Raw genomic sequence first — 144,179 nt, 5'->3', positions numbered from 1 at the left:
TAAAGCCACAGATATTGCAGTCTAAATATAGCCTTGCAAACAAATTTAATTTGCAAATATGAAAAATAATCAAAAGCTCATTTAAGCTAAAACATATGCTGGCTACTTCTCTCTCATTATTTTCAATAAGGGGTTCATTATTTTGCCAAAGAGGAAAATTTTGTCTATTCAACATAGTTAGTTCTTTACAAAACAGCACCAGATTTAAGAAAATCCTTCAATTTGTCTGAAGTGTTTGCTAGTAAGTTCAGAGGCATTCAAGTTAAGGTAACCAGCATATGTAGGCATTAATTTGGATGGGATATGTAATTCCTCATTTTTGAAATCAGTGCTGAAGGCATCATTTTTTTAATATAATAGAAACTTAGATTAGAGAATCCCAGAACTCCACTTAAGCATTATTGTACATTAATCTTTGCCTCTTTGACTGTCATTAGATATTCACTCGATTCCATTTCAGCTGTCCCTCCACACTTCCTAAAATCTCTTTTCTTCTTTCATTCAGCCTAGAAGTTTTCCAACTTTGATATGCATCATAATTACTTGGAGAATTATTAAAAACACAGTTCCCTGTTCCCATCCCTACAGTGTCTGACTCAGTAATTTTCCTAAACCTTGCTACTGGAGGAGCTTGGTGTATACTTAGAATCTCAGGCCTCAACTAGCCCTATTGAATTAGAACTTGCACTTTTACCAAGATCCCTAAGGCATTTGCATTCTCTTTAAAGGTGGAGAAGCACTGAGCTATCCCATTCCTACATTCAGCTTTTTAGTTTGTTTCCTTGATTCCATCCTCTCTTATCTATTCAAAGACACTATTTGTTAAATCACCTCCTTATTTTCTTATATTGTCACTGGGCAAGGTACTTGAAATTCAGCAGTGAATGAGTCAAACAAATTTCCTACCACCAAAGAGTTTATCTTTGGGAGGAAAGATAGTAAATGCAACCAACAAATGAAATGAAATAGCTGATGACCAGGATAGGTTAAGAAGGAAATAAACACAGTATAATAAGAATGAAATGGGTGCTAGTATTATGTTTTAAGTTTTTTTTTTAATTGGAGGATAATTGCTTCACAATATTGTGTTGGTTTCTGCCGTAAAACATGAATCAGCCATATCCCCTCTTTCTTGAGTCTCCCTCCCACCCTACCCCCATTATTCTTATTTTACAGACAAGGAAATTGATTTTGGAGGTTATACAATTAGTTGAGAGTCACACAACTAGTAAAGGACAGAGTAGTATTTAACCTAAAACAGAGCCTGTGGTTTTAAACTACTCCACTAACACAGCTTCACGGAAAGCCCAGGGAGATCCATCCATACCCCATTTCTGGCCACCTATGGCACGTTTGCATTTATTTTTTCAAGCGTTCTGACCCTTCTGTTCCCCGTTCCAGGTTTTCTTGCCCTGATAAGTTTGGATATATTTCTCAAACTCTGATTCTGCCTCCACTTCCAATGTATTTACCCGCCCTCTGCTTCTCATACCACATTGGAAGAACAACAATCAAACGTTTTATAGCAAACTCAGAAGGTCCAACTGCCTCCCTCCCTACTGGATAAAAAATTGACCATCTTATCCATCATCTTTTCTAAAAAGAAAAAAAAGAAGAAGAAAGAAACCAGCTTCTCTATTACTACAAATCTCCAATAATATCTCCTTGAATGCTTTCCTGGAGGTAAAATAGATAGTAAATTAAAACACACACTGAGGGTACATAGAAGAGATCCTACATTTTCCCTCAAATCCATAAAATGACAACTGCTGTCTCACTCAGGTTATAGACACTTGTGTGTCTATAACCAGTTAACTTTAGGTAAATACCCTCCTTAATAGCAGCATTCAATTTTCATAGTACTCTGCTGCTGCTGCTGCTGCTAAGAAAATACCACAAATAGATTTTACTTCGTACAAGAATTTCTTAGAAAACTTGATGCTTAGGATAGGAAGAGATTTTTGTTTCAACAATATTATTAAACTTGAAAGTATGCCTTGGCGGGGGCGAGGGCGGGGAGTGTCTTGACACAGTTTGAAATAAAGAGAAAGAAAAGCACTGTAGTGGACCCTTCCGGCTGCCTCACAACATTCTCTCCACCTTTCTCTTGAATACACCAACCCATGTGTTTTCAAATTTGACCCTGATTAATCTTAATCATTGTTCAAGCTGGTTTTAGAAAGGCAGAGGAACCAGAGATCAAATTGCCAACATCCATTGGATCATTGAAAAAGCAAAAGAGTTCCAGAAAAACATCTATTTCTGCTTTACTGACTATGCCAAAGCCTTTGACTGTGTGGATCACAATGAACTGCGGAAAAATTCTGAAAGAGATGGGAATACCAGACCACCTGACCTACCTCTTGAGAAATCTGTATGCAGGTCAGGAAGCAACAGTTAGAACTGGACATGGAACAACAGACTGGTTCCAAATAGGAAAAGGAGTACGTCAAGTCTGTATATTGTCACCCTGTTTATTTAACTTATATGCAGAGTACATCATGAGAAACACTGGGCTGGATGAAGCACATGCTGGAATCAAGATTGCTGGGAGAAATATCAATAACCTCAGCTATGCAGATGACACCACCCTTATGGCAGAAAGTGAAGAACTAAAAAGCCTCTTGATGAAAGTGAAAGTGGAGAGTGAAAAAGTTGGCTTAAAGCTCAACATTCAGAAAACAAAGATCATGGCATCTGGTCCCATCATTTCATGGGAAATAGATGGGGAAACAGTGGAAACAGTGGCTGAATTTATTATTTTGGGCTCCAAAATCACGACAGATGGTAACTACAGCCATGAAATAAAAGATGCTTACTCCTTAGAAGAAAAGTTATGAGCAACCTAGACAGCATACTAAAAAGCAGAGACATTACTTTGCCAACAAAGGTCCATTTAGTCAAAGCTATGGTTTTTCCAGTAGTCATGTTCAGCTGAGCACTGAAGAATTGATGCTTTTGAACTGTGGTATTGGAGAAGACTCTTGAGAGTCCCTTGGACTGCAAGGAGATCCAACCAGTCCATCCTAAAGGAAATCGGTCCTGAATATTCATTGGAAGGACTGATGCTGAAGCTGAAATGCCAATATTTTGGCCACCTGATGTGAACTGATTCATTTGAAAAGACACTGATGCTGGGAAATACTGAAGGAGGGAGAAGAAGGGGACGACAGAGGATGAGATGGTTGGATGGCATCACTGACTCAATGGACGTGAGTTTGAGTAAACTCTGGGAGTTGGTGATGGACAAGAAGCCTGGTGTGCTGTAGTCCATGGGGTCACAAAGAGTTGGACACAACTGAGTGACTGAACTGAACTGAATCTTAATCATGAAAATCTAATTTCTCTTTGCCAATATTTTTACTTAGAAAACGAGACTTAAGCCATGCAATGAATAGCTTGTCTCTACAGAGGTTAATTGAAAAATGAACCCATGAAGATCTTTCTCTTCCTTTAGATTTTGCTATGTGAGAATGTGAGTCCTGAAGCAAACTAACTGCGAGGGGCTGACACATTAAACCAAGAGTGTTAACTGAAATATGGAACCAGAAGTTCCAGAACAAACCTAAAACTTGAGGGCATCTGGCTGCCATATTTTATCAAATCTAATAAGCCATCCATCATAAGACATGACATTATGACATGCACCACTAAGAAAAAACTCTGCCCCTGAGACAGAATGATTTCTTACGCTCAAGGGTTTTCTTTTTTAAAAACTTAGTTTCTGAAATAGCTCTTTTAGACTTACCTGGTCATAGATTTGTATCACCTTATTATGCATAATAAAAAGGATGCACACCAAACCACTTTAAGATCATTTCAAAACTTCATAGTCTGGCTCTCGTCGGATGCTGTACACTGAACTTCTCCATACCGTTAAAGGTCCTAGCAATGCATTTTCTTCTCTTGTACAAGAGTGGTCCACTACCATCTTCAGATTTTCCTTTCAACCCAGGAGCACCTCTTCTAATATTGATATGCACATGAAGGCAATGATACTATACTCACTCCCTGGCCAACAGTGATTTTCAGACACACTGAGATTAATATATGGAAGTTGTGCATATTAGGATCACTGAATACAGAACGGTGGTGCTGGTGTTCAGTCGCTTCCAATCCCATGGACTATAGCCCACCAGGCTCCTCTGTCCATGGGATTTTCCTGGCAAGAATCCTGGAGTGGGTTGCCATGCCTTCCTCCAGAGGTCTTCTTGACCCAGGGATTGAACCCACATCTCCTGCATTGCAACAGGTTCTTCACATGCTGAGCCACCGAGGAAGCCCATAGATGCCTGTAAATGTCCATACGGACATTTGGGTCCTAACCATTGATATGAGAACACGCCTGCTGAGAGGTGACCCAACTCTCCACTATCATGACTACTAACTACTCCTTCAGAATCACACTAAATAACTGGAGACAGGGGGCCAAGAGCAGGGTCTGTGCTGAAGGATTCTCTAAGGCAACAGTGATTTATGGGTTGAATGGTGAGTCATTGGTGAAACTTACAGAGTATTTGAAAGCAATTCTTTGTTTGCTGGTGTTTGTTTTGGCTGTACCCAAGTGACTAGGGGGATTGTAGTTCCCTAACCAGAGACTGAACCCAGGCCCTTGGCAGTGAGAACTCAGAGTGTGTTCAAACTACTGGATCACCAGAGAAGTCCCTAGAAAGCAATTCTTAAAGGGCATGGAAACAGGCTGGCAATAGGCGTTAACATTCACATTATAATTCATTGTCCAGCACACCCAATCTGCCCAAGTCGAATTAAATATTACTTGTCACAATACAAAGGGAGATTTACTACCATTGGTTTAGAGGATGACGATATTCTAAGTTAGTGGAATAAGTGATAGTCTGTGTTCAGGGTCATTAAAAAATGTGTGGAGCACGTTTATCGAAGAGTAGGAGACAGTTGAACAGAGCCATGGAGATACCTTTATAAATTAGATTATAATTTAAGAGTAAATGTATTCAAGTTAATAATATTTTTGCCAGAAAAGTAGAGCCTCATCTTGAAAATAAATATCCTCAAAAATTAGTCACATGTAGTTTATGGGTTCTCAGTTTGAGTCTTCCTGTATTTCATATCAGTGCTCCATTAAAACAAATCACTTAAAAAACACTCCAATATGTTTTAACCTCCAGAGAAGGGAATAACAATGATAATAAAAAAGAAAACAACAGCACCATGCATTGAGTGCTTTGTATGTTATAGGCACGATATCATGTACTTAATACACAAGGCCCCCATTTCATCTTCACTTATAAAATGGGCTCTTGGATTAACACCATTTTATAGACAAGAACTCTGAGGCTTGAAAGGTCTTCAGAACTTGTCTCCCATTGGGAAGCAGCAGAGGCGTGCATCAAACCCAGCCCTTCCATCCCCTAAGACTATCTGCCTTCCACTCACTGCCCATTGCCACTAATTTCGGCCACTAAGGAGGCAAAATAAAACCAGGGGTCCTTTCTGAGCCTTTCTATGACAATCAGAAGGATGCTCTATTTGACTCTCATCAGTATATTGGAAAAACATATGTTGATTTAAATATATAGCTTACTCAAATTTTGGAATTTCTCCTGCAAACCAGGATATGTAAGAATTGGTTGAGAGTTAAGTAATTTATGCACTGAGTGAAGGACTAGCCAAATTTACATTTTTTTGAAAATTGTACTCACTTTTCTGGGTCCTATTTATGACAATAGATATTATCTGGTTTTAAGTATGAATAAAGAGAGTGGTAAGGAAATAAATAATGAGAGTGCAACTATAGACACATATAACTTTATAATTAGACTTTTTAAGATCTTTAATATATTTCCCAACTGCAACATTCAGCGCTGCCATGCACATCAAGTCAGGCAATCTTGGGTTCCAGTTCTTGGCTACCAGCTGTGTGACTTTGGTCAAGTTACTTAACTTCTCTGAATTTAGTTCCTCCACCTGTAAAATAGGGAATAATAATGCTTCCTCTTAAGAATTATTTTGAAGTTTACAAATGATATATGTGATATGCCTTTTACAGTGTCTAACACATTCACTTACTCATTCATTCATGTATTTAGCCCTTCAGTATTCATTGAGCACTTACTCTATTCCAGTCACACTACTAAATATTAAGGACACAGAAGTAAACAACCAAATTCAGTAAGACACAAACTTGTCCTCATAAAGTATACATTTTTTTTGTGAGGAACTGCATTAAATCAATGAGTCATAAAAATATATTTGTAAAGTCACAACTGTGAAAAGTACACCTAGAAAGAGAAGCTAACTGAAAGAGCTCCCAGTGATCAAAACTGAAGCAATTTGAGCAAGAAAAAAAAGTAGCATTAGATTATAACTCAAAGTATAAAATAAGCAACATCCAAAATATCCATGAAACCCTCTTACACTGTGGGTGGGAATGCAAATTGGTGTATCCACTCCAGAAAACAGTGTGGAGGTTGCTTAAAAAAAAAAAAAAAAGAGCTACCATATGATCCAGCAATCCCACTCCTAGACATATATCCAGAAATGATGAAAACTAATTCAGAAAGATACATGCACCCCAATGTTCCTAGCAGCACTACATACAATGCTAAGACATAGAAACAAGCTCAAGTGTCCATTAACAGATGAATGTATAAAGATTTAGTGTATATGATACAGTTCAGTCACTCAGTCCTGTCCTATTCTTTGGGATCCCATGGACTGCAGCATGCCAGGCCTCCCTGTCCATCTCCAACTCCCAGAGTTTACTTAAACTCATGTCCATTAAATCAGTGATGCCATCCAACCATATCATCTTCTGTCATCCCCTTCTCCCACCTTCAATCTTTCCCAGTATCAGGGACTTTTCAAATGAGTCAGCTCTTCGCACCAGGTGGCCAAAGTATTGGCGTTTCAGCTTCAGCATCAGTCCTTCCAATGAATATTCAGGACTGATTTCCTTTAGGATGGACTGGTTGGATCTCCTTGCAGTTCAAGGGACTCTCAAGAGTCTTATAAACCCCACAGTTCAAAAGCATCAATTCTTTGACACTCAGCTTTCTATACACCCAACTCTCACATCCATAAATGACTACTGGAAAAAACATAGCTTTGACTCGATGGACCTTTGTTGGCAAAGTAGTGTCTCTGCTTTTTAATATGCTATCTAGGTTGGTCATAACTTTTCTTCCAAGGAGTAAGCGTCTTTTTATTTCATGGCTGCAGTCACCATCTAAAGTGATTTTGGAGCCTCAAAAACTAAAGTCTGTCACTGTTTCCACAGTTTTCCCATCTATTTGCCATGAAGTGATGGGACTGGATGCCATAATCTTAGTTTTCTGAATGTTGAGCTTTAAGCCAACTTTTTCATTCTCCTTTTTCACTTTCATCCAGAGGCTCTTTAGTTCTTCTTCGCTTTCTGCTATAAGGGAGGTGCCATCTGCATATATGAGGTTATTGATATTTCTCCCAGCAATCTTGACTCCAGCCTGTGCTTCATTCAGCCCAGGATGTCGCATGATATACTCTGCATATAAGTTAAATAAACAGGGTGACAATGTACAGCCTTAACATATTCCTTGTCCTGTTTGGAACCAGTCTGTTGTTCTATGTCCAGTTCTAACGGTTGCTTCCTGACCTGCACACAAATTTCTCAAGAGGCAGGTCAGGTGGACTGGTATTCCCATCTCTTTCAGAATTTTCCACAGTTTGTTGTGATCCACACAGTCAAAGGTTTTGGCATAGTCAAAAAAGCAGAAATAGATGTTTTTCTGGAAGTCTCTTGCTTTTTCTATGATCCAGGGGATGTTGGCAATTTGATCTCTGGTTCCTCTGCCTTTTCTAAACGCAGCTTGAACATCTGGAAGTTCACGGTTCACGTACTGTTGAAGCCTGGCTTGGAGAATTTTGAGTACTACTTTACTAGTGTGTGAAATGAGTGCAATTGTGCAGTAGTTTGAGCATTCATTAGTATTGCCTTTCTTTGGGACTGGAATGAAAACTGACCTTTTCTGGTCCGTTGGCCAGTGTTGAGTTTTCCATATTTGCTGGCATATTGAGTGCAGCCCTGTAACAGCACTATATTTTAGGATTTGAAATAGCTCAACCAGAATTCCATCACCTCCACTAGCTTTGTTTGTAGTGATGCTTCCTAAGGCCCACTTGACTTCACATTCCAGGATGTCTGGATCTAGGTGAGTGGTCAAACCCCTGTGATTATCTGGGTCATGAAGATCTTTTTTGTACAGTTCTTCTGTGTATTCTTGCCACCTCTTCTTAATATCTTCTGTTCTGTTAAGTCCATACCATTTCTGTCCTTTATTGAGCCCATCTTTGCATGAAATGTTCCCTTGGTATCTCTAATTTTCTTGAAGAGATCTCTAGTCTTTCCCATTCTGTTGTTTTCCTCTATATCTTTGCAATGATCACTGAGGAAGGCTTTCTTATCTCTCCTTGCTATTCTTTGGAACTCTGCATTTGGATGGGTATATCTTTCTTTTCCTCCTTTGCCTTCCATTTCCCTTCTATTCACAGCTATTTGTAAGGCCTCCTCAGACAACCATTTTGCCTTTTGGTGTATATGCATAGTAATATATACTATAGAATATTACTTAGCCATGAAAAAGAATGAAATAATGCCATTTGCGGTTATATAGATGGACCTAGAGATTATCATACTAAGTGAGATAAGTCCGAGAAAGACAGATATCACATGATACAACTCATATGTGATATCCAAAAATGTGACACAAGTGAAGTTATTTACAAAACAGAAACAGACTCACGAACGAGCAAATAAAATTATGGCTACCAAAGGGGAAAGGGGAGAACGAATTAGGAGTTTGGAATTAGCATTTACTACTATATTTAAAACAGATGAACAACAAGGTCTTACTGTATAGCACAGGGATAACAATCATCTTGCTGTACACTTGAAATTAACACAACATTGAAAATCAACTATCATAAAAATTAATTAAATACCCATGATTCCATTGTGATATAAATATTAATAAACAAATAGATAAATAGGGGAGAAGAGCCAAATCTCTTATGTAGAAGAGTTTCAAATAGATTATGTAGGTAAATACTATACTCTAAAGGAGAGGGAACATAGCTCCTTATTCCTTAAAAGCACAGACTTGTGCATTGTGACTCTTTGCCAAAGAGTATGGTATGGAAAGGGCAAGATAAAAAGCAACTTTGCAGCAGAGGAACCTGACAAATGCCACTTCAGCCAGGGGATCTAGGTCAACATCAATAGTCACAAATCACATTGATAGTATGTATCCTTGATATGATGTGATTAAAATAGGACTTCACCTCTGTGGTCTTCCGGAAAATCTATAACTCTAGTCTGATCATGACAAAGGCATCACTCATCAGTATGCCTGAAGATGGTCAAGGTCATCAAAAACAAGGAAAGTCTGAGAAACTCTCACTGCCAAGATGAACTTAAGGAGATGCGATGACTCAATGCACTATATCTTGCATGAGAACCTGTGATGGAGAGAGAATATCAGGTAAAATTTAAGGAAATCTGAATAAAGTATGCACTTTAGTTAGAAATAATGTGTCAATACTGGTTTATTAATTGTAGCACATGTACTATGCCTATATACAATGTTCATAAAAGGGAAAACTGGGTGCTGGATATAAAGGAACTAAGCACCATCTTCACAATTTTTCTGTAAATTTATAACTGTTCTAAAAATAAAGTTTATTTTAAAGTAATATTTTAAAAGTCTATAATGTGCTGTTGTAAACTTTATTTTATTTTATTTTTAAACTTTACAATATTGTATTGGTTTTGCCAAATATCAAAATGCATCCACCACAGGTATACATGTGCTCCCCATCCTGAACGCTCCTCCCTCCTCCCTCCCCATACCATCCCTCTGGGTCGTCCCAGTGCACCAGCCCCAAGCATCCAGTATCGTGCATAGAACCTGGACTGGTGACTCGTTTCATATATGATATTATACGTATTTCAATGCCATTCTCCCATATCATCCCACCCTCTCCCTCTCCCACAGAGTCCAAAAGACTGTGCTATACATCAGTGTCTCTTTTGCTGTCTCATATACAGGGTTATTGTTACCATCTTTCTAAACTCCATATATTTGCATTAGTATCCTGTATTGGTGTTTTTCTTTCTGGCTTACTTCACTCTGTATAATAGGCTCCAGTTTCATCCACCTCGTTAGAACTGATTCAAATGTATTCTTTTTAATGGCTGAGTAATACCTCATTGTGTATACGTACCACTGCTTTCTTATCTATTCATCTGTTGATGGACATCTAGGTTGCTTCCATGTCCTGGCTATTATAAACAGTGCTGCGATGAACATTGGGGTACACATGTCTCTTTCAATTCTGGTTTCCTCAGTATGTATGCCCAGCAGTGGGATTGCTGGATCATAAGGCAGTTCTATTTCCAGTTTTTTAAGGAATCTCCACACTGTTCTCCATAGTGGCTGTACTAGTTTGCATTCCCACCAACAGTGTAAGAGGGTTCCCTTTTCTCCACACCCTCTCCAGCATTTATTGCTTGTAGACTTTTGGATAGCAGCCATTCTGACTGGTGTGAAATGGTACCTCATAGTGGTTTTGATTTGCATTTCTCTGATAATGAGTGATGTTGAGCATCTTTTCATGTGTTTGTTAGCCATCTGTATGTCTTTTTTGGAGAAATGTCTATTTAGTTCTTTGGCCCATTTTTTGATTGGGTTATTTATTTTTCTGGAATTGAGCTGTAGGAGTTGCTTGTATATTTTTGAGATTAGTTGTTTGTCAGTTGCTTCATTTGCTATTATTTTCTCCCATTCTGAAGGCTGTCTTTTCACCTTGCTTATAGTTTCCTTTGTTGTGCAGAAGCTTTTAAGTTTAATTAGGTCCCATTTGTTTATTTTTGCTTTTATTTCCAGTATTCTGGGAGGTGGGTCATAGAGGATCCTGCTGTGATGTATGTTGGAGAGTGTTTTGCCTATGTTCTCCTCTAGGAGGTTTATAGTTTCTGGTCTTACGTTGAGATCTTTAATCCATTTTGAGTTTATTTTTGTATATGGTGTTAGAAAGTGTTCTAGTTTCATTCTTTTACAAGTGGTTGACCAGTTTTCCCAGCACCACTTGTTAAAGAGATTGTCTTTAATCCATTGTATATTATTGCCTCCTTTGTCAAAGATAAGGTGTCCATATGTGCGTGGATTTATCTCTGGGCTTTCTATTTTGTTCCATTGATCTATATTTCTGTCTTTGTGCCAGTACCATACTGTCTTGATGACTGTGGCTTTGTAGTAGAGCCTGAAGTCAGGTAGGTTGATTCCTCCAGTTCCATTCTTCTTTCTCAAGATAGCTTTGGCTATTCGAGGTGTTTTGTATTTCCATACAAATTGTGAAATTATTTGTTCTAGCTCTGTGAAGAATACTGTTGGTAGCTTGATAGGGATTGCATTGAATCTATAAACTGCTTTGGGTAGTATACTCATTTTCACTATATTGATTCTTCCAATCCATGAACATGGTATATTTCTCCATCTATTAGTGTCCTCTTTGATTTCTTTCACCAGTGTTTTATAGTTTTCTATGTATAGGTCTTTAGTTTCTTTAGGTAGATATATTCCTAAGTATTTTATTCTTTCCGTTGCAATGGTGAATGGAATTATTTCCTTAATTTCTTTCTGTTTTCTCATTATTAGTGTATAGGAATGCAAGGGATTTCTGTGTGTTGATTTTATATCCTGCAACTTTACTATAATCATTGATTAGTTCTAGTAATTTTCTGGTGGAGTCTTTAGGGTTTTCTATGTAGAGGATCATGTCATCTGCAAACAGTGAGAGTTTTACTTCTTCTTTTCCAATTTGGATTCCTTTTATTTCTTTTTCTGCTCTGATTGCTGTGGCCAAAACTTCCAAAACTATGTTACACATATTTTCAAAAACTTTCAGACATGCTCCTAAATAGAAGCATATGGAACCTGTAGAGTAGGCAATTGCTAGATTTAATGTTCAGCTTTTGGATTTATATGTGTGTGTACAACAGTTTTCTTGAGGCAGTACTGGAAAAGCTGAGTTTGGACTCATTTAGCAGTAGCTAATTTTTTTATTCTGATAAAATGCTAGATTTTTTTAAAAAAAGAGCTCTGCCTCCTAAGTCAGAAATCTACTCTGTTGGAGTCACTGATTTGAGTTTTGCAACCTAAGGGCCATTGCCTGGGAGAGGGGACAATATCCCTAAGTCTGAAAGTTTCATCTGAGAGTCTAAGATGCTGCCATAATTCTATCAATCTAAGAAGGAAGCTAACAGGTATCAGATGCTTGTGTGCTCAGCACATAGCAAGCTCTTTGCCACTGTTGCTGTTAAGTAGCTTCAGTAGTGTCTGACTCTGTGCGACCCCATAGATGGCAGCCCACCAAGCTCCACTGTCCCTGGGATTCTCCAGGCAAGCTCTTTAAATAGAACCAATTTCACCTACTCTTCGTAGACTTCTAAAGTTTGAAAACTCCCATTTTACAGATGGGGAAAACTAAGGCTCAGAAAGCATTCAACCAGGTTGGCCAGAGCTCAGACTCATTAAATTGGACTATTTCTGGCTCTCTGTTTGAATCTTCCTGACTCAGAGATCGAATCCATGTCTCTTACATCTCCTGCATTGGCAGGCATATTCTTTCCCACTGTTGCCACCTGGGAAGCCACTCAAAATAATTGCTCATTTTGTACTTATAACACAGAGAGCATAGCCCTAAAGAGATGAGTAACTTTAAAAGGCCTATGCTAGTCACAGTTATATGGGAATGTAAAAATCACAGAATGGTGAAAATGTTAATCTACTTCCCTATTAAAAATGGAGAAGAAAACACACAACAACTCCTCTGGCATAAAGTCAGCAGTCAGACATTTGAACTCAAAAGATCTCAGCAAAGTAGGTCTTGCTGAATTAAATGTGCCTTTAATTGGTGTTTTGGGTGAGTGTCCCTTTGTAGCAAAGGGATCCACAATAACTGCCATTAACATGGAGCTCATTTTCCAACTGAGTGAACAGAATTGGGTGATGTTGTAAAGTCTGGTTGTTCTCTTTTCAGCGGTGCTCCGCTGTGTGAAGTTAATGGGGTAGAGGTAATTTGTGTGGCCAGGTCAAAATATTTCCAGCAACGAATCCAGGAATATTTGAGTTGGCCAAAACAAACACGACCTGTGATGCGTTTTATGTCTTCCTCTCCAATTCTCTCACTCCAGGATTCAGGCATCATAGCACTTCCTTGAACACCAAGCACACATTTTAACTCACATTTTGACCAAGACTGGATATACTGTGAGCCCTCCCACCCTTTCTTGCATATTTCTGTCAAATAACAATGTAAAGGAAGTCTTCCCTTCCTTGTTTATTGAGAAATCTTTCTGTATAGTGACTTCTTCATATCATGGGAACTTAGTGTTTTGTTTTTTTTTTTTTTGGGCGGGGTGGGGGACTTAGTTTTACTTCAAGAATCTATAGCTAACATCCATTGAATCCTTAAAGTATGCCAGGCAATGCGTTACGTGCTTTACGTAATTATCATATTATATAAATATATTAATCCTCAAAATATTTCATGTTAGTGGGAATGAATTCAAGCACCAAAATTTCAAAGCAATTTCACCAAGATTTCACAAGTAGTGAGTGGGGAAGCTACATTGTAAATAAGCAGGAAATCAAGCTTGAGAGCCTAAATGCTTCATCATTGCACCATGTCACCAGACATTACTACGCAGCCATATCATCCAGAGAATTCTAGTCTCAACTTCCAAATTCAAACCTAGAACCAAGTTTTAAAGCTGGAATTCAAATTTTGGAGTTGCTTATCCTAGAACTTGATGGTCTCCACTAAACTAAACCTTTCTCAGTCTTGCACAGCTCACTTCTTTCTGGGACTCGATTCCCTTAATTATTTAAAAAAAAAAAAAAAAGGGAAAGCAGTGCTTAAGGGTGTGGATGATAAACCAGGTGGTGAAGAAACCTCCTCTCTCCAAAGCCTTCTTTATAGCGTAACTGCCATTCCTATGATGGGAACAAAATTTAAACCGAACCCTGTCTTCTTTCTTCTTGACTCAGTTTCATTCAAACATATCAAATACAGTTTTACAAAGTAAGCATCTCTTTACCTACCAATTTAGCACACTCTTTACAACAGCAGTATAAAGATTCCACCACTTTTAAAATAATTAGAATTAAAAATTATAACTAAATATACTGTTACTGCTGAAATTCAAATGATAAGTATTTTCACTTGCCCAAGGTTTCTTTTTTATAATAGCCTATTCTTTTCATTATTGTTGTGGGGGCTTCCCTGGTGGTTTAGTGGTAAAGAATTGTCTGCCAATGCAGGAGATGTGGGATTGACCCCTGGGTCAGGAAGATCCCCTGGAGTGGGGCATAGCAACCCACTCCAGTACTCTTGCCTGGAAAATCCCATGGACAGAAGAGCCTGGCAGGCTACAGTCCATGGGGTTGCAAAAGAGTTGGACATAACTTAGCGACTAAACAACAACAAATTCTTTTTTTAATAAATACCAATTCCTATTACATATCTGAGGATAGTAATTCTTGGACATGCTATGTTCTAAATTTGTTACTTATGTTTCACAGATTTGCCTTTCCCCAAATGCTTATTGGGGCTTCTCTGGTGGCTCAAACAGTAAAGAATCTGCCTGCAATGCAGGAGACCCAGGTTTGATCCTTGGATTGTGAAGATCCTCTGGAGAAGGGAATGGTAACCCACTCCAGTATTCTTGCCTGGAGAATTCCATGGACAGAGCAGCCTGGCTGGCTACAGTCCTTGGGGTCGCAAAAGAGTCAGGCAGGACTGAGCGACTAACACATATAAATGTCTATTGACTTGGTCTGTTCATTTCTGATTTTATCATCACTCTTTGATAATTATCAAATTTCTAATGTAGGTTTTGGGCTTCCCTGGTGGCTCAGAGGTTAAAGCGTCTGCCTCTAATGCGGGAGACCTGGGTTCGATCCCTGGGTCAGGAAGATCCCCTGGAGAAGGAAATGGCCACCCACTCCAGTATTCTTGCCTGGGGAATCCCATGGACAGAGGAGCCTGGTTGGCTACAGTCCATGGGGTTGCAAAGAGTCAGACACAACTGAGCGACTTAACTAACTAACTAATGTAGGTTTTATAGTAGCTTGCCTCTAGCAAGTATTTGAGTGAGTGTGTGTGTGTGTGTCTATTCAGACAGAGACAGAGAGACAAATAGAGTTTAAGAAATTGGTTCATGTAATTTAATCCTGGAAGTTTGCTAAGGCCAAAACCTGCACAGTCAGCCAGCAGGCTGGAGACTCAGGGAATAGTCATATTTCAAGCCCAAAGACAGTCTGCTGACATAATTCCATCTACCTTGAAGAAGGTCATTTTCTCTTAAAGCTTCAGCTGATTGAATTAGGCTTACCCACATTATGGAGGATAATCTGCTTTATTCAAAGTCTATCAATTTAAATGTTAATCTCACCTAAAGAATACCTCCACAGAAACATCTAGAATAACATTTCATTAAGTATCTGGGTACTATACACCAGCCATGTTGACACATAAAATTTATCACCAAAAAAGCTCCTAATTGGATATAAATTTTCAAATGATAAAACACATTCAGAGACATGAAATTGTCTCTATAATTATTGTTATTATGTATACGACAATTTATCACTCTAGACAAAAGTTCATGAGAGCAGAGACCATACCTGCTGGTTTCAATAACTCCCATATCAAGCGTGACCCAAGTGCTCTATGAACATTGTTCCTTTAGGTACAATCCTGTACACTGGATCTCTTAAAAAAGTGTGATAGAAAAACTAGTCGCTCACCTCAGTTCTGTCTACATAGTAAAGGAAACCTGATCTTATTTGCTGCTGCTAAGTCGCTTCTGTCGTATCTGACTGTGTGTGACCCCAGAGACAGCAGCCCACCAGGCTCCCTGTCCCTGGAATTCTCCAGGCAAGAACACTGGAGTGGGTTGCCATTTCCTTCTCCAATGCATGAAAGTGAAAAGTGAAAGTGAAGTCGCTCAGTTGTGTCCGACTCTCAGCAACCCCATGGACTGCAGCCCACCAGGCTCCTCCGTCCATGGGATTTTCCAGGCAAGAGTCCTTATTTGGGGCAGCCTTAAAAGAATAATTCCTCCAACTAGCATCTAAATGAGCCCGTTATGACCAAAGTTTGGCCAATGAGATGTAAACAGAAGTGTTGAGTGGGATTTTGGGGAAAGTTTCACTAAAGAGAAGGCATATGACTTCTAAACACCTTTCTGTACCCTGCCACCTGGATCTTAGAAGTAATGGCCAGCTTAATCAGGATTCTGGTGTATGAAGATGAGGGTCATAATACAGCTGACGGCAGGAAGGAGCCCATGTCTCTGAAAAAAGCTTATATTCACCTGGCCAGCTTTTACTGCCTCCTTGTGGACTGACTTTACATAAATAAATTTCTAAGTCACTGCTATTTTGGGTTTCCTATTATATGAATCCAAAACCTAATTCAAATATATATAATTTCCACTAAAAGACCTAGAAATGTGGATAGAATATAACATACTCATATAAATGCATAAAAACAATAAGAAAATAAAAAATTGACAGAAGCTGATCATTAGCAACCAAGTGAAGTGGATCTTTGTAACCAGGTGGGGACCTTGGACCAGAAATAAGCATGGTATTAGCATTGGTATTGAGTGCCTTCATAAAGCAAGGACTTTTGAATGTAACTAACTGCCCCATCCAAACGGAGAAGGCAATGGCACCCCACTCCAGTAGTCTTGCCTGGAAAATCCCATGGATGGAAGAGTCTGGTAGGCTGCAGTCCATGGGCTCGCTAAGAATCGGACATGACTGAGCAACTTCACTTTCACTTTTCACTTTCATGTATTGGAGAAGGAAATGGCAACCCACTCCAGTGTTCTTGCCTGGAGAATCCCAGGGATGGGGGAGCCTGGTGGGCTGCCGTCTATGGGGTCGCACAGAGTCGGACACGACTGAAGCAACTTAGCAACAGCAGCAGCCCCATCCAAAATGAAATGCAGGCTGGAAAATATTTGCCCACTGGCAAAGGAAAATTAAAGTGGAATTTGTCTGTGTCAATCTTAGATCTAAATGAGATCAAATTTCTTCTAATATGTATAACCTAGTATATCTGTACACAAGTTTTAAGGTATACACACACACATATGATGTATGTTTATAAATATATGTGTGTATAATATGCATTGCATAATATCATAAATACCAAGCTAAAAAATGAATGTAGAACAGTGTCCTCAGAGGATGCAAATAGAAAACCTCTCTGGAGGGACACAACCCAGTTGGCAAATCTAGGTGGTCCGTGATTTCTACTTATAAAAGCACACATGAAATACAACCTCTATATGTTAAATATAACAATCTAAAAATGACAAAACTACAAGAATATAAGACATTTTAAAAGAAAGTCTCAAAAATAACAAAAAGAATTGGAAATGCATCACTTTATAATACCATAATCATATACAGACAATAAATAAATGTTTATCATAATACACAAAATAAAAGATGGAACTGAAAACAAAGAAAAATAAACAATAACACAAAGTTCTGTTAAAAAAAACAAATAGAACTTCTAATATCTACATGCATGGAAAGATGAGAGAGAATCAGTTCAGGGGCAACATTTAAAGGAACAATGATCAAGAGTAAGCAATCAAAGACTTAGATCCTCAGATTCAGGAAACAAAAGGCTTCTCAAGCAGTCTAAATAAAAATTCTGATTTGTTAGTGAAGAAGCAGGATAAGAACCCTAGTCTGGATGAATTCCAGTGTGGTAGCAAGAGACCCAGAGATAAGACAGGAACTTAGCATGTGCCAGGCATGGTACAAACACAAAGCTCATTGAACTCTTTGGTTATTGTTGTTGAGTTTCTCAGTTGTGTTTGACTCTTTGTGACCCCATGGACTGTAGCCAGCCAGGCTCCTCTGTCTACAGAATTTTATAAATTAGAGATGACCAGTTCCATTTTACAGATGAGGAAAAATTGATATTCAGAAATATTAGGAAACTTTCTAAGGCCACTTGGTGAGTAAATGGTAAAAGCCTGCATGCTTTGCTTCATCTTTGTACTATTTCCTGGTATAATGTCACTTTGTTAAAACATTTAACCTCTTATTAGCTCATCTTCTCTTCCTCAAAACAGAGGAGATTGCCTTCTTGCCTTCATCGATTCCTAGAGTTTCTATGAAAGAAAAACATAAATCTTAATGTATATGACCAGAGAAAGCAATGGCACCCCACTCCAGTACTCTTGCCTGGAAAATCCCATGGATGGAGGAGCCTGGTAGGCTGAAGTCCATGGGGTCTCGAAGAGTAGGACACGACTGAGAAACTTTACTTTCACTTTTCACTTTCATGCATTGGAGAAGGAAATGGCAACCCACTCCAGTGTTCTTGCCTGGAGAATCCCAGGGATGGGGGAGCCTGGTGGGCTGCCGTCTATGGGGTCGCACAGAGTCGGACACGACTGAAGTGACTTAGCAGCAGCAGTAATGCGTATGACATCTTAATTCCTACAATGATCTGTGATTCTTGAAGCACATGCACACTGTTAATTCTACACTGCAGATGCATGCTGTTCACCAAACCATGTGAATGATCTTGGAGCATCCGACTGGAAACAACAATTTTCAGAGCAGTACATTTGAGACCACACAGAATCGCAGTTTTCTGTTCACTGGGATGATGGAAGGACAGCTAACTCTCAAAGTTCCTTTTAAAACCAATTACAATTAATAGATAAATATTTGCTATGCATTTGGCATTGGACTAAGTTCTTTCCACAACTTCTCTCCTTTGAGTTTCATAGGAAGTCTGAGGCAGGTGTTACCATCTCCAGATGTGAAAATAGAGATTCAGAGATTAGAAGACTTGTCTGAGGGGAGGCAGATACTGAGGGGTTAGTTGAGATTATAACCCAAGAGAATGGACTGCTAACATCATGCTGTTAAACATTAAACTCTACCAAGTCCTAATCCAATATGGTTGTGGTGAAGATCCATTAGAAGTGCTTTGGAAATACAAAGTGCATTTGAAATGTAAGTTTTCATTTTGTATAAACCACAATGAGCACAAATTAGGAATCAGGCCCATTAAAGAGCAGCTTCGGTTATGTTTGAAAAGTTAATGTTCTCTTCCTAACCATCTCAACATTAATTTCAGCTTCCTTTTACCATTTGAAAATGATTAATGAAAATAATTAACATTTTATTATTCCATTTCTGCTATCCTTAACCCCAAAGTTATTCTAATATTTTAGAAAATCAGAAAAAAGTCCCCTCTTTATATCCAATACTGTTTTATATCTGAGCCACCTCCCCTGGTGGCTCAGATGGTAAAGAATCTGCCTGTAATGCAGGAAACCCAGGTTTGATCCCTGGGTTGGGAAGATCCCCTGGAGAAGGGAATAGCTATCCACTCCAGTATTCTTGCCTGGAGTATTCCATGGACAGAGGAGCCTGGTGGGCCACAGTCCATGGAATCACAAAGAGTCAGACATTACTGAGCAACTAATAATGTTTTCCTACTTGGATGTAGAAAAGCTAGATTTGCTAAATTAGCCAGATCTAGTTTTATAGGAAAAAAATTCAAGACGCTGCCCAAATTGCCGTAATACTTCTCAGATACTTTGTGAACCTGAAGAATTCAGTATACCAGTTAGTCATAACAAGTGGTACACTGAATGAAAATGAGGGAAAATATGATTATGCCATAATAATCTGGGATGTGTATGTGTATGTGTATATATGCGTTTTACCTTTGCTTCCCCCAGAATATCTCCTACCTTTCGAAATGATCTTTTTTTCAAAACTTAGTAAAATTAACTCAAGAAAATAGGTAATATTATAATCATTAAGAGAGACTGTATAATAACTTCCTCTCTAGAAGGTATCTAAGAGCTTAGTGGAGATTTTTCTGTGGGAATTATTTTCTCTAAATAAAACTGGACACAGGACATTAAATAGATTAAAATCTAATGAGCAGAAATTTCCAATATCAAGAAAGGAAAACACCAGGTTGCCAACTGGATTTCCTTTTCTAAAACTGTTCTTTTATTTAAAAAAATAATATTTGCTTTTGCTTTGGGGTTGAACTAAGTAATATTGCTTTAAAAAAGCAATATGATTTTTGCAAACTAAAATTTCAAGAACATTTATTTCAATATAGGAATGCTAATCAAAAGGACCAAGGATTATAAAGTGGAAGGTACACCATTCATGCTTAAAGGACAGGGCCAGTGGGGCTTCCCATTGGCTGATATGATTTTTAAATTAGTCTACACTTTAGATAAATTCTCAAGACTTCATTTAATCCTACAATTATGCGATACTGAAAATACCATTCAGATATGTCAGGAGAACCTAATGCAATTTCCTCAAGCACAAACCAAAGAAGGGTGCGTGTGCATGTGTGTGTGTTTGTATGCACATGCACGCATGTGTGCATGTATGTGCAAGTGTGTGTTTTAAGCAGTTCAACACTAGATGGCTCTAGTTACAAAACCAATAACTTGTCAGAAGTCTACAGTCCTGGAATATGGCATTTAAAGAACAGATGGGTTCTAATCCACTGAATCAAATTCGACTGTCTTCTAAAGTCTTGCACGCCTTAATAGCATCAGGCTTCTAGGCCTGACATGTTCTAAATCTCTAAAAGAGCAGGCTTAAAATCCTGGAAGACCATGTATTTCACAGATTAAAACAAGAAGCTGCACTGACATAACCTCAAGTGTGTAATTTCATCTGCTCTGTAATCATTCTACTCTTCTATTTTCAAATCATTTTCACATATACTTTGACCCTCTCAATAATCAGTGAGGTAGATAAGGGAGGTAGAGGTTTGCCTCCTTAAAGGCAGGGACGCAGGCTCAGACAAGGGGCAGGAACCTGCTCAGGGTCAAGTAGCTCATGAGTGATAGCATCAGGCCTGGATTCCTCAGGCACCAGCTCCATGCTTAAAGCTCTTTCTACATCATAGACAAGAAAAGACAATTAAGCTTGTGCCCTAGGTAATGTGACCAACATGGCTCTTACATTATCTAGAATGCTCCCTTCCAGGGAATTAAGTAACTCCACCAACCTATCAGACATCCAAGATAAATTTTGCATTCCTAAGAAATGGAGAACATTTGTATTAAGGTAGGAGAGGGAAGATTATGAGTGGGACTAAAGCTTCTTACACTTGGTAACCTTTGGCTTTGAAGTGAAGTGAAGTCGCTCAGTCGTGTCCGACTCTTTGCGACCCCATGGACAGTAACCCACCAGGCTCCGCCATCCATGGGATTTTCCAGGCAAGAATACTGGAGTGGGCTGCCATTTCCTTCTCCAGGGGATCTTCCCAACCCAGGGATTGGACCTGGGTTTCCTGCATTGCAGACAGACGCTTTTTACCATCTAAGCCAATTGTATCTTAAATTTTTTAAAACTTTCGTTTTACCTAAGTCAGCAATTATCAGCAAATTTTGCATAAGTATGCCAGCTCTGCTAGGTGGCAAAGTTATCTGATATTAAAGGCAACATTATTTAAAATCCACAAGCCAGAGAGCAAATGATGGACGACAGCTCCTATTTAATAAGCAGTTCTATGGACCTGATGGCTACAGTCCACTTCACAAAGCTTTTACTCTTATTCCATTCTTTCTTGCTTCAGTGCCACTGTCCTAATCTTTACCACCATGAAGTCTATTAGATGCTTTTCCTCCCTCAAATCCAAATGACTAACTCTTATTTAAATACGTACATGAATCAAACAATTCTAAGAGAAGCAGATTTTTATTTTAAAAAGGATAAACTAATATAATATCATATATCAGTTATATATGACCTGACTCATTGGAAAAGACTCTAATGCTAGGAGAGATTGAAGGCAAAAGGAGATCACCAACTCACTGGACATGAATTTGAGTAAGCTCTGGCAGATTATGGAGGAGAACAGAGCCTGGCGTGCTGCAGTCCATGGGGTTGCAAAGAATCGGACAGGACTTAACGACTGAACAGCAGGAACGTATCAATTATACCTCAATTTTTTTTAATAAAAAAGAGATAGGTAGACAGTATCATCTCATGACAATTTTTTTCTCAACTCTATACCCGAAATATACACAAATAGAGAATGTGATTCATCTTAGAACTCTTCACTGACTTTCCCTTGCTGGAAATCTGTAACACCACATGCACCGCCCTTAAGGCGCCACTTTCCCCACTACCTCCCTCTCACTCCTCACAACTGGCTTTCTACCAGTTATTTGAATGTGCCACCCTCAGGGCATTCAGTTCAGTTCAGTTCAGTTCAGTTGCTCAGTCGTGTCCGACTCTTTGCAACCCCATGAATCGCAGCACGCCAGGCCTCCCTGTCCATCACCAACTCCCGGAGTTCACCCAGACTCACATCCATCGAGTCAGTGATGCCATCCAGCCATCTCATCTGCTGTCGTCCCCTTCGCCTCCTGCCCCCAATCCCTCCCAGCATGAGAGTCTTTTCCAATGAGTCAACTCTTCGCATGAGGTGGCCAAAGTACTGGTGTTTCAGCTTTAGCATCATTCCTTCCAAAGAAATCCCAGGGCTGATCCCCTTGAGAATGGACTGGTTGGATCTCCTTGCAGTCCAAGGGACTCTCAGGAGTCTTCTCCAACAACACAGTACAAAAGCATCAATTCTTCGGCGCTCAGCCTTCATCACAGCCCAACTCTCACATCCATACATGATCACAGGAAAAACCATAGCCTTGACTAGACAGACCTTTGTTGGCAAAATAATGTCTCTGCTTTTGAATATGCTATCTAGGTTGGTCATAACTTTCCTTCCAAGGAGTAAGTGTCTTTTAATTTCATGGCTGCAGTCACCATCTGCAGTGATTTTGGAGCCCAGAAAAATAAAGTCTGACACTGTTTCCACTGTTTCCCCATCTATTTCCCATGAAGTGGTGGGACCGGACGTCATGATCTTCATTTTCTGAATGTTGAGCTTTAAGCCAACTTTTTCACTCTCCTCTTTCACTTTCATCAAGAGGCTTTTTAGTTCCTCTTCAATTTCTGCCATAAGGGTGGTGTCATCTGCATATCTTTGGCTATTGATATTTCTCCCGGCAATCTTTTTTTTTTTTTTTTTCTTCGGCGCTCAGCTTTCTTCACAGTCCAACTCTCACATCCATACATGACCACTGGAAAAACCATAGCCTTGACTAGACGGACCTTTGTTGCCAAAGTGATGTCTCTGCTTTTGAATATGCTGTCTAGGTTGGCCATAACTTTCCTTCCAAGGAATAAGCGTCTTTTAATTTCATGGCTGCAGTCACCATCTGCAGTGATTTTGGAGCCCCAAAAAATAAAGTCTGACACTCTTTCCACTGTTTCCCCATCTACTTGCCATGAAGTGATGGGACCAGATGCCATGATCTTCGTTTTCTGAATGTTGAGCTTTAAGCCAACTTTTCCACTCTCCTCTTTCTTTTTTTTTTTTTTTTTACTGTAGGGCACAGGTGTTATTCTTTTTTTTTTTTTTTTTAGACTGGTTCCAAATAGGTAAAGGAGTATGTCAAGGCTGAATATTGTCATCGTGTTTATTTAACTTCTTTTTTTTTTTTTTTTTTTTTTTGAGTTTCTCTCGGTTTCTTTTTTTTTTTAATTTTTTTTTAATTTTTATTTTTTTATGTTAATAAACTTCTGTTTGATTTTGTCCTGCTATTCTGTCATTTCTTCCAGAGATCCTCAGCTAAGAACTCAAAAGGGTAAAGGGAAATAAGCCTCTATGTCACCCTAAGTCAGCTTCAATAATTGCCATAGTGAGCAGTCTTTTTTTTTGGGGGGGGGGATGAAATGTCCTATAGCTATCAATTAGGTCTAACTGGTCTATTGTATTGTTTAAAGTTTGTGTTTCCTTGTTAATTTTCTGTTTAGTTGATCTATCCATAGGTGTGAGTGGGGTATTAAAGTCTCCCACTATTATTGTGTTATTGTTAATTTCTCCTTTCATACTTGTTAGCATTTGTCTTACATACTGCGGTGCTCCCATGTTGGGTGCATATATATTTATAATTGTTATATCTTCTTCTTGGATTGATCCTTTGATCATTATGTAGTGACCTTCTTTGTCTCTTTTCACAGCCTTTGTTTTAAAGTCTAATTTATCTGATACGAGTATTGTGACTTCTGCTTTTTTTTGGTCCCTATTTGCATGGAAAATCTTTTTCCAGCCCTTCACTTTCAGTCTGTATGTGTCCCCTGTTTTGAGGTGGGTCTCTTGTAGACAACATATGTAGGGGTCTTGTTTTTGTATCCATTCAGCCAGTCTTTGTCTTTTGGTTGGGGCATTCAACCCATTTACGTTTAAGGTAATTACTGATAAGTATGATCCCATTGCCATTTACTTTATTGTTTTGGGTTCGAGTTTATACACCATTTTTGTGTTTCCTGTCTAGAGAATATCCTTTAGTATTTGTTGGAGAGCTGGTTTGGTGGTGCAGAATTCTCTCAGCTTTTGCTTGTCTGAAAAGCTTTTGATTACTCCTTCATACTTGAATAAGATCCTTGCTGGGTACAATAATCTGGGCTGTAGGTTATTTTCTTTCATCATTTTAAGTATGTCTTGCCATTCCCTCCTGGCTTGAAGAGTTTCTATTGAAAGATCAGCTGTTATCCTTATGGGAATTCCCTTGTGTGTTATTTGTTGTTTTTCCCTTGCTGCTTTTAATATTTGTTCTTTGTGTTTGATCTTTGTTAATTTGATTAATATGTGTCTTGGGGTTTTATGTGTCATCTGCATATCTTTGGCTATTGATATTTCTCCCGGCAATCTTGATTCCAGTTTGTGTTTCTTTCAGTCCAGCGTTTCTCATGATGTACTCTGCATATAAGTTAAATAAGCAGGGGGACAATGTACAGCCTTGATGTACTCCTTTTTCAATTTGGAACCAGTCTGTTGTTCCATGTCCAGTTCTAACTGTTGCTTCCTACCTACATATAGATTTCTCAAGAGGCAGGTCAGGTGCTCTAGTATTCCTATCTCTTTCAGAATTTTCCACAGTTTATTGTGATCCACACAGTCAAAGGCTTTGGCATAGTCAATAAAGCAGAAATAGATGTTTTTCTGGAACTCTCTTGCTTTTGCCATGATCCAGCGGATGTTGGCAATTTGATCTCTGGTTCCTCTGCCTTTTCTAAAACCAGCTTGAACATCAGGAAGTTCACGGTTCACATATTGCTGAAGCCTGGCTTGGAGTATTTTGAGCAATATTTTACCAGCGTGTGAGATGAGTGCAATTGTGCGGTAGTTTGAGCATTCTTTGGCATTGCCTTTCTTTGGGATTGGAATGAAAACCGACCTTTTCCAGTCCTGTGGCCACTGCTGAGTTTTCCAAATTTGCTGGCATATTGAGTGCAGCACTTCCACAGCATCATCTTTCAGGATTTGAAATAGCTCAACTGGAATTCCATCACCTCCACTAGCTTTGTTTGTAGTGATGCTTTCTAAGGCCCACTTGACTTCACATTCCAGGATGTCTGGCTCTAGGTCAGTGATTGCACCATCGTGATTATCTGGGTCGTGAAGATCTTTTTTGTACAGTTCTTCTGTGTATTCTTGCCATCTCTTCTTAATATCTTCTGCTTCTGTTAGGTCCATACCATTTCTGTCCTTTATCGAGCCCATCTTTGCATGAAATGTTCCCTTGGTATCTCTATTTTCTTGAAGAGATCCCTAGTCTTTCCCATTCTGTTGTTTTCCTCTATTTCTTTGCATTGATCACTGAAGAAGGCTTTCTTATCTCTTCTTGCTATTCTCTGGAACTCTGTATTCAGATGCTTATATCTTTCCTTTTCTCCTTTGCTTTTTGCTTCTCTTCTTTTCACAGCTATTTGTAAGGCCTCCCCAGACAGCCATTTTCCTTTTTTGCATTTCTTTTCCACAGGGATGGTCTTGATCCCTGTCTCCTGTACAATGTCACGAACCTCATTCCGTAGTTCATCAGGCATAGCACGTGCTATTTCCTTGTACTAGAATGCCCATCCTCCACTCACACATGCCTTGGGTCTCAGTTTAAACAGTTGCTGTTCTGAAAGGCTTTCCTCACTCCCACCCAGTCCCACACTAGGTTAGGTTTCTGTGTTGGTGGTGTTGCTTCTGTTTCTTTTTAAAATGATTATTAACAAGTGATAGCAATGAATATCCATCATCTCATATAGGTACAAAATTGAATGGAAACTTTTCTTGTGATGACAACTCTTAGGGTTCACCCTCTTAACAAATCCATATACAACATACAGTAGTGTTCCTTGTATTTATCACGTTGTACATTACATCCCTAGTACTTTTATAACTGAAAGTTTGCACCTTTTGACTGCCTTTATCCCATTTCCTCATGCCCGCCTCTGGTAACCACAAATCTGATCTCTTTTTCTAGGAATGTGTTTGTTTTTTAGGTATCATTGCAGATCCCCGTGTTTTGTTCTGTTTAGCACCCTGTACTTCTTTTTCATGATACTTATGACTCAGTCAGTCACTGGGGCGTAGATTTGCTCAGTGCATATACCCTGTATCTGGTTTGTTAACCACTGAATACCTAAAGACTAACACAGCATTCTGCAAGCTTTTCAAACTGTGCTTCACAATACAAAAAAATAAAATTTATATCAAAAACAACACACACACATATATATAACTGAAACAAAAGTTTCAAGAACACTACATACCCTTTCTAGATGCAATTCACTTTGTATTTTCTATTATATTCTGGCTTGAATATGTTGTATACGACTCAGTATCCTGATTTTACAGTCTACTAATAAATTCAACCCTCATTTTAAAAAATTACTCATCTAATCTACTGGTACCTTGGATAAAGTAGAAAAAGACCAACATTCTATGCTTAATATATAAAAAACTACATATATGGATCATAAAAAGTAGAGATGGTATGATATGTCTTAAGAATAATTAGCCTTATCATTATTATCATTAGTATTTTATATTCTACTAAGGCTGGAAAAGAAGTTTATTTTTAAAAATTTACAAGTTTAAATGTAAAAAAATAATAACTCGACACCTTAGTCAATGAATCCTACACTAGCCATGGAAATCAATTAACTAGTATCAGTGTGCTCATACATGCCCTTTTATAGCAGTTTTATGGTATTCTGAAAATTGTACTTGTAATAAAATGTGAGAAACTAAATAAACAAATGTCCATCTATGCTTGGCAAATTGTAGGTCTTTAGGTAATTGAAGAATAAACAAATCAAAAATATTTACCAATCACTATTTATTTTATTTGTTTATTTAATTTTATTTTATTTTTTAACTTTACAACATTGTATTGGTTTTGCCATATAGCAAAATGAATCCGCCACAGGTATACATGTGTTCCCTATCCTGAACCCTCCTCCCTCCTCCCTCCCCATACCATCCCTCTGGGTCGTCCCAGTGCACCAGCCCCAAGCATCCAGTATCATGCATCGAACCTGGACTGGCGACTCGTTTCATACATGATATTATACATGTTTCAATGCCATTCTCCCAAATCACCCCACCCTCTCCCTCTCCCACAGAGTCCAAAAGACTGTTCTATACATCAGTGTCTCTTTTGCTGTCTCGTATACCAGTCACTATTTAAACCGAATTTGTTTGTTTATATTGTATAACATTTTGATCATTGCTTTATCTCTCCTAGGATAAGGAGGCCCCAGGAGGGCTAACCTAGGTTTATTTTTACATAATGAAAGCAAGCCTTGCCATTCAAGGAACTTCATTCCCCAAGATTAGACAGATGAGATCAAGGTCATCTATTTGATCTCATTCTGATCAGTTGGTTTTTCTTTGTCCCAAGGCCACAGAGAATGCCAGGACCCCTCAAATAGGAAACTGATACATTTTTAAATAATTAGTTAATGTAATGCCTTCTTTTACTGTCATATTTTGCTACTCCATGAGATACCTCAAACCTCTGGCTTTCTTTTCATCATCTCCACTCCTCACCATCCAGGCACCAACCATACCAAGTGACCAACAAATCCTCCCAGGCCGACCATCTCACAGTAGTGACAGTTTTCTGCAGCACCAGGTGAATCCAGGGTAAGATTTCCCCACACGTTGGGAAATCATACACACCCAGACTGAGCCTTCACTACGAAAACCAAAAAACCTGCCTGGTGAGGGGCGTCCACTCCCGAGGAGGTTGTGGAGAGATGCAGTACTTAGAGAGCTGTCAGCTGGGAGGGGCCTGACGCCTCCCTCAGGATTCATTCCAACGTCACAATTCCAGGGCAAAGCAACAGTTCCGGGAGTGTTTTTGCTTAACTTTGTCAGGCATTGCTCTGGGAAAAGTCTAGGAATATCTAGACTTCCTTGTGTTTGAGAGCTGAAAACTGTGGGCAGAACTAGCATTCCAACAGTACGCTTTATATTACCAGATGTCATTATGGAATGACTGACTGTAAAATAAAATAAAACACAGAATGAACAAGCACTTCTGTTAGTAGTTGCTTCCTAGAAAAGCAGACTCCTCTTATTAGAACTGAAGCTAAGCATGTCCTCTAATTTCAGTGTTGGGGCCTGTGGTTTATAAATCCTTACAATTTACTCAAAATTAGGAGGGTCTTTATTTTTTTCAGTGGGCTTTATGACTCTTAGAAATTTCCTCCATAGACTGGAGCTCTTATCAGAGAATTGAGAATGTTGAGTTTATATCTTTGGAAATACATTTGCCTGTTCTTTAATAAACACAGTTGCCACTGAGATTGCAAGTAACGAACAGCCTTGGCTCTCAAATTACCTCAGTACATGGCTGATTACATGGCTCTCTTCAAATCTGAATGAGCAGCTTATATAAAAAGAAGCCTGCTTTCCCCAACATGATCTGACACTATTTATTTGGTTATGTAAATACCTTATGTGTTCTATTTTTCTAAGCCTGCATTTATCTGCATACTTGACCTAAAACTCCACACTTTATTCCATGTAATACAATGATATAAGGAGTGTGAAACATTCTCTTAAATTACCATAGGCTTAATATCATTTTGGCATAGCAGAAAACAAGGGACTTAATATAAAAGAAAGCTTAGTTATCCAAATTGCAGTGAGTTCTACTTTTTAAAATATATGTCACTTAAAACACATCAAAATAATATTCACCTCAATGATTTTTAATACAAAATTCATGTTAATATGGTAAAGAAATGACAACAGTAATTTTGTAGATTCTGCTTGGGTTGTAGTGACCCAATTATCTGGTCAAAGGGCTGCATGGATGCAAGAGACAGGGTGAGTTAAAGTTTAACTCCCAGGAATTGTAAACCAAACCTAAAGCCACTGAACCTTTGGAGTTTGATATGATGATTAGAGCATAACCAGAGTGACACGTTGAATTCGCCATAATCAAGGAAACCTTTTCCGGGTGGGAATCTCTGAAATCACTCAGGTATGGTTCATGTGTTTTGATTTTTCTATTTCAACTCTGTGAAACTGTGCCATGTGGATCAGTGGGAATGCAGTGAAACAGCTTTTACGCGCTTCCACAAGAGAGCTGAATTCAGGGATATTTCTAGTTTGCTTTTATACTGATAAAGCCATCTGAAAACAAAAGAAAATATTAGAATGATCATATAATCTCAAAATGAGACAACAGCCAGCTTTTGTTCTTTGAGTTAATCAATTTCTGAGGGTAAAAAAATCATGCAGATTTATCACATCAGGTTCAAGAGTCAGGCTAATGTTTCTGAGAAATGTATTTAGCAATAGCCAGACAGCCGGGAGAGTTGTGGTTGACTGTCTGTTCTGGTCCTCGGATCCGGGGAAGCATAAAAGTGTAATTAACAAGAGAAATGGTATTAACAGCAATGACAGATTCTGCGTTCTCTGTGGGGGTCATAATTTCTACCATATTTTAGATTTCACATATTCATTTATCTCCCTTCCTTTCCTCCTTTATCCTGCACCACCACCAAAAACATAAGAAAACAAAACAAAAGCAGTCATGGAAAATTTTTGGTCTTGAGTGTATTAAATCTCTACCTTCAGATGGCTTAATTATTAGATCTTTTCCTTTCAGGATGGTTTGGGCAGCTGTGCTGCAGTGGATATATTTCACGTGACCATTTTGTTCACTCCAAAAAGATGATTCACAATCAGACTATGATGGTATTCTATCTAAAAAAGGAAATCAATCAGGGCACTTACCAGGAATATCCCATTCCTCCCAGAAATCTCTTAAATATTCTAATTGAAATAGTTTTGTTCTATAATTGTCAGAGTAAGTTCCAGGGAGAATGGTAAAGAAGCGTGTTCCAAGTCAAATACGTTTTTTGGACTGTTCACCTGGGTACTGTGTGTCTTTAAGAAGATGACTAACATAGCATTATTTTGCATTGGGCAGGATTCGTGTTTTGTAAAACATGCATTGGCAAATTTAACTCTTGCTATAATTTAGGAGCATCAAAGATGTGGTAGTCTGGCCTGAAAAATTCTTTATTATATGTGCTGAGATGCATACAACAGAGCATAGGTTAAGAAATAAAAGTGAAATCACTTATTTTAAAGCACTGAAGCATTGCTCTGCTAAATATAGGTAATAAACAAATGACTTACAGGTTCATCTTTAAGGACCATATTTTCTGGAATAGTATGGATACTCTCCATTTGAGAAAATTCTCACATTTTACTGTTTCAGTTTATTATTTATCAAATGTAAGGGAAGGGGAAAGATGGTTGTCCAAAAAAAAAAAAAAGAAAGAAAGAAATTAGTTATCATGGACAAACCTAAAGTAACATAGTGGATATGAAAACATTGAATATTTAGTTATTATGCTCACCTGGGCTAATACCAAGTTGGTTTTGTGTCATTTCAAATGTAACCTTCCCTACACTGTATTCAGTGGATGTTAATACATGTGGCTTCCAAAGGGGGACTGTGTTGTTAAGTAAGTTGAGGAAATGGCAATTAGACAATTAAAGCAGGTCTTGTTACTACATGAGTATTTTGAGTAATAATAATGATAACAGACATTTATTAAGCATATGGCCAAGTGCATGTCTAAGTACTTTTCATGCATTTATCTCAAGCTATTCTTAGAATAGCCATATATGTTAGATACTACTATAACATTTTACAACTGAGGCATGAATAAGTTACCAAATGGGCTGAACATCACCCAGTTAGGAGGTGGCAGAGCTAAGCACCCCAATCAGGTGTTCTGACTCCAGAGCCCAAGCATAAAACCATGAGACTGTCCTCACAAGAAGATTTATTCTATGTATAAATAGCTTCCTTGGTGGCTCAATGGTAAAGAACATGCCTACCAATGCAGGAAACGTGGGTTCAATCCCTGGGTTGGAAAGATCCCCTAGAGAAGGAAATGGCAACCCACATCAGTACTCTTGCCTGGGAAATCCCATGGACAGAGGAGCCTGGTGGGCTACCATTCACAGGGTCACACAGAATAGGACATGACTGAACAATTAGACAGCAACAAAAAAATATGTTCATTCATTGTGATTATCTAGGAGAGTAGGCAATGTTTTGTTTCCTAAGCTTAATTTACAAGAGTGCATCTTCTTTTGGTGACATTATCTCAGAAATGGTACTCCTCAGAACACAAATGAAGACAGAACAAATCATTTTTATAGTCCATGTCCAGCATCCATAGCAACCAGAATTGACTGAAACCATCACTATTTCAATCACCATGATCAAAACTCTAAGGCAATTTAGAGTCTAACCATCTTCCGTCAAACAGGAGCATGTTTATCTTAGAGATTTTTCAAATTAATTATAGATAGAACACTGGACTTTTCTCCTGACAGAGCTAGGCTGGAATGCCTGTTCCCAAATTCCTTAGGTTTGTGACCTTAGGCATGATATTCAACTCTGAATCTCAGATTCTTCAAATGTAAAAGTGAAGTGAAAGTTGCTCAGTCACGTCTGACTCTTTGCGACCCCATGGACTGTCAGGCCCCTCTGTCGGTGGGATTCTCTAGGCAAGAATACTGGAGTGGGTTGCCATTCCCTTCTCCAGGGGATCTTCCCAACCCAGGGATTGAACCCAGGTCTCCCATATTGCAGGCGGATTTTTTTACCATCTGAGCCACCAGGGAAGCCCCTTCAAATATAAAATGGGGGTTAAATCTGTCCTGCAGAATTTAGTAAAGATCACAGGAGGTGACAAAGCAAAACTAATTAAGCATAGTCCTTGGCAATGTGAATTTAAAAATTCAGCAAAACTCTCTTCCCTGTCCATTTCCCTATTGGTATAAACCTCCAATAGTTTCCTAAAACTTTCCAGAGTTTCTTAAAACTTTCCAAACTTCCCCATTAGTTCCTCTTTGTCAAAACAATGCTGCTGCTGCTGCTGCTGCTGCTAAGTCGCTTCAGTCATGTCCGACTCTGTGCGACCCCATAGACGGCAGCCCACCAGGCTCCCCCGTCCCTGGGATTCTCCAGGCAAGAACACTGGAGTGGGTTGCCATTTCCTTCTCTAATGCATGAAAGTGAAAAGTGAAAGTGAAGTCGCTCAGTTGTGTCTGACTCTTAGCGACCCCATGGACTGCAGCCCACCAGGCTCCTCTGTCCATGGGATTTTCCAGGCAAGAGCACTGGAGTGGGGTGCCATTGCCTTCTCCCCAAAACAATGCTAATATATTTTAAATCAAACACTGTACATAAACAATGAAGTTTTGATGAGTCACAAAGAGAAATCCTATTTGTTCAGAAAATAAGAGAGTTTATCATTTTCTTTTATTCCAAAAAACAAGCATCCTATACCATTTTTATTTTAGAGAATGTTTCTCAAGAAGACTCTTAGTTAAGAATCCAAAGCCTTTTCCACTGAAACCCACAGGACATCTTGTCACAGTGTGTGTTCGTTTCATCATTCAGCCAGTTGATGTTACAAATCTGTTTCAATAACTGTCTTTTAAAATGCTGTCATCCCTCGGGACGCTGGGTACTACGCTGGGTACTATTGCACAATGGTTTTCATTACCTTCTGTGTCTCTAAATGACTCAATAAGTTCAAACAAGATGGTATTGATCCACAGAGGATAAACACCATTTTATCTTATTCATGGAAACAGTAACCAGGCTCCTCTAAAGTGCAGTCCTCACAGTCCAAACTCCCCCCAGGGAAAGCACCTGGAAAAGGAGCAGCAGGACTGCAGTGACCTTCTATACAGAAATCTAAGGCCCATCTGCTTCTTGGCCTGATAAGGTAAAATCCAGGCAGTAATTAACAAATATTTACTGCTGATTCAATCAGCAGTTTTTCATTTTATCCCATTAAACCTTATCCAACTAGGTGGTCAGCTTTAAAAACTATTTTACATTTTTAATTTAATACATTGACATTTTGTGGTGAATAGTTTGGATGGATCCAAATCCAAAATTAAAATATTTCCCTTTATAAAAATGGCTGTCTTGACTAAAATATGCTAGTTTCTTAAGCTCTCTAATTTTATTTTCTTTTAAAGATGTATAAACTAAGCTTTTTTTTTCCCCCTTATTCGGATATATATGTGGAATTTTATATTTGTAGGTGTTAACAATCATATGGAAAATATTTTCCAGATTCATCCCTGCTAATATTAAGAGGAAAGTAAGAAGAAGAATTAAGATAACTGCCTCTAGTTTGCAAGATTATATACAGGGTTCTGCTACAGTCAATAGTTTGGCTAAGGAGACATATGACATATGACAATTTGGCCACACAGAATGACTAAGTGAGCAAACCAGTTTGCAATTCTATAAAAAAACATTCCTTCCTTCAATGACATAATAATGTCTTTTATTCCTGGAGCAGTTAAAAAGCCACCAGTTTTTGGAATGCTGAATTGACTTAAGAATATGAGGTTTATTGATACATAGCAGAATTAACAACTATGCTACCTTATTTCTATAGACTATTCTAGCATGGAATACAGAAGAATTTAGATTTTTTAAAGAAACTTTCTTCACAGTCAACTTAGTAATCTTAGTTTCTTCAAGGTTATTGTCATTATTCATCATTGAATGATCTCTCAACTAGAGTCTATAAGCCCAGCTCTGTTTATGTAGCAATAATGCAGACTACGTTGGGAGCCTTCAACTGCTGTCCTGGGCATTTACTGATTTGTCTATGAATGAATTCAGAAGTGTGATGAAACTGTGAAGAGAAGGCATAAGGAACCCCATGGAAGGTGAGGGGAGAATCAGTTCCACGCAGGTCCCAGAAGAAAACAATCCTGGAAAGATTTAAACCAGTGCAGATGCCGCAACTAACATAGTGAAGGAAGCAAAGAAGGGACAAATCTGTAACATCTGAAAAACTGATGGAAAAACTGGCAGGCTATTAGGTATACATGCAACTGATTTTCCTTCCTATTAACTCATCTTTAGTATAATTCTATCCAGCTTGTCTCTTAGGTTTATATTTAGTGCTAAGCTGGGGCCTTCTTTGTGAAGTGAATTGACTTGTTAGCCTAAAACCTCTGCTTACCTGCAGTGGAAGTCAGAAATCAGAATCTGATACCATGGAGGAGAAAACTGTGTTGGCACATACAAATGCTCACTTCATGAATCCTCTTTTCAATCTTCTGTCCTGAAGAACCCTAACACTGTCTCACAGTTTAAGCATTTACTACCAACCATTTGATACCCTATGATAACAAGGATGAGAGCAAGGATATTAATAACAGTTCTTATATCCTGACATAGCTTATGCCATATGCCAAACACACAGATGAACTCATTTAACCCTCTGGAATCCTCTGGAATGGGTACCAATGCAATACCCACCTTTCAAACAAGAGGTGAGGTCTCAGAGATGAGGAAAACCTTGCCCAAGATCACCCAGTTAATCAGTGGTAGAAACAGGAGTGAACTCCAGCAGTCTGGCACAGGGATCTTGTAAAAAGAGTAAAAATGGAACACTGAGAAGCCTTGAGTCTTGGAGTGAGAAGAAAACTTTGAGGTCCTTTATTTAACAGAGAAAAAGCTAAGTGAGTGTCCCAAGGATAAAAGACACTTTTTATTAGAGTGAGAACCCATATGCAGGACTCCAGTCCTCAGGCAGGTCCTTTCCGTTGGACCACCACCCACTGGATAGCATTTCTAATTCGGCTGGATTCTCTATACACATTCTTAGAGAAAGAGTAATAAGACTTCCACGATTATGAGAAATATTCCCTCCATTCTGAGTCTTCCTCTCCCCACTCTGCTCAGATTCACAGATGACACAGCAGAGACTCAGTCAAAGGAGACCCATCTTGTGAATGAAGGGACAGCGAGGCCCAGATCACAGAGGAAATACGTGCAGGCACAGGCCAGGAATACAGTGGAGATATCTCTAGAAATATATAGTAATTGTCCTGAAGGACTTGGCTGCCTTACACTAGAATTCTCTTAGTGTCTGAAGAGGACATAGCACCTCGCACCTAGAGGGCACACCCTTCTCCCCAGGGAAAGAATAATTGGGTCTATGAATGCTAAGGGAATCTCATATTTAAACTGACCTAATTTGGAGCTTTAAATGGAGACCCAGATGCACCCAAATAGCAGTTCCACCAGCCTCAAGAGAGTTTTTCATTTAGCTTAAAAAGAATATATTTTCAGAAGTTCCTTTTTAAGATACAAATTAGTTGGGATATAGAGTGAGAGTGATCAGGGCACTTTGAGGTGTTAACATTCAGGAACACTGTAGCCTAAAACCATCAAGCATAGTTACCAGCCTGGTAAAGTGTTAGTCGCTCAGTTGTGTCCAACTCTTTGCAACCCTATGGACTGTAGCCCACCAGGCTCCTCTGTCCATGGGATTCTCCAGGCAAGAATACTGGAGTGAGTAGCCATTCCCTTCTCCAGAAGATCTTCCAGGGATTGAATGTGGGTCTCCTGCATTGGAGGCCGATTCTTTACCTAGTCTGAGCCACCAGGTAAGACTAAAGTCACCTAGCGTGGTCACCAGCCTGGTAAAGTCTTATGAAAAGAGGACTTAGGACAAGTCAGTTTCAATGGTGGGGAAGAGAAGATGTTGAGAAGATATGGCTCAGGGTGGAAGTGTCATGGCTAATCAGAGGACAAGGGATCTGAATGGTATTTGATTTTTGAGAAAGAATTTACTTATTAAACAATTTTGATTTATTATTAAAGTCATTTGAGCATCATGCCTACCACATACTAATTCCTCCATCTCTCCCTCATTTCAAAACAGTTATTTAATACAAGTGCATTTACTTACATTGGAATCAATCAGAGAATGCCATTATGTGGTCCCAGAGGAGAATAAAGATAAGAGAAAGTCTTATAATGTCTACAAACTCTCATTTTTATTTGCCTTTCAAAATAAGCCATAAAATCAAATATTTACTATAATAATAATAACTCAGTTTAATACTTCCAATAATAATAATTCAAGATTTCAAAGTATTCCCACAATTCTGATGAAAACAAGAAAGCTGATTCATGGTGCTGGCATGGCCAAGAGGAAGATGATTCCAATGTTAAAGCAGAGGGCTTCTGGACCCAGAAGGTCTGGGCTCAAATCCTAGCTTCACCACTTACTATCCTTGTGACTTTTAGCAAGGTAATTTCTCTGCTTGTTTCCTCTGCCGTAAAATCAGGGTTGCTTTGAGACTGGATCAGAAATTACACATGAAGTTCTCAGAACAATGCCAAGTAAGTGTACACAAACCTCAGCTACTACAGCTGTAATTCTCATCTCATTTCTGTGTTGATTACACAATGCTTTACCAAGATAATGGTTAGGAGAGAGAGAGGCTATGAAATCAACATGTAGAAAGTGTTTTAGCGTGGAAGTCAGTGACTTAGAAATTATCTATCCCCATGACTGGCTTGCTTTGTAAATGGGGAGCGATTTTCTCCCTGACTCTGTGATATCTTTTCCAAGGCAGAGACGTTCTCTATCACAGGGAGGGCCTCTTAATAAAGTCAGGATAGAGTGATTTAAAGGGACCTGGGTAATTACCAAGGGCAGAAGCCTAAAAATCTGATCTGAAATCACCCCAGAGAACAAACCTCTCAGGTTCTATTATTTTCATAGTTAATACAACAACAACAATTATCAAAGTATTCAAATGCACTTATAAAGGTGCAGATTGCCGAATGATGGTCATTAGCACAGCAAAAAAGCAAGCATGAGCTAATATAAACTGCCCCCAAATCAGTCCCCTGCACAGGCATGATAACAGACACTTGAAGAGGAAATTGTATGTGGAGGAGCTTTGGGGCATCAGCACTGCCATGGAAGGGATTGGTGTCAGTGTTCATTTTAAGGGAAGTGGCAAGCTGAAAGGGTGCCAGGAAGATTATAATGTTAATGTACCCACTGGGAATTGATTTACTGAGACTTTGTTGAGTTCACCCTTCTTTTAGATGTTGAGTTGGATACAAAGATATATTGTACATTTGTCCCTAAAATCAAGGAACCCATGAAGGATTCTCCAGAGCTCCCACAGTAGCTCTGGGATAATTAATCACTCCCTTCTTCAAGGCCTCTTACTTTGTTTGAAATAAGTATTATTTACAAAATTAGGAGTTTCTGAAAGGCAAGAAAAGTATCCTATTTAATTTCCAAACCTAAAAGTGTTATATATATGCATAACAGCTGCATAATACTGTCTATTGAATAAAACAGCCACCTAATTGGGGAAGAAGGAGAAGAGGTTAGAAGAGGTAAAGGAAAACATTAGTGAGTGCCATGTACCAGGCTGTGCGCTCATCCAGTCACTTTGGATCACTATAACAACCCAACAAGGCAGGCATCATCATCCCACATTTTGAAATTAATAAACTGGGACTTGGTTAAATAACTTAAACCAAGTTTGCAAAGTTCTTAAGGGATGGAACTCAACATCTGAACCCAAGTCAGTATGAATTTGTGATCCCATAGTTTTTTGTTCATGACTATGATACCCTTCGACTTATGAACCAATAATGAACAACACAGAGCAAAATATTGTATATTCCAAGATCATGTGGTGAAACTAGAAAGTTAAAGAGCACAATCTGGAATAGTCAGAGAGGTTATATAAAATTTCCATTCTGTTCAGCAAATATGTATGAAGTGACACTAAGAATGAGGCTAAAGGCTAAGAAGATGAATGTATATCCTTGGGGAGTTTAGGGCCCTCCTTCTCTTCATGCTACATTTATTCCCCAACTATAGTTCTGCCCCTTTTTCCCCATCTGTCTCTAAACTAGTCTTTCTGCCTTTAAACAATCCTCAAGATAATGCATTAGGCTTCCCTGATGGTTCAGTGGGTAAAGAATCTGCCTGCAATGCAGGAGACACAGTCGATGTGGGTTTGATCCCTGGGTTAGCTTCCCTGGTGGCTCAGAGGTTAAAGCGTCTGCCTGCAATGCAGGAGACCCGGGTTCAATCCCTGGGTCAGGAAGATCCCTTGGAGAAGGAAATGGCAACCCACTCCAGTATTCTTGCCTGGAGAATCCCATGGATGGAGGAGCCTGGTTGGCTACAGTCCACAGGGTCACAAAGAGTTGGACACAACTGAGTGACTTCACTTCACTCACTTAGGAAGATCCCCTAGAGGAGAAAATGGCAACCAACTCCAGTATTCTTGCCTGGAAAATTCCATGGACAGAGGAGCCTGCCAGGCCACAGCCCATGGGGTCACAAAGAGTTGAACACAACTGAGCAACAAGGTATGCATACATGCAAGAAAACTCAAGAGTTCTCTTTCTAAAGTACACAGGGTCCTAGAATTCTTCCAAGGTGATCTCAGTGGCTTCATAATACAACAAGAATGCTCTATTATGCCAATAGATACATTGATTTAATTCTTGCCTGCCTTACCAGCCTTATCTACTGTCACTCTCATTCTCTTCCCCTATTCTATTTAGGCCCTCAGTTGATTAGATGAGGCATACTCACATTAGGAAGAGCAATCTGCTTTATTCAGTCTATGGATTCAAGCATTCATATCATCCAGAAACATCCTCAAAGACACACCTCACGAAAACCCTCCCTAAATTGTACTCAACATTCTAATCATACTCAACTTCTCAACCATCCATAACATTTCACTTACATCCTGCCCCCTAGAGTTCCTTTCTCCTCTTCTCCCTTCACCTAACTCCTAGCCATCCTTCAATTGGCCTGAGTGAGGGAAGGTATATGCTGGAAATTAATATGGAGTACAACTTAATATAAAGTATTAGAGATGTTTGATAGGTAACAAAATAGAAAATTTGACATTAATTGATAGTTATACAAGGCCATTGGAATTATGTTAATAGAAGAGTAATATTAAAGAGATATTTAAGAAAATGAACCAGTGTTACACAGATGGCATTAAAGTTAGAAAAACTATGGGTTGAATTGTAACAGTGATCTAGATATTAGATAAGGGTTGCATAAATGAAAATTAATGGCCGTGGGAATTCAAAAGAAAGCTAAATATCAGAACGTGATGGCTGATTAGAAATAAGGTGACAACAATTTAATGAGGGAATTTTACACCAATACATGTAAGTTAGAATAAAATCAGAATTTATGTAAGCTGCTTTTTAAAGGGAAACATAAGGTTGTCCTTTACTGCAAGTGTCAGATTGCCTCAGGGTCACTGTAGTACAGAGCTTTAGATAGTTGATTTTGTAAGATTCTCTTCAGGATTGAATGTATCCCATTAGTCAGTGATGGGCAGCTTTGGTAAGAATTGAGTTTTCAACTTATTTTTTCCAAATTGGTCTGAGGATACCAGATGCAGCAAATGAGTTCAAAAGGACAATCTCAACAAAAATAAAAAGACACATGATAACACCAGATCTCACCAGCTAATCAGATTTCTGTAATCTGCCACACCAATAACTGGTCCCAGGACTATTGGGTAAGTATCTGCCTTTAAGCTGAGGGGTAGCTACATTGTATGCTGATTACCACTTTACCAATTTCTAAGTCAACTTAGAAATTAAACATACATGCAAGGAAATTCGGGGCTTCCCTGGTAGTTCAGTTGGTAAATAGTTTGCCTGCAATGCAGGAGATCTTGGTCCAAGTCCTGGGTGTATGAATTGATGCTTTTGATCTGTGGTGTTGGAGAAGACTCTTGAGGGTCACTTGGATTGCAAGGAGATCCAACCAGTCAATCCTAAAGGAAATCAGTCAGTCCTGAATATTCATTGGAAGGACTGTTGAAGCTGAAGCTCCAATACTTTGGTCACCTGTTGTGAAGATCTGACTCATTGCAAAAGACCCTGGTGCTGGGAAAGATTAAAGGCAGGAGGAGAAGGGGACAACAGAGGATGAGATGGTTGGATGGCATCATCAATTCGATGACTATGAGTTTGAGCAAGCTCCAGAAGTTGGAGATGGACAGGAAAGCTTGGCATGCTGCAGTCCACGGGGTCTCAAAGAGTGACTGACTCTCACAAAGAGTTGGACGTGACTGAGCAACTGAACTAAACTGCAAGGAAATTCTACTCTTGTTAGGTTATGTGATTCTAGAATTTCTAAACTCTGCCAGTTCTCTTTCCCAGGGATCTTTGAGAAAGTCAGGCATAGGATCAGAGTTGAAGATTATTATTGAGTGAGGGTAACATGATAGCCATCTGATGATGGCTGATACCCTGATGTTAAATGTACCAGGACAATACCAACACCAAAACCATGTATGTATATGTGTTAGCCAGAGTTCTCCAGGGAAACAGAACCAATATTCCAATTGGAATCTTAATTGGCTAATACATGTACATGATTTTAGTGTTGTCAGTGTTCTGGTATCTATAAGATATATATAAATCTGTTTATCTGTCAATAGATAAAGAGATTTATTATGAAGAACGGGCTCATCTCATTGTGGAGACACGTAAGTCCCAAGATCTGCAGCTGGCAATCTGGAGACCCAGGACAGCCAACATGTAATTCCTATCTGGAAGCCAGAGGCCTAGAGACCCAAGAAAAACCAACATTTCAGTTCAACTTTGAATGTAGGAAAAGACTGCTGTCCCAACTCAAGCACTCAGGCTGGGCAGAATTCCCTTTATTTAGCCTTTATTCTATTCAGGTCTTCAGTTGATTAGGTGAGGCCTACCCACATTAGAAGAGCAATCTGCTCTACTCAGTCTACAGATTCAAATATCTGTCTCATCCAGAAACATCCTCAAAGACACACCCAGAATAATGCTTGGCCAAATGTCTGGGTACTGTGTGACCCAGTCAAGTTGACACACAAAATTAACCATCAAAATATAACCTTAAGGGCATAGAAAGTACCTATGCTGTCTGGTCTTAAGAATCTCCATTTCCTCTCTATTACCCACTCCCTCCTTCAATACATGCACAGTTTCTGTCTGTCGTTAAAATATTTCAATGTCTTTTTTGGATTAAAAAACTTAATCATCTTCAGTGGTGTCAAATACAGATCACTTATAAGGATCTCTAGTTCAGAGTTTCTGATATTCTTATCCAAGTTAAGCAGAGGCTGGAGGATTTGTAAGGGAATGGTGGTGTCAGAACCAGCTATGAAAGGAAACTTTCTGTGTGATGTTGTGCTGTCAACACTGGTCACCAGGAGTTTATTCACCCTTGTGTATATATACATATTCATAGCCACACATGTGTGCTTGTGCATTCCTATATATGTACAACCACACACAATCTGATGGTACAGGCATAAATTCATCTCAGCCAGGAAAAGTGTGAAAGTGAGGGTGGGGACTCCAGGCACATGGAAAATGGGGAACAAGTACAAAGAAACCTAAGAAGTAAGAAGCCGCTGATGTATCTGGGAGACCTGATGGGCTTGAGCACAGAACAGCTCTAGAAAGGCACTGAAAGATAGTCAGCAGAGTGTGGGCCAGATCATGGTGGATGTTGGATATCAGGCTAAGGGACTGGACTATTTCTTCATAGTTAGTGATGAGACCAATGAAGAATATTAGAAGGGATATTTTAGGAAGATCGATCTAGCAGTGGTAGACAGTTACTAGGGGTAGGAAGCAGTGAAATTTCTTTCTAGTTTGGCTAAGTCTAGTAATGGAAGACAGGGTGAAGGATGGCAACAGGGGTAAGAAAAACAACAAGTATGGATACATATGTATAGTGAGCAAAAAAAAAAAAATCAACATCCAGACTCCATGAGGAGCCTATCCTGGAGATTGTTCTGGATGAAGAGGCCTTAAGGACTTCAGCTGTAGGGATTCATAGACCTGCTAAGTTGCTTCACTGTTCTCTTGACGCAACTACTTTTTACAACTGCTCCTCTCTCTTCGAAAAGCCATCCTGACTTTCTACCCGCTATCCGTTGTCTACCTCACAGCTTTTGCTTCCTCTCCATATATAGAGCCATGACCTAGAGTTTTATGCATACAGTGGTAATACGAATACCTTATTGGTTGGTCCTCATGGAAATGGATTTGGATACAAATCACCTATGCCAGACTCTAGGAAGAATGTGGGGGGTTTTGATATTTCAAGGATATTATTTCTAAGTGCTGGCAATTATAAAAACATTTACTCATTGAAAGTAATGAGAATGTAGACAGGACAAATATTAAAGACAATTTTGAATTATTTTCTTTCTCCTGTAACCTAGTCTCTGCCTTTCTTTTATAGAATTGTTTAGTAATTTTTAAAAATGTGTATATCCCAACTATTTGGCAGGTGGAATAAATTACTCTCGTATTTCATTTTGTTTGACATTTAACAAATATAGACTAGAGTTTAATTCAGAAGTTCTAAACTTGGTTGCATATTATTACCTGAGGAGGCTTCAGACCATACCATTTTAGACTATCCTAAGTTCCATTCCAAACCAGTTGAATCATAATTCTTATAGAGGTGGTAAGGATGATTACCAAATACAGGTGAATATGCCATGAGGCTAGGTAGGGAATCTGTTCTTTCTCTATCAGTTCAGTTCAGTTCAGTCATTCAGTCGTGTCCAACTCTTTGCGACCCCATGAATCACAGCATGCCAGGCCTCCCTGTCCATCACCAACTCCCGGAATTCACTCAGACTCACGTCCATCGAGTCAGTGATGCCATCCAGCCATCTCATCTGCTGTCGTCCCCTTTTCCTCCTGCCCCCAATTCCTCCCAGCATCAGAGTCTTTTCCAATGACTCAACTCTTCGCATGAGGTGGCCAAAGTACTGGAGTTTCAGCTTTAGCATCATTCCTTCCAAAGAAATCCCAGGGCTGATCTCCTTCAGAATGGACTGGTTGGATCTCCTTGTAGTCCAAGGGACTCTCAGGAGTCTTCTCCAACACCACAGTTCAAAAGCATCAATTCTTCAGCATTCAGCTTTCTTCACAGTCCAACTCTCACATCCATACATGACCACAGGAAAAACCATAGCCTTGACTAGACGAACCTTTGTTGGCAAAGTAACGTCTATGGTTTTGAATATGCTATCTAGGTTGGTCATAACTTTCCTTCCAAGGAGTAAGCGTCTTTTAATTTCATGGCTGCAGTCATCATCTGCAGTGATTTTGGAGCCCAAAAAATAAAGTCTGACACTGTTTCCACTGTTTCCCCATCTATTTGCCATGAAGTGATGGGACCAGATGCCATGATCTTTGTTTTCTGAATGTTAAGCTATAGTTTCTGCTAAAATGCGGAACATTTGCAGTTAAATCTCAAAGTCCTAATTTGATAAGACACGCATAGGTTAACACTTCCTCTCCTGTCTTTCCTCATGTAATTTATAGTTTCAAGCTAAATACCAGGGATTTAAAGACTCTTTGTTGATATTTAAAGGGCATTTGAAGCAAATAAATGATGAAATATCTTTTGAAGAAGATAAAATGTACCTCTGTAATATGCACTTAATGAGAATATGCTAAATGGCAGGTGTTTCTACTGGACCATAAATTTTGCAGTTTTAAACAGACTTTTAAAGTGAAGGCTGAGCGCCGAAATGTACACAAACCACAATCCAATCATTTGTCTATTATATTTCTGCTGCTTCTTTTTTTTTCTGATAAATTCTTAGTTGGTAGTCCCAACAGTATTTTTTCTCTGGTACAGTTTTATTTTTCTCCATAGATATTTTTACTGTAGTGCAATTTCCCCAGCATCTTAGGATTTGCTATTTCAAGTTACTCTATTTAGGACTCGGAATGACTCCAAGTAGGATGGTGTATGGATTTAAACATCAACAAACAGTAATCAAAGTATCAGCTGGGCCTATACATCTTTGCAAAAATAGCCGTTTATTTAGAAATGGTGTCTGTCAGCATTGCTTCTCTACAACTGTTAATAACTTGTCTTAAAAATATGGTATACCTTTTAGATGCAATCAGCAACTTCTTTAGCCATTGGTGTCACCAAAGGAGCATGAGAGAGAATAAAGTACAGGATTAAAGAGTGGAAGACAGCAAGAGAAAGGAAAAGGAAAACAGTAGTTAAATGGATGTTTAAATGAGGAAGGAAAGGAGGGAGGAGGAGGGAGACAGAAAGAAGAAGAGAGAAGACCCTGTTACCAAGTTAGTTATGTTTGGTCCCCATTAGAAGTACCTGTGGCTTTGGTTACCCACCACTGCACTACTGCGTCAGATACTTGGTCCATAGCGGACACCCTCCTCTCTGACTTTCTACAATCCAAAAAAGCTAAAGATCAAATGAGAAACCAATAATGCTTTAATTTAAATATAGGAATAGAAATTAACATGAAATTCCAGTCAGATCCTGTCAAATGATACATGACTTGGTCACATGTGAAGACTCCACACTTTGTCAAAGAGTAATGTTTTAGTGACGTATGACCAAGTACGTAACAGAGGGCTGGTGAGGACCATGTGTCCATTCTGGATTATGTCCAGCAGGTGTTAGATTCTAAATGCATCCACCTGAACCATCAGACTGTCCATCCACAGCACTATGTAAAAATTAGAACAATAGCTCATTTCATTCAAGCAAAGAGACTAACTTACCATATTGCTTAAATGACCAATAACATCTGTCCCTGTGGAAGAGAACACAGACTCACAGTATCACCTTCATCAGTTATATCATGGTGTAGTTTTCACACTCTATGGGAGGCTAGTAGATATAATCTCCCTCTTCTCCCTGTCACAACTTGCCTAATATTTCTGAGATGTTGCTGATGTTTAGTTACTAAATCATGTCTGACTCTGCAACCCCATGGACTGCAGCACTCCAGGCTAGCCTGTCCTTCACTATCTCCTGGAGTTTGCTCAAAATCATGTTCACTGAGCCAATGATGCCATCCAATCATCTCATCCTCTGTCATCCCCTTATCCTCTTGCCCTCAATTTTTCCCAGCATCAGGGTCTTTTCCAATGAGTCAACTCTTCATAACATGTGGCCAAAGTAGGTGAGAAGTCAAATTTAGTAATCAAGCGCACAGATGCTAGGTCCAGGCTACTTAGATTCAAGTCAGAGTTGTGCTTAGTCCCTCAGTCGTGTCTGACTCTTTGCGACCCCATGAACTGTAGCTCGCCAAGCTCCTCTGTCCATGGTGATTCTCCAGGCAAGAATACTGGAGTGGGTTTCCATGCCCTCCTCCAGGGGATCTTCCCAACACAGGGACTAAACTCAGATCTCCCCCATTGTAGGTGAATTCTTTACCATCCAAATCACCAGGGAAGCACAGATTCAGGTCATAGTTCTTCCACTTATTACCAAGTAACCTTGGGCTCATTAACCTTACATGGTTTACTACCTATATCATAGGAATAATACCTACCCCACTGAGTTTTAATATGGATTAAATAAATTATATATTAAACTTTTAGAACATCAGTTCAGTTCAGTCGCTCAGTCTTGTCGGACTCTTTGCGACCCCATGAATCGCAGCACACCAGGCCTCCCTGTCCATCACCAACTCCTGGAGTCCACTCAGACTCATGTCCATTGAGTGAGTGATGCAATCCAGCCATCTCAACTTCTGTCGTCCCCTTCTCCTCCTGCCCCCAATCCCTCCCAGCATCAGAGTCTTTTCCAATGAGTCAACTCTTCACATGAGGTGGCCAAAGTACTGGAGTTTCAGCTTTAGCATCAGTCCTTCCAAAGAAATCCCAGGGCTGATCTCCTTCAGAATGGACTGGTTGGATCTCCTTGCAGTCCAAGGGACTCTCAAGAGTCTTCTCCAACACCACAGTTCAAAAGCATCAATTCTTCGGCGCTCAGCCTTCTTCACAGTCCAACTCTCACATCCATACATGAACACTGGAAAAACCATAGCCTTGACTAGACGAACCTTTGTTGGCAAAGGAATGTCTCTGCTTTTGAATATGCTATCTAGGTTGGTCATAACTTTCCTTCCAAGGAGTAAGTGTCTTTTAATTTCATGGCTGCAGTCACCATCTGCAGTGATTTTGGAGCCCAGAAAAATAAAGTCTGACACTGTTTCCACTGTTTCTCCATCTATTTCCCATGAAGTGGTGGGACTGGATGCCATGATCTTTGTTTTCTGAATGTTGAGCTTTAAGCCAATTTTTTCACTCTCCACTTTCACTTTCATCAAGAAGCTTTTGAGTTCCTCTTCACTTTCTGCCATTAGGGTGGTGTCATCTGCATATCTGAGGCTATTGATATTTCTCCTGGCAATCTTGATTCCAGCTTGTGTTTCTTCCAGTCCAGCGTTTCTCATGATGTACTCTGCATATAAGTTAAATAAGCAGGGTGACAATATGCAGCCTTGACGTACTCCTTTTCCTATTTGGAACCAGTCTGTTGTTCCATGTCCAGTTCTAACGGTTGCTTCCTGACCTGCATACAAATTTCTTAAGAGGCAGATCAGGTGGTCTAGTATTCCCATCTCTTTCAGAATTTTCCACAGTTTATTGTGATCCACACAGTCAAAGGCTTTGGCATAATCAATAAAGCAGAAGTAGATGCTTTTCTGGAACTCTCTTGCTTTTTCCATGATCCAGCGGATGTTGGCAATTTGATTTCTGGTTCCTCTGCCTTTCCTAAAACCAGCTTGCACATCAGGAAGTTCACGGTTCACATATTGCTGAAGCCTGGCTTGGAGAATTTTGAGCATTACTTTACCAGCATGTGAGATGAGTGCACTTGTGTGGTAGTTTGAGCATTCTTTGGGATTGCCTTTCTTTGGGATTGGAATGAAAACTGACCTCTTCCAGTCCTGTGGCCACTGCTGAGTTTTCCAAATTTGCTGGCATATTGAGTGCAGCACTTCCACAGCATCATCTTTCAGGATTTGAAATAGCTCAACTGGAATTCCATCACCTCCACTAGCTTTGTTCGTAGTGATGCTTTCTAAGGCCCACTTGACTTCACATTCCAGGATGTCTGGCTCTAGGTCAGTGATCACACCATCATGATTATCTGGGTCATGAAGATCTTTTTTGTACAGTTCTTCTGTGTATTCTTGCCATCTCTTCTTAATATCTTCTGCTTCTGTTAGGTCCATACCATTTCTGTCTTTTATCGAGCCCATCTTTGCATAAAATGTTCCCTTGGTATCTCTAATTTTCTTGAAGAGATCTCTAGTCTTTTCCCATTTTGTTGTTTTCCTCTATTTCTTTGCATTGATCGCTGAAGAAGGCTTTCTTATCTCTTCTTGCTACTCTTTGGAACTCTGCATTCAGATACTTATATCTTTCCTTTTCTCCTTTGCTTTTTGCTTCTCTTCTTTTCACAGCTATTTGTAAGGCCTCCCCAGACAGTCATTATGCTTTTTTGCATTTCTTTTCCATGGGGATGGTCTTGATCCCTGTCTCCTGTACAATGTCACGAACCTCATTCCATAGTTGATCAGGCACTCTATCTATCAGATCTAGGCCCTTAAATCTATTTCTCACTTCCACTGTATAATCATAAGGGATTTGATTTAGGTCATACCTGAATGGTCTGGTGGTTTTCCCTACTTTCTTCAATTTAAATCTGAATTTGGCAATAAGGAGTTCATGATCTGAGCCACAGTCAGCTTCTGGTCTTTTTTTTTTTGCTGATTGTATAGAGCTTCTCCATCTTTGGCTGCAAAGAGTATAATCAATCTGATTTCGGTGTTGACCATCTATAGAGTGATGTCCACATGTAGAGTCTTCTCTTGTGATGTTGGAAGAGGGTGTTTGCTATGACCAGTGCATTCTCTTGACAAAACTCTATTAGCATTTGCCCTTCTTCATTCCGTATTCCAAGGCCAAATTTGCCAGGTGTATCTTGACTTCCTACTTTTGCATTCCAGTCCCCTATAATGAAAAGGACATCTTCTTTAGGTGTTAGTTCTAAAAGGTCTTGCAGGTCTTCATAGAACTGTTCAACTCAGCTTCTTCAGTGTTACTAGTTGGGGCATAGGCTTGGATCACCATGATATTGAATGGTTTTCCTTGGAAACGAACAGAGATCATTCTGTCATTTTTGAGATTGCATCCAAGTACTGCATTTCAGACTCACTTTGTTGACCATGATGGCTACTCCATTTCTTCTAAGGGATTCCTGCCCATTGTAGTAGATATAATAGTCATCTGAGTTAAATTCACCCATTCCAGTCCATTTTAGTTCGCTGATTCCTAGAATGTAGATGTTCACTCTTGCCATCTCCTGTTTGATCACTTCCAATTTGCCTTGATTCGTGGACCTAATATTCCAGGTTCCTATGCAATATTTCTCTTTACAGCATTGGACCCTGTTTCTATCACCAGTCACATCCACAATGGGTATTCTTTTTGCTTTGGCTCCATCCCTTCATTCTTTCTGGAGTTATTTCTCCACTGACCTCCTCTAGCATGTTGGCCACCTACTGACCTGGGGAGTTTGTCTTTCAGTATCCTATCATTTTGCCTTTTCATACTGCTCATGGGGTTCTCAAGGAAAGAATACTGAAGTGGTTTGCCATTTCCTTCTCCAGTGGACCACATTTTGTCAGACCTCTCCACCGTGAACCATCCATCTTGGGTGGCCCCACATGGCATGGCTTAGTCTCAGTGAGTTAGACAAGGCTGTGGTCCATGTGATCAGATTGGCTACTTTTCTGTGATTATGGTTTCAGTGTGTCTGCCCTCTGATGCCCTCTCACAACACCTACTCTCTCACTTGGGTTTCTCTTACCTTGGACGTGGGGTTTCTCTTCACAGCTGCTCCAGCGAAGCACAGCCACTGCTCCTTACCTTGGACGAGGTCACACCTCCGGACCTTGAATGTGGAGTAGCAACTGCTTCTGCCTTGCGAAAGACAGCTTTTTCTATGACACAGCTTCCAGCAAACCAGAGGTCCTGCAGTGGGGTGATGGCATATCTAGGGGACCAGAGGCTGCTTCTCCGGACTTGAGATCAGAGCACCAGAAGGGCAAGAGGAGAAAGAGGAGGAGGGAATAGGGATTTTAAATACTCTTTGTATATTACAGATATGAATTTTCTGTATATTATGTAAGTAGCAATCATTTTATTCTAGATTGTGGCTTCTTAACTTTACTTTGCCATTGAATATATTTGTAATTTTTACTTCAGTTCAGTTCAGTCGCTCAGTCGTGTCCGACTCTTTGCAACCCCATGAATCATAGCACACCAGGCCTCCCTGTCCATCACCATCTCCCGGAGTCCACTCAGACTCACGTCTATCGAGTTGGTGATGCCATGCAGCCATCTCATCTGCTGTCGTCCCCTTCTCCTCCTGCCCCCAATCCCTTGCAGCATCAGAGTCTTTTCCAATGAGTCAACTCTTCACATGAGGTGGCCAAAGTACTGGAGTTTCAGCTTTAGCATCATTCCTTCCAAAGAAATCCCAGGGCTGATCTCCTTCAGAATGGACTGGTTGGATCTCCTTGCAGTCCAAGGGACTCTCAAGAGTCTTCTCCAACACCACAGTTCAAAAGCATCAATTCTTCGGCGCTCAGCCTTCTTCACAGTCCAACTCTCACATCCATACATGAACACTGGAAAAACCATAGCCTTGACTAGATGGACCTTTGTTGGCAAAGGAATGTCTCTGCTTTTGAATATGCTATCTAGGTTGGTCATAACTTTTCTTCCAAGGAGTAAGTGTCTTAATTTCATGGCTGCAGTCACCATCGGCAATGATTTTGGAGCCCAAAAAATAAAGTCAGCCACTGTTTCCACTGTTTCCCCATCTATTTCCCATGAAGTGATGGGACCAAGTGCCATGATCTTCGTTTTCTGAATGTTGAGTTTTAAGCCAACTTTTTCACTCTCCTCCTTCACTTTCATCAAGAGTCTTTTTAGTTCCTCTTCACTTTCTGCCATAAGGGTGGTGTCATCTGCATATCTGAGGTTACTGATAAATTTCCTGGAAATCTTGATTCCAGCTTGTGTTTCTTCCAGCCCAGCATTTCTCATGATGTACTCTGCATATAAGTTAAATAAGCAGGGTGACAATATACAGCCTTGATGTACTCCTTTTCCTATTTGGAACCAGTCACATCTATTAGTCTTTTCATTTCCGGCTTTCAATATGCTTAGTTAGGAAGACTTTCCACATTGCAAGATTATAAAAATGTTCTCCCATACTTTCTTCTAGCAGTTATACAGTGTTTATAAAGGTTATTTCTTTTCCACTTAGAATCCAGGTATATGCTGTGAGATGGTATGCCAACTTCGTCTTTGTCTCAAATTGTCTATGATCTCCCTATGATTACACCTATTGGCAGTTCCAATACAAACATAACTATGGGGCTAGATATTTTTTAACATGCCATTAATCTATTTGTTTATTCCTGTGCCTATTTTAATTATTTTTGTTGAAGTATAATTGATCTATAACCCTATGTTAATTCTATGTACATGCTATGCATGCATGCTAAGTCACTTCAGTCGTGTCCGACTCTGTGTGATCCCACGGCACACAACATGGTAATTCAGTATTTCTGTGCATTACCAGATGATCACCATTGCCTGTTTTAACTTCTGATTGGGCTATAGTTCCAAGTAACTTTACACTTTCAACACACGCTGTGATATATGTTGCCATTTTTCTCGCCGGATGAACTTAAAGTCAGTTTGTCAATTTATTGGAATTTAAATTGGTATTGCACTAGTTTAATTTTAGAAGAATTAATCTTTATAATAAGACCTCCATTTACCAAGGCTTTTAGATCCTTCAGTAGAATTTCATATTTTCTTCATATGGATTTTGGATATTTCACGTTGTTTATTGTTATTTTAAAATTTTTGTTTATATTTTTAGATACTCATTTGTTTCTTTCTTCCTAAGTATGAAACATTTTTATAACTGTCTTTGTAGTATTCTTTATTAGCTCTAAGTTTTATATAGTTGATTTACTTATTTTTACTGAGAATGAATTATTGCAGTATTTCACTATTTAGTATAATGTTTGCTGAATGTCTCTGATAGATACTCTATTAATTTAAGAATTACTGTTCTAAGAGTTTTTTCCTTTTTTTAAACCAATAGTGTGTGTTGAATTTATGTTTACTGGGACGTTCATATTTTTTCTTATTTAAATCAATAAAATGAATTAAACTAATAGAATCCCTGATGCTGAATAACCTTGTAGTCTTGTAATAAACCCATGTTTATTGTATATTAATCTTTTGATATTTTGCTTCAAATTCATATCTATCTATGCATATCATATCTATCTTTGCTTCAGTTCATACCTATACTTGTGATATTGGTCTATATTTTTCTGTTTTGTGATAGATATATTTGGCTTTGTATAAGACATATGCTAAATCTGTCAAAATTTCACATGTTTTCTGTTATTACTCTATGCTTCAAAATCTTTCTATAATAATATATATTTCTTAAATGAGTCTGTAAAACTCATTTAAGAAAACTTAAACTTTATAACAGGTGGCACAGTGGTAAAGAACCCACCTGCCAATGCAGGAGATACAAGAGACACAGGTTTGATCCCTGGGTTGGGAAGATCCCCTGCAGGAGGAAATGGCAACCCACTCCAGTATTCTTGCCTAGGAAATTCCATGAATACAGGAGCCTGGTGGGCTACAGTCCATGGTGTCACAGAGTCGGACACGAATGAGGATGCACAGACACATTCAAAGTTTATAAAACTTGCCTAATAAAGCCACTTGGATGTGTGTTATTTGGGAAGAATACAATCATTTTTTTCAATACAGTTTACAGTCATTGGTATATTCAAATTTTTAACTTACCCTTGAAGCAGATTTAAAAATTCACAGTTTCCAAGGTAATTGACTACTGCATTTTTCAATTTATTGATAAAACATTCTCTTTAAAAGTCTCTTGCTCTGTGGTTATATTCATTTCTCCCCTTGTTTTTAAAACAGTTTTCTTCATCTTGTCAAGATTGCCAGAGATATGCTAATTTACCATCTCTTCAATCAGCTCTTACATGTATTTATCTACAATTTTTTGTTTTATTAATTTACTTTTATGTTTAATTCCTTCCTTAGTCTATGTTGCTCTTTTCCTAGCCTCTTTGGTGAAATGATTATCACTTAGAAAAATGCTGAAAATAAACAGCTTCCTCAGAACAGAATCTTGACCATATCACATAGTTTTTGATGATTTGCTTTTTTATGATTTGCTTACATTGACATTCATTTATTAATATAGTTTAACTTTTTAAAATTAGAGTAAGAGCTGTATGCCATAGATAGCTAAGACAGTTAAATAAGCAAGAATGATGAAATAATTTTTAATTAACCACCCAGATATAATCAGTTAGCCTTTTATAGTCAGTCTGATGATTACAATACAAAAATTAACACAAATGAAATCAGCCTATACAGAGTTTTATAACCTGACAGTTTTTTTACTTTATTATATTTTACAAATATCTGCTTCAGTTCAGTTCAGTCACTCAGTCGTGTCCAACTCTTTGCAACCCCATGAATTGCAGCACGCCAGGCCTCCCTGTCCATCACAAACTCCCGGAGTTCACTCAAACTCACATCCATCGAGTCGGTGATGCCATCCAGCTATTTCATCCTCTGTCATCCCCTTTTCCTCCTGACCCCAATCCCTCCCAGCATCAGAGTCTTTTCCAATGAGTCAACTCTTCACATGAGGTGGCCAAAGTACTGGAGTTTCAGCTTTAGCATCATTCCTTCCAAAGAAATCCCAGGGCTGATCTCCTTGAGAATGGACTGGTTGGATCTCCTTGCAGTCCAAGGGACTCTCAAGAGTCTTCTCCTTGTCTTGTTCCTGACTTTAGAGGAAATGCTTTCAATTTTTCACCATTGAGGATAATGTTTGCTGTGGGTTTGTAATATATAGCTTTTATTATGTTGAGGTATGTTCCTTCTATTCCTGCTTTCTGGAGAGTTCTTATCATAAATGGATGTTGAATTTTGTCAAAGGCTTTCTCTGCATCTCTTGAGATTATCATATGGTTTTTATTTTTCAATTTGTTAATGTGGTGTATTACATTGATTGATTTGCGGATATTGAAGAATCCTTGCATCCCTGGGATAAAGCCCACTTGGTCATGGTGTATGATCTTTTTAATGTGTTGTTGGATTCTGATTGCTAGAATTTTGTTAAGGATTTTTGCATCTATGTTCATCAGTGATATTGGCCTGTAGTTTTCTTTTTTTGTGGCAACTTTGTCAGGTTTTGGTATTAGGGTGATGGTGGCCTCATAGAATGAGTTTGGAAGTTTACCTTCCTCTGCAATTTTCTGGAAGAGTTTGAGCAGGATAGGTGTTAGCTCTTCTCTAAATTTTTGGTAGAATTCAGCTGTGAAGCCGTCTGGACCTGGGCTTTTGTTTGCTGGAAGATTTTTGATTACAGTTTCAATTTCCATGCTTGTGATGGGTCTGTTAAGATTTTCTATTTCTTCCTGGTCCAGTTTTGGAAAGTTGTACTTTTCTAAGAATTTGTCCATTTCTTCCAAGTTGTCCATTTTATTGGCATATAATTGTTGGTAGTAGTCTCTTATGATCCTTTGTATTTCTGTGTTGTCTGTTGTGATCTCTCCATTTTCATTTCTAATTTTATTGATTTGATTTTTCTCCCTTTGTTTCTTGATGAGTCTGGCTAATGGTTTGTCAATTTTATTTATCCTTTCAAAGAACCAGCTTTTGGCTTTGTTGATTATTGCTATGGTCTCTTTTGTTTCTTTTGCATTTATTTCTGCCCTAATTTTTAAGATTTCTTTCCTTCTACTAACCCTGGGGTTCTTCATTTCTTCCTTTTCTAGTTGCTTTAGGTGTAGGGTTAGGTTATTTATTTGACTTTTTTCTTGTTTCTTGAGGTATGTCTGTATTGCTATGAACTTTCCCCTTAGGACTGCTTTTAAAGTGTCCCACAGGTTTTGGGTTGTTGTGTTTTCATTTTCATTCGTTTCTATGCAAATTTTGATTTCTTTTTTGATTTCTTCTGTGATTTGTTAGTTATTCAGCAGCGTGTTGTTCAGCCTCCATATGTTGGAATTTTTAATAGTTTTTCTCCTGTAATTGAGATCTAATCTTACTGCATTGTGGTCAGAAAAGATGCTTGGAATGATTTCTATTTTTTTGAATTTTCCAAGGCTAGATTTATGGCCCAGGATGTGATCTATCCTGGAGAAGGTTCCATGTGTGCTTGAGAAAAAGGTGAAATTCATTGATTTGGGATGAAATGTCCTATAGATATCAATTAGGTCTAACTGGTCTATTGTATTGTTTAACGTTTGTGTTTCCTTGTTAATTTTCTGTTTAGTTGATCTATCCATAGGTGTGAGTGGGGTATTAAAGTCTCCCACTATTATTGTGTTATTGTTAATTTCTCCTTTCATACTTGTTAGCATTTGTCTTACATATTGTGGCGCTCCTGTGTTGGGTGCATATATATTTATAATTGTTATATCTTCTTCTTGGATTGATCCTTTGATCATTATGTAGTGACCATCTTTGTCTCTTTTCACAGCCTTTGTTTTAAAGTCTATTTTATCTGATACGAGTATTGTGACTCCTGCTTTCTTTTGGTCCCTATTTGCATGGAAAATCTTTTTCCAGCCCTTCACTTTCATTCTGTATGTGTCCCTTGTTTTGAGGTGGGTCTCTTGTAGACAACATATGTAGGGGTCTTGTTTTTGTATCCATTCAGCCAGTCTTTGTCTTTTGGTTGGGGCATTCAACCCATTTACGTTTAAGGTAATTACTGATAAGTATGATCCCATTGCCATTTACTTTATTGTTTTGGGTTCGAGTTTATACACCGTTTTTGTGTTTCCTGTCTAGAGAATATCCTTTAGTATTTGTTGGAGAGCTGGTTTGGTGGTGCTGAATTCTCTCAGCTTTTGCTTGTCTGAGAAGCTTTTGATTTCTCCTTCATATTTGAATGAGATCCTTGGTGGGTACAATAATCTGGGCTGTAGATTATTTTCTTTCATCACTTTAAGTATGTCTTGCCATTCCCTCCTGGCTTGAAGAGTTTCTATTGAAAGATCAGCTGTTATCCTTATGGGAATTCCCTTGTGTGTTATTTGTTGTTTTTCCCTTGCTGCTTTTAATATTTGTTCTTTGTGTTTGATCTTTGTTAATTTGATTAATATGTGTCTTGGGGTGTTTTGCCTTGGGTTTATCCTGTTTGGGACTCTCTGGGTTTCTTGGACTTGGGTGATTATTTCCTTCCCCATTTTAGGGAAGTTTTCAACTATTATCTCTTCAAGTATTTTCTCATGGTCTTTCTTTTTGTCTTCTTCTTCTGGGACCCCTATGATTCGAATGTTGTAGTGTTTAATATTGTCCTGGAGGTCTCTGAGATTGTCCTCATTTCTTTTGTTTTTCTTTTATCTTCTCTGATTCATTTATTTCTACCATTCTATCTTCTAATTCACTAATCCTATCTTCTGCCTCTGTTATTCTACTATTTGTTGCCTCCAGAGTGTTTTTAATTTCATTTATTGCATTATTCATTATATATTGAACTCTCTTTTATTTCTTCTAGGTCCTTGTAAAACCTTTCTTGCATCTTCTCAATCTTTGTCTCCAAGCTATTTATCTGTGATTCCATTTTGATTTCAAGATTTTGGATCAATTTCACTATCAGTATTTGGAATTCTTTATCATGTAGATTCCCTATCTCTTCCTCTTTTGTTTCATTTGGTGGGCATTTATCCTGTTCCTTTATCTGCTGGGTATTCCTCTGTCTCTTCATCTTGTTTAAATTGCTGAGTTTGGGGTGTCCTTTCTGTATTCTGGCAGTTTGTGGAGTTCTCTTTATTGTGGCGTTTCCTCACTCTGTGTGGGTTTGTACAGGAGGCTTGTCAAGGTTTCTTGGTTAGGGAAGCTTGTGTCAGTGTTCTGTTGGGTGGAGCTGTATTTCTTCTCTCTGGAGTAAAATGAAATGTCCAGTAATGAGATATAGGATGTCTATGGTTTTGGGGTGACTTTGGGCTGCCTGTATCTTGGAGCTCAGAGCTGTGTTCCTTGCTGCTGGAGAATTTGCTTGGTATGTCTTGCCCTGAAACTTGTTTCACCCAAAGAGGTTTACAGCATTATATGGAGAAGAGAAGAGTGAGGAGGGAGTTAGAGGTGACCCGAATGAGATGAGGTGGAATCAATAGAGGAGAGAGTGGGCTATTCAGTAATCTCTTCCTTATGTGCATTCCACAACTGGCCCGCTCAGAGTTGTTCACAGAGTTATACAGAGAAGAGAAGAAGGAGGAAGGTGTCAGAGGTGGCCAGGAGGATAAATGGGGGGAATGAAAAGGAGGGAGACAGATCCAGCCAGTAATCAGTTCCCTAAGTGTTCTCCACTGTCTGGAACACACAGAAATTCACAGAGTTGGGTAGAGTAGAGAGGGGTTAGGGAGGAGACACAGGCGACCTGGTGGAGAAAAAGGAGAGTCCAAAGGGAGAGAGCACAGTTAAGCCAGTAATCCCACTCCCTAGTGAAAAATGGGTACTGAAGATTGGGTTCTTAAAGGTACAAAATTGGTAACAAACACATAAAAGCAAAAATTAAAAATCTAGAGTAGAGTTTGGAATTTCAAAAATACGATGTTAAAGAAAAGAAGAAGGAAAAGAAAGAGAGAAAAAACAAACAAAAACAAACAAGGTTGCGAAAATTATAAAGAAAATATAGGTACAAAATTGATAACTAATACCAAAAAGCAAAAGTTAAAAATCTAGAGTAGAGTTTGGAATTTCAAAAATACAATGTTAAAAAAAGAAGAAGAAAAAGAAAGAGAGAGAGAAAAAAAAAAAACCAAGAACAAACAAAGTCGCATAAATTACCAAAAAAAAAAAAAAATACAGGTACAAAATTGATAACAAATACCAAAAAGCATAAATTAAAAATCTAGAGTAGAGTTTGGAATTTCAGATATACAATGTTATTTAAAAGAAGAAGAGAAACAGAGAAAAGAAAAATAAAAAATAAAAAGGTCACAGAAATTATTAAAAAAAAAAAAACTATAGGTACAAAATTGATAACAAATACCAAAAAGCTAAAATTAAAAATCTAGAGTAGAGTTTGGAATTTCAAAAATACAATGTTAAAGAAAAGAAGGGGGAAAAAAAAGGTCCAAAAAAAAAAAAATATATATATATATATATATGAAGTTTGCTTTAAAAAAAAATAGGGCCTTCTTTTTTTTTTTTTTTTTTGCAAAGTAATCAGTTATAAAAGTGGAAATTAAAGGAATAATAGAGGACTTAAAAATTTTTTTAATTAAAAAAATAATTTAAAAAAAGAAAGAATGATTGTACAAATAGTAAAACTATATCTAAGACTTTCTCCGGTTTTGTTGTGAGTATTGTGGGTTCAGTTCATTTTTGGCTAGTTCCTTGGTCTGACTTATATTTATCAAGATCTATAGGCCCCTTCCTATGTAGTTGGTAGTAACCACAGGGTTTTAATCTATTGCCTGTAGCTTCCAGGGCGTTTCCCTCTGTTATAGCTTCTTCTGTTTGCTGGTCTCTTCGGTGTCTGGTTTCCGCCCTGACACAAAGGGGACGGTGGAGGACACTTTTTTTTTTTTTTTTTAGGCTCACTTGTTCAGTCGCGCTGAGGGGAGGGAGGGAGGGATGCTGCAAACAAATAACACTGGCGTGTGCTCGCAGTGCCTCAGCCACACTGGGTCTGCCCCCGCTCATGGCACGTGTAGCCTCTCTGCCCACGCTGCTCAGGCTCTAGGTTGCTCCGCCGGGAACCATCCGTGGCCGGCCCTGGGCTGCCTGTACTTCCCAGGTCCAAGCTGCTCAGGTTCAGGCACTCGGGTAGTCCTCAGAGGCGCAGACTCTCGGTTGGGCCTGCGTTTTGTGCCCTTCCCAGGTCCGAGCAGCTCAGGTGATGAGGTGTTTGGCACGCGCGACTGCTGCGACTTATCGCCTCCCCGACGCTCGGTTATCTAGGTGTGCACCGGCACACCTTCTCAGGCAGATGTTGACCGTCCAGATCCCCAAGAAGTTTTAGTTAGCAAAGAAGCCTGCTTACAGTTTTATAGATAATGTCTATCTGGGGCTGCGATTGTCCCCTTCCGGCTCTGGCTGCCTATCACCGGAGGGGGAAGGTCTGCAGCCGGCTATCTCTGATCAGTCCTTTGTTCCGTGCGCGGGCCTGGCGGTGTCTTAGGTTGGGGCTGGCTTTTCACGTGGTAGATATCCCACAGTCTGGTTTGCTAGCCCAAATTATCTCGCTCAGATAGCGCTCAGGGTATTCAGGCCAGATTCGCGATGCAGCCCGCGCCGCGCCTCCCTGCCCAGCCCCTGCTTGCTAATGGCAGATGCAGGCGTCTGCGCTGCTTCTCCGCTGGGGGAGTTACCATAGGGCTCGCAATGTGCGGGTTTTAATTGTTTATTTATTTTTCCTCCCTGTTATGTTGCCCTCTGTGCTTCCAAGGCTCGGCACAGATTCAGCAGTGAGAAGGTTTCCTGGTGTTTGGAAACTTCTCTCTTTTTAAGACTCCCTTCCTGGGACGGAACTCCGTCCCTCCCTCTTTTGTCCCTTTTTTTGTCTTTTATATTTTTTCCTACCTCCTTTTGAAGACTTGGGTTGCTCTTCTGGGTGCCTGATGTCCTCTGCCGGCATTCAGAAGTTGTTTTGTGGAATTTACTCAGCATTTAAATGTTCTTTTGATGAATTTGTGGGGGAGAAAGTGTTCTCCTCGTCCTACTCCTCTGCCATCTTAGCTCCTCCTCCACCACCTCTTCTTAATATCTTCTGCTTCTGTTAGGTCCATACCATTTCTGTCCTTTATCGAGCCCAACTTTGCATGAAATGTTCCCTTGGTATCTCTAATTTTCTTGAAGAGATCCCTGCTGCTGCTGCTAAGTCGCTTCAGTCGTGTCCGACTCTGTGTGACCCCATAGACAGGAGCCCACCAGGCTCTGCCATGTCTGGGATTCTCCAGGCAAGAACACTGGAGTGGGTTGCCATGTCCTTCTCCAATGCATGAAAGTGAAAAGTGAAAGTGAAGTCGCTCAGTCGTTCCAACTCTTCGCAACCCCATGGACTGCAGCCTACTAGGCTCGTCCGTCCATGGGATTTTCCAAGCAAGAGTACTGGAGTGAAGACATCTCTAGTCTTTCCCATTCTGTTGTTTTCCTCTATTTCTTTGCACTGATCCTTGAGGAAGGCTTTCTTATCTCTTCGTGGTATTCTTTGGAACTCTGCATTCAGATGCTTATATCTTTCCTTTTCTCCTTTGCTTTTTGCTTCTCTTCTTTTCACAGCTATTCGTAAGGCCTCCCCAGACAGCCATTTTGCTTTTTTGCATTTCTTTTCCATGGGGATGGTCTTGATCCCTGTCTCCTGTACAGTGTCAAGAACCTCAGTCCATAGTTCATCAGGTACTATATCTATCAGATCTAGGCCCTTAAATCTATTTCTCACTTTCACTGTATAATCATAAGGGATTTGATTTCGGTTATACCTGAATGGTCTAGTGGTTTTCCCTACTTTGTTCAATTTAAGTCTGAATTTGGCAATAAGGAGTTCATGACCTGAGCCACAGTCAGCTCCTGGTCTTGTTTTTGCTGACTGTATAGAGCTTCTCCCTCTTTGGCTGCAATGTGCTCTGTAAGACATCACACATACACACACACACTAGCACACACACACTGAGGACCCTGAAGATTTTTCCTACTGATACATGAAGGCCAGTAAATGAAACAACTAGATTATTAAGAAGAGGAAGTAAGAAAGCAGGAAGAGAGAAGTCAAGATAATATAGTACATTTAAAACTGCACTTCTCTTCCGCTCAGTTTCTAGAAAGGAGAACAACCATTCAGAGAGCCACAGACCATGATGGCTAAAAAGTCAGCCACATCAGCAGATAAGGAACAAATAAGGAATGCTTATTAAGTGTCTTCTGTATGCCAGGCACATTGTAAGATGCTCTCATATCCATGATCTGATTTATTTAATCCTGTGTTTAAAAAAACAAAGGAAAGAAAAACACGTAAGTACCTATGTTCCTATTCTTTTCTTAAAATAGGAAATAGTGTCTCAGAAGAATGAAAATCGTGGTGCAGAACTGAAATTTAAACGCAAACTTGTCTTTCTCTAAAAATGTGCAGGCTGCTCTAAAAGGAGGATTTTGTCAGTATTTACCAGTAAAATTAATATAACTACTATGAACAAGTTTTTATTATTTTATGTTAAGCTTTGCCTAAGCTCAAACTGACCATGCCCAACTTAATGCATAATTCATTACTAATGCCTGAAAAAAATAGAAGGCATTCTGGTTAATTTGATTTTTTTGTTTATATATGTTGTTTTTAAAAATAAGATGCCAAGTATTAGGACTTTGTGAGATGCTGTTGTGGCTACACTCTGGAATTTTATGTATGCATATTCTGCATTAATTTTGTTACCATTCATGATTCATGGCCAAATAAAGAGCTATCACATTAATTCACTTCCAAAATGAGCTTAAGACTAATTGTAAACACTTTTCCAAAGAGATGTTTAGAGTTAATTTAAATTATTTTGTCAAGCAATACAGAGTAATTTTTACTGAATCTCATTAGGCAAATATGTAAACTTTGGTCATAAATCCTTCACAAACCATTTCAGTACAATTTGAAACTCCTGTGTAAGATTCCCAGGGGATACTAGAAGGCTGAAATTCATGATAAAATCATTTGTACAACTTGCATGTTGCCTAAGAGTTATGTCCAACCTGGTGTGTTAGTAGCTCAGTCATGTCAGACTCTTTGTGACCCCATGGACTATAGCCCACCAGGCTCCTCTGTCCGTGAGACTTTCCAGGCAACAATCCTAGAGTGGGTTGTCATTTCCTTCTCCAGTGGATCTTCCCAATCCAGGGGTCGACCCATGTCTCCCCCATTGCAGGCAGATTCTTTACCATCTGAGCCACAAGACCTACATCATGCAACAATAAGACTTTGGGGGAAGACTGGATTTGGTTTGAAGAGGTCCAGCAGCAAGCGAAGCTCCCGTCAATCTGACGTGCACGTGGCACACTGCTAGTACAGGACCCCCTGAATCCTCAGTCACAAAGAACCGCTTAACACTATTCCTATCCATTCTCTTCAGAAAAAAGGCAAAACACAAAACAAATAAGATAGAAATAAATGAACAAAACTACTCCATTTGCTAACTCTAAATCGTCTAGCCCAATGCCTGCAATTATACGTTTGCAACAGATATCAAGTATTTGTCGGCCTCTTGGTTAAAGTTGAGGATAATTACTTCATTTAGTTTTTCACCAAGAAATCTTCTAACTTGAGTTCTGTCTTTGTCCTTCACCTGCTTTTTGTTCCTCTCTGCCTCTCACTCACAGCTACCATTTCAGCTTTTGCTGAGCCATTCTTTCTTCGTCCTGTAAGTGTGCTTTTCCATCATGCACGTCTCTTACCTTTGTCTCATGCCTTGTTCAGTTTACTGTTTTGAGAGACTTTAAAAGCAAACAAACAAAAAACGTATTTTCCCACTTTCTCTGTTTCCCTGGTAGCCACCAGGGCACTAAGATCTTCCCATATTGTTATAACTTCAGGCGAATCTAGATACAAATATCACCTAAATTCCCCTCATATTCTCATATTTTTCCTTCAACAACTAGGTTCTCTATGTGAGCCCAATTTTTATGTTCAACTTTTATGCATGCTTTTCTTTACAGATTAGGGTTCTAATTCAGAAGCAGCATACAAGGAGAAACAAGAGCGTCGTACAGTGTATTTCTGACAGCTCTAGATCTGGAAAAGTCATGATCTTCCCCTCTTACCTGCTTCTTTCTTCCAGCTTCTTTCTTATCTCTGCTCCCTGCTGCCTTCCCTGAGTTGGACCCAGTGGCATTCGAGGCCATCAAGGTCAAAGGTCAGGGACAGCAGCTCTGATCTTGTCCAATAGTGAACTCTGGAAATTTCTATCAATCAGTTTCAGCCAAGTGATGAGGTGATTGCTCATTCCAATCCACCTGTGACTTTCAGGCAGGCAGAAACCTTGATCCCCCAATAACTTCCAGGTTCACTTTATGTTTTTCAAATAGGCACTAACATTGCAAATATAAAACCAGAAATGCCTGAGAATAAAATTAAATCCAAACATACGCTCTTATTTTTCAATCACTTTGCACTCAAACTTTTTTTAATATAAATTTATTTATTTTAATTGGAGGCTAATTACTTTACAATATTGTATTGGTTTTGCCATACATCAACATGAATCCGCCACGGGTGTACATGTGTTCCCCATCCTGAACCCCCCCTCCCACCTCCCTCCCCATACCATCCCTCTGGGTCATCCCAGTGCACCACCCCCAAGCATCCTGTATCCTGCATTGAACCTGGACTGGCGATTCGTTTCTTACATGATATTGTACATGTTTTAATGCCATTCTCCCAAATCATCCCACCCTCTCCCTCTCCCACAGAGTCCAAAAGACTGTTCTATATATCTGTGTCTCTTTTGCTGTCTCGCATACAGGATTATCGTTACCATCTTTCTAATTTTATAAAACTGTATTCTCCCAGATATGATGACTCATTCATAAATGCAGAGAAACCTGCAAATCAATTCCTACATAAAGCAAATTCATTCTAGGATAGAACTTTCAGGAAGTGACTGGAACAAGCATAATAATAAGTATTAGGAAATTAGATGCAGACTCATTTTACTTCCGATCAGTGCAAGTCACTACAGTTTATAAAATGTCCATGCAAAGTCCTTCTTTTGTTCCACAAGCATTTACTAAGCACTAAGCATAAAGTCAGGCTAAACCTTCTGGACAAAGATGAATACAACATACTCCTTATGTTCAGGACGTTCACAATTTAGTTAAGTAAGCAAATAATTATAGTACTATCTCCAACAACCGAAGCAGGTACCAGCTTTCATGAGAGAATTAAGAATGTGGAATCTAACATTATCAATAGAGAGGATCAAAGAAATCACCACAGGGCAGACAATATTTCAGTAGTCTGGAAGGATGAACAGGGCAGATGCAGTCAGGTGAAATGCAAGAAGGGAATGGTAGGAAAGAGAAGGGAAGAGAAAGAAAGAGCATTTGAAACAGAGAGCTCAGAAGTATCAATATAAGAAAACAAGGGAATTCCCAGCAGCAGGGTCTCTGAGTGACACTGGAAGGGGAATCTGGGAGCTGGTCCTGAATATATGATGTATCATCCTAAGGACTTGGGACTTTATCCTCCCAGAAAGTGGTTTTGCAACTCTACCCCTTGCAATTAGAGATTAATTATAATCACAATTAAATAATAAAATAGCAAACACTTTCTGGGCAGTTTTTAAATGTCAGTAGCCATTTTAAATATGAATACATTTAAAATACTTAATCCTTAAAAACAACCCTATGAAGTAGGAACTAATACTATCCTAAATTTTAAATGTTAGGAAACTGAGACTCAGTTTCCACTGAATGGAAGAATAAAAGAGGGCAGCATATTTATGCAGCAGGTTTGGTGGTGAGCATACGCTTGAACAAAGTCTTCCTTTGCTAAGAAAAAACAGGATGGGGGGGCTTGAGGGCAGATTAATGAAAGTTGGTGGAGCTGGAACAGACCTCTGGTTTTCATACTATTAGCCCCTCCTTCACCTCATTTTCATAATGAATAAGGAAGGAGGATAAGGAAGTGCTGTCATGTTGAGAAAGACCTTTCAGCAATCTCTTTGCTGTTCCCATCCTCTGCTTCTCCCTTCCAACATGAGTAATTAGCAGCAACAGAAAGGCAGGTGGGAGTACCTAGTGTGCTGACCTAATTCAACACTTCATAGATGTTTTCTCATTTCATCTCCACAACAGCAATGTCACAACCTGCCTTTTATCCTGATTCACAAATAAGCAAACTGATGCTGTGGGGAGGGGAATCCATGATTCTTTCCCTTATTCTTTCCTAATATTTCCCATATAATCTCTCTCTCTATCCAGCTTCCATTTCTTTGCCCCTTTCTTCTCTGTTCTCATCTAGGTAACCAACTGTCCCACGAACCTCTGGAATTTCTTACTGTACAATCTCTGAGAAGTTGGGGTGATTGCCTCTTCTTTTTTTTTCCTTTTCTATTTTTACTTATCTGTGCCCAACACGAATCCAGCACTTACTGCATTCCAGGAACTCTTCCGAAGCCCTCCCAAAATCTTTACTCATGTAATACTCACCCAGTGATCCCCAGAGAAAGACCATTGCTCCCTGAGTGGAAGATTCTGAGTGACCAAGAAGTTAAGGAAATTTTCCAGGGCACAGAGTAAGAGGCAGAATGGAATCCAGGAGCTCTAGCTTCAGGATCTGTATCCCTATTCAGGCTTCATCTTAGTTGCTTTCTTGGCACACCTGACCAGGCACTTGATCTCAAAATCCTTTTTGTTTCTTCCTTGGCTTCCAATTCTTCTCTCTCACCTGGTTCACCTTCTACCTGTCTGACTATTTCATCTCATTTACCTTTGCTGATTCCTCTTTGATCCCTGGCTTCCAAAAGTTGGAGTACCCCAGAGATTAGTCTTTTGACCTGTTTTCTAACACCCGGTCCCTACTGATCTCATACAATTTCACAGCTTAAGCATCATCTCTAGGCAGATTGTAGCCAAATTGGTATCGTCTGTCTATAAATCTCCTATAACATTCTGACTTATATATCTAACTGTGCACTGAACCTCTTCACATGGCTACCTAATGGGCATCTTGAAATCAATGTTGCCTTCAACTGAGTTCCTGCTCTTTTTTCACAAACTCCTTATTTCTCATCTCAGTAAAATGGCAACTCCATTTCTCTAGCTGCCCAGGCCAAAGAACAGTATCATCTTCAATCTCTCGTTTTTCTCTCTCCCAGTGCATACAACTCATCTGTAAGATATATTCCACAATTTGATCACTTTCACCACACCCACTAGCACCATCCTACCACAAGCCACTATTCTCTCTTACCTGGATGTCATAGTGTTTCTAACTGGTCTCCTTGCTTCTCCTCTCAACCTTTCCAACCAGAGCAAGGGAAGCAAGGCCCTGTCTTAAATGCAAAATGTAAGAGGCATCATAAAACTCAGTAGTTAAGACAAATGATAAACTAATGGAATATTTTTAAGAAAATCAAAATCAATGAAAAGAATTCATGGTGAACAAAATGGCAGATTTTAAATGAAAACAGAACCAGATTGTTTACCTTGCCTCCCTTGCCTCACCCTCACCTAGGCCTGTCTGACTCCCTTCAATGTATTTTCTTACCTTTTTTTTTATATAATTGGAGTATAATTGCTTTACAATACTGAGCTAGTTTCTGCTATACAACAAAGTGAATAAGCTATATGAATACATATATCCTTTTCCTCTTGAGCCTCTTTGACAAAGGATTAATCTGCAAAATGTAGAAGCAGTTCATGCAGCTCACTATATACAAAACACCCAATCAAAAACTGGACAGAAGACTTAAATAGACACTTCTCCAAAGAAGATACACAGACGGCAACATTTGATGCTCAACATTGAAAAGATGCTCAACATTGCTCATTATTAGAGAAATGCAAATCAATGTGTTCTTGATGGTTAGAACTATTCCATTAAACATGAGTCACATCTTCACATCTCGAGACAAGAGCCAAGTTCCTTCCTATGAACTGCAAGACCCTTCACAACCTGGCCCGCCATCATCTCTCTGATACCAGATCCCATTTCTCTACTAATTCACTCAGCTGCACCCTCTCCACCTAGGCCTCCACTGTTTCATCAACAAGCTCGCACCTCAGGGCCCTCATCCCTGCCAAGCCCTCTTCTTGGAATGCTCTCTCCCAAATACCTCCCTCACTTCAGCCGGGTCCCTTCCCAGATTCACTATGTCAGGATAACACCATCTAAAATTCCATGCCCTTCCCAACACATATACTTCACATGCCTTTTCCATTCTTTTTTTCTTCTCTGAAATGAACATAATAAGCACAGTGCATATTTTGCCTATTTGTCTTGCCTACTATTGTCTATCACACCCACTATAGAACTTCATGAGATTTGGGGCAGAGAGGGATTTGTTTTGCTCTCTGCTTTATCCCTAGTATCTCAAAAATTCTTGGATGACAGTAGGTACAGAGGAGCCTGATGGGTTATAGCCCACAGGGTCGCAAAGTGTCTGACATGACAGAACCGACTTGGCATGCGTGCATGCACCCAGTATACAACTTTTGAATGAATAAGTGATACGTGTTTATGAGTGCTTTTTGTTTAGCTCTGAATGTCTGCTATGTATAGGTTTTGAATTCTATTGCCTCAATAAATTATACTGGAAATTACTCTTTCAAAATTCAGAAGCTCAGATCTGATGTATTTATAAGATATGCTGCTGCTGCTATTAAGTCACTTCAGTTGTGTCCGACTCTATGCGTTAGAAAATGTATTGCAAAGCCTTTTTTTCAAATTGACCAAATTTTTTAACAAAAGTTTGACTTGCTTAAGAATATATTTATCTTGGATTTGAGTTCACTGCTTAGCTTAGGTCAGTGTTGAAAGGGGATTGTTTTTGAGGAATAAACATTGAAGATCAAGGGTCTCTTGTCCAAATTTTGAATTTTATTTTCATGTCCTAATTTCCAAAGACTTGATACTATGTTGAGATATTCTACAGATTTTCTCAATAATATCGGAGTGAACCTGTATGTGATCAAAAGGCCATTCTGATATCAAATGTTTAATCACCTTTACTAATAATTAACCAAAACTAAAGGTAAGTTTTGCAGATAAAACTTGTCATTTCACCACAAATCGTTATTTCCTGATGGAGAAGATGAAGTTTAGCAAAAAGTAAACTTACATCTTGGCTAGAAGACAACAGACTTTGCCTTCTAACATCTGTAACACACACAAGACTAACCTCATCAGACCCCAGTCCATCCATGACCTCTTTGCTCTTAGGGGTTAAATCTAGCACTGTGGGATCACTTGAGAATATCTGGATGAAAAGGCAATTTTAGTAACATTTGGGAAAAGTGAACAAGTTAGAATTAGTCTTAACAACTAGCTTTTTCTTTTTGAATCTTCAAAATCCCTTTTGGGGATTTTTAACATAAGTTTTTGAGATATAGTTGATTTACAATGCTGTATTAGTTTCAGATACACATCATGGTGATCAGTTTTATACACACACACACACACATATAACTGAATATATAGAGAATATATATATTCTTTTCAGATTATTTTCCCTTACAGGTTCTTACAAAATATTGAGTATAGTTCTCTTTGTTATAGAGTAGGTTCTTGTTGGTTATCTATTTTACATACGGTAATGTGTATATGTTAATCCCAAACTTCTAATTTATCCCTCTCCCCTCTTTTCCCCTTTGGTAACCATAAGTTTATTTTCTACGTCTCTGGGTCTATTTCTGTTTTGAATATAAGTTCACTTGTATCATTTTTTTTAGATTCCACATATAAATGATAACATATGATATTTGTCTTTGTCTGGCTTACTTCACTTAGTATAATTTCTAGGTTCATCTGTGTTGCTGCCAAAGGCACAAAATGCCTTTTTTTACATATATAAAATGCCTTTGTAGTTTTATTTTTTGAGATGATTTATATTGTTTCATAGAAACTTCTATAACTATTTCACCAGCAGTTTAGAATTATAAACTAAATATAGGTCTCATTTTATGCCTACTTTGTAGTATGCATAGAAATTATTTACACTATAAATGTATCAGTAAAGCTACAAGTCATTCTGAATTGCTGCATATATATATATATATATATATCAAACCACCACTATCAGAAAATACATTCAGTTTGTCTTAGCCAAGATACAAAATTAAAATGGAAACAAACAAAGCTGTTCCTTTTGTAAAGTAACAAACAGAGAAACTTAGTCAACTGTCCATGGAACACAATGCCATAAAGCTGGGCAGAAAATGAAGCTGGCATACAGACAACACTAACTAATTGCTTCTTGAGAGAATGAATGATTGACACTGAATTGATCTGGGTCAGAAGCAGGCAAGAATTATGAGAAAATTCTGGGCAAGAATGGCCATGCTTATATACAGAACAAGAAACTGTTCTATCCTTTTAACAGCTAATGAATATTCTCGCTGGAATATTGATTGAGTTTTCTTTCTTTTTTTTTTTAATTTTATTTTTAAACTTTACAATGTTGTATTAGTTTTGCCAAATATCGAAATGAATCCGCCACAGGTATACCTGTGTTCCCCATCCTGATCCCTCCTCCCTCCTCCCTCCCCATACCCTCCCTCTGGGTCGTCCCAGTGCACCAGCCCCAAGCATCCAGTATGGTGCATCGAACCTGGACTGGCGACTCGTTTCATACATGATATTATACATGTTTCAATGCCATTCTCCCAAATCTCCCCACCCTCTCCGTCTCCCACAGAGTCCATAAGACTGATCTATATTACATTCTAGAAAATGTTGGTCTATTAATTGGGGAACATTTTTATTTTATTACTTTTAATAATAGAATACTTAAGCTGCATTTTACTCAAATGATGATCTCAGCTCCACTTCTGTCACCTAATTTTTTACCCATTCCCTGTATTGTTAATGGTACATTTACTCTGAATCTTTAAATGAAAACCAAAGTCGTATAGGAAACCCCAGTGCACAGGACAGAGAAGTTTTTAGAGGGCCTTCAGTGAAATGCATAATATTTGCATGTGATTCAAATCAGTGTGAAACAAGCTTCCTCTGTCCTGGCTGGCAGAGTACATCAGGCAGAATGAAAATCCAGCACAGAAGCTTCACTGAGTCACTCCCGCTCATTCCTTTCTGAACACGAAAACCTCCAGGGCCTCTCACCACTGTGAACTGGGACCTTCACCATGGATGTGTCCTTGCCCTGGGAATCTGTAGATTTGAGCAACCATCAAATTGGGAATGGAGCTCAAATAATGTTCCCAAATAGAAAGTATAGATAATGAAATGCTGAAGTTTCCTATTGGTAGCTACATAGGTCAGCATGTGTGCTCAGTCAGTCGCGCCCGTATCTTCACAATCCTATGGACTGTAGCCCACCAAGCTCCTCTGTCCATGGGACTCCCCAGGCTGAAATACTGGAGTGGGCTGCCATGTCCTTCTCCGAGGAATCTTCCCGACCCAGAGATCGAACCCGTGTCTCTTGCACCGGCAGGCAAGTTCTTTACCACTGAGCCAGGGAAGCCCACATAGATCAACACTGACATATGCAAATTTCTGTAATTTCTTAGATTTTACAAGGGCTCACATCCTTTCCTGAGTGGTCCATGTCGTATGTGATCCAGGTGTCAGTAGGCATTTCCAGCACCACTCAAAAGGATCCATTGTCCTTGCTCTGCTAAACCCCACGTGACACTTTTATTACAGAGTAGTTTGCATGGCTTTTCTATATCTGGTACCAGCACACTCTGGTCTAGAAATTTATCTTTGAAGAATAAGTTGGTAAATGTCCTAGGTAACAGAACAGATAAATGAAATTGACACTTTCAGGCTCTTCATACCATATTCTAGTTGCTTTGACTTGGTAACAGTGCTCTTTCCCCACATTTGCAAGGACTACTCTACGTATTCTTTTAATTGGTAAGAACGAATTTGTTTTTGAGCATTTGGTGACATTCTGGGATAATTGGATTGAGAAATACTGGTCTGTCGTCTAAGTGTGAAAAAAAGATATTATTCAATTTTTACTTCTAAATTTCAACTAAAATTGAACACTTTTAAAAAACTCTTTTTTAACGAGGACATTTAACTGGTCTGGTTTGTGGGTGACTGTTAGTTACTCTATCCTTAGTGACGCATTTATAGAGAATGTTTCCTGAAGATGTCCTTCATGAAAGGGACACGTTTGGACTAGGTAATAGTAATTTACTTAATTTATCTTAAATTTGGTTTCAGTGAGCAACCCTAATTAACCTGATTTTTTGCTGATAATCACTCTCAATGGAATCAAATCACAAATCCGGGGATGGATTGAGCGGAACCCAGAAGGAAGCAGCTCTTCGCGCACTGGTCCAGCGCACAGGATATAGCTTGGTCCAGGTAGGAATTTCTCGTGCCATCTGCTGAGGCTCACCACTGAACTCAGAGTGGTGGGAATATCGGTGATCCTAGCGTGTAAAATGTGGCTGGTCAGTTGTGTAACTCTTAAGGTGGACATTCCTTTTCTGGGGCAGAGGAAGTTGGATCCTTTTGGTCTTGCAGGGGACCTTACAAGTGATATTCTCTCTACTCTGGGTTATCAACTCAATTTTGCCTTGTCATTTGGAGGCTAAACTAGTGCTCACGGTCATGAAGACTATCACAGTTCTGAAAGGCCAATTTAGAATAAGAAAAGGCATCTGGAATTCACCACCGAGAGCAGTCAGTGAAGTAGAACCAAGTTGGTGTTTCAAGAAATCAGCAGAAAACAAACTATCCAGAGACTTGCTTTGATTTCCAGAGAGATTTCTGACTATGGATATATGACAACTTGTAGATGAAGGATCTAAGAACTGATCATTTGGTCAGCGTAGCTATTCCAGGATGTTTTCTCAAAACAACTACTCAAGCTGTTTAGGATATATAATAATTTCTCTCCGTGTCCAGCATTTTTGTAAAAGAAAGGAGAAAAAATATCCTAAAGCTAACTATTCATAGTCACTAGTTGTTCAGAATTATCTGCATATTATTGTCCTTATGATAACCTCTGTTAGAGAGTTTATGATACATTGAAAAGCAAACTAGTATTATACATATAAATTATCTTATCTGAAGAAATAATGTGCTCTTTTTTAATGTTGCTCTTTTTACAGTAAAACAAAGTGTTAATATTTTAATTCTCAGCTGTTATCTTTTTCCTACATACTTCCCTGACTTAACCAAAACTTTGTGCTATTATGAAAATGAAAGTCATAAGTGGATAACAATAAAATATATAGTAGTGTCCTTTATTGCAAGTTCCTTTGTCAGATCAGTTGAAAACTAAATGTAGCACACTTTGTAATAATCTTATGAGTCATGGTACACTTTGTTAGAGATAATGCTCAAAGTTATTTTTAATTTTTCATCCTAACGAAGAGTATTTATTTAGTCTTTTTTAAGATTTCAGAAAGTATTATGTCACAGAAGACTCCTAAAAGTTTAAGAAAAGGGGGGATACTAATGCATTATTAGTTTTTAATACTTAATAAAAGTCTATTTTAGGATCATTAATAATCTAAATGCCTTTATCTCCAAATTTAATGTGCTTCAAAATTAATGTCTGACTGAAATTTTTTATGCAGTCTTTTCCTACATAAAGGGGTTTTCATAAGCCACAGAAAAAATTCAATAGCATTTACAGTCTATAAACCAGAAATATTTAGAATAATTTTTTACATTTGCTTAGGTATGGTTAGCTGAAAAAAAACGTTCTTTTTCTTTTGTAAACAGCAGTCTCATAAACGTTATAAAATCAATAATTTTTAAATCAGTTTATCTTTTTAACTTCTTTGTATCTGAAACACTCATATAAGAACAGTGATAGTGAAAAGCACTTAAACCCTTGTCAATATTCATACATAAGGGTATTCTCCTTGTGGAAACAAACCTCTAATGATCTGAAATATAATGATGAAAATATATATAAACATTTCTAGTGTGACACTATTTCTAATATCAACGTCTTAACTGTGAATATATAATTACCCTCAACAAGCAGAAGTTTATGAAAATTACCTTAAAACAATATAAATTGTCCATTTAACTTTATTCTGGGCACTGATTCTTTCATTTCCCCTAGATGAAATTCAGGGCAAGTCTCATGACTTTTCTGGTAACTTTCAGCTAATAAAAGATCAGCTGCTAAATAATGAATATGTCTAGTCCAGTAGAATAAAAACTTAACTTCAAAGTGAAAGCTATTTCCCTTTCCCACGCATATCAGGGTAGAAGGCAATTTCTATTTTTTTTCTCTTTATGCTCTCAGAAGCATAGTTCCCTACACCAGTTTACTAACTAGAATTCCTGACTCAACGGGAACAGAAGAAAGGGATGAAAGTAAAGGAGAGGGGAAGGAAAGTTTTTGCTTGCCTGCTTTTGGCATTGCTCTCTGGGCCTGGCAGCTATGTAAAGCTCCTAGGGTACTCTCTACAGTCATCAGAGACACCCTGAGTTCCACTGCCAGGGGTCCCTCCAGCTAGAGGCTACTTCCCTGAGACCCAGTCTCCTTCGACAGAGCTCTTTTTAACACTCCTAGCATCCCTCTTGGAGGAGATGGAACTTCAACCCTAATTCCTACATGTGGCCAAACTCTAGACCCCTGGAAACTCACATTCTGACCCAGTAAAATCTGCAAGTGCAGGTAAGATGAAGCAACCAGTTCTTCTCACCAACATCAAAGCAAATGGCCAGCCTATTGCTCACCGTGAGATACTCCAGGGGTGAGTTAGACCTACCATCCTTGGGTGTTCCCAACTGCAGGGAGTACATAGCAAGCTCCATGAGCTTTTTCCTTACTCCCCGCCTCTGCTTTAGGTGAGCTGAGAAGCACCTCGAAATTCCTCCCACTTAGGGGGCACTAGGATTCACACCACACCAGCAATGGGCTCCAGAGATCTTTGAATCAATTCCAAAAATTCCTCTTCAACTCTTCAATATTTTTTCTAAACTCACAGATGGGGAGGGGTAGCAGAAGTTGTTAAACAGTGTCTCCCTATCTCTTTTTCCTGCTTGCTGGTCCAGTAAGTTTCATATCCACATCAGAGGCCAGAAGAATTCCATTCCTTCTTTAACTCCTGTTACAAATGAAACGTAAAATGTCACTAAGTAATCATTTAGAAAACTCTGCAGAATAGAACATTTTAGCATATTAAAGCAATATAAAAATCTTGCAAATAACAGTACATTTTTAAAAGGCTCAAATAGCAATGGAGACCTTTTCATAAACCTAATAATTTAAGAACATTTTCATTAAAAAGGAAAAAATAATAGGGCTATTTTACCCTTATTATATAAAATGTTTTCAAGTAAAATACACCTAAAAATATATGGCCTATTTGCCTATCACTTTGGTCTTACATAATCAATTACATTCAGAAAATATTAATAATAAGGATTTAGATCACAAGTTAATAGCAATTACAAAATAGTAAACAGTTATTGGGCACTTATATTCCAAATGCTTTATGCCTATTAATTCATTTAGTCCTAACCACAACACTGTAAAGTAGTTACTATGATCATCTCCAATTTCCAGATAAGGAAAACAAAGCTCAAGGAGTTCGATAGTTTGCCCAAGATTTATGGGCCATAATTCCACTGTAATTGGCTAAAATTTCCAGCAAGATTTACAGAACTAAGTGCTATTATAATGTTATCTTTAAGATTGCTATTTGAGAGATTAGTATGCTAGAGCATGCTAAAAGCACTTTGTTGAGCTTAAACTTTGTAACATGATTTGCTTGAAGTAATCATTTATAGCAGAATGATTACTGGATCAGAAATTTTCTAGTGATGTAGAAACCTAAAGTTCTGAAACCTTTGCTATGTAGATCGAAAGCCTCTAATCAAGATGTAAATATGCACATGATTCAGTTCAATCATTTTGAATGATTTGGAAAATCCTTTCTGATTTTGAATGCAAAGTGTAGAAAGTCACCCAAGACTTCAAATCAGAGACCTGTTATTTAACCCAGTCTCTACCACACACAAGAATAATCATTTTTTTCTCTTTTAGTTCCTTTTTTAAATTGAAGTATAGTTGCTTTACAATGTTGTATTACTTTCAGGTATACAGCAAAGTGATTGAGATTTATGTATAAAAATATATGTAAGTATATATATTTGTAGGTTGCTACAATATATTGAGTATAGCTCCCTGTGCTATGTAATAGGTTGTTTACCTATTTTATATATACTAGTGTGTATATGTTAACCCCAAACTCAAGTCCCTTAACAGCTCACGGCCTTAACTTCCCAGAAGATTGGCTAGGACCTACTCCACTCTTAGTCAAGGTTTTGTTATTCTAGCATATGCTCAATCTAGTTATTGGTCAGCAAACTTGTTTAATTAGAAAAGGAAACCAGCATGTACTGAAACATAGCTTCAAACTCTGCAGTTTAGGGAAAATCCTTCAGCCTTCTCTGTATTTCAGTCTTCCTACTCTGGATTACAGAAAACATTAGCATCATCATCAAATAAGAGAACATCAGATGTACTTTTTAAAAAGTCTCTGTACAAAAGCGCAGACATTAATAAGTATATTAATACAATTCAGGGAGTTGTACCTATATAATGATATTTTTAAATATTACAGTATTCACTAAGTTAGGGTTTGAAGGATTTGCTTCAGCTGTACCTTTGCAGTCTCTGATATTGAATGCTGAATACTTGCAAAACAAGAATTCCAAAAAGAGAGTGTGACTAATCTGTGCTCTCTTATCACTAGCAAGACAAATACAGCTGCCAAAAATAGAATTTTGCAGGTTACTTAATAACATGAGTCAATCTCTTATATCCACACTGATGCAATAAAACGTGCTCATGAGGATCTGAAAATAAGCCTTGTAATATTCTTTTTAAATAATAATTGGATATCTTTAGAATGGATAACTAAAATTTTTATCAAATTTCTTTAAATGACAAAAGAATTTTAATAAATAGAGGTTCAATAAATACTGCTATAAAAATTGTGTAATGTTGACAAGCTAAACTTTCAACTTAGTCTCATTATGCCACATAGAGAGATTTCAGATGTGTGCTGAAATGTTAACTTGTAAATAAAATTTGTCTCTAGGCAATGGAATTAGATATGGAGTTTTTTTCACTTTTCCACTCTTAACTGTACTTCCCAGATCTTCCAAAACTACCATATATTTGACACACACACAGGGGAAAAAAAATAACATTACGATGATCCTTTCCTCCAGAATGTATTACTAGTGTGGGTCATCAACTCTGTGACATCTGACGCGCCTTTTTTCCAGAATTTTCTCCTTAAAACTAGAAAAATACATTTTCATAGACGATTATTTTCAGACAACTTTCTACCCAATGTGGGGTCAGTTTACACCAGTTCTGCTACAGGGAAGTCTAAATATATAGTTAATAAAGATCACTCGTAAGTAGTCTAAATATACTTTAAAGAAGACCCGCTGGTTATATAGTATTTTTAAGTGATTTAAAATATGGTGTGTGTTAATATTTTTCCAATTACCCTATAGATCATCTATTTTCTAAAAATTATTACAACACAAATATTTATGTGGTATGTCCGTCCTACTGTTGTCTAATGCAGTGGTTGTTTTTAACAAAATTTCCTTTGCTTTTTCCCCTAATCCTTATTATGAAACACAATGTGTTAGTATTAGTCCTTGAGATTACAGAAGTATAAATTATAGCAGCTGGCCTAAAATGCATATCAACGAATTGCAATGAAAGTTAATTTATCTAGAATTTAAAAGGACAACAGAAGACTGCATTAAATGGATATCACATTTCTGTTTAGAACCTTAAAATTGACCATAGTCTTTGATCTAAGGAATAAGGACTAATATTTAGACTTAAGGATGTTCATCATAGTGGAATTTAAAATGTTTAAAAATATTGGACATATCATCATAAATGTCCAATAAAATATTACTGGTCATATAAAATATGTCACCCTTATATTTCCAAATTATATGGTCATATAAAACTGTGATTTCAAAGAAAGACATGGGACAATGTCCAAATTTAAAAATTTAGTTAAAAATAAGAAAGCAAACCTGTATGTATCAGCTTACAGATCATATTTTAAGAAATTATTCACACACAAATATTAGAAGATAATAAAAGGTAATCTCTGATAAGGAAAGCTTTTTCTTTCTTGTGCTCTTCTTTATTTTCCAAACTCTTTATAGTGAATATGGATTATTTTTATTTCGAGGAAAAAATCTCATAAAGTAGAAAGTATTTCTATAAGCATTCAGTTAGGAATAGAAAACCTGGGAAAATTTAATGAAGAAAACTTCATTATTGAAGCTGGATGATAGATGCTTGGGTTCACTAGGCGATTCTAATTCTTTATATGTTTGCTGTATGCATATTTAATACTGATATAATCCAACACTTCCATTTCATTGTTGGAAAACAAGGTCCAGAGTTATACAGTTGAGTACAGACATAAGCCAGAGGTCAGCAAACTGATCTGTGACTCACATGTGGCCACAGCCTGTTTTTGCAGTAATTTAAGGACATGAGTGGTTCTCACAATTTTAGAAGGTTGTTTTTTTTAAATCCTAAAATATCAACTATCTGGCCTTTTACAGAAAAAGTTTGCTGACTCCCAACTCTTACCCTTCATTTAGTACTCTATAAGTTAATCCATAGGTTTTTAAAATATTGAAGTACAGTTGATTTACAGTGCCTTGTTAATTTCTGATGTACAGTAAAGTGATTCAGTTATACGTGTGCGTGTGTGCGTGTGTGTGTGTACCTATATATATTCTTTTTTCATATACTTTTCCATTATGGTTTACTACAGGATATTGAATATAGTTCCCTGTGCTGTACTATAGGACCTTGCTTATCCACTGCATGCATACATATATATATATAGTTTACATCTGCTAACCCAAAACTCCCAATCCAATCCTCCCCTGCTCCCCCTCCCCCTTGGCAACCACAAGTCCGCTCTCTAATTCACAGTTCTTAAAGAAAATGCCCTATAACATAGATGAGGGTTTAAAATTCCTTAAAGGAAGTAGGAGCATCCCTCCTTGTCCTACCCACCAATTCAAGCCTAAACCCTCATTCCTTCACTTATTTATTTACTCCACAAATAGAGACATGGTGCCTACCTTCATGAAAATTACTCAAAGGAAGACAGAAAATAAGCAAGAAATAAAATAATAGCATAGAATGTTAAATGCTGCTGCTGCTACTGCTGCTGAGTCGCTTCAGTCCTGTCTGACTCTGTGCGACCCCATAGACGGCAGCCCACCAGGCTCCCCCGTCCCTGGGATTCTCCAGGCAAGAACACTGGAGTGAGTTGCCATTTCCTTCTCCAATGCATGAGAGTGAAAAGTGAAAGTGAAGTCGCTCAGTCATGTCCGACCCTTAGTGACCCCATGAACTGCAGCCTACCAGGCTCCTCCGTCCATGGGATTTTCCAGGCAAGAGTACTGGAGCGGGGTGCCATCGCCTTCTCCTGTTAAACGCTATGAATATCATAAATCAGGTCAAGTGACAGAATGGTAGAAGGCCTTCCTCAGACAAGATGACATTGAAGTTGAGACATAAAGGATGAGAGCAAACAAACATGGCCAGGAGCCAAAAACAAAGCAGCATCTTTAGCAGAGGGGACCACCTGGGGGGCACTGATTAACCAAAATATTTGTAAAATGCACAATGAGTTGTAAGCAGTGAAGACAATAGAGTGCCTCAATTTCAGTAAGATTACAGCAGATAAATAAGAAATCAGTGCTCTCCATCTTTCTCTTCCTTTTTCAATCAGTCATCAGTCTGCTCCTAGGAGCAATTTCCTCAAACTAGGGACAAAATACAGACTTTAATTCTCAAACTTTAATTTCTCAAACTTTCCTTTCCATGCGTGTTCTCTTATTTGGAGTTTCACTGCAACTATATATTTTAATTTTCTAATTTGTTCAATTCCTAAGTAAATATCTACAAGCCAAAAGGTACAAAAGATGGCATTAGATCAACATTAATCTGATTAGAAGGCCATTCTCTGCTTATGTGCCTCAAATTAACTCCCCTATCTCTTTGGTTTGGTATAATGTGCTTTAGTAACTTTCCTTGGGTACTTTTTTTTTTTTTTTAAACTTTACATAATTGTATTAGTTTTGCCAAATATCAAAATGAATCCGCCACGGGTATACATGTGTTCCCCATCCTGAACCCTCCTCCCTCCTCCCTCCCCATACCCTCCCTCTGGATCGTCCCAGTGCACTAGCCCCAAGCATCCAGTATCGTGCATCGAACCTGGCCTTGGGTACTTTTGAAGTGGCAATTTTTTCTACAAACAGTGCCATAAAATAAGTAACTTAGGATCCCAGAGTTTACAACTGGCTTCAACTAGACTAGATCAGCAAGAAGCAGATGGAAAAACTCTGTGGTATTGACGTTCTTTTCCAACCACCACACAAAAATCCTAGGGGCAGAAATAAGTTTGACTCCATGACAAAATATAGCTCTTGGGTCCTCCTTTTTCTTTTGTTGCCTGTTCTTACCACCTGCTCCGGTCCCCATTATTCAGGGACTTATGTCATTCGTCAAGTGCATGAATGCTAATTCCTTAAATAGGTGGCACTAAACACGAGAATAGGGTGGTACCATTAGATCATCACAGGCATGATTCCTTAAGGTCACCACTCCAGCCACCCATAGGCTAACTTCATTTTCAAGCTCCTAAGAAGCTTTGCTTTTATTGGCCAGCAATGCCATAGCCTGGTGTGGAAGACTCCAGATGAAGGAGCAGCTCTGTGAATCCTTTTGCAGAGAGTGCATGTACCTGACATGAGATGGGAACTTCAGCATCCCAAGGAATAGAAACACATTCCAGGAGCTATTTTCAAACAGCAATGAATTTCTTCTCCACTCACCTAATAGGGATTGGGTTACATATGAGGTCTTCATATAAGGTTCAAAATATTTGCAAAATATGAACTATAGTGCTTTCCCTTAAAATAGAAGGACATGACGGTTTCTGTTTTGTTGGCTTAAAAAATGGTGTAAATTTCATGACTCACACAGAAGCATTGATGGCAGTTTTGAACTTTAGACCTTGTTTGCAGGTAACTTCAGGACTTTTAAAACTGTTACCTGTTGGTTTAATATCAGTCAGCAACAAAAAAATAAGTAGCTCTTAATCTTCACCTAAAATCTTATTATGACATGCAAAGAGAACTCTCTAACATAAGCTAAAGAGAAAAAAGTGAGATCACAAAAGCATACAATCATGAAGCTGGGTGGGATTTCAGTAGCTGTGATCCTTTTTTAAAACATTGTTTCAGAGATGCAGGGCAGAGAGCTGAAGTGATGTTGAGCAATACATTGACAGAGCATTCGATAACCTTGAATTTCATCATGAGAGAATTATTCCACTTTCAATTCTCTTTTAAGTTTTCTGATGAGGAAAGTTTTTAGAGGTACATCTTAAACACCTCTCCTTCCCCTGCTAATCTTTTAAAACAGAGAACAGGACTAGGGATCAGTTTTTAGTAGATAACAATGTCTGGCTAGAATTTAATCACAGTTTCCTTCTTTTGTATTGTTTAAATAATGACCTTCCATTTGTGGGGAATTATACTCCACGTAAGAAAATGATACTTTCTTTTTTGCATAAGTTTAAGACAGTGAATCAATGAAAAGAAAGTCATTAAGTCTTGAATAATTAACGGACGAAGTGTCAAGTGGATATGCAATTGGATTTTTAAAATCCCTGTATTTCCTTTAAGGATCCTATTAATTAACTCAAAACACATTCTATGAATATGTTTCCACGCTTAAATATGGCAAAAATCAGACTCCATTTCACAAGCATCCTAACACCCTCCCAAGACCTCTGCAATCACCTCATTAATCTTTTTCCCTTTTAAATGAAGAATTTCCTGAGGAAAGATTTAGTGCCTTGCTGAGTCCCTTAGCTTGTCAAAAATTCTTCTGGGTGTGGTAAGGAGAACAATTGCTGTATAAGATTTCTCACATGCTCAAAGAACAAGTGCATTTGGAATTCTCCTTGGCATATGTTGAACTAGAAAAGGATAGAACAATTAACCCAAAACAAATGCTTTTTATCTACATCAGGTCAAATCTGCATGTGAATATCTTTATGTCATTTAACCAGATCTTCGGCTACTATCAGTCAGTCAATGCAAAAGGGCAAATTGTATCTATAATAAAACGTTGGATGGGCCTATTGAATAAATTACACATTCCAAAATGATAAAAGCCCCAAACAGATAAAGGAATCACCAAAGCTTTCATCTAGCTATTTCTTAGATATAATTTATAGGTTCCTGCAGGTTGGAGCAGTGAGACAAGACACATACCCAGAGCCAGAAACGAACATGAACGCAGTAAATCCTGGTCTCAAGATAATACATGCTTTGCAGTCCACACCAGTGAACCTCAGGCAAATGTAAACAGAGTGTCTTAGAAGTGAACTGGCATTTCACTTGTTCTCTTATGCAGAAACACACATACACACTCCAAAATATGTATTTTTTGATTTCTAAATTTGTATAAGGATATTCTTGAATTTCATATTCCCATGAATTAGCCAAAAATGTCTAGGAAGCTTTACAAAACACAAGTTATTTTTAAAAACCTGTTTGCTTGTAAATACTTCCACTACTGAGATACTGAAATCCTAAAGGGTGGTTGTCACACATACACCTTAAAAATAAAGGGGAAATATTAGAAGATATCATTAAAGTCATCATTTGATAGCAAATTAGTTCTGCCTTCATAAGACAATTAACAACTTGAAATCAGAACTCTTCCTAGGTGATAGGATTTCAACAGTCACTCTTCCAAAATGATACATCAAGAACATGATTCATAATTTGCTAACAGTCGTTTCTATGGACAAACCATACATTTTTTAAAGATCAAATATAAGAGCCCTTTGAACACTGAAACAAATAGATAAATTTTCAAAAGCCAAAATCTATTTGCATCTGTGTGATTTTTGCCATAAATGCATACCACCAACAATAGCATTTAGAAATTTATTTAAAAATTTGAACAGAAATGCTGTTTAGTTTTAAAAGTAGACTTTTTCTAATTTATGTAAATGGGAAAAGTCTTACATTCCTAATGTGCAATAAAATAAATGCATAACTATTAAAATAAAACATTGACTATAAACTACCTAATATCACCTCACATATGATATTTTGAGAAACTCTGGGCTGTATGATAATAAACTAAATTTATATTCATGTATTATAGTCATGCCCTGGCTTTGCCTGTTTGTTACTAACTATGGTACCATGTTTCTACAAATTCCAACATCCCACTTATTCAGTTTTATACTACAATTGTTATTTTTCTATTTTAAGAAAAATATCTGGCATTCATATTGTGTATGCCTTGCAAAGATTGTAAAAAAAATAAAATACCTAACAAGGGTAATGCCAACTTCCAGCATATATAAGTTAGATAAATTCTGCCTTGGAAAAATTCTCAGCCTAAAGTAGATTTTACCAATTTGAAGTCACTGATCTTAAAATGTGTGGGGAAACAAATAATACACAAAACAGACTGTTATCTTTCAGACAGAATTAACAAAATAAACATTCCTTATAGCACTGTCTATTGTCCTCCACAACAATAACAGCATTAGCAGCAGATCAAAGGTAAAACCACAACTAAGGAGATTCTTTCGGTGCTTCTTATTTAAGGCCCCTAAGATTTGCCTTGAACTGTCACATGTTGAGGTATAGGCGTTTTACAGGTGGAAGGTAATAATGATAAGGTCTAGTAAAGACCTTTATTCAATTTCACAAATCAGCAACTAGGAAAACACGGTAGTAATGTATGAACTCCAACAGAGACAGTCTATAGAGCTGTTCTCCAGGTGTAGGCATCAACCATGAGGACAGACCATAGTTTAGTCATAGAACCATGGTTCTCGGTATGACACTGGTGACTGGCATGCTTGTGAAGGCTAGAAACGCCACAAACTCGGGGAGATTGTCCAGCACTTAAGAGAACGGAAATAGAAATAGATACATACACAGTCAATTGGAAAATGGGTTGGAGAACATCTGAAAGCAGTTTAGTAAGGAAATATACACAGTTTCTTCCCTCTTGGCAAGAAAAAACAAAGGACCAAAGGGAACCACAAAGATGATTACAGATTTGGAATATAAAATTTCCAAAGAACCAGTTAAAGGAGTTGAAATTACTACTCAGGAAAATAGACTGAATGAGGGTTCATTAATTAATGTCCTTCTAGTTTATGAATGGGCTCATTTACCAAGACAACCAACCATCTGGTATCCATGTCTGATGAGGCTGAACAAGAAAGCGAGCGTGGCACACAACATGCAAAACTGTGAGATGCTAAGCCTGAGAAGAGAGGTCATCACGAACTGTGAACAGTACATATGCCACATTCACCGGATTGAGGACCAGAGAACTTTTAGTCTATCTTTTCTGCAATACATTAAACCAATGCAACCTTATGGAAGTCACATAATATCTCTGGATTCAGCTTCCTCCTCTGCAAAATGAGCATATTAGGTTAATATTTTTAAAAAAGAAAAATAACACTAAAACTACAAGTATGGACTCAGGATTCAAATGTTGTCTTTGTCACTTACTGTTTGTATGTCTTTGGACACATTCTGCACCTTGAATTTCTTACCCACAAAATGAAAGTAATAATAATATCCTCACATGTTTGTTGAGAAGGTTAAATTAATTAATACATGGAAAGCATTTGCACAGATCCTGACTCAGGGTTAGCTGTTGTTTTTTCAGTTGCTGTTACTATTATGGACAAGTATTAGAGGTAAACTCTGGCTGATTAAGCAGAAAAGCAGTTTATTAAAAGGGTATGGGTTTCTAGAAATTTTGGATTTAGAGAACTAGATTCAAGAGTAAAAAAGATGTAAGCTTTTACGAAAAAATATATATAAATATATATACACGTATAATGGAATCACTTTGCTATACATCTGAAACTATTAATAACACAACATCAGAAATCAACTGTTTCAATTTAAAAAATAAATACTAATATTAAAATAATTTCAAAAAGGGTAAACTCTTAGAAATGAAACCAGAACCATGCACAAATCTGGAATGGTAATAAGACATATCCACCGTCAATGCTAATGTCAGCACCGTGACTGTTTCTGCACCAGAACCTAACTTCACTTTATTATAACCAGAACTATCCCAGCTACAAGGGACACTAGGAAAGCAAGTATGTGGGCATTTTTGACTCTTACAGGAAAAAGGCAGTTTTGCCCAGATTTCTCATATGTAGTCAAAGATCAGATGCCAGGTGACCCAAATTAACCCGGTCTGCTTGTCCTTCAAGCTAAGATGTATTGCTCAGAATCATGTATTAAAGGTTGGGTGGTTTTAACCAAGGTGAAGAAGACAGTATATAAAATTTCTTAAAGACTCTGTGGTTCCTTCATGAAAAGGCTTAAAATATCTGTGGCAGAAAGGACTTCCAAATACTCTTAACATATAACTGAGTTATGGGTAAGCTCAGTATTCAGTATCTAAATTAAAACCACTGGATTTATGGTTAGAATTAGGTCTTTAATTTTGAAATTTATATAGTTGAAGATTTTCACCTATTTATATGTGACATTCACATCTTTGAATGGGAAAATAAAAGATCCCAGAGTTTAATGAACATTCTCTCATAGAAAACAAAAACCTGTATTTTTTATCTCTAACTATTTATACATGTATGCTGCTGGAAGAATGCACCCCATAAGAAGGACATCAGCCAGGAGAGGGAGGAGCAGCTCTAATTGTGCTTTATCTATTTTAAATTCCTCAACTATAAACATGGTGCCTAAAATACCAGCAATTCAGCTTCCAACTGTCCAAGTAGTGGACAGCTATTCTAACCCCATGACTAATGCCCAGAGCCTGTCTTAAACTGGCCTGGACCCCCATTAACTGGTGCATTCTGAGCCCAGTGGGTTGTTCACAGGACAAATCTCCCCCAGTGTCTGAACTTCATGGCATCTCTGCATCAGTCAGATTCTTGGTGATTCCCCAAAATACTCTTGGTGTTACAGAAACAACAGAATTAATAATCTCTCCTAATCAATCATTTTGGCTCATAATCACATGAGTTCTAAATATATGATATGCACAAAACAGTTTGGTGACATTTTTAGTAATAGCAAGAAACTTCAGGAGGAAATTCTAAAGGTCAATCTGCTGGTTGCCTATTTATTTTCAAGCTATCAAGACTTGTCAAATGAGAAATTCTGGAATAGCCACTTCACTATTATGCAATGAAACTTTGTTTCCTTAGGTCGAAGATACAAATATTCCCAAGTTTATATTAAATTTATTCCAATAATCCATTGGGAAGTATATCTCCAGATACTTACGATAAATAGAAATGGCCGCAGAGGGATCTGCATCAATTCAATGGTAACAGTCAGTCCTAGGAGGTGGACTATAGAATGGCAATAGAAATATTTCTCTCTGTAAGAAGTAGGTGTGAGATATGTTCTTTCCAAAATTTGTGTAGTAAAATGATTGGAAGTTGGAATGATTTTAAAAGCAACAGAGAGCCTGCAATTTAATGGCATGACAATTTTTTTCATAAATAAGTAACTGAATGTATGAATCTGTTATAAGTGACTAGGTTTTCATATAACAACGCAAAACATAGTAGAAATTAAGCTGATGGACTCTGACACCAGACTGCCTGGCTTTAAATTCTGACTTCCCCACTTCCCAACCACAGAATCTTGGCAAATTATTTAATCTTTTGTGGGCTTCTGTAAAATGTCTTCTGTAAAATCAGGATAGGCATAGTTCATAACCTATAATACTATTTGAGAATTAGAAGAGAGACTTGTATGTAGTAAGCACTATATAGATATTTGTTAAATAAATAAAATCTTAAATGTCTCCAAAAATATCAAATTCATTTTTTAGGAAATTCTTGGTTGAGACATAGCTCATTGAATTCTTAAGTTTTTTCCTATAAGTATAATACATTTCATTTCTCAGATTTCTCAGTGAAAGCTTTTTTAATGAATAATCCTAAAAGAATATAGGGGAAGGGAAAAAAATAGAAGAACTCTTGAGAAAAATATTTCCATGTTTAGTAAAAGGAGAAGCACCTACTTGTTTGAAGCAAAAAGTAATCAAGGCAAGGTAGAATACCCACATGACATCTTTTTAATTTAAAGCAACATGATTAAATTATTAGGGATTTTAAACATGATTACAATTAAAGACACTATTTAGATACCGTAATCCAAAAAGCTTTTATATTATCAATTATAAAATAACTGAGAAAGTCTCAAGTTAGTATTCACAAAGATTTAACAGTGAAACTAGAAACTGCTTTACTTTGATTTTTAACAAACAACTACCATGTAAAACAAGTCCTTAAATAACTAAAATGTGTCTTTTAGAAATATACATAGAAAAGTATTTGGAAAGGCAGGCGAACTTAACAACTGCTTCTACAAATAGGGTGACACGTTGAGAAATTTTTCTGTTCTACTTTATACATTACCATGTTTCTTCCAACATCATGTATCATTTTATGGTATAAAAAAGTTTTAAGTAATCATGGTAGAAGTTAGTAATGAATATGGACATTGGGTTCCTTACATTTTCCTTTTTCCAAAAATCACAATCAAGTATAATAACAAAGAGCTCTGGCTATGCCTAAGTGAAAAGTAAATTTATCCCTCTCTAGCAAATGAACTGTCAGCTCAGTAGTGGCGGATTAGGCCTTTCACTTTGGGGCCCCTGAAGTTATTTTTGGGTCATTAACTTTCAGAAAAATAAAGACAGCACTGGCAGAAAACCCTGCACTACTCCTCCCTGAAAAGAACATTATATAGCTGATTAACACTGCTGTATAGCAGGAACTAACACAACTTTGTAAGGCAATTATATTCCAATTAAAAATAAAAAAGGACACTGAATTTACCAAAGGTCTTTTTATGACAAAGGAAAAAATCAAAGCTAATTATATTTGGGCTGAGAACAGCATTGGCTCCCCACAAAGATCCAACATTAGTGAACACCTCTCATCGGTCTTGTCAACTTCAAAGACAGATTTAAGTCCCTCGCTGGGGACCCCCCAAATTAGCCAGTTCCAATGCTAACCTTCATGATGTTTCTAATTAGGGGTTCACATTGCCTTGCTCATGAAACCACCTCAATCTAAGCAGGCAAGAAGAGGGTTAGTAACTATTGAATATATATCACATGCCAAGACCTGTGCCATGCACATTTGATGCATTAGCTCCTTTAATCAAAAGCTGATTATGTCTCCACTTTGTAGATGAAAAACACTCAGGATCTGAGAAGTCAAGATATTTGTCCAAAGTCCCACAGCTAGTGGATCCCAGAGCCAAAGAGTCCAGCTCCAGAACCCTCATAGACTTCAACATTAAATCAAAACCCCAGATTCAAATTAGGGTCAGATTCTTTGATGATCAGGCATTGGTGAGTTTGAATGGCAATCAAAAAATAATAATGACCCCTTATATTTGTCCAGCACTTTATAAGTTTTCACTGTGCTTATCTGGAGCAAGTCCCTGAAGCAAAGAACATGGTGTTAAAATCCACATTGAAGAGACTTCAATTTTTATCTGACCAGTCTACTATTACTTGTCAATAAGCATCTTCCTTATTAAGAAATGATTTTGAAAATGCTCGAGGAACTCAAACTAAAGATTGTATTGCTTTTTCCTCCCTCCTATACTCCATATGGAATTCGCAGGAAAATGGACAAAGAAAATACGGTGGTCCCCCACCTGGTTGGGATGCTGCACCCCCAGAAAGGGGCTGTGAAATTTTTATTGGAAAACTCCCCCGAGACCTTTTTGAAGATGAGCTTATCCCACTATGTGAAAAAGTGAGTCTGAAGATGATTTTTTTTTTAATCTTTTAATGAAAAAGATACTATTCTCTTCACCTCGCTTTCACCCTCATTTTTCTTGGTCAGTGACGGTTTCTCTTCCAATTGCCACTCCTCAATCATGGACAAAGTTAAAACCTTCCTAGCTATTAGTGATTTGCCTCTAATTATCAATGCCTTGAATTCTCTCTTCTCTATTACTCACAGCTGAAACTACCATTGCTGATGACTTTTAAATCTGTATTTCAATCCCCCCATCTCCACTGGCAAAGCCATCTTACTGCAAACTCAACGTATTTGTCAGTCTAGAATAACACTACAACAACCTGTCTAAAATAAGATATTGCTTCAACTTAAATGTTACTATGGTTTTATAAAGTGTAAGACTGTAAAATTTTAAAAAAATGCATATGTTTGTCATGGCTCAACCATGTACCTGTATATATTGATCCAGAAAGAAAAAATTTCTTTCTAAAAAATTTTGCAAAAATTTGAATGTGATAAGCAAGATTAATAACATGGTTTTTCAAGGTTATTACATAATTGAGGAATAAATTTCCTCAGTTTTAACTCTAAATTGTATTTTGCTACTGAACCCAAAGTGATGCAAAATTGACATTCTTGATAATTTACCAAGTAGGTGTTTAAAACAATCACATTCCTAGAAAATTTAGTGAAAATGAGAGTTTGGCTATTTCTTTTCCTAATGCCAAAATCATCTATGTGTTTGTATGTGTGTAATTCAGCCTGTTTCAGAACTACTTTTAATTTTATACAAACATTAATTGGCACATGCACAAATTATGAGGACTTCATCCTGTAAGAATCTCATATACTGAATGTGAAAATAAGTGCCAAAGCCCCCTGAAATGCAGAGATGAACCATGCTTGAATTTTTTTCTAATGAGCACAGGAGAAACAGGTGTCCGTCACTGAATACCTGGGGTGGCATGGGGTGAGGCTGAGCTGAGGGGAAGCCACCACGGCAATAATAGCATTTGCTGAATAATGCCTCTTCTCGCACGTGTCCCTCACATCTATGTCAACCATCCTTCTTACAGCAGCCAGCAATGATGAGCTACTGTATCTGGATTATGAAGAATAGTTGGGGAAGCAGGAGAGAGTAGTTTAGAGGCAACACAGGAGCTGCACCGAGGGACAGAGGGAGCACCCTGTGGCCATGGAGGTCTGGCCCCAGATCAGTTGCATTAACACTAGCATTTGCCTTCCGCCTACAGATGGAGAAAACAGGGCTTCCCAGACCATCCTCTGAAATACACCTGCTCCGTTCACCTTTGTATCATGGTGGGGGGAAAGATAGCAAATAAGTCAGTTTTGCAATGTTCCAAATGAGTGTTCCTAGTTTTGGTTTTCAAACACTAAGGGTAGATAGAGAACAACCAAGTAAAGATAAAACTATAGAGACTTCAGAGGTCAATGTAGAGAATAAGGACAAATCTATCAAAAAATTGTACTTCTGATGACAAATGTGTTTTCTGGTCCTTAAAGTGGTGTATAAATCCCCAGATAATTGTGTGATGAACGGTCACTTGCTCTATCAAAAAAATATATATCCTGGCAACTCAGGCTGAAATGCCACTTGCACACGTTTTCTTTATTATCTTGACTTTGCTGATGAGTCAGAAGACAAATTTGAAGCCAGCATGAAAACATGTGAACCATTCATTTATATGAGATGCAAATACCAAATGTGGTAGAGGCAGACTTCAAACCATTGTGTGTATGTGTATGTGTGTTTAAATATGAATTCTCTCTTTTCATTACTTGTAGATTGGTAAAATTTATGAAATGAGAATGATGATGGATTTTAATGGCAACAATAGAGGCTATGCATTTGTAACATTCTCAAATAAACAGGAAGCCAAGAATGCAATCAAGCAACTTAATAATTATGAAATCAGGTAAGATCTATCTCTTCTAGATTAAAAGTGAATCAATGTACTTTTATCTATTCTTCTATCAAGTTTATCTATATTTTAGTATATGCAAAAGATAGCCAAAATCAGGGGAAAAAAATATGTTAGTTCTTTTCCTTGGAAATCAATTTAATGAAACATTTATTTAGCCAACACTATATAAGGTGCCAGACTAAGTTCTGTAAACTATTCAAAGAAACAAAATTCATTCATTTATCCATTTCATAAATACGTGCTGGCCACTGTTCAAACCATTAGAAGTATCAAGGAACACTTTCCTCCAGTCATACTAAGCAATTGGATGTATTCAAAAGAGTTTGAAAAAATAAAACCAGGAAATGGGATAAAGCTGTGTGAAGAGGTTGCTGTTCTAATGTGATGTATTTATGAAAATACTCTTCTGGGAAGCAAAATTTGATCTGAGATTGAATGAAAAGAATCCACCACGATAGTCAGACCTAGAGGAAGATCATTGCAGAGAAAGAACGAACAACAAGCGAAAAAGGTCTCAAAATGACAGTAAGCGTGATGTTTTAGAGAACAGAAAAAAAGCCAATGTTCAGAACAGAGTGAGGAGAGGAGGGTTGAGGGCAATACAGTTCGTTGGAGAGTCACATTTCATCTTTAAGAATCTGGATTTTAGTCTAATAAAAGGGGAAATCACAGAGTTTAACTAGAGTCATACTTTTTAAAAATATTCCTCCAGCTATTAAGTGCCCAGGGTAAGGACTAAAAGAGGGAAAAGCAATTCCAAGGCTGCCACTGTGTCTAGAACTAGGCAGGAAATGGCGGTGGTTAGACAAAGGGGTTGGTTGGTGGTGTAGGTGGTAAAAAGTCAGATGTGGGAGATATTTTGGAGGTTGAATAGACAAGACTGGCTAAGTACTGGATTTAGAAGAAAATTGGATTTTGGTTCAAGTCTCTGCGGACGTGATAGTGTCACTGAGATGGAGCAGGCTGGGAGAATAGCAGGAAAACGTGAAGTGCTATGCTGGGGACAGGCAACACCTGAGATGAACATTACACGTCCCAGGGGAGACACTGAGGCGATGACTGTGTGACACCAGAGTCAGGAGAATGGTCACTATTGCAGTATAAACTGGGGGTCAGCCAAATAAAGGTAATATTTGAAGCCATGAAATTAGCAGAAGGTTCCAGGACACACCTGACCCTATACAATCAATAAATTGGCAATAGGACTAAACTTCATGAAAATGTTTGAGTTCCAAAACGTAAACTAGAGGGAAGTGCCATAAACCCTTTCTTAAGGAAGCCCAGGGTCACCAAGAGCAAAGATTAGTGTACTAAGTGAAAAAGGAATAGCTTGGGGTCAGACAGGTTTCAGGTGAGTGTCAAAAAGTGACTTGACCTCTCTGAGCCTCAATTTCCTCATCTACGAAGTGGGAAGAATAATAATACTATTTCATAGATTTATTATGGGGATGTTATCAAGATTTTTAAATGTTTAGCTCAGTATTCAGAACAGAAGTCACATATTAGCAACATTAATTCTGAGATGCTGTTTTTCACAGGAAGGAAGGAAGACATTCCTTCCTGTAACAGAGTCACACCTTAAAAGTGATGGAATCTGAAATTTGATGAGTACAAAGACAGCAGATTTCCCACCATTATTTTTCTCTCACTTCTTATAGGCCCGAAATAAGTGCCACATTATCCCCGTAATTCCGTAAGTCAGTCAACTACTGGATCATTTTTCTTAAGCCCCTTAGCCACAGTGAGATTTACTGGACTTGGCAACTGCTAGTAGTCTAGCCATTCCGTCTCAGGATTGGATTCTAGAACAGAGTCTTAGGAAAAACATAAAGGAGGCTCCCCCAACATATGGCTCCATGGATCCAAAAGAGTTCTGCTATGTGCAGAATTTTGGGAGATGAGAATCAGGAGATCTGAGGTCTAGTCCAGATTCTTTGGAACAAATCCTTTGACCTCTTTCAGCATCATTGTTATACTATCATATGATCACACCGAGTTATTCTGGGCATCCATCATATGAAATAATACATACCAAATTGTTTCAGAAAGGGCTATAAAAAGCTATATCCTAGTATAGCTTTTAATATTAGTTATATGTTCTCAGGAATTAGAGGATTCTCCATTCCTTGATCTCTCATGGTATCTGGATATCTTGGCAGTAAGGATTATTGCCAAAAGAGCTTTTAAGTTGAGATGGGTGTAGAATTGGCTGTATAGGGAATCAATAGAGTTTGCTGGGCCTTCTTAGCATACTGTTACATACTGGAGCCTGTCAATCCTTTTTGAAAACAGGGTATGAACATTAAACACAATCCACTGAAAAATAACTCTCCTCTGTGAATTTCAATGTCTTCATCTTTAAAATAGAAATAAAAGTATCTGTACCTCATGGGGGGCGTAATGAAAAAAAAAAGAGATAATGCATGTAAAGCTCAGTGCCTGACATGTCAGATGCTCTATAAATGTCTGCTGATGGTTATGGTGATGACAGGAGGAGGGTGAGAAGGAAGAGGAGAAATATGACAAAGTATTTGGAAAGAGAAAAGTGGTGGCCAAAATTCCAAAGTTCAGGTTGGATGCCAGAAGCAAGGTGAAGGCATACGGTGACTTTAAATTTTAATGAGTAGGATAAAGGCCACTATCTCTCAGGAGGTAGATAAAGTTCTTATCTGGAAAAGACTCACAATTGTCATGTCAGCCTCCTCCTCATCAAATATCCACTGAGTATCTTCTAAATGCCTGGCTTCTGGCGACATTAAAGTCATGCCCTCAGCTTTTGAGACATAGTTTTTCATCTCCAAGCAATTCTTGGAAAAGTGAAAGTGTTAGTCGCTCAGTCATGCTGGACTCTTTGTGACCCCATGGACTGCAGCCCACCAGGCTCCTCTGTTCATGGGATTTTCCGGGCAAGAATACTGGAGTGGTTTGCCTGACAAATCACACAGCTCTGAAAACAGGATATGGAGACTCCAAGCTCCCCCTACTGGTAATTGATAAGACCAGCTCCTTAATGATCAATAATGTATTTTCTAAATAAATAATATCTTGAAGCACAAGGTTTGTTTTTTTAAAGAAAAAAACAAAGTTCATTTTATCAACCCTTTCACCCCTCATGAAAAACCACATTCCTAGGACAATGTTCACCAAATAGAGACAGACCCGTCACAGGTCTGATATGCAGTTATTGATTCTTCAGCAAAGCATAGACCCTGGTCAAACATCTGCCACACAACTGAGAACCACCAGAAGCAAGAATTAGGAGCAATCTCCTCCTTAAGCACTTTTTATTCCTAATGAATGAGTGGTTTCTGTTAAGGGAAATTTACCCATTTTTAATAACTTTGTGTTATTACCAAAGTCACATAGCCTACACACAACACACAAAAACAGCCAAAAAAAAAAAAAAAGAAGTAATAAAAATTCAAACCATTCTTCATTGCCCTATGTTGAATTTTTATAGTCTTTCTAGACTTTCTATACAGTTTTAATCAAAGTGGCTTTCTCATATACTCATTTTATAGTCTTTTTTTTTTTTTTTAACCCAACAGCACAGGCTGAACTGATGTTTTCAACTATCACAGCCTCTCCTATGTTACTATGTTTATTGGCTACAGAGCATTCTATGTCACGAATGCTCGTCTTTTATTTCCCAGGGCATCTCAGCCAGGAGCAGTATTGTCTACCCTAAGGGACATGAGAGGTGACGAGGCTGTCTTGGATGACCTAATGGGTGGCTCCCGGCATTTAGTGGGTGAGAAAGAGGGAGGACAAACACACCACAGAATACAATAAGGAAATGCCCAGCCCTAGAATCAACGTCATCTCCGCTGAGATACATTAAACCAGCTCTCTATGATGGAATATTTTGCTCATTTCCAATTTGGGAGAGATTTTAAATAGTAGCAGTGAATAACTTTACACAAAATTCTAGTGCTCATCTCTATTTCTGAGGATACTCACCACAGAGGGCCATCATATGGCCAAAGGTTTCCCACAGTGAAGACTTTTTTATGCATTTTGCCAAATGCTCCTGGAAAAGTTGAACCGATCTCATCTTGGCAAACGTACCCATCATCTTGCCAATAAGCAACATGTACAGTGTGAGAAAGGGAGATTGAATTGAGTCCAGAGGCCAATTTTATATCTTAAAACCTGCAACATTGTAAGCAAGTCATTTCATTTCTTGGAGTCTCAAGTTCTTCAACTGAAAAATGGAAACAATACTGATTTTGTCCATCTCACATTCTCCTTGTGTCGGTCAAATAAGATAATATGTGAAAATCAGTTCTGTATATGGCCTATCTTGAATAGTGATGTCAGAATAGCCTCTATTTGGTTGGAAAAGAAAGGGAGCACCAGGGGTTGCAACCTCAGATACCTTCAGGGCAGCCAGGCAAGTTACATGTGTAGGTTAGGCCTGGTGTAAAGGCCTCAGGATTGGTGATATATTAATACTTGGGAGGTTTGAGGATTGGTAATAGCTAGTGAATTTACAGTGAGTCTAAAGACAGCAGATACTACTCAGCTTCAATTTTTTTTCTTTTTTAAGATAGCAATGGGAAGCTGCTATATAGCACAGGGATCTCAACTCCGGGCTCCGTGATGACCTAGAGGGGTGGCATGGAAGGGTGTGTGGAAGGCTCAGGAAGGAGGGGATATGTGTATACATATAGTTAATTTGATTTGTTGTATAGCAGAAACTAACACAATATTGTAAAGCAATTGTACTCCAATTTAAAAAAAAAAAATTTTTTTAAGCAGAATTTCCCCAAAGCAGTTCCCTTCCAAAAGCAATCTAAACCCTAAAGGTAGCCAAACGTCACACATCCACAGACCTTAATAAAAGTTCCAAGGCCAGACATGTTCAACTTCTGTCTTAAACCTTAACCACACAAGGATTCTCACCAATCAAAACACCTGCTCTTTTGGCAGAAATGGGCGTCTCTTAGGGGTCTGTGCCAGTGTGGACAACTGCCGATTGTTTGTCGGGGGAATTCCAAAGACCAAAAAGAGAGAAGAAATCTTATCAGAGATGAAAAAGGTCACCGAAGGAGTCGTGGATGTCATCGTCTATCCAAGTGCTGCAGATAAAACCAAAAACCGCGGCTTTGCCTTCGTGGAATATGAGAATCACCGGGCAGCTGCCATGGCCCGGAGGAAGCTTCTCCCAGGTTAGGACCATCCTCAGAGAGGAGGCGTCACTCCCTCCTGCCTGCTTCAGGCTGCTGCGCTTCTTAGCAAAGGAAGCAAAACCCTGTATCCGTTTCTTTGCTCTTTATCTCTCATTACGCAACATTTTAAACTCTCCATCTTTCTTTTCTCACAGTTAATTCTGTTCCCTAGAGTTTTCACAGATTAGGTTCTGAAAACTATTCACTGTGCATTAAATCCAATACACATGCATAGGAGAAATCTAGAAGCTCGAGCTATAGCAACGCTGTACTGAATCTTTAAACTGAAGAATCTCCGTAAATTTATCAATCAACAGTTATCTTTATGTATCATTTTCATTATCAGACTTATTAGAAATAAGGTATATTATCCATCATAATGAAGAAATAATAGATATGCAAGTGAAACATTATCCCAATGACAATTAAGTGGCATACTTTTATTATAACCCCCTAGTAGCATCACCGACTCAATGGGCATGAGTTTGAGTGAACTCCTGGAGTTGGTGATGGACAGGGAGGCCTGGCGTGCTGCAGTCCATGCGGTCGCAAAGAGTTGGACACAACTGAGCAGCTGAACTGAACTAAGTGTCTAATAATTTGTAATTTCAGAAATTAGAAATAATAGCTTTCCATAAAAGGACACCTTAGTTAGGTGCTATAAATACAAGGCAGGTCCTGTCTGGGCAACGACCATAAATTCCTAGGTTTAGAAAGTTCCACCAAGACACTGTCTCAGTCAGATCAACTTAGGAAGAATTATTGAAAGTCTGTGCTTATTTTAAAATATTTGCCAAAACTTACACAAAGTAAGGTATTGAAATGAATTAACATTAAAATGATAAGGATTTCAAGAATAACTGATTGAACACACTGGAATCAATGTTTCTCTTAAGCACTATGGAAGACCACCTTAATTTGAAACAAAGCAAAACAGCAACAATAGATGTATGCTGCCCTATACACATTCTTAAAAAATACTAACAGGATTAGCCCTCTAAAATTTTTCAAAATTGAAATATGGCTTCTGAGCTTGAGGAATATTTTTTAATACTATGAAGGCAGCTTAAAGTGAAAAATATGAGCTAGCCCCCAAAATTGCTGAATCTATTGAGATGGATATTTTTATATCTAAAGTAATATTCATAAATTTTGTACATGTAGTCTATGGGATTCCAAAGAGTTGGACACAGCTGGGTGACTGAACAACATTAGTATTAGAAAACATAGGAAAGGGAAATTTTACAAAGATTAGGGAAGATGAAATCAATATTTAAAATTTAACAATAAAAATGTTTTGTCCTGAGAGGTGAATAGGTTCAACATGGAAACGTCCATTAAAAAGTGAATAGTCAAAATAAAAAAGAAATGAACATAAATTCACTACCCAGTGGTCAAGGTGCCTGACCAAGGGGCATAGAATCACTAAAACTCCTCACACTTCTTACCTAGCCTCTCAGTGACAAGAACTTAATATTTTACTGTCCTCTTCAACACCAACAATTCTGGTATCGAAAAGCCCCTCATTTCCATCATGTTCTTGGGCCATCATTGTAGGCTTAACACATATATGCCCAACCTTGGATTTTTTTTTTTTTTTAACAAGGTCTCCTAATTATTCTCTCAGCTCTGCTTTCTCTTCAATGGATCTCACCTTCAACTGACTCCATCCTGAACTTTCCCCCCAGAGTAGTGTTCCTAAAATATGCCATCATCCTTTCTACAAGTTCTTTTACATAGCAGAAATTCAGCCTCTTTGTTAAGAGGCTGAATGTTGTCACTCACTCAGTGAAAAAATTAGTTAAAAATACTATTAGTTAAAAATTATTAAAAAATATTACTTGAACTCTCTTGCTGCATATATGAGATAAACCATAAACCTCTGAGCCTGTCATTCAAGGCCTTTCACTCAGGGTTCCGGTCTTTTTAAACGTACATTGTACATTCTGTTTTCTGATAAAAACCCCTCCTTTCTCTCAGGACAAACTCAACGTCCTAGACAACACCTTGCTCATTTTGTGTCCTTTATTCCCAGTGCTGTATCCCCTACTAGAATGAGTTACCCTTTCCCCTCTCCTGATTCCCTGATTCTAAGGCCCAGCTTAGCCATCATTTTGTGAAGAAACCAGCCTTACACTGTTTCAGCCCACACTAATTATTTTCCTCTTTTATTACCTGTACAGATATATACAAACATTTGGGAGGGGTAGCGGGAGAATGACAGTGAAAGATAATCCAAAATAGGAGAAAGGGTTTTCAGAAGTCAACCAGTGTTCCTGGGGAATTAAAACTTCCCATCAGCTTCCTTTCTTCAAAGAAAACAGCACACTGAGTCGCAGAAAAAGCCTCTGTCTTTACCTGAGTTGAGCCGACTTGTTGGGTCAGGGCTGAGCACTCAGGCTGCAAGAATTCTCTATGTTAAGCTTCCACCCAAGATCCTGACTCTTTCCCATGATTCTCTGGCCAGGATGCAGCAACACAGAGGCAGCCCCACTCTCTCCAGGTGCTCCTCATTTCCTCATTATCTGAGGCTTCCCTTTCCTTGCCTGACCCTTTAATTGGCCTCAGCTATTGGAGTTTCAGTCAGATTGGATTTAAATCAGAGTGCCTCAGCAGCAGACTAACAAGATGCAGCAAATAAGCCAGTCAGAGCAAACTGTTTTATTTCTACAAAAGCCTGAGAGTAAAATCTATTACCCATTTGGACCTCACCAGTTAAATGACAAAACAGGATTTCAGTAATGGGCAATCCTCAGGAGAGCCTGGTTTGAAAGGATAAGGAGATCTTTCAGAAACATAAGCAAGGACCACAAGAAGCGTTTCCTTCTTAATTAATCCAGACTTGAGACAGAGAGAAAACTGTGGTCTAAAGTGGTGTATTGACTCTCCCTCTCCCCCACCTACCTTATCAATAGTAGCAACTCTCTCCTGACACTGCATCTTGGCTGAGGCATTTATGGAGTAAAGAAGATGCATTGAGCAGAGTTTATCAAAGCATTCTGAGGATGCTCTGAAAAAGACTTCCAAGACTGCTTTTTCCATTTTAGTCTCCATCAGAGTCACTTGGAGGGCTTATTAAAGGGCAGTGCTGGAGGCCCCACCACCAGAGCTCCTGATTCAGTAGGTCTGATGTGGTTTGTTTTGTTGTTTTTTAGTTACTAAGTTGTGTCAGACTCTCTGTGACCCCAGGTTTGGTGTGGGGTCTGATCGTTTGCATTTATAACAGGTTGCCAGAATGCAACTGCCCCTGAGACCTCAAGCTTGAGATTTGGTCATTTAAATCAAGGATTGTCCATGGTGGGCTACAAATGTGAATCACCTAAGAAGGCGTTAAGATTTATGTGCTTTATTGATGGCTGTGCTGGGTTTTCACTGCTGCATGAGGGCCTTCTCCAGTTGTGGCGAGCGGGGTCTACTCTCTAATTGCGATGCCCGGGTTTCTCACTGCGGTAGTTTCTCTTATTGCAGGGGATGGGTTCCAGGCATGTAGGCTTCGGTAGTTGCAGAACACAGGCTTCTGAGTGCTGGGTCAGTCAGTAGCTGTGGCACACAGGGTTAGTTGTTCTGTGGCATGCGGGAATCTTCCTGGACCAGGGATCAAACCCGTGTCCCTGCTTTGGCTGGTGAATTCTTTACCACTGAGTCACCAGGGAAATCCTTGAGGAGGTTTTTAAACAATGTCAGTATCCAAATTAATCACTAATCAGAGATTCTCTGGAAGCAGAGAATAGCCTTGAGGCACTGATATTTTTAAGTTTTCAAGGTAATTCTATTGTGGCACCAAATTTTGTGATCCACTGCTATATCCATCAACTAATGATATTAGCCATTTAATTGCATGGGAGATATGGGAAAACCTGGGGAATGACTCAGGATAGAAACGTTTATTAAGCGTCTACAATGTACACTGTTTTCTTCTAAAGGACAAGGGAGATTCTAAAAAAAAAATCATTTCTAATTTGACACCATTTACATTAGACTCAAAGAACTCATATTCTTTATAAACTATACATCTCCAAAATCCACCAAAAAATATCAAGAGGAAAGTACATTATTGAAATATCATTTAAAAGTGAAAATTCTCCCTTCCATGCATCATCATCTTTGTCTTCACAACAACAATGAGTAGGTATTTTTATTATCCCAATTTTACAGATGAGGAAGGTGAAGCTAGAAGGGTTGATTCCTAGCCAAGATCACTGATCTGATTATGGAACCTGTCTGACTTCAAAGTTCATATTCAGAAATCACTTTCCAATACTGATTTTCACAGGGATGTTAATGGAAATCGCTGTTTCCTGCATCCCCTCTCACTTCTATCCATTTTCACCTTTTCCACATCTTCAGGCTTGTGAATGACTTAATGTGGCCTCAGTCTTGGTAGGCAAAAGTCAATGAGCTAGAATAGTGTTCTCAATTTTGGATGAATTAACTGAGATGCTTTTCAAAATCCTGAAGACTAGGCCACTTAGATCAGAATTTGGAAGAAGGATCCTGGGATCAGAGATGAGGCAATTCCTAGGGGAAAATCAAAAGCCTCGGTTGTAGCATTTTGGGATTTCCTTAGTGTTAACACTCCCACTGCAGCTCATTTCAAGCTACCAAGGTGACACCAGTTGACTCAAAAAATTCTGAAAATTGAAGAGTCTATCCCTTCAGGTAGAAAGGAGCTGAGTCCAGCAGACTCAGTAGAACCCATGTTTTTTTAAGCTCTTCTACTGTGGGGTCAAGACTAAGAACCACTGAGCTACAGAAAACAGAGTCACTTGGGAACCTTAGGGATCTTGGGGTAAGACCTTTAGCAAAGTCTATGTAAAGCATAGAAAAGGAAGGGAATGGTATAAAAAGGGAGGGAGGTACAGAAGGGGATTGGAAGGGAGGGGGGAAAGAGAGTGATGGACGAAACTATCCTCTAGGATGCAAGGAAGTACTGGAAGAGTAGGAAACAGCCTCCCCAGGACTGGCTGACTCATTAGGCTGCCTCTATCTTTTGTTTGGGTTTTAGAATGTCAATGCCACAGATGCTTTCATTGACTGCTTTTTAAAGGATAAAAAGATACATTTTCATTGACAATAACTGCCTTAAACATGTAACACTTAAACAACTAAACTCTTACCAGTACTGAGGATTTCTGATTTTATTTTCTCACACTTTTTATTGCTTCCAGGATTAACTTGTTCCAAAACTAATAAAAAATAAACATATTTCAATCAAACTTAGAAACTGAGTTGACCCTCACTCTCCTCTTATCACTTCACTGTATAGGGTACAAGATTGAGTAATAAAAAGCAAAAGGGAGCATGGAGAAGTACAGTGGATCTGGGCAACCTATCCTCTCAAAAGTTCATTTCCTTTTCTGTAAAACTGAGAAAGTCATACCCCTCCCCACAGAGTTACTGTGAGACGTCACTTTGAGACAGAATATGGGAAACATATAGTAGAGTGCAAGACACTCAATTGATTACAATTATAGAAATACAAAAATCTATGTAGGATAACAGCTACCTTTTTAAGAGGAGTTCAGTTTCCCATCATAGACTCTACCATTGCTCTTTATCCTAATTTGGAAACATAATAACTTTTTTTATGTTCTGGCAAAGAACTAGGAGAGAATCCTGTTGATCAGAGCTCTGAGTGTAAGGGACAGAGAATGTACCTGAGCCCTACACGCCTTTCACATGAGCCATTTTTTTGGACAGTTCTGTGGTGGTACTGGATCACAAAGATTCTAGTGACCTTTCTAATGCTTCATGAAGCCAGACTCTATGTCTGAGCCCCAAATTCATTCTTTCCCTTTCTCCCCTTTTTGCCATCTTCGGTGACTACCTCCACCCTGTGAGAACTGTTCTAAGATCCGAACATGACATCTGCTGCCTCCTTTCTGTTCCACTTCAAATCATGTTCTAGTTCCCTTTATACCCAACCACTATAATAAGCCACTTGTCATTCAGAACTCATTTCTGTGTGTGTGTGCTCAGTTGCTAAGTTGTGTCCAACTCTTTGTGACCCTCTGGACTGTAACCTGCCAGGCTCCCCTGACCCTGGGATTTTTTCAGGCAAGAATATGGGAGTGGCTTGCCATTTCCTCCTCCAGGGTATCTTCTTGACCCAGGGACTGAACCCACATCTCATGTCTCCTGCACTGGTAGGCGGGTTTCTTTACCACTAGGGCCACCTGGGAAGCCCGGAACTTGCTTCTAGCTAGCTCTTATTTGAAATACCTTTAAAGATCAACCATCACCTCTTTTAATATTAGTGTTCTTGCTCAATCAACATCTCAAGGTTCAATTTAAAAGGCCATTTTAGTATGAACTGCGGTGATGTCCTAATTTCTATGTAATTAATCATATCTGATCTTTCTCAACAGGAAGAATTCAGTTATGGGGACATCCTATTGCAGTAGACTGGGCAGAACCAGAAGTAGAAGTTGATGAAGACACAATGTCCTCAGTGAAAATCCTGTACGTTAGAAACCTAATGCTGTCTACCTCAGAAGAGATGATTGAGAAAGAATTCAATAATATTAAACCAGGTAGGACATGCCAGACAAGATCACTTTTTCAAAATATTTTTTTTAAATTTTATTTTATTTTTAAACTTTACAATATTGTATTACTTTTGCCAAATATCGAAATGAATCCGCCACAGGTATACCTGTGTTCCCCATCCTGATCCCTCCTCCCTCCACATATCCTCCCTCTGGGTCGTCCCCGTGCACCAGCCCCAAGCATCCAGTATCATGCATTGAACCTGGACTGGCGACTCGTTTCATACATGATATTATACATGTTTCAATGCCATTCTCCCAAATATCCCCACCCTCTCCCTCTCCCACAGAGTCCATAAGACTGATCTATACATCAGTGTCTCTTTTGCTGTCTCGTACACAGGGTTATTGTTACCATCTTTCTAAATTCCATATATATGCGTTAGTATACTGTATTGGTGTTTTTCTGCTGATGGACAGGGAGGCCTGGCGTGCTGCAATTCATGTGGTCGCAAAGAGTCGGACACGACTGAGCAACTGATCTGATCTGATGCTTGAGCTGACTTCCCTTAACTTTAAATAAGATGGCTTTCACTTATCATTCTCATAATCACATACAGAATGTTCAAACTATATTTCTACCTTTGGATTAGAAAATGTGGACATAAGGTTCTATAACATTTATCAATATTATAATTTTACATGTTGCTGTGTGATTACTTAATACATATTTCCTTCACCAAACTATAAGTTCCATGAGCTCTTTTTTTGTTGTCTCCTCAGCTCCTATTTCTGTGCCTGGGACTTAGCTGATGCTCAATAAATTTTTACTGTGGTAATGAATGCATGGCCGTAACTAAAGATCTGATGCAGGTTTCTAAACCTCAATATCTGTGACATTTTTGGCCAACAATTCTTGGCTGTGGGGGTCTGTCCTGTGCATTCCAGAATGTAATGTTTTGTAATTTTCATAACCAAAAATGTCTCTAGAATTTTTTTGTGCCTGGGAGAGCAAATTGCCCCCAGTTGAGAACCACTGGTTTAATGGAATATGATCATGACTTTAGATACATAAGAAAGGAAGTAACAGTTTGTTCTAGAAAACTGATTTGAGGGAATAGAAAAGAAAAAGGATGGTGGAGGAGAATTTATTACTCTTCATTTTGTCAATATTTTTCATTGTCAGTTTTAAGCCATGAGATTGACTCCCTATCTCTTTTTCCTCATATAGGAACTGCAACACTGAGAAGGTAAAGCATTTTAAGAAACTATGTCCAAACAAGTATTTCTCAAAGCCAGTTCTGCAGAACACTCATTCTATAAACTATCAATACGTGTTACTCTTAAAAGGGATCCATGGTCAAATAAGTTTGTTAACACCAAATTCAGTGAAATTAAAAATTTGTTTGTCTGTGGGACTTATCATAGTTCTTAACCTTCTAATTTGCTTTGAAAGTCTCCAAAAGAGGAGCTGTAGAATGACTCACTTCCCAATTTGAGGGCCACGGATCCCATTTTTTTGGTAGACCATCTTGTGGGATTTGCATGCCTTAGAGCATGTTAGTCTAAGTTTATCACTATGGTGACATCTTTCCAATAAATGAGAATTTCCTAGGTTGTTGATAAACATGGGCCATGATACCATCACCTTAAAACTGCCTGAGAATATTCACATCACATAGTGATGTTGCCTGTTTTCAACTCTGACTGCTCTGTCAAGTGGAATAGCATAAATTGATGATTTATTCTAAAGGTAATTAGTAAGGCTCTCTTTTCTCCCTTTTTAGAGATTCACCAGAGACTTGTCTTTTTCCACACTTCAGGAACTCTGCCTTCCTTGCTACTTGAGTATAATGGTATATTCAACAACTCTGTGACGTAGGGTACCTTACTACTTCCATTATTTTCCAGGACCCAGAGCAGATAAGTTACTTGTCCAGGGTCATACAACCAGAAAGTGGCAGGGTCTGGACTTAAATCCAGGTCTGGTTAAGAGCTTGTTCTTAACAACTCAAGGACCCCCATGACCTGCACATATTCCATTCACCCACTCATTCACTCACCTGTCATTTCTTCAGTAGCTCCTAGGTGCCAGGCACGGTGGGAAGAACTAACAGGTAGGATGTGTGTGTGTGGAAGGAGTTTAACAGCGATGGCAACCTAACTCCTGGGGTTAGGTTGTTTAGGAGAAGTGACACAAAATTGGAGATCTGGAAGTTGATGCAATTGTGAGCATAGAAACTGATACATGCATGTATAAACATCGTTTCACCATGACTTAGCACTGACTTTCTTCCTTCCCATAGTGAATAATACTTATTTTGTGTAATTAAAACATTACTCTTTGGGATGGAGTGGAGGCAGAAAGGCTGGAATGAGAAACTACTAAAAGGCTGCTTCCTTTCAGAGTCACTGGCTATCAGCTTTCTAGTCTATATGTTGAAGAGAGACAAGTGTCTAGGCCCTTTTAATTACAGTGAAAATAGTAAATACCAGGTCTGTTTCTCTCTCTGAGGCTGGTGGCACAACTCTTAGGACTCCATAATGATATGTGTCTGCTGCTTCTTGGCACTCTGCAAAAAAAAAAAAAAAACGAATTGCAGAGGGTTGTCGACTAGCAGACATCTGCTGTATTGGGGAAAAAAAGAGCTAACCAGTTTCTTTTACAGTAGAAATGATGTTTATACTTACCTAGAAAAACTTGAGAAACAAAAAAATAACTTTTAAAAAATTCTATTGAAAGTTGGATCCCTCAAAGGACCCTGAATATTCTTGCAAATAATTATCAATATATTATTTTAACCCTTATTAAACTGAAAATATTATATTGCTATTCAGAGAAATAATGATAATTAAAACAAAAACTAGAGCCAGAAAATGTATGTTCTTCCTCAGTGTAGCCTAAGAGTATCTGCTGAAATTCCAATTATAATCATTTCATAAAATCTGATTTTCTTAAAACAGTTTACCTTCAGAATCACTTGAAGGGCTTGTTAAAAGATTACTGGCCCCGCCCACCTGAATTTCATATTCAGTAGCATCACTGCCTCAGTGGATATAAACCTGAGCAAACTCCAGGAGACAGTGAAGGCCAGGGAAGCCTGGCATGCTGCAGTCCACAGAGTTGCAAAGAGTAGGACATAACTGAGCGACTGAACAACACCAATAGGTCTGGGATGGGTCCCAAGCATTTGCATTTCCATTAAGTTCTGGGGAAGGTGATACTGCTGGTCTGAGGACCATACTTTGGGAAACATGACCTTCTGAAAGTCTCACCTTAGGACTGCAGATGTGTTTGTCTTCAGGTAATTCAACTGCTGCTGACAAATTGATAATGAACAGAGTCATTGTTTTCCAATTCCCTGTATTAGAGTCTTATGGATGACCACTGATATTTTATTGCCTCACCCTCTGCAAAATGATGATTGATCAATAAACAAGAAGAAATATATTAAAATAAGCCATATGGTAAACACCATTGTAGAGAAAACCAGCTTTGATGATTTAAAAAACTCTCACTTTCTAATCTGTCTGCATTTTTAATGAGGTTACACTTTCACATACCATGATTTCTAAAAGCATGTGTGGCTAAACATTATTGTTCAAAAAACGCAAGCTGATTTCAATATCTGCAAGTAGAATTTGAGTACACCAAAATCTATTATCATCTGAAATGCCACCTAACTAATGTGAATGATAACAGAATATGAATTGACTAAAATATTTGCTCATTCCAGGAATATTCATTGAATAGCTGCAGTCCATGGGGTCACTAAGAGTCAGGCACGACTGAGCAACTTCCCTTTCACTTTTCATTTTCATGCACTGGAGAAGGAAATGGCAACCCACTCCAGTGTTCTTGCCTGGAGAATCCCAGGGACAGGGGAGCCTGTTGGGCTGCCGTCTATGGGGTCACGCAGAGTCGGACACGACTGAAGTGACTCAGCAGCAGCAGCAGCAGCCCCTGTGCACAAAATACTATGCAGGAACTGCTGCTAAGTCACGTCAGTCATGTCCTACTCTGTGCGACCCCATAGACAGCAGCCCACCAGGCTTTCCCGTCCCTGGGATTCTCCAGGCAAGAACACTGGAGTGGGTTGCCATTTCCTTCTCCAATGCGTGAAAGTGAAAAGTGAAAGTGAAGTCCCTCAGTCATATTCAACTCAGCAATCCCACGGACTGCAGCCTACCAGGCTCCTCCATCCATGGAGGTTTCCAGGCAAGAGTACTGGAGTGGGTCGCCAGTGCCTTCTCCAAATGCAGGAACTAGATAAGGACAATACCAAGATGCCTCTGGCAGCTAACAGACTAGCTGGAGGATGGCACTGCAGAGTGAATGGAGCAAAGACCGGGAAGGTAGAGGTCCTCACTGGCCCATCTTTTACCTGTTAATACCCAAGAAAAGCATGAGGTTAAGTCACAATAATTACTCCAACCTGATACTGAAGGAATAAAGAGACCACGTTTGCAATGCAGTTAATTACATATCTGCATGGTTCATGGTCTCAAATACCTTTATTTTCTCAACTTAGCCATATAACTTTGTTCTGTACAACCACTGTCATAAGAAGTAAAGAATCAAATACTGAGGGGAAAAAGAAGCATCACAATGTTTTAAAATTATTTTTACATTAGCATCCTATCATTATTTCAAAGGAAGACAGTTTGTAGCAGAGTAGAAACTCAAATTATCTTCATGACGTTGAATCTAAGAGGGTAGATAACTGAACTTTGACAGTGAGAGGGAAAAAGGAGAAGACATATCCTTTTCTGATCCTCCCTGGCATAGGGTCCCATCCTCGGTTGTCCCTGGAAACTAAGGATGGAAGAAAACCTGAGTGCTCAAAATATACCCAAGTGACTAACCGAAAAAGGATAATTTGCATGGTAAACTAACAAATTAATATTAAACAAGTTTCTATCTTTAGGCAAAAGTTCTATTTTTAAAATTGAGTAAGCAAGGACATTTTAATAATAAAATGTAAAACCTAAAGTTCAACCATCTTGGTAGAACTTTATTTTTACACATGTCCATCAACATGTACAGCAGTCCCTCTACATAATAATAGGTTAGGTTGATTTGTTGTTTTTTTATTACACAAAGAATATATATCATATTGCAAATATTTGTAAAAACACCAAAGAATGAAAATTAAAATTTGAAAGTCCCCTTTATCCTCCCCAACTTTTTTCCCCATTCCTGTTGTTGGTCAGTCACTAAATTGTGTCTGATTCTTTGCAATCCCATGGACTGCTGCACTCCAGGCCTTTCTGTCCCTCACTATCTCCTGGAGTTTGTCCAAGTTCATGTCCATTGAGTTGGTGATGCTTTCCAACCATTTCATTCTCTGCTGCCCTCTTCTCCTTTTGCCTTCAATCTCTCCCAGCATCAGGATCTTCTCCTGAGCTAACACCTATTAACAATTCAATCTTGATCGTTTCAGTTCTCTTTCTGTGTGTATATTCATATTTATGTGCAACATATATGTGGGTTGGGATTTTATAAATATAAATGCTATAATATTACACTTACTATATTGTAACTTTTTAGATTTAACAACAGGTTCTGAAGGTTTCCATGTAAGTATACACGAGCCTATTTGTTCTCTTTAAAGACTTCTTAGTATTATTTAATACAAATGTACCAGATTTAATCACTCTCATGAAAATGGACATTAAGTTGTTTTATTTTGCTATTTCATCTGACTAGTGTTATTAATATTCTTACGCATGATCCTTTTGCACATGTGTGAATACTTCTATTAAAGAGATTCCTCTAGTAGGATTAGTGGATATGTACATTGTTTCCAACCTTTGATATTTTAAACCAGCATGGTAAGAAACTATCTTGGTTCTCAGATGTACTTTCAGAATTTTTGTTTGTTTGTTTTGATCAAATGAGATAAGCAGATGAGAGATCTGAGTTCTAGTTCCTAGCAATGTGAGTTCATAAATTTCACTTACTTTGTCAGAGATTTAGATTCAGAATCTTTAAGTTGAAAACAAATAAAGGTAAGACGAATTAAAAATTAAATTATTGCTAAGTCTCTTCTAACTCTAAAATTTTATTGTACAAATCAAAGGAGTCAAGATGTCTTTCTGAGGAAAGAGCCATAAAATTTAAAAAGGTAATTACCTAAATATATGATGACCAATAATTGAGTTCAACTCAACAAATATTTTACCATGTATAAATTACTATCCTTTATATAATATACTGAAAAAGATACCCTTCTATCCTCAAAGATCTAGGAAATGGAAAAACAAATCCATAAATAAATATATACATAATAAGGCAGAACATAAGTGTTATTAAAAAATTACAAACAAAATCTTTTGCTGAATATGCAGAATTTTAAACCTGAACACAGGAAATATTCTCAATGGGCTCTTTAAATACTAAATCTCCAAAAAAAAAAGATTCTTGCAAGCTGAATGTTTAAGTGTATCATGTTCAGCGCTGTCTCAGGTTTGCTGAGAGAGCTACCTTCACTCTGCTTCCAGGTGCTGTGGAAAGGGTGAAGAAAATCCGAGACTATGCGTTTGTGCACTTCACTAACCGAGAAGATGCAGTGGAGGCTATGAAAGCTTTAAATGGGAAGGTAATGAAGCACAAAGAAAAACTATGTACCGATTCCACCGAAGTGTGTTGTGGAGGTTTCATTCAGGAGAACAGACCTACAAGTCCATCCCGCTCAGGCTTCCTCCATCTCTGACACGGCTGCCTTAATCCATCTAAGATGAACAAAAGGGTGATGGAAAATTCAATGAGAGGCAGCTTATATGTCCAATTCTATCTCTAATTTTGGCTGATCTGGACAAGTCACTGGCCCTCAATTTTTTTAGAAAGAGAGAGTTGGAATGGAGTATCCCAAGGTGATTTTCCCAGTTTCAGTTTTCTCTCATTATTTCAAAGAAATTATAACCTTTGTAAGATAGTATTTTGGAGACTGATGATCTGACAAGATGTCAAAGTTATCATTCTGCTCTTATAGTTTTATATTCCAAGTCTGGAAAGCTTGGAATCTCTTCACCTTGCCAAGAGTAAGCTCTGGGGAAAAAGTAATATTATATTCTAACTTATGATTTATATATAGAAACCAGTATAACATTAACTTATTAATCCCATAATATTGAAAATCTTCTGTAAACCATTTATCATGCTAAATATTGTTTGGAATACTTAAAGGATCAAACCAAAGATGCTTATCAAAGGGCTAAAAGTCAACTGAGGATTAAGATAAGTACTCAAATACCTTTACAAAGTCCAGTCAGATAAATTGTGTTTAAAGAAAAAATGGTTAAGTGGTGACAGTGTTCAAAGAGGAGTGGGTTATAAAGAATCAGAAAATCTTCATAGATGCGAAAAGATAATATTTAAGAGAAGCCATGACACTTGGGAAGAATTCCAAAAGGAAAAAATAACAAAACATGGCAAAGGAGAGGTAATCTCAGACAGAGGCATAGAATTTGTAAAGAGCAAAGTATAATTGGAGAACAGTAAAGATGGATTGCCTTGCTATGAATAGAATGATCACAGGGCTGTTTCACCTGCCAGGCCTTGCACTGGTAAATCCTAATAGGAGACAGTTGGCAAAGGGACTAACTATAAGGATATGAGCCTGGGGCAGGAGAATTAAGAGAGACTGTGCAGGAGCCTGGGGCTCGTGCACTCCTCGAGCCAAGGAGACAAAGGACTAGAGAAGTAACAGGAAACCTAAAGGAGAGAGGATTGTAAAGAGCAGATCTTATTGAGAGAAGTAATGAACTTTGGCCAGTGGACATATTCAGGCCAAGGTCACCTCACAGAGAAGGAGCCAAGAGAAGAAATAGCTCACACTTGCTGCTCTCTCTCCCACCAACCTCTGGCCAGGCCTCCCCGTTGACCAAATTCAATCATAATCTGCAAGGCCCAGGAGCCCTGAAGGGGAGCCGTGCAGAACTCCCTGTGGGGGCTTGGAGGTTGGCAGCCAATGGGGAGTGGATCTACAGGGCAAATAGAGGGTCTCTGCACAAGGCCTTCAGACATAGTGGGGCCTGGGCTTCTGAGCTATTCCTGGTCTACAGAACTGTGTGAATCCTGCTGTGGGGGGAGGGTGGTGTGGGGGCTGCATAGTAAGGGAGACTGCTGCTGCTGCTGCTAAGTCGCTTCAGTCGTGTCTGACTCTGTGCAACCCCATAGACGGCAGCCCACCAGGATCCCCCGTCCCTGGGATTCTCCAGGCAGGAACACTGGAGTGGGTTGCCATTTCCTTCTCCAATGCATGAAAGTGAAAAGTGAAAGTGAAGTCGCTCAGTCGTGTCCGACTCTTTGCAACCCCATGGACTGCAGCCCACCAGGCTCCTCTGTCCATGGGACTCTCCAGGCAAGAGTTCTGGAGTGGGTGCCATTGCCTTCTCCAGTAGGGGAGACTACTGACTCCAAAACACAAAAAGAAAACTTGAAAGCAAAATATTAATGCATATTTAAATATATGTCTAGGAAGCAAAATATTATTTCTTCTTCATTGATAATTACATTTAGTGTCATAATAATATTTCTTTGAAAAAATGTGATAGATTAGTTTCTCACTTTGAAAACATTTCTGAGGATACATGATGCTTGCAAAGAAGGGACCATGGTAAATTAAATGCTAAATAATTGCATTGGAATCATCATAGTGGAAAAGTATTCAAACTGTTTCCAATTTTTGCAGCTGGCATATTTATGGTGGTTTAGTCACTAAATTGTGTCTGACTCTTGCTACCCCATGGACTGTAGCCTGCCAGGCTTCTCTGTCCATAGGGCTTTCCAGGCAAGAATACTGGAGTGGGTTGACATTTCCTTCTCTAGGGGATCTTCGTGATCCAAGGATCGAACCTGGGTCTCCTGCACTGCAGGCAGATTCTTTACCGACTGAGCTATCAGGGAAACCTATGGCTGGATATTTTTATAACAATGTATACATGTATTATATAGTTAAATACACATTCAATGTTATTATTAAATATATATATTAAATATTATAATAATACTTAACTGTAATGTGATATGGGAAAAGCAAAAGTAAGTTTGCCTAGAACTATGAAAGTTTTTAAGTATCCATACGGATATTTATATTTAATCTATTAGACAGGGTGAGGCTTTAAAGTTTTTTGTTCAGTGAAGTAATGATCCCATTAACAATTTAGGGAAATCAACCTATTAAGAATTGAAGTTTCATAGAATAGGGAGAGAGATGTAATTGGAACTAGTTAAATAACTATTAAAGTCACTCAAATGGGAAGAAATAAGGGCTTGAATGAGGGTGAGAATGGAATGTAGGAGAAAGCTCTACACAGAACTATGCAGGGTGAATTCAAAGGATCCAGGAACTGATTGGATAGAGCGGTGGGAAAGAAGGATGAGTCATTTTAGGTTTTCAATACAGAGAACCAGGATAATGATGTTAGGGAAGTCAGGCAGGGAAACCTATTTGGACAGAAAGGTGATGAACTGAGCTTTGCACGTGATTATTCATTTATTCTCCAAATACCTGTGAATGTCTACAATGAGGAAGAAATCTCGCTGGGCTTGGGGCTATACAGGTTAATATGATATTGTTCTAGACCTTGAAACACCTAAACAAAATAAGTAAATACAATACTTGGTTTAGAACACTGTAAAGGAGCAGAGGCATGCAGGACAAAGTCTATTACAGTAAGAAATCTAACTTTTCAGTAAAGAATCATGTCGCTAACATCTCTTGATATAGAAGAGATCATCTTGATATAGAATGTTTTGATATATATATCAAAACATCTCTTGATATAAAAGTGCCTGTAAGTACAGACCTATTTAGGTATCTTATCTTTCTTAAGACAGGAACAAAGACAAAGAATTACATTCAAGGTATTTCTTTAATACTCCAAGTCTGTTTCTTCTAATTACATCAACATCAATATAATATGGTAGAATATGAGCTGAATTCTCTCTCTGTGTGTGTTTGACCTAAGATATTTGATACTGATTCCTGCTACTAAAAAGTAGGGTCTGATCAGATCAGTCACTTAGTCATGTCCGACTCTTACAACCCCCTGAATCGCAGCACGCCAGGCCTCCTTGTGCATCACCAACTCCCGGAGTTCACTGAAACTCATGTCCATCGAATCAGTGATGCCATCCACCCATCTCATCCTCTGTCATCCCCTTCTCCTCTTGCCCTCAATCCCTCCAAGCATCAGAGACTTTTCCAATGAGTCAACTCTTCCCATGAGGTGGCCAAAGTACTGGAGTTTCAGCCTTAGCATCATTCCTTCCAAAGAAATCCCAGGGCTGATCTCCTTCACAATGGACTGGTTGGATCTCCTTGCAGTCCAAGGGACTCTCAAGAGTCTTCTCCAACACCACAGTTCAAAAGCATCAATTCCTCGGTGCTCAGCCTTCTTCACAGTCCAACTCTCACATCCATACATGACCACAGGAAAAACCATAGCCTTGACTAGACGAACCTTTGTTGGCAAAGTAATGTCTCTGCTTTTGAATATGCTATCTAGGTTGGTCATAACTTTCCTTCCAAGGAGTAAATGTCTTTTAATTTTATGGCTGCAGTCACCATCTGTAGTGATTTTGGAGCCCAGAAAAATAAAGTCTGACACTGTTTCCACTGTTTCCCCATCTATTTCCCATGAAGTGATGGGACCAGATGCCATGATCTTCGTTTTCTGAATGTTGAGCTTTAAGCCAACTTTTTCACTCTCCACTTTCACTTTCACAGTCTTTTTAGTTCCTCTTCACTTTCTGCCATAAGAGTGGTGTCATCTGCATATCTGAGGTTATTGATATTTCTCCTGGCAATCTTGATTCCAGCTTGTGTTTCTTCCAATCCAGCATTTCTCATGATGTGGTCTGCATATAAGTTAAATAAACAGGGTGACAATATGCAGCCTTGACATACTCCTTTTCCTATTTGGAACCAGTCTGTTGTTCCATGTCCAGTTCTAACTGTTGCTTCCTGACCTGCATACAAATTTCTCAAGAGGCAGATCAGGTGTTCTGGTATTCCCATCTCTTTCAGAATTTTTCACAGTTTATTGTGATCCACACAGTCAAAGGCTTTGGCATAGTCAATAAAGCAGAAATAGATGAAATAGATGTTTTTCTGAAACTCTCTTGCTTTTTCCATGATCCAGTGGATGTTGGCAATTTGATCTCTGGTTCCTCTGCCTTTTCTAAAACCAGCTTGAACATCAGGAAGTTCACAGTTCACATATTGCTGAAGGCTGGCTTGGAGAATTTTGAGCATTACTTTATTAGCGTGTGAGATGAGTGCAATTGTGCGGTAGTTTGAGCATTCTTTGGCATTGCCTTTCTTTGGGATTGGAATGAAAACTGACCTTTTCCAGTCCTGTGGCCACTGCTGAGTTTTCCAAATTTGCTGGCATATTGAGTGCAGCACTTTCACAGCATCATCTTTCAGGATTTGAAAGAGCTCCACTGGAATTCCATCACCTCCACTAGCTTTGTTCGTAGTGATGCTTTCTAAGGCCCACTTGACTTCACATTCCAGGATGTCTGGCTCTAGGTCAGTGATCACACCATCGTGATTATCTGGGTCGTGAAGATCTTTTTTGTACAGTTCTTCTGTGTATTCTTGCCATCTCTTCTTAATATCTTCTGCTTCTGTTAGGTCCATACCATTTCTGTCCTTTATAGAGCCCATCCTTGCATGAAATGTTCCCTTGGTATCTGTAATTTTCTTGAAGAGATCTCTAGTCTTTCCCATTGTGTTGTTTTCCTCTATTTCTTTGCATTGATCACTGAGGAAGACTTTCTTATCTCTTGTTGCTATTCTTTGGAACTCTGCATTCAGATGCTTATATCTTTCCTTTTCTCCTTTGCTTTTCACTTCTCTTCTTTTCACAGCTATTTGTAAGGCCTCCTCAGACAGGCATTTTGCTTTTTTGCATTTCTTTTCCATGGGGATGGTCTTGATCCCTGTCTCCTGGAGAATGTCACGAACCTCATTCCATAGTTCATCAGACAATCTATCTATCAGATCTAGGTCTTTAAATCTATTTCTCACTGACACTGTATAATCATAAGGGATTTGATTTAGGTCATACCTGAATGGTCTAGTGGTTTTCCCTACTTTCTTCAATTAAGTCTGAATTTAGCAATAAGGAGTTCATGGTCTGAGCCACAGTGAGCTCCTCGTCTTGTTTTTACTGACTGTATAGAGCTGCTCCATCTTTGGCTGCAAAGAATATAATCAATCTGATTTCGGTGTTGACCATCTGGTGATGTCCATGTGTAGAGTCTTCTCTTGTGTTCTTGGAAGAAGGTGTTTGTTATGACCAGTGCATTTTCTTGGCAAAACTCTATTAGTCTTTGCCCTGCTTCATTCCATATTCCAAGGCCAAATTTGCCTGTTACTCCAGGTGTTTCTTGACTTCCTACTTTTGCATTCCAGTCCCCTATAATGAAAAGGACATCTTTTTTGGGTGTTAGTTCTAAAAGGTCTTGTAGGTCTTCATAGAACCGTTCAACTTCAGCTTCTTCAGCATTACTGGTTGGGGCATAGACTTGGATTACTGTGATATTGAATGGTTTGCCTTGGAAATGAACAGAGATCATTCTGTCATTTTTGAGATTGCATCCAAGTACTGCATTTCAGACTCTTTTGTTGACCATGATGGCCACTCCATTTCTTCTGAGGGATTCCTGCCTGCAGTAGTAGATATAATGGTCATCTGAGTTAAATTCACCCATTCCAGTCCATTTCAGTTTGCTGATTCCTAGAATGTCGACATTCACTCTTGCCATCACTTGTTTGACCACTTCCAATTTGCCTTGATTCATGGACCTGACATTCCAGGTTCCTATGCAATATTGCTCTTTACAGCATTGGACCTTGCTTCTATCACCAGTCACATCCACAGCTGGGTATTCTTTTTGCTTTGGCTCTACCCCTTCATTCTTTCTGGAGTTATTTCTCCACTGATCTCCAGTAGCATATTGGGCACCTACTGACCTGGGGAGTTTCTCTTTCAGTATCCTATCATTTTGCCTTTTCATACTGTTCATGGGCTTCTCAAGGCAAGAATACTGAAGTGGTTTGCCATTCCCTTCTCCAGTGGGCCACATTCTGTCAGATCTCTCCACCATGACCCGCCCATCTTGGGTTGCCCCACAGGCATGACTTAGTTTCATTGAGTTAGACAAGGCTGTGGTCCTAGTGTGATTAGATTGACTAGTTTTCTGTGAGTATGGTTTCAGTGTGTCTGCCCTCTGATGCCCTCTTGCAACAACCACCATCTTACTTGGGTTTCTCTTACCTTGGGCGTGGGGTATCTCTTCACGGCTGCTCCAGCAAAGTGCAGCCATTGCTCCTTACCTTGGACGAGGGGTATCTCCTACATGTAACTAGGAACAAGAGGCTGATCCCAAATGATCAGGGTGATCATAAAGCATGAACTTTGTCCAGCAGACATCAGTGATCCAGGAACCACTGAATCACCCATGAAATCATCAGCTGCTGTGAAAGGGAATATTTGCAAGAACACTTAATAATTCTTTTCTTTATTAAAAAAAATAATATTCTTATTTGAAAGAAGCTACGCCTCCTCAAAACACCTTGTCTCTTGATAGTAAATATATCAATGTATCAAGTAATTGTTGAGAGCCATCTTTGTCTCTTATGTATGCAAACAACACATAAAAAAGCAAATCACACTTGTAGATCTACACATGGCCATTATTTTCATCATCCAGATCTGTTTGCAAAATGTAAAAAAAAAGTTGTATCAGAAAAGAACCACTTCAAAAATTTTTGAAGACAAGTTTTAAGTAGCACCTGACTTGAGAAACTTTAGTACTGACCTGCTATTCCTGTTTGTTTAGCAGATCAAAAGTTTGCTTCTTAAGTAAATATCTATAGAGGACAAATGCAGTACTCAGTGATTTCACTTCCTTAAGTAGGGTCCTACTTTTAAGCCTCTCTTCTTTTCCAGTACAAACTCAGCTATTATGTAGCTCCAAAGAGTAAGACACTTAGCTGGCTGGCAACTGGAAAGGCCTGACTAGGCTCCCCATAACAAAGTGTGAACAATTGATAAGATATTTTATTGATCTCCTTTCATCTTCATTGCACTGTGCTAGGTACTGGAGATTATATTCCACCCATAATTAACCTAAAATTTCTTAGAATTATGTAATTATATACGTATGTATTTTAAAATACATCCCATAAAAATATTACATAATTCTGTCTCAGTAACTGTATTCAGTTAATAGATTTGTAACTAATATGTCAATAGGCAGTGGCCAATTATTGGCCTGTTGACAGATTATATGCAATTTACCAACAAACCATTCAGGGAAAACTCAACTGGCACACAAAACAAGAACCTATGAAAAGATGATGCATATGTTGACTGGAAAAATTACACAACCTACAAGTTGAGAACTGTTTCATTTTGAGGATATTCTGAGGACTTGCAGCCTGGGAGACAGCCTCTCAATAGTTATAAAGGACTACTCTGAAGAGGTAAGAGAGGAGCCAGATATATAGAAGTTTTGCAACAAAGACCAGGTAGTTAGAACAACAAAAGATACCTGGTAAAGAAAACCTGATATCTCAAGTTAAGGAATTTAGCACTTTTCAGTGTATGGGAAGATGCAAGAGTCTGGGCTCACTGAAATCACTCCTTTGATATGCACCTCAGCTATCTAGAGCCAGTGTCCTGTTCTTTCCCATCCTGAGTTCCTTCGAGGTCACCACTGGGGGCAGCTGTAACGTGATGGCTGCAACATCCTTTGTTTACTGACGTGACAGGCAACATTTTCCATTCAAACAGATAAGTGAAAGAGTACACATAGCAGCAAATAGACTAACCCTTAGAAGGAGATGTGTTACTAGGACTCAGCCACACCTGGTTGTCTTCATATCTTCTCACATGCTTTTTCCTTACTGTCTACAACAGGTGCTGGACGGGTCCCCCATTGAAGTGACCCTAGCCAAACCAGTGGACAAGGACAGTTACGTTAGGTACACCCGAGGAACGGGTGGAAGGGGCGCCATGTTGCAGGGAGAGTATACCTACTCTTTGGGCCATGTTTATGATCCCACCACCACCTACCTTGGAGCGCCTGTCTTCTATGCCCCCCAGGCCTACACAGCGATTCCCAGCCTTCATTTCCCAACCACCAAAGGACATCTTGGCAACAGGGCCATTATCCGGGCCCCTTCTGTTAGAGGTAACATTAATCAGCTCTTGTCTTAGATGAAGCTCTGCAATTTCAAATTATGTGTATTGCAATAGACTTGTGTCTAAGTTATGTCTAATTGGATGAGTCTACTGGGAGAAAAGAACTGGAAAATTGCTTATTGAAAATCAAATATTACATTAATATTTTTCCTTTCCTAGGAATCTTTTTTCACATTACAACTGGTTATTGAAAAACTTGGTCAGAATACAGTGTAAATGAATTTAAGGTATGCATTTGATCACTGCATAGGCCCATAAAATATGCACACACTAAAATTCAAATCTACAATTACTAGTTTCTTCCTTGTCATTGTACTACCATATTACAAACATATGTGACTCATTACAAAACTTTCACATGGGAGCAGTATTGTTCAGTGGAAACCAACCACCTCACATTTCAAGACATGGGATTGGATGGTGACTCAGTGCCATCGTGTCCACATATAAATCCCAAATTATCATAAATATATTCTAACAGATACATGAGATGCTGTCCTCTGACCTCCCCTGAGAAATATGTACAATGCCTTCCAAAACGCCACATTACTAGGGAAATCAACTTGTTTCTCCAGGATATGGGGAACTAAATAGTAAAAGTCCAGATAGAAAAAATAAATAAATAAACAACTCTCAATCTCATTGCCAAACAAATCTTTCCTACTGAATCCTATGAGAATTCCAAATGTTCAAGCAGTTCTCTGAGCTCAGTTATTTCACAAAAATATCAAAGATAAGGAAAGCATTTTTTCAAGAAACTGTCTTGATTTTGCCTAATGGGATCCTTCAGAATGGTTCTGCTAGGAATCAATGCCAACAGAATCTCAATTCTGTCTTCCAAATATGACAACAGTCTGGGCAATTCAACAACAAACTGTGTACTTAAATCTATTCTTGGGTTTGACTAGAAGCAAGGGGCATATCCAGATTACTGTGGAAACAATTATCTTACTGTGTTTTACTATTTTTCAGGAGAACTGAATTGGCCATCCTAGGAGTTCTAGTCTTCAACTGCCTTGAAAGTTCCATACTCATAATACAATCACTTCACCCAAAGTTGTAATATAAAAGAAACCTTTAGGAACCTTTTCCTGAAGGAAATCCATTCAGGACAAACTTTTTATATGTTTGATGACAAATTATGTCATTAAACCATTGTACATTTATCATCTAAAATCACATCATCAAACAATCCCTACATTAAGTATAAGTTGTCAACCAGTTGTAATGTAGGAAAAAAACAAACTGTACTCCAAGGGGAAAAATACCTGTCTTATAACAAGAAAGAAATCAATGAATGATATTCATGGATGAAGGGTAATCAACTTTTTATCTCTTTACAACACTAATAGGAAATCAAAGTAGCAATGTGGCAAAACAAAAAATCAAAAGTAATCTATTAATGAAACTCAACGGAAATTTAAGCCTCACATTAATAGAATATAAGAAAATGGTGTATTTTAAAACACATTTTCTAAACATTGGTTTTCCAACAAGTCATCAGGAATGTAACATTAGGGAAACTAGAATTCATTTCTAATTTACTGGTCAAAGACACAAAGGCAAGACTTATTTTAATACATGTGGTCATATTACACTGTGAAATGTGAAAATATATACCTCCCAACATTTATTAGTCTACAAAAAAATGTCAACACAAAATTAACTGAAGACAGAAATTGCAAAAATATTCTCTATACCCAAGTTTTAAAGTGGCATGTGTACTTATCCATAGCTTTGATAGTATTGCTTTCTTTTATATACAGTTTTTTTTAAAAAAAAAAAAAAGATGCCTATGGTAAATGCTGTATTATGTTGAGTTTCATTACATTAGAATCCTGGAGTTTTCTATCCATCTTCAGGGCAATAATCAATGTGACTTGGGCTAACTTTTCCATTACAGTAAGATTCAGGGTGATTTTCTGGTGGTTTGATTCAGTTTAATGCCTTCTTACATTCCTAGAAATTTACATGAATGTACCTGTAGGGGCTGCGGGAGTGAGAGGCCTGGGCGGCCGTGGCTATTTGGCTTACACAGGCCTGGGCCGGGGATACCAGGTCAAAGGAGACAAGAGAGAAGACAAACTCTATGACCTTTTACCTGGGATGGAGCTCACCCCGATGAATCCTGTCACTTTAAAGCCTCAAGGAATTAAACTTGCTCCCCAGGTATGTAGTGTTATTCCAGAGGCAGCTTGGATAGTTTGAATAACTTGGGTCAAAGACGATCATTCACCATTCATCAATGGGTTTGACTTGATTCCTACCTGGGGCTGTTGTCTTGTTTTCTTTTGTTTTATTACATGGATAAAGTGACCAATCAACATAACATATTGTGAGACTACAGTGGGCACTGAATACCACTGGTCTACTTCAGACTCTTTCTGGTTTTTCTTAATTATAAAATTTGACATCTTAAATAATCATCCATTGAAATGCAAAAATCCTGAGTACTACTAAGAATTATCTACCAGTACTTTAAAAGAAAACAAATTAAAGCAAGGTTGGTTAGCAAATGAAGAGCACTCACAACAGGGAATGAGTAGATTCATTAGAACATCTTTTCTTGGAAACACTGTTAAAGTGAAAACACCGTGCAATCTATGGTGTATCATTACTCATATTAACTATGATATGCCATCAGTCATATCAAATCAAGTCTTCTACAGTGATTATATTTGGGCAGTGGCTTTATGGTAAATTTTTTTGCTTTCATTTCACAGTTTTAAGTTTCCATAGTCCTGCATGAGGGTATGATTTTTATTATTGGAAAATTTAAAGCTATAACAGTTGTTCCAGTATGGAAACTGACTCGCAGGGTTAAAAATAAAACAAAACGGTATCTGTGTTAACTCTCAGACTGTTCCCTCTGGATGTGCATTATGTGTTGGGCTCTGCAAAGATACTTTGGCTGAATAATCAATATCGAGTTGACAGTTTGCACATCCTAAAGGAAACTTTCTGACTCCCACCCCAAAGGTATAAGCCCCAAATTTATAGAAGTAGTCTTATGATTACAATCGAGTAGAAAACTTGATTTTCTAAAAGCTCATCTTGAATGGTTTCTTTTTTTTTTTTTTTTTTGGTTGATTATTTTTGGTAGGATTAATAGCTTTCTTATACATATAAAGGAGCTCATCTATAGTTTCTGCAACCCTCCCCAGGTAATTTTTTTTTTAAGGATGCCCATTAGAGTAGTAAACAGTATTAATGTGTCTGTTTAAAACCATTTGAGGGGCCAGCATTATGCACCAAATATTATGCTAGGAGCTAAAGATGGAAAAGCAAATATAACATAATTCTTGCCATCAAAAATCATATGGCAATCCAGTGAGAGGATCCTGACACATAAATAACTCCAATAAAATCTAGTTAAGTACAATGATGGAGCTTTGTTGAGAAAACACAAGAGCTAGTCATCCAATATATCTTGGGTTAAAACCTAAAATAAGCAATCTAATTAAAGTACTGGGGTATCCAGAAACATTTTACGGAAAAAAAAGAATCATTGCCATGTGCATGCTGCATGCTAAGTCACTTCAGCCATGTCTGACTTTTTGTGACACCATGGATGGTAGCCCTCTTAGCTCCTCTGTTCATGGGATTCTCAGGCACGAATACTAGAGTGTGTTGCCATGCCCTCCTTCAGGGGATCTTCCTGACCCAGAAACTGAACCCATGTCTCATATGAAGCCCCATCATTGTCATAAATTCTATGTAATAGTTCTAAGAGCTACTATAGAGTGTGTAATGATCTCTGCTTTTATATTAACCCAGGTGAGAAATTGGTCATGCTTTATAGTACCATCAGTAACCATCTCTATGAACTAATGAAAGCTTTAAAAATTAATCTCTCTGAATTTCTGCAACTATGGCTTAGAAATTAAGGCTCATGCCGCCACCAACCAGCCTAGATGGAGCCTTGACAAATTCTTGGAGGGGTTATGAACTTCCAACAAGAAGAGCAGAGGTACTAGGGCTGCCCTGCAAGTCAGGGGTTAGAGTTAAAATCCTTTACACGTGTCTGCACGATGGGCATAAACAAGCAGGCGAAATATCTACTAGCTCAAGTAACTGGCTATTGCCCTGGAACCTTAGAGAACACTTTGTAGATGAAAAAAGATGCTACAAAGCTAAGAGTACTAAAAAGCAAAAGTTAGTAGAGGAAATAGAAACAACCTAAAAGTTTAATAAACAAGAAAATGTGCCATTGCTGCTGGATGAGTGTTTGAGCGAATGAGATAAGATCCATGGACTCAGTCTAGGGAACAGTTCTACCCCGGGAGTTATTTTTTCAGATTTATGCCTTATGTTGCACAGTTTACTGAATCTGCTGCCCAGTGGGAGCATCAGGGCGTGTGGGCCAACAAAAAAAATGGTTTCAGGATGAAGAAAATATGTGCCGTTAGGAAAGATTTGGTTTGGAGTAACGACAGAAGGCAGCTTCTAAAAATCAGATCATTGTAAAAATAGCCAGAAGTGATGTTTTGCCAAACAAAAACATGGCAACTATCAACACCCATCTATGCATGTCCATCAAGAAATACCCATCAAACTTTTTAACTCTATTTTTGTGAAAATGTAAAGTTAAAATCCTATGACAAATGCCACGAAATAGGAATAAATCCTTAGGTTATTTTCTCTGCTGCTGCTGCTGCTAAGTCGCTTCAGTCGTGTCCGACTCTGTGCGACCCCCCATAGACGGCAGCCCACCAGGCTTCCCCGTCCCTGGGATTCTCCAGGCAGGAACACTGGAGTGGGTTGCCATTTCCTTCTCCAATGCATGAAAGTGAAAAGTGAAAGTGAAGTCGCTCAGTCGTGTCCGACTCTAGCGACCCTATGGACTGCAGCCTACCAGGCTCCTCCGTCCATGGGATTTTATAGGCAAAAGTACTGGAGTGGGGTGCCATTGCCTTCTCCTAACCCATTATAAAAAGAAGGATTCACAGTAATAATGAGTAAATCAAGCTACACAGTGCTGGAATATCAATTAAAAAAAAAAAAGAATATATCAAATCGTAAAAGTAAAGTATTGGTAAAAAGTTAGAGCTAATGGACTAAACTAAAAGCATATTAGAATAAATGGTGTGAAAATAATTTTTATGAATTAATAGACATAACATTTTAAATGGAGTTCAAATTGAGTTCATCTTAAATTTTATGAGTCATTAAACCAAGTGGCATTTTATATCTTCTTATATTTGCTTAAACTCTGAAGATTCAATTTAAAAACCTGAAAGCTGGAGAAATAATGCAAATGTGACATTTGAAAGAAAAGTCACTTTTTTTTCCCCCACTCTTGTAGATATTGGAAGAAATTTGTCAGAAAAATAACTGGGGACAACCTGTGTATCAACTTCACTCTGCCATTGGACAAGATCAAAGACAACTCTTCTTATACAAAATAACCATTCCTGCCCTGGCCAGCCAGAATCCTGCCATGTGGGTAACTTCTCATCATTTAGATTTTAGAATAAGAGTCTCTTGTAAATGTAGTGTATATGTATCCCTATCTAAAGAAGATAAATATTCAAGCTTACTACCGACCCATTTTATTCAAAGCATATGTAGAGATGTATATTTGGGATATGTGTGCCAGCTATGAGACTAGCATCTCAAAGCCCCTAAATTTCAGAGATAGTGAAGACTGGGTAGTCTCATTAACCAATGGAAAACTGAGGATACTAAGTGGAATAGAAATGAAAACTATAGCCCATGTTTTTTTGTTTTGTTTTGTTTTCCATGTTTTTATCTGTGTAGTATTTGGGTTGAACTATATGAAATTACCATTTTATACCTATAACACCATCGTCTGCCATTTAAATCTTGGACGAAAGACATAACCTCTCTGTTAGTGGTTATTACCTTCAGAATTTTACCTTGAGCCTGCATTTCTACACGTTTTAGGAACCATCATGTTTCACATATATGTTAGAAAAGGTTTATAATGAGTTGCGAGTATGTTCCAGGAGTATCATCCCGCCCATGTTCTAAATAAGTTCACAAATATTCCGACATGCAGAGATACTTAAAACGTTTAAAAGCAAAAAGAAAGATAAGTACCCACACAAATTTCCATTATCCGATTATCTTAAAAAGCATACAGCGCCTTAGCTTTTCATCTGTCTCAGCAGCACACATTTATTAATAAAATGTGCACCCTGACTGACTCTGCTTTCCAGCCATCCTTTCACACCTCCGAAGCTAAGTGCCTATGTGGATGAAGCAAAGACATACGCGGCCGAGTACACCCTGCAGGCCCTGGGCATCCCCACTGATGGAGCCGATGCCCAGACCGCAGCTGCTGCCGCCGCTTCTGCTACTGCGTTTCCAGGTTTGGAAAAAAATAGCGCCAGAAATGACACCCTACAGAGAGTGTTTGGGAGACCCTCTTGGGTACCACGGACTCACAGAGTTGTCAGTGATGTACTCTAAATCTGATTAGTGAGCCATTAATGTATAGGCGAGAGAATAGAGCTGGGCGGCAGGGGTGGGGACACCTAGTCTTAGCTCAGCTATCAGCATCTGTGTGATTGAGAATGAAGCAGTCACTCTGCCTCTGGTTTGTTTTGGTTTTTACTTTTAGTAAGAGAGTTTAGAACTGCCTATGAATAGCTGATATTTATTTGAACTCTAACTATTTGCCAGGCACTCACCTATCTCAGCAATGCTCACACCACCACAAGAGACAGACTCTACCATCATGCCCATTGTACAGATGAAGAAACCAAGTACTGGAAAGATTAGCCCTTGGCCAAGGTCCATCAGCTTTGAAGCAATCCTTGGACTCCCTCCCCAGTTCTAATCTTCAGTTCTACTCAGTCCTACTTTTATTACTTTGCTTTCTGAAAGAAATGTGTAGAGCAGATTTTTTTTTATTATTTGAAGTAAATTCTGTATGTGAGAGAGAGGGAGAGAAAAGAGAGAGACCCTTTCAATAAGGGGATAATCAGGCTATTTTATCTGTTGTATAATTTAGGTCTGGGGCATATGCTGATCACTTAAAGCCTATCTGTAGCTCAACATGCCTTCAGGGTCACATTTAAAAGACTTTCCCCCATTTATTATGTACCCACAACAAATGCTAATAATTAAAATGAATCCTGTAGAGATTAAAGAGGACCAGACAAGAAATGTCTTTTGGAAATTTTCCTTCAGCAGTTAGTCTGAGCAACTCCACTCTTAATAATAAAAGTTTGTATCTTTCAAAGAAAGATATCATTCTGACTTGTCACTGTTGGCATACTTCCCATAAGCCCAAATCAGACTAGACCTAGAAATAGGACATTCCTATCAATTGATTAATTTATATACTGATCCCATGTGGGTACGAGAACTGCTATATGCCTCACATCCATAACACCTGAGCCTGCCCTCATTTCCTTTTATTTCTCAAAACTTGCCAATATGTCTTCCATTCTGGCAAGTGAAGCTAAAACTAATCACACTTCACACACAAGTATGATCTCAATTCCAGCTTTGTTCTGTAGAATGTGGAGAAGATGTGTGATGCATGTCTTCAAGGTTACCAAGCCAACGGCAGCCACTGCCAAGGGCCAGGTCTCTCTTGGGCTGTGCTGGGGCCATAAGCTTTGTGCTCGCTTTCCACACAACAGGGTGTTGGCTCATCCATCTTCTGGGGACTCGTGTCAGGCTTCTCAGTACCTGCAGCAAGTTAAAGCCCTGCCTTACAGAGAGCTGTACCCCAAAGACATCTAATTCATGTACTGTAAAAATAAATGAGTCACTGCAAGAAGAATTTTAAAGTTTGCTTTCACACTGGAAAGGATTTGCTTTTTACTCAAAAACGTTTTCTCTTATCCTCACTTTTATTTGCCCCTACAAGAAATAAAAAATTATTTAGAGCAGGAGAATCATCTTGGGAATGACGAAGAATTTGAGATGATATTTTATAACTCACTATGAAGTCAAGCAAAGAATAACAGGCTCCAAGGGAAGACTCTGTTTGGAACACAAATACTCTTGCACTTTAGAAATTAGCCAAATTGAAAAAGAAAACTCAAAATCCCTAAAGATAAAATCTATGCCCCATGCGCGCACACACACACACACACACACACACACACACACACACACACATTTTACTTACTTACTTAAGAAATACTGTTTCCAAAGTTATGAAAGTAATTCTTAACACATTTCTCATATCCATGGAAAATGTACCAAACTCCACTCGTGCATTAGTCAGCATTACTGCCCCAAGGCCACAAGCCAGGCAGAGGATTCAATTTTTTAAAAACGAGTCCAGCCAGCTTCCTGCCACCACTTCCTGAGAAGCCACCAGAAAGAAATCAATGTGTCTGGGGTTGGGCAGACTTCCACAACACAGAAACCAATGGGCTTTTTAAAAAGTAAAAAAAAATCAGGTTCCCATTTGTTGCTTAAGCACACTTTTCCCTTTTTCTTGTTATCTTTCACAATTTGGGGAATCGTCTCAGAAAGAACCAGGTTTTGATCTAAAACATTAACAGGGAAATATTGCTTGTAGATAACAGCCATTATGCTCTTTTCTTCAAAAGGGAATACTGATCAGCTAGAAAAGCAGTAATAGGAAAGTACATGATTATGTCCTTATTACTCAACTCCCTTGGTTCTCTGACAGGATGAGCATCAAGGCCTCCACATATACCAAAGACAGACTGATGGCAGGGTTAGGTATTTTTGGCCCTGTCCAGTTAGGTCAAAATATGGCCACACTAGGTATTTGCTTTTATGCTGCTACATAGAAATGTGCTAAAATGTTAAATATTTATCCTACTGGTCTACGCAGTCCTTACAATCCTGAGTACAGCAATGGCTTTTAATATTCTGTTTAGGTGAGGTGGGGGTGCAGCAGAACCGGACCCACAGAGCCCACCCCTCATGCCTTGCCAACCCTCCTTTATAAGTTTTGAGACCCTCTGAAAAAGTTCTGAACCTCAAGCTTTTCTCATCTCAGCATCCTGTGAAGTATCTGTTTCTTGGGATCTATCCGCAATGTTTCTAGTTTTCTAAAAGTGAAATGATTCTGACATAGGTGGTTGACCCTACTCTGAGAAACACTGTTCCCTAATGAATGAGTCCAGATATTATGTCTTCAGAGGGCACCTTTTAAAATGTACATATTAATTTTGGGCTTTAAGCAACCATGCTAAATTGTCATCTTTCAAAAAGAATACAACAAGCCAAAAGGAAGCAAATCTAAACCCCCTTCATGAAGTTTTCTCTGCCTCCTCCTCCAGGCTACGCTGTCCCCAGCCCAACTGCATCTGTGTCTGCAGCCCAGCTCAAGCAAGCGGTGACCCTGGGACAAGACTTGGCAGCATATGCAGCGTATGAGGTCTACCCCACTTTTGCAGTGACTGCCCGAGGGGATGGATATGGAACCTTCTGAAGACATCTTGTCTTAAGAATAAAACACACAAACTCAGTCCAGAAGAAATAAACCTCTAACTCAGTCCCCCACTCATCACAATACTTGTCCCAAGTGATGCCTGTCCTGAGACTGTACAGCTTATACTAAATGTAAAATTATGCTAAGAGAACTTTATTCCTAACTAAATGCAATGTTAAGGAGCCATTTATCTAACAGATAGCTAAAGAGTTATTGTCCCCAAAAGTTTTTCTTTCAGGGTTCCTGAGGGTTTGGGGAGCATGTTTACAAACCTTGACAAAGTAGAGAGAGACCTTTTAGCCAGCAAGAATTCAGGAGCTAAACAGACTTGGGCAACCAGTACCAACCAAGGGAGCCAAGTAGTTTCAGAGTGTTAGCCCCTGGCTTACAGCTTTAATACACAGTCACAAAAGACAGAGGGAAGGTAGGAGATGCGTTCCCAAGTCCATTTCCCATTGCCCACTGCATGGGGCATGTTCACAGCCTGGAGCTTGTGAGAGATTGTCCAAGGTTTAAGGAAATCAGCATCATGTCAGTCTGAAAATTCCATCCAGTCATTTGGTTATGGGTCAGGATCTTCTCATCCCCTGGGGACTTGGTAATTGATGTGATCTGTTACAGCTATTGTTAAAACAAATCCAGGCCCATTGTTTGTTAACTCATTAGCCCACACCTCTTTTTCCCTAGAACTCCTACCAATCCCAAAGATCCCCAGAAGATAATTGTCATACCAACATGAAATGACTTTTTCTCATTTTAAACATCCTTACTTGTTCATATTGATTTATTTTCCTCTCAGTCTCATTTTGCTCATCTCCAATATTGTAAAAATTAAATCAAATCTACAGAATACCATTTATGATACTTTTCCCTATTCAAATTGGCTGAAAAGTCACTTCAAACTAAGAGAGGAGTGAAGATTTACTCATATTTCTTTGATGTTTTTGCAGCACCTAGCCCACCATCCAGCATTCAGAGACAGTTATATCATCTTACCTTCAGCCATGGACTCTCTAACCCACTTGTACTAAATCTGCTGAGAAATCCACTGCCTTTTCTTCCTTTTACTTTCAGTAAGTATCAGACTGCTTTACCATATCTGAGTCCTTCGGTCTTGAAAATTATCACAGGAGAACTTCATGTCCATCCCTGACTATTAGAAGCTGAGTCTTCAGATTTTCAGCAAAGGTGCTATTTATCAAAATCTCCAGAGTTTGGGGCCTCTTCTCTAGAACATCTGATGTGAGAGTGCTACAGAAACCGGGATGGAGACAGGAGTAGAAGGCGCTGCTTTCTTTTTGTACTTGTAAAGGATGGCTTTTTGTTCAAAACAGAAATAAGCAAAGTCCAAACACAGAATACCTATTATGAACCACTGCAGTCTCATTAGTGGTGAAAGACATTCAGTACTCAATTTCCATTTCAAAAATCCCTTGGCCTTTGTAAAATTCTGCAAGACTAAAGGGCAAACATAAACACCAAAGCATAGAAAAATTTATTAACTCTTGAATGGAATTCTATGATCCAAATCATCAGTCCAGATTCCAGTCAAAATCAGGTAAATTCCAACAACAATTACGAGTCCCTGTAACCTTCCAGTTCTGTTAACTCCGATCAGGTATCGAAGGCTTCCAGGCTACAGCTGAAACACTGAAAGGCCTCGTGCTTTCAATGTTATGTTTTACTTTTCCTATTTCCAAGGACAGTGTTTCCCAGACTTGACTGCACATTAGAAACACCTGGAGAGCTTTTCAACCCACCAAAGCCAAGGTCACACCTCATACCAATTACATCAGAATGTCCTGGGGTCGGAGCCTGACATCAGTAGGTTGTTGTTTTTTTTTTTTTAATATCCTTAGGTGATTCAAGTATGCAGCTAAATTTGGGAACTGTTGTATTCTTTGTATTTCCACTCTGTTTAAAAAAATTTTTTTTTTAATTTCACTTTCATTAAGTAGAAAGATGCAAGGGAAAAAATGTCTAATAAATGAAAACAAATAGCCAGATCTTATTTTTACATATATTCATCTCATGAGAAGTATAGATGTGACTATAATTCATACTAGCTTCAAACTAACTCTTGGGCCAAAGCAATTCTAAATAGAAGAAAGTGAAAAATATTTCCTTAAGCAATTCTTAGGTTTAAATTTATACTCCCCCATGGATCTGCTTTCATAGTCGTGGAGAGTAATTACAGTGAAGGCAGGCAAGTTTCTACTCAGTCCAAAGAAGCATTTCAAATTCCAAGGACAAAAGTTTTAATGCTCTTTAAAATCTTTGAAAATAAATGGAAAAAGTCACTCTGCATGGCTAGTATATGTACAATAGAAGGTCCCATCCAGAGTAGTTTAAAATGTAATAAAAAAGAACAGTTAGTTAATACAAGAATCTCTTTATGAGAAAAAAAATTATTATTCCAAATTAAATCATAATTGCTTTTTTAAAGGTTAAGAGCAGAAACATAAATATACAATAATACCAAAGTATAAAGAAAATTTCCACTGGAATATCAGCTCATTCTTGCTCAAGGGAAAACGAGCATTCATGACACTTACTTCCTGAGTAATAGTTTTATTCAAGTGAGTAGATATAGTTTTATTTTTTTGCTAAAACTTTATGCTAGTAAAATTTAGGGAATCCCATTTAGAACATAAATCATGAAAGTTTCAGTGTGTTCACCATACCATATGTTTTAATTTCCTTTGCCCAAATTAAATAATGTAGAATAAGTCCCACTATGATGAATGTGAAACTTTAAAACTTGAGATTTTTTTTAAAAAAGCAAATGTAGAACCAAAGTTTCTTTTTGCATGTTCTTGTTTTTGGACTTCAGAAATTAGCACTTATCTAATACCTATCATTCTTTGTGTATTGATATTTTCCTATTTCTTAATTTATTGCTTAGTAGAAAAAAAAATCTTCACAGAAAAATTTAAAATCAACCTACCAAGTGATAATAACAAAATACCCAAGCCAATTATCTAGAAACATCTAGTACGTTAGAATTGGGTTTCTAAATTTGGGTATTAATAGCTTAGTGAGAATTAAAATCAGTCTTATAGTTCTTAGGAGGAAATGAAATAGCAGTGAAATTAGATGTAAATTCTTCTCTGTAAAAATGCCCATCTTCTTAAATTGTTGAATTTCTCTCCCACCCCATTAATATAGCTAGAACTGCCCTTAACTGACACAAAATATAATTTTCCTAGATGACTATCCACACCCAGCCAACCCTGCCCAAACCTAGTATCATGCCAAACCACACTGTATTTGGGTGACAGCACCCAAAATGCTGCTAGGAAGCTACCTCATGGTAAGAAAACATCAACTTCAAAAAATATCTAACAAATGAGAACATATTTCCAAACCACAGATATTTAACTTTTTAATGGTGGATGGAAATTAAATTATAGTTATGTATTGATAACAGATATGCAGGAAATCACTTTGTCTTACTTAAAAGTTTTTTCAAAAAATAAAAATATTCTTCCAATCATATAGATTAGCTTTTCAGAAATATTACCTTGATGTTAATTTTTAACTTGTGTTCTTTTTCACTGTATTTTTAAATGACTATTTTATAGTTCTTTCTCGGGCAACTGGGTCACAATTTGAATTCATGGGGATAGGGAGATTTTCCAGGGTGCCTTGGCAGAATAAGGGTCAATAAAGAAAGCTAGGATTTTTCAGTAAATCGTCTTGTATTCAAAGCTACAAACTTTGATAAAGTTTGTTATTATTGTGCAACTCCAGCCCTATCCCAGATTTCCCAAAAGTAACTTACAACTAAAAGGGAACAATGTAAGTCCATAGTCACGTATCCCCGTCACCCTTGAACTCATATAGAAGTTTCCAGGAGGTGAAAACATAGCTACAGTTTAAACTAGAGAATCCATACTTTTTATATTTTGTAGATACATTTTTATATATTGTAAAGACATCTATTAAAGATAAACTAAGTTTCAAATATGATACCATAAGTGAACTTTGTGATAAACACTTTTAAGAGAAAATATTAATAGCACAACTTAAGAATTTTAATATACTTATTGAAAGAGAAACAAGGCAATAGACATTCCTACCTGACAAGCAACAGTTGTCTACTGGTTTTGTTAGTTTGTCAAATCTGATGTTGATATTTCACTTCATTCTAGCAATATCTTAAAAATACTCTCAGTTAAATGAAGACATAGTCATAACACATGTCAAGTATTCACCAGGCTATATATTTGTATTTGCCAACATTAGAACAAAGCCAAACATATCCTGCTATAATGAGTGAAACTACTAGGAAAATAAGATTTTTTTCCTGACTCCCCCCATACCTATCTCTTTACTTATGGGGTAAAACATTAAAATTTTTTTTTACTCAATAAAAAAATGGGTATAGAATATTCTATTGCCCCTCAAATGCCAACATTTTAAAAGCCAGCTCTTTCTTGCAATGTTATACAGAATATAGAATGAACAGGTATATAGGGACAGCAATGTATACCTTGGACACAGAGACTCATTTATGGGAGATAGCAGGCTTTACACATCCCCCGTTGTCCTCAGTTTTCTAGGAAAGATAAAACAATACCTTATACTTTAGCTAGTACTGAAGAGAAGTTCATAACCAATCTTGAAGTAAAAAACAATATGAAACCAGAAGGCTTCATTCATTCAAAAATGCCTGGAATAAAATATAGAACACTTCTGCATCTACCTCTCTCGTATGGACATCTCTCCTATTTTGAGGGAGAAATCAAGAAAAGAAGATGCCCCCACTCTCTCTTCACATATGTTACTTTGCCTAAGGGGAGGAGAAATAGCAAGAAACAGCTCTTTAAAGAAAGTAAGCTGCCAGCAGGAATTTCTTAGAGACCAAAGAGCATCCATGCCACTCATTGTTTAATAGCATCTCTCTGGAGTGACTGTACCTCCTGGTTTGCCAGGACAGTGTAGGCTTACATCTGTTGTCCCATTATAAATATTAACTATCAACAATTAAAATAAACAATTGTCCCCCTTACTCTCAAATGTGTCTCAGTTTAGACAACAAATTATACAGTGACTCCACTTTATGGCTCTTTTTGTTTTCTTGATGTTGTCAATGTGGCTTTGTTGTCTCTAGAGCAGATACAGCTTAAACTAAAAGACCTGACCACTTCTTTCTGACTGGGGTAGGAGCATGGTGAACATAAGAACGCATCATCTTCTCCTCCAGGGTTACCCTCGATCCACTGTCTGTCTAGCTGAGTCTCTATGACCCCATTCTGGCCCTTGCTTGCTTCCCACTGCCCCTGGGTGCTGGGTCCTGAGTCCTGCCTTTCATTCACTGAACTCACAGCCACTTGGCCAAAGAGTGCAGCAGAAAAGATGAAAAATAGCCCTTAGAGGCATGTGCTTGGTCTGTCAAAATCCGGAGGGCGTTAGCAAGGTCTTAGAGCACTTGCTGGTTTCTTTCTTTCTTGAACCAAGTTACCTGCACCTCCCAACAGAAAGGATTTCCTATATAAAGCTTCACATTAAGAGGAATGTTGCCTTTTCCCCTCCTTCTGTGTCTTACAGATTTGCTCAAACACTAACTCCCTTGCATTTAATTCACCATTATGGTTATTCATCAACTACTCTTCATCCCCAATCCTCATATAATCCCATATAAAGATCTTATTATTTGTAATGGAAAATAATATTAATAGATAGAAATTCCTGTTAAAAAGGAAAGCCTTTCACACTTCCTTTATTCTCTTTACTAATATTGAGTGTTATTAGTCTCTATTGCTATTAGCCCACAAAAATATTTATAGAATGTATGATGAGTCTGTTTTTACTATGCACTTACTCTTATGCCAGAAACTGTGAATACAAATTTTTTAAAAAGTTTTTTCCCTCAGTGGGGTACACAGCCTAATGATCCATTATGCAGTTTAAAAAAATGAATATAATTGCACATATTTAAGTGCATCAGCTGGTAGGTTTTGTCATTTAGTCAGAATCCCCAAAATAAATCAACTCTGCTCTAAACTTTGTTTCCGGCCAAACACTAGGTTGGTACAGTAGGCCTTTTTAAAGACAAATTTAACTCGATCTGTTGTTATTTCTACTTAAGTAAAAATGAGTTTTCAAATATTTTCCCCAGGAGAAACATAACAGACTATCCAAAAATTTTCAAAGAAGAAAAAAATGTAGTTAGAGTTCCAGAGGAGCTTTAAAACATGGAGGTGACAAATTCACATATCGACTTATGATCTTAATGAGCAGGGATCCATGCTTTTTATTTACTTGAGAACATTTTGGTTATTAACTATTTCTATTTTCTAAATATACCTGTGTTTATAAAATTTAACAATGTTTAACAAGCCTTGTCTATACCTTTATTTCTTTCCAGTAGATGATTTACAATGAAGTATACATACTTTTTCCAAACGTAAATTTTGAAACTTTGCATTTTCTGTAATAATTCATAAGTGATATTTGAGCTCCTAGGCTGAAGATCAGTCTGTTTAAATCAATTTGTTATTATCAGTGGTTTAAAGATGTGATGTAATTATTGGCATTTTATCCCTATTTCTTCATGAGTTCTTTTTTTTTTCTACTTTTCTGACTACAATATAGCCAGATATTATCTCTTCTCTTGATAAAAAGCATGATGTCTGCAAAATGCATCTCTAGTTTCTAGATGTTAAGCAATTTCTTGCTTCTTTTCCTTCTTGTTATTATTGACATTATTTATGTGAAGTTAGTTAGCTGAGGTACCAAAGAAACGAAAACAGTATTAAAGAGTGTGCATAAGGCACTTATTTTTGTACTTTGTGTACAATGTTTTATAAAACTCTGTGATCTATCTAAATATACTGAGTAAAATTACAACATTCATTCATCGGGAAAGTAATCATTGGTTTGGAAGATATAATGTGCACTACAGAAGCATGAATCTCATAAGATAATCAATAATGTGATATTGTAATGATTATGTAATTCCAGGATGGTAAAATGATTTTAATTAAATTTTCAAGTACCATTATAAAGTTTGGTGTTGCTGATTCATTTTGTGTTGAATTCATTCATTCATTCATGTTGAATTCATTCACATGTTGAATTCATTCATTCAACATGTGTTGCTGATTCGTTTTCCTTTCCTGAAAATTAAAAATTTCCCCCTTTGAGTAAATACCTAAATATTAATGATCCATAGCTGCAATGTCCCTTTGGTGACTTCTTTGCATTCACATCTTTTATAAAAGTTTCTTCTGGTGCAACTTCTGGGATTAAATGTAACTTTAATGATTGAATGCATTATTTTCCAATCAATAAAGAAAACAAGAATACTCAGAAACAAAAACTAATGAGAAAACATGGCTCCAGAAGGTAAGTGGAGCCTGGGGTTCCTACTGTTCCCTTAAAAGACAAGAGCAGAGAGGTCAGCACACCATCCCTGGAGGCCAAATCCAGCTGCCTGTGTTTTGTTGGGCCTTGAGCTGTGGATGGTTCCTGTTGTTTAAAGGACTGAACTATTTTTACATTTTAAACATTTGTTTTGAAAAAAGAAAGGGAGAATTTGTGACAAGGACCATAGATGGCCCACACAGACTAAAGACTTTACTATCTGGCCCTTTACAAAAAGTTTGCCAACCCTGTGCTAAACGAAAACCAGACATTTTGACAGTACTCAAAAATAGCAGTTTAAATAAGATAGCAATTTACTGTCCCTCCTCTAAAGTCCCAAAAGGCAATACAATGCTGATATTGTGCTTCCCAATGCCATAAACCGGAGAAGGCAACGGCACCCCACTCCAGTACTCTTGCCTGGAAAATCCCATGGACGGAGGAGCCTGGTTGGCTGCAGTCCATGGGGTCGCAAAGAGTCAGATTAGACTGAGCGACTTCACTTTCACTTTTCACTTTTGTGCATTGGAGAAGGAAATGGCCACCCACTCCAGTGTTCTTGTCTGGAGAATCCCAGGGACGGGGGAGCCTGGTGGGCTGCCATCTATGAGGTTGCACAGAGTCGGACACGACTGAAGTGACTTAGCAGCAGCAATCTCATAAACAGAAGGTCTCTCTTCTAGTTGTTTTACCTGCATGGTGTCAATCTCATGACCTAAAATTATGGCATTGCTGCTGCTAAGTCGCTTCAGTCGTGTCCGACTCTGTGCGACCCCATGGACAGCAGCCCACCAGGCTCCCCCATCCCTGGAATTCTCCAGGCAAGAACACTGGAGTGGGTTGCCATTTCCTTCTCCAGTGCATGAAAGAGAAAACTGAAAGTGAAGTCACTCAGTCATGTCTGACTCTTGGCGACCCCATGGACTGCAGCCCACCAGGCTCCTCCATCCATGGGATTTTCCAGGCAAGAGTACTTTAGGCATTCCAAATAGGAGGGTAGAGGAAGGACAAAGAAGAGGAAAGGATACCTACTAGCTGTCCCAAAATGGGTTTATTGGAAGCTGCCACACAACACTACAGCTTCCAACCCATCAACTGGAACTTAGGCCCATGGCCATCCCTAGCTGCAGAAAATGAGTGGGAAATGTAGTCTTCACCTGGGCAACCATCAGAAATTTTGCAGTCCATGGGGTTGCAAAGAGTTAGACATGATTTAGCGAGGGAACAACAACAGGAAAGAATGGAAGAATGAATATTGAGGGAAAGCCTCAATACATCTGCCACAAATATATCACAGGAAAGATGTGGGAGTGAAATAAGTAAGGCACATAAGATCATTCAACACTGGGCTTGACACAAGGTAGATGCATATAAATCTTGGCTCCTTCCCCTTCACCAAACAAAAAGGAACTGCCAATTGACCTCAATTTCTTGAGATATTGGCCTCCATTCAAAGTATAGTTATGGTAGGGATGGTTCCACTGGTCTCACCTCCTGGTATTTACACCATTAGATAATCTCTTCTCCTTGAGCACAAGGTGGACCAAGTGACTCACTTCTAATGAAGAGAATATAGAATAGCACTTTTGAGATAAGGTTATAAAAGATTACAATTTCCATTTACTGACATCTTGCTAGTTTATCTCGTTTGCTCATTCTGGTGACGCCAACTGCCATGTTGTGAACTGTGCTATAGAAAGGGCCATATGGCAAGGGACAGCCTGTGAGGACCTGAATCAGGCAAAGAACCACATGACTGGACTCAGAAGCAGATTCTTCCCCAGCAGAGCCTTGACAGAACCATAGCCCAGGCTAACACGGTTAATGGCAGATCATGAGAGATTCTGAAGCAGAGGACCCAGCTAAACTGCAACTGGATCCCTGGATCCCTTATAGGAGATAATAAGTCTTTTCTGAGTTGCTAAGCTCCAGGATAATTCCTTGGGAAGAAATAGATAATAATAAAACAGTGAAAAGTTATCAAGTTAGAATGAATGTAAATTGTGCTTATTATCTGAGAGTCACTGAAGCTGTTAGAAAAATCAGAGAACCCAACTCCGTTTTTGGATTTGTGAATCACTCTGCTGTTGTCCATATGCAGGAGCATTTGCCCACTACTGCAGAGGATTAAAGCTAAGGAGGTTGGCTGTACCTGACAGGAGGTGCTCAGAATTGCTGGTTGAATAGAAAGAAGAAAGGAAGGGAGGGATGGATGGAGGGAGAGAGTGAAAGATGGAGGAAAGGGAGAAAGGGAAAGAGGGGAAAAAAAGGAAAAGAAGGGATGACATTAACTCACTTCTGCTCTCACTGTATTGTCTGCCTTTCTCAGCAGGTCCATTTGTCTACATTGCTTCAGTAAAGGTATCTGGCCAAACATTGGAGATTCCATGCAAGGATATCTGACTGTGTTTTTTCAAAAGCTTTATCAATTCAAAGAATTTACAGGAAGTGAAAGAGTAGGAGACAGTGATTCATAGTACAGACTATCATAGAGAAGAGAGAGGATGGGGATGGGGAGAGAGAGAACAGTGAGATCTGAAAAGCCAAGAATATAGGGAATTTGGCTTCTGCATCCAAGCAGCACCCACCAGATGGTAATAAGATCTTAGAGAAGAATGGCTGCAAAGCAAGTTCAGGCAGGCTTGAATAGACACCCATGCCCCCAACCTCAGCAGGGACTTCTCAAAGGAAAAAGGCTGTAACAGCAGAAACATTGATGGCCAGTTCTACCACTTCTATTCAGCAGTGTGGTGGAGGTTCTTGCCAGCGCAATAAGAAAAGGAAATTTTTAAAATCTAGATTGAAAAGGAAGAGGTAACACTGTCTTTATTCAGAGACAACATGATAGTCTATACTGAAAACCTGAAGGACTCTGAAAAAATCTACTAGAACTAATAATTTAGTTAGCAAGGTTGCAGGATAAAAGATCAGTACAAAAATCAATTATATTTCTATGTACTAGCAACAAAGAATCCAAAGTTGAAATTTAAAAAGAAATACAATTTGCAACATCATCAAAAAATGTGAAATACAAAGATTTAAATTTGACAAAAGATGTGAGGCCTATACAGTGAAAACTACAGAACACTTCTGAGATTAAACAAAGTAAAAAAAAGTTAAAGGAAGTCTAAATGAGTGGATAGATACACCATGTTCATGAGTCAGAAGACTCAATGTTGCTAAAAATGTCAGTTCTCCCCAAACTGAGCTATAGTTTCAATATAGTCCCAATCAAAATCTCAATCCCAGAAGATACTTTAGATATTGACAAGGTGATTCCAAAATTTATATAGAATGCAAATATAATATGCTAGCACATCGTTGAAAACAATGAAGCTTGAGGTCTTACACTACCTGACTTGTAGACTTATTATAAAGCTAAAGTAACCCAGATCTTGTGGTACTGGCATCAGAATAGTGAAATAGATCAATGGAGTGAAACAGTTCAAATATATACACACACACACAACTGATTTTTGACAGAAGTTCAAAGTCAAGTCAGTGAAAAAAGTCTACTCTTTTCAACACCCTGTGATGGAACAATTGGACGTTTATATGTAAAACAGCAAATTTTGATCCCTACCTCACACTGTACATAACTAATAACTCAAATTGAATGATAGAATAAAATTTAAAACCTAAAATAAAACTTATAGAATAAAAAAATAAAAGAAAAATTTGTGACCCTCAAAGATTATTTAGATATATCAAAAGCATAGTCCATACAAAGACAAACTGATAAATTGAGCTTCATCAAAATTTAGAACTTCTGGCATTCAATAGAGACTGAAATAAGGCACAGATAATGAGAAAATCTTTGCAAAGGATGTATCTTCTAAAGGACATGTATCCAGGCTGTAAGTTCAGTTGCTCAGTCGTGTCTGACTCTTTGTGAACCCATGGACTGCAGCACACCAGGCCTTCCTGTCCACCACCAACTCCTGGAGTTTACTCAAACTCATGTCCATTGAATCAGTGTGTCATTCAGCCATCTCATCCTCTGTCATCCCCTTCTCCTCCTGCCTTCAATCTTTCCCAGCATCAGGGACTTTTCAAATGAGTTAGTTTTTTGCATCAGGTGACCAAAATATTAGCATTTCAGCTTCAGCTTCAGTCCTTCCAGTGAATATTCAGGACTGATTTCCTTTAGGATAGACTGATTGGATCTCCTTGCAGTCCAAGGGACTCTCAAGAGTCTTCTTCAACACCACAGTCTATGTAAAGAACTCTCAAAACTTAACACTAAGAAAACAAACAGCCTAATAAAAAAATGGGCAAAAGATGTGGCTGGACACTTTAGTGAAGTGGCAAATAAATACATAAAAAGATGTTCAACATTATTAGTCCTAAGGGAAATGCAAATTAACACCATAGGAAATGTCCCTATACATTTATTAGAGTAACCAAAACTTAAAGAGATAGACCTACCAATCAATCATTGGCAAGAATGTGGAAGAACCAGAACTCTTACACACTACATTTGGAAGGTAAAATGATTCAATCACTCTGGAAAACTCCACCTTAGAAAGTTAAATGTACATGCACTATATGATCCAGCCCAAGAAAAATCTAAGAATTTCATTGTTCAGTCACTAAGTCATGTCTGAGTCTTTGTGACCCCATGGACTGCAGTACACCAGGCTCCTCTGTCTTCCACAATCTCTCAGAGTTTGCTCAAATTCATGTCAAGTCAGTCAGTGATGCTCTGTAATCTTCTCATCCTCTGTGGCCCCATTCTCCCTTTGCCTTCAATCTTTCCCAGCATCAGGGTCTTTTCCAATGAGTTGTGGCCAAAGTATTAGCTTATACATGACTGTTCCTACCAGCTTTATCTGTAATAAACAAAAATACATCCATATAATATAATATTACTCTTTAAGAAAAGGAAATGAAGTATTGATATTCTGCAGCATGGACGACTTCTAAAATAACTAGGCTGGGTGAAAGAAAATAAACGTCAAATAACTCATACTGTATGACTACATTTTCTAAAAGTCTAGAAAACACAAGCTAACCTGTACTAAGAAAAAACAGTGGTTGCCTAAGCTTGAGGCTGAGAAGGGCAGAGTGACAGTTAAGGATCCTGAGGAAACATTTCTGATGAATATGTTTACTAGTATGAATATGGTAATGTTTTCACAGGTGTATAAATGTGTCATAACATCAAATTGTGTAATTTAAATATGTACTGTGTGTTATAGAGCAAATGTAACTCAGTTAAGCTTCATCTGAAAAAATACATACCTATTCTATTATCTAGCCATTCTTTTACTGAGTCTTGATCCAATCAAAAGTATCAGTTCAGTTCAGTCACTCAGTCAAAAGTATAGATGCATCCAAAGACCAGGGCTTCCCAGGTGGCGCTGGTGGCAAAGAACCTGCCTGCCAATGCAGGAGACTTAAGAGATGTGGGTTCAATCCCTGGATCGGGAAGATTCCCTGGAGTAGGGCATGGTAACCCATTCCAGTATTCTTGCCTGGACAGAGGAGCCTGGCAGGCTACAGTCAATAGGGTTTCACAGAGTCGGACATGACTGAAGCAACTGAGCACACAGGCAGGCATGCACATACAAAGACCTGTACGTGAACATTCACAGAAGCTTTATTTGCAACAACAATTGGAAAAAGTCTAGAGGTCCATCAGCAGATGAATGTTCAGTTCAGTCGCTCAGTCGTGTCCAACTCTTTGCGACTCCATGAACCACAACACTCCAGGCCTCCCTGTCCATCACCAACTCCTGGAGTCCATCCAAACCCATGTCCATCAAGTCGGTGATGCCATCCAACCATCTCATCCTGTCATCCCCTTCTCCTCCCGCCTTCAATCTTTCCCAGCATCAGGGTCTTTTCAAATGAGTCAGCCCTTCGCATCAGGTGGCCAAAGTATTGGAGTTTCAGCTTCAAAATCAGTCCTTCCAATGAACACCCAGGACTGATCTCCTTTAGGATGGACTGGTTGGATCTCCTTACAGCTCAAGGGACTCTCAAGAGTCTTCTCCAGCACCACAGTTCAAAAGCATCAGTTCTTTGGTGCTCAGCTTTCTTTATAGTCCAACTCTCACATCCATACATGGCCATGGGAAAAACCATAGCCTTGACTAGATGGACCTTTGTTGACAAAGTAATGTCTGTTGCTCAGCAATAAACAGAATGAACAACTGATACACCCTACAACATGACTGAAGCTCAAAGTAAGTATGCTAAGTGAAAGAACTCAGACAAAAGAAATTCATTTATATAAAATTCTAGAATATGCACACTCTTCTATAGTGAGAGAAAACATGTCAGTGTTTGCCTGGGGTGGGAGGTGGGGAGAGAAGGAAGGATGGATTACCAGGCAGCAGTCAGAAACTTTTGGAGTGTGATGAATATGTTCATCATCCAGACAGCAATGACAACTTAGTGAGTATATATATGTCATGCATGCGTGCTCAGTCATGCCTGACTCTTTGTGACCCTATGAACTGTAGCCCACCCCTCTTCTCTGTCCATGGGATTCTCCAGGCAAGAAGACTGGAGTAAGTTGCCAAATTGTATAGTTTTATTTTGTATAGTTTATTATGTATATTTGTATAGGTTTTATGTCCATAAGACCTCAATATTGAAAAATGAGTATGGAATAGTACAAGCATCAGGGTAATTTGAGAAATCAAGAGATGAGAATTCTGATGATATGAGTACAAGAAAGTATTGACAAAAGGAAAAAGAAAGGAAAAAAGTATTGGCTCAGCTAAATCACTGTGGAACCCAGGGCCTCTCTCTCCTCTGGACCTGTTTTTGGTTGTACAATGTAAAAATGGTTAGACTTCATGCTCTTTAACATTTGTTCCTCTTTTAACAGACTGCGCTACAATTTCTGATCACTGACATAAGAGTTCTTCAAATTAGACTTTAAAGAGACTGCCAGCAAGCTCCCTTTTAGAACCTTCAAAATCCTTATCAACTAAAGAGAAAGGCTTGCTTCACTCTCCACACTCCTGGCTGCCAGGGAAGGGATCACAGCCTTCCCAAAATGTGCAGAATATCCCAACAAGTGCTCTAAGCCAGTGATTCTCAACCTTTTTGGCACTGGGGACTGGTTTCATGGAAGACCATTTTTCCATGGGCCGGGGGATGGCAGGAGGATGGTGTCAGGATGATTCAAGTACATTACACTTGTTGTGCACTTTATTTCTGTTATTATTACATCAGTTCCACCTCAGATCGCCAGGCACTAGATCCCAGAGGCTGGGGACCCCTGACCTAGGCAGTAAAATGTTCTCAATGGAAGCCTGATTTACTCTTGTTAATTCCTATAGGCCTACGATTCAGCTGACCCTGTCCCAGAAAGAACCTTCTTCTATTCTAAAGAGAACACAACCAGGGAAATCTAAATTTGCAAGATAATTACCCTCCCTGATCTGGTTTTTCCAAACGTGGTGGGTAGAGTGTGAGCAATGTTAGTGTTTATCCTCTGTCTGGTAGTTATGAAAATTTAAACTCCTGTGTAGTTGTGCACGGTTACATTATAACTTATTAATCCTCAGAGTGAGCTCTGTTGGCATGTTTTTTCTGATAAGAGTCAGTATAAATCATGACCCTTGGTTTGTCTTACTGATTTCCTGTTAGAGGTTGTGGACTTTATTGTTAGCCTAATGTCTCTCTGCTAAGTGCTTTGGGAAACATGTTCCAATGTCCAAGCACCGTCCCAACCCCCCAGCCAAGTTCATGAGATAAAACATTCATGAGATAAAACTGCCCATCTAGTGCTGCGGTGAAAGTCAAAATATTCTGAGGCTTGTGGCTGAACAGAGCTTAGGAGAGAGCGTCAGATAATGAGCCCTCTCAGCTGCTTTTGTACAGTGGAAAGTTTCTAAAGGTGCATAATCTTGATGGAATCTAGGATACCTGGCTAAACATCAGGGACCAATCAGGAAGGCAAGCGGCCTGATTTACCACCAATTCAACCCATGTCCTCGGTCAAACCATGTAAGGTGTCTGGGTGGTCAGTCTCCTCCTCTGTAAAATGAGATCAGGCGCTCTACACCCCATTGCCTTGAGGAACCAGGTGGGTAACCCAGATGAATCAAAGGCCCAGGTAGGGCTCTACAGATTAGAACAAGGCACCCTCTGCCTGAGTGCATCTATGTTCCATTAAAACTTCACAAAATGAAACACATGCAAAGCAAATTTCAGTTTTCAAACTCTGATTCTAAGATCACTAAGGTCCACTTTTTCCTGGCTGTCAGACAAACTCCACTTGAGCTCTAAAAGCCCAAGACTGTCCAGAGCCAGAGTGCACTGGACAAGGTAGGTAGAGTAGCTTAGATCAAGTGTGACATCCAGTGGCCTATTTGGCTAATGACACTTAGAGACTTTCAATAGCTTGGGGAATTCTCATCTTTCAGGCACTCAACTTTGCTGAAATATTCCAGTGGAAGAAGGGGAACTGGAACTAACAAGTATTCTCCCCTGGGTTGTAGGCACTGTGAGAACTTTCCGCATTTAGCCTACCCACACTCCACAGTGAAAACAGTGTTATCATCCACCAAAATGGAAAAGGGAACAGAAGGAAGCATACAGATGAGCTAACTTATCCAAGTAACTTGTCAAGCTAGCACGGAAGAAATTGTAAATACAGGGCTGGGATGCGGTGGGGGCTGGGAGGGAAGCTCAAGAGGGAGGAGACACATGTATACTTATGGCTGATTCACATTGTTGATGGCAGAAACCAACATGACATTGTAAAGCAATTACCCACCAATTAAAAAAAAAAAATGCAGGGGGAAAAAGGAAAAAAGAAATTGCAAATACTGTCTGACTCCTGAGTCCCTGCTGCATCCATCATTATGGGACTATAGAGTACATGTCTTCAAATTTCTATTTTTAATGTAGAAATTAGTCTGAAGAAGGTTAAGTGATGCCAAACAGTTAATAGCAACTAGGGAAAAGGCTGAGGCTAAAACTCAAGTCTTACAGAAGACCCACCAATTAATAGTTTCATTATAAACTGCATTAAACAGAACATCTTTTATCTCCACCAGGGCCCCTGAAATACAAAGACCCTTTGCTTTATATCAGAGAAAAGCTCCCACTCTGACCACTGGAAGGTTAGAAATGAACTTCTGCTTCATACCAAGCATTGGCAGCAGAAAGGAGAGAAAGGAACGAGCAATAATTAAAAAAAAAAAAAACTTTAATGTGATGGTAATACCATGAATACAGAGGCAAGAAGTCTGACACAGTCTAAGTTCCAAAGGTCTCACTCTGTACAACCTGGCATAATAATTAATGTCCATAATGATGACCCCTGAGTCATTAAAGCAATTAAATTATTCTTAGAGTTCTATGTTTAATCAAGTAAGGAAATATGTAATCTAATTGAGAAAGATTTAACATCCAAAGTAATGAGTGAACATTTTCTCTGCAGTTAAATAGCTTATCTCAAAGACTGGCTTTAGTTTGCCACATTCTAGACCCTTGAGAGCAGTCTGCAGGCGTAGTCAGATGACATCCATCGTCTGGCCAGAAATTCTTCTGCCATTAGTCTTTGGTTTAGGCTACAAATATGGGGGCACCATTCCCATTTAAGGAACTATTTTTTAATACCCTTTGCCTATTTTTCCCAGATAAAATCTAGTCTCTTTCAATTCAGTCTCAGACTCACATTCAAGAAACAATTTATAAGGAATTTTACTCTTTATATTTCCCAAGTGACTCTGAAGGGCATTCAAGTACAAAATCTGCAGTGAACTTGGTAAAAGTTATCACCTGTCCTCTCTACTTTTCTAACATATTGTGTCTTCTCTGGGACCTCTCCCTTCAAAATCCCATGTCTTGTCTTATGCCTAGAATTTCTCCCTTCATAACCATCCCCCTTCTAGTCTTCTTTATCAGTTTAGTCACTCCCACTTGTAATGAGTTAACTCCCACTTTAAGGTTTGACTCAAATACAGTAAAATTTCCCCTTCACAGAACTCCCTGTGCCTCTCCCTAAGAGGGAATTCCTTATTCTACTGTATCACAGCTTCAATTTTAGTTCATGCTTGTTCATTCTTTCAATGAGGCCTGATGTTCTCTATCTTCCTGTTAGAATCTGAGTTCCTTGAGAAAAGTGACTCTATATCTTGATGTTTTGCATATAGTAACCAAAAAATAAATACTAATGAATTTTTGAATACTTCTAAGTTGCTGATTAAACAGAACATTTCAGAGAAACTCAGAGAAATCTCCAGTTAAGTATTTTACTTGCAACATCTTTCACTGAAAAGCTTGGTAAAATAAGTTTGCCTCCTTTTCTGACTTACAGCATCACTGAACTCCTAATAAAGAATGCTCTTTCTTAGGAAACAAACTTATGATTGCTGGGGGGAAGGGATAGTTAGGGAGTTTGGGATTGTCATGTACATACTGATGTATTTAAAATGGATAACCAACAAGGACCTATTGTATAACATATGGAACTCTGCTCAACTTGATATGGCAGCCTGGACTGGAGAGGGGTTTGAGGAGATTGGATACATATATATGTATGGCTGACTCTCTTCACATTCACCCAAAACTATCACAACATTATTAATCAGCCATACAACAATACAAAGTAGAAAGTTCAAAAAAGAAAGAAGCTCCTTAAGGATTTCTGGGTCCTTATTCATTCAACTGGAGAAGGCAATGGCACCCCACTCCAGCACTCTTGCCTGGAAAATCCCATGGATGAAGGAGCCTGGTAGGCTGCAGTCCATGGGGTCACTAAGTCGGACACGACTGAGTGACTTCACTTTCACTTTTTCACTTTCATGCATTGGAGAAGGAAATGGCAACCCACTCCAGTGTTCTTGCCTGGAGAATCCCAGGGGCAGGAGAGCCTGGTGGGCTGACGTCTATGGGGTCACACAGAGTCGGACACGACTGAAGTGACTTAGCAGCAGCAGCAGCATTCATTCAACAGATATTTATTGAGTGCCTTCATTGTGCCAGGTAATTCTAAGTGCTAAAGATTCCATGGTAAACAAAAATTCTCTTTTACTCTCTCCCTTTCTTTCTCTTTCTCCCTCTCTCCCTTTCTCTTTCTCTTGGTAATTATACAAGTTTAGAATGCATGAAGTTGGGTTTGAAGTTTATAAACTTAATATTTATACCATATACCAGCTTTTCTTCTGTGAAATGCAGATGAAAGGATGTGTCTGATGGAGTTTTCTGGAAAGCTAGTTTCTAGTTGGCCAAGCCTTTGCCATGTGTGTTATCAAACGGAACAGAGCTAGCACTTCTGGAGCATCTTTTTACTTGGATTATTTACTAAATGAGTTTACTTAAACTATTTCATTTACATATTACAATGCTCTGTGTTGTTGAGTAGCTAAGTCATGTCCTACTCTCTATGACCCCATGGACTGCAGCACACCAGGCTTCCCTGTCCTTCACATCCCCCAGAGTTTGCACAGACTCACACCCACTGAGTTGGGGAGGTAATCCAACCATCTCGTCCTCTGTTGTACCCTTCTCCTCCTGCCTTCAATTTTTCCCAGCATCAGGGTCTTTTCCAGTGGGTTGGTTCTTCAGGTTCCACAGGCAATCCAGAGCATGATCAGTACAAAACTGTTTCTTTCCTGAAAACTGCTGCCTCTCAAATTCAAAATCTCCAATAGAAAAATCTTTGGAAGTAAATTTTATTTCTGTTAAACAAGGAGGCCATTGGACTGAGGTGGCTCTAATGCTATGAGGGCCTATATAAGGAAACCTAACTCTCACCCTGTAGATGTCTAGATATGGAATAGAAATCTATAGATAACTGATCATAGCCAAGTGGTA

At 38.6% G+C, this 144,179-nt stretch overlaps 1 protein-coding gene across 2 annotated transcripts; it reads left to right on the top strand.

Annotated features, from left to right (window-relative positions):
* The first annotated feature begins 29,356 nt into the window (after positions 1 to 29,356).
* A1CF (APOBEC1 complementation factor) lies at positions 29,357 to 132,038 on the top strand. Of its 2 annotated transcripts, none has more exons than XM_027528669.1 (12): positions 29,357 to 29,449; positions 70,143 to 70,286; positions 86,672 to 86,806; positions 88,601 to 88,731; positions 93,673 to 93,911; positions 100,280 to 100,444; positions 106,904 to 107,001; positions 115,343 to 115,616; positions 117,615 to 117,796; positions 120,933 to 121,069; positions 121,810 to 121,961; positions 124,870 to 132,038. In XM_027528669.1, exons 2-12 carry the CDS (start codon positions 70,188 to 70,190, stop codon positions 125,019 to 125,021), a joined length of 1,764 nt encoding a protein of 587 aa, XP_027384470.1. In that variant the 5' UTR covers positions 29,357 to 29,449; positions 70,143 to 70,187; the 3' UTR covers positions 125,022 to 132,038. The 2 variants fall into 2 exon arrangements, with proteins under 2 accessions (XP_027384470.1, XP_027384468.1); XM_027528667.1 differs by having other exon boundaries at positions 117,591 to 117,796.
* The last annotated feature ends 12,141 nt before the right edge of the window (positions 132,039 to 144,179 follow it).

The sequence above is a fragment of the Bos indicus x Bos taurus genome, chromosome 26 (genome assembly GCF_003369695.1).
Source record: "Bos indicus x Bos taurus breed Angus x Brahman F1 hybrid chromosome 26, Bos_hybrid_MaternalHap_v2.0, whole genome shotgun sequence".
NCBI classification, from domain to species: domain Eukaryota; kingdom Metazoa; phylum Chordata; class Mammalia; order Artiodactyla; family Bovidae; genus Bos; species Bos indicus x Bos taurus.
Note: the sequence above shows the minus strand (reverse complement) of the source record. Positions and strands in the feature narration are given on the sequence as shown.

Coding starts and splice junctions, on each gene's coding strand:
- A1CF (XM_027528667.1), top strand. CDS start 70,188: ATGGAATCAAATCACAAATCCGGGGATGGATTGAGCGGAACCCAGAAG. Junction 88,732..93,672: donor CTTAATAATTATGAAATCAG/GTAAGATCTATC, acceptor CTCTTTTGGCAG/AAATGGGCGTCTCTTAGGGG. Junction 115,617..117,590: donor CCGGGCCCCTTCTGTTAGAG/GTAACATTAATC, acceptor TTACATTCCTAG/AAATTTACATGAATGTACCT.